The sequence below is a fragment of the Carcharodon carcharias genome, chromosome 13 (assembly GCF_017639515.1).
Source record: "Carcharodon carcharias isolate sCarCar2 chromosome 13, sCarCar2.pri, whole genome shotgun sequence".
Classification (NCBI taxonomy): domain Eukaryota; kingdom Metazoa; phylum Chordata; class Chondrichthyes; order Lamniformes; family Lamnidae; genus Carcharodon; species Carcharodon carcharias.
The window spans coordinates 56,387,855-56,532,033 of record NC_054479.1 but is presented as its reverse complement, the minus strand read 5'-3'; the positions used below and the strand labels follow the sequence as shown (position 1 = coordinate 56,532,033).

The 144,179-nt window shown below is 43.2% G+C and overlaps 1 protein-coding gene and 5 pseudogenes across 1 annotated transcript; 4 read left to right on the top strand and 2 right to left on the bottom strand.

Annotated features, from left to right (window-relative positions):
• Positions 1 to 45,687, top strand: part of LOC121286058 — a 66,511-nt pseudogene extending 20,824 nt beyond the window's left edge.
• An 8,357-nt stretch (positions 45,688 to 54,044) lies between these two features.
• LOC121286057 lies at positions 54,045 to 57,312 on the bottom strand (annotated as a pseudogene).
• A 15,505-nt stretch (positions 57,313 to 72,817) lies between these two features.
• LOC121285557 (immunoglobulin lambda-1 light chain-like) lies at positions 72,818 to 76,258 on the top strand. The gene is made up of 3 exons (XM_041202091.1): positions 72,818 to 72,909; positions 73,040 to 73,387; positions 75,618 to 76,258. Exons 1-3 carry the CDS (start codon positions 72,861 to 72,863, stop codon positions 75,938 to 75,940), a joined length of 720 nt encoding a protein of 239 aa, XP_041058025.1. The 5' UTR covers positions 72,818 to 72,860; the 3' UTR covers positions 75,941 to 76,258.
• A 3,191-nt stretch (positions 76,259 to 79,449) lies between these two features.
• LOC121286056 lies at positions 79,450 to 103,852 on the top strand (annotated as a pseudogene).
• A 2,070-nt stretch (positions 103,853 to 105,922) lies between these two features.
• Positions 105,923 to 120,345, top strand: LOC121286055 (annotated as a pseudogene).
• A 14,537-nt stretch (positions 120,346 to 134,882) lies between these two features.
• Positions 134,883 to 138,549, bottom strand: LOC121286052 (annotated as a pseudogene).
• Positions 138,550 to 144,179: the final 5,630 nt, after the last annotated feature.

The following is a 144,179-nucleotide window of genomic DNA, read 5'->3' as shown; positions in this document are numbered from 1 at the left end:
GATGTTTCCAACAGCAACTGGGTGGGGGTCAGCTTCCCGACTGCCCCCGCTGAGCCCGCCCAATGAGGGGAAAATCCTCCCCTCTGTTTCAGAAGGGCAAAGAGGGCGAAAGCTGATAGTTCATCGTCAAACCAACACTTCCCCTGCTGCACCAAAATCCAGCCCCTTGTCTATTTTGAAAACTTTGAATGATACTACATAAATGTTTTGATCCTGTTAGATTCTTTTTCCCAGGATTTTGTAAAACAGTTGAACAGAACCAGCTGGAAATGAAATTAGGCAGTTCAGCTGATTAAATATTATTGATGCATCTTGGTTAATTTGACACACTGCACATGGGAGAAGTTCTGGGAGAAGCTGTCCTCACCATGGATAGACAATTGGGTCTGGTCTTCAAGCCACTTCAAAGAGGGCATTAAAATGCTATTCGAATGATTAATGTAGTCATGTTAATGAGAAATATGTAACTTTATATTTTTTAAATTTAACTTTAAGTAATTTTTAGACAATAAAAGTTTTAGTTATTAAGAACAAATGGTTGCCAAAACATTTTCCCAGGAAACATTTAAATCATTTTTTGCGGGGCATATAAACCAGCACCACTTAGTGGCGGGTCATTGTAACAGCTCAAGGTTGATGTTTTAATACACTGTAACCTGTCCATTCCAGAAATCTATTGTTCGGAAACACCAGTTGTCTGAAAAACCTTTGAGCGGACCCAAGCAACTCACCGCATCATTTTAGCACAGTATTTTGAGAGCCGAAACATGGAAGATACAGCATTTGGATGAATAAAGCATTTTCTATTATTGCTTTATAATGTTTTATCACTGTTCTATGTTTCAGGTGAATATTTATGTCTAGGATGTTTTCCAATCCACACACTTGTGGTTAGACATTCTTATGTTATTTTATAATCCAAAAAATCCCAAAATCCAGAAATGACTTGGTCCCAAACATTCCAGACTGATGAGGTTATAGTGGAATGCAATTGACCTTGGAAATGTTTATGTTCTTGGTTTCAGTGTAACATGTGTCCCACACAATTCAAAAATTTCGAGATTAATATATGGAAAATAAAACTGCTCTACAAGAATACTTAACTTTTCAAATTATTTTTAAATATATCTTACTTTATAAACAGGAATCTAGTTAGTTGCTGTTGTGAGATCTGGGTGTAGATGAGAATATTAAGTCCTTTCCAAGCTTGTTTTTCAGACAAAAAAAGTTGGGCCCCCTGTTAGTTCAGGTGAACACATCAATACTGATCAAAATTTGAAGGACATTGAATTTTGGACATTCATCCTCGTGACTTATTTTTAAAAGTTTGCAATATAAATTCTGGGCTGTGAAAATGTCATTTTCCAGAAACCACGGGTCAAGATAGATGCCCAGCAGAGAATATCTGGAGAGAAACAAGATACTATGTACATCTAAGCTAACAAAGAACTGCTGTTGCCAGGCTAAAGATTCTAGCTAATTGGTTAAAAATAACTGGCCTAAGATAAGTATTTTTTGAACATTTTAGTCTCTAAAACTCTCAGGCAGAGTGAGTGTGGGGATGCCTTAGAAGCAGGCTGCAAGAAAAAGGCTCTCTTTTTCCCTCTCCCCCATCTTTGTGTTAAACTTTCCTCAGAAACATCTCATCGGGATAGCTCATATGTTTTTTGAGAGTTTGCAAAGTAGAAGTCATCATAGACAGTTTCAACAAAAAGAATCTGTCTGAAAGAACTTCTGGATCTATTGTGACCAGAATTCTGTTAAATCAACGGCATCAAGATCTCTTTGAATTTTACCCTTTGAAAAGAAGCGTTCCTATCCTTCAGCCTCTGCAGGGTACTGTGTTTGTTTTGTTCTATTTTGTATTTGTGAGTGAGTGTATGGGGGTTCGACTATCTTTTATTATAGAGAGGAAAATTATTATACTTCTAAACTACAACTTGTATGTTATCCAGTTTATTGACATGTTTTTTAAAAAGAAGTTTGTTTCATAATAAATCAATGTTATTTGTGTTTACTGAAAGAAGCCTAGTTAGAGTCTTTCAATGCTGGGGAAAACAGTATCAAAGGTAATAATTGGCCAGTTTTGTGAGTGAATAAAACATTTAAACTATTGTTGCAACCTGTGGAGAAGTGGAGCTGGAATTAACTGTGCATTCCTCCCATCACAGTTTGTAACAATACCAACCTTCCAAGGCCAAGATGAATAAATATTTTGTACTGAAGAAAGGCAAGGGAGAATAGTAGGGCTATAGTGTTGGGAAGGAGAGGAATTAATATGTGTTGTCCTCTTCTTTCTGAGTGGGCATTTATGTATATGAAAAGGTTTTACTTTTTCCTTCTGGAGGAACTTGTCTTTGATTGCATATGAGCTCCTGCATTTTTATGTAGGGAGAGGGGGAGGTTACATTTTTGCATAAGCTTCTGCAGCCAAATTACTAGAGTCAAAGTTATAGAGTCATTACAGCACAGAAGGAGGCCATTTGGCTTATCAAGGCCATTAGGGCTTTCGATAGAACAATCCAATTAGTCCAATTTGCCCGCTCTATCCCTTTATTTCTACAAGTATATTTCCTTCAAGTGCCCATCCAATTTCCTTTCAAAGTCGCTCATTTTCTCTGCTCCCCCCACCCTCACAGCGCATTACCAGTTGCTGTATAAAAAGGTGCTTCCTCACTTTCCCCTGCATCATTTGGCCAAAACTTTAAACCTGTGTCCCATTGCCTTGTGGTATCAACTAATGGGAACAGCTTTTCTTTGTCTTTTTTATCTCCACCTGTCCTAATGTTGTACGCCTCCATCAAATGTCCTCTCAATCTCCTTGGAGAACAAGAGAACAACCTCAGCTTCTCCAACCTAACCTTGTAATTAACCTCTCCCCACCCCGCAAACCCCCACCCCACCCAGCATTCTTGAAACCATTCTGATAAATCTCCTCTGGATGCTCTCAAGTATCTCAACATCATTGCTAAAAATGTGATGATCAGAACTGGATGCAATACTCTAGTTGTGGCATAACCAGAGCTTTATAAAGGTTCAACTTAAATTCCCTGCTTTTGTACTCAATACCTCTATTTATGAAGCCCAAATCCCAGGTGCTTTGCAAACTACTCTCTCAATATGTCCTGCCAACTTCAGAGACAGATGCCCATGGATCCCCGGTTCCTCTGTCCCGGCACACTCTTTAGAACTGTACCATTAAGTATGTATTGCCTCTCCCTATCCTCTCTTCCAAAATGCATCAACTCACAATTCTCCACATTAAATTCCATCTGCTACTTGTCTGCCCATTCTGATAGATTATTTATGTCCTGTTGTAGTTGGTTGGTATCATCTTTAATATCTGTCACACCTTCAAATTTGCTAATTTTGAAATTTTACTCTATATCCCAATATCAAAGTCACATACAGAATCATTAAAAAAGCAATGGTCCTAGAACTGACCCTTGGGGAGCACCCCTGTCAACCATCCTCCAGTCTGAAAAACAACAATTTACCTAGACTTGCTGTAAGCAAATTTTTTATCTAAGCTAACAGTGACCTTCCTCTTCCATGATCCTTCATTTTGTTAACCAGTTAAATATGGTACTTTGTCAAACACTTTCTTAAAATCCATGTAGACAACATCCACTGCATTTCCTTCATCAACCTTCTCTGTTACGTCTTTAAATTAGTTAAGCATGATCTGCCTTTACAAATCCATGCTGACTGTCCTTAATAAACTCAATCCTTTCCAATGTTGATATTTTCTTAATTATTTTTTCTAAAGCCTTACTCATTGTGTAGTTACTAGGAATGTCCTTGCACTCTTTCTTGAATAAGGATGTCACACTTACCACTCTCCAACCCTCTGCACCTCCCCCATATTTAGGGATTGGAATATTACAGCAAGCTCTTCCATTCTCCACTCCCACAAGCCATCCAGACCAGGTCACTTTTCTACTCTAAGCATAGCCAGCCTTTGCTGTACATTCTTCATATCATTTTTCACCCCATTCAGTATCTCTAACATCTCCACTTCTATTGATATTTTGTCAACATCCTCTTCCTTAGTAAACACCAATGCAGAGTACTGCTGTGCCCTGTGCTTCAAAGCCAATATCACCCTCTTTATCACTAATGGGACACACCCTACCTCTTACCACCCATTTATTATTTATATGCTCATAGAAGATTTTTGGATTCCCTTTAATGTTGCTGCCATTTTCTTCTTTTATTCTCTCAATGCCAGTCTTATTTTCCTCTTCACTTCCCCTCTCAATTTACTGCATTTGGCCTGTTTCTTTTCTTGAAGAATTAATCTAACATGCATCATGCACCCTTTTTTATCTTTCCTCATATCATCTCCCTTATCATTCAAAGAGTCCTTTGATCCTGAGGTACTTACCTGGAAAGTTACCCTGGAAATGTTAGACAAATTAAAACCTGGTTTTACAACTGGGTAACTCCAAAACTGACCCCCCCAATCCGCCCCTGAACCGCCTCTACTGACTGCCGCACAACCCGACCTGACTACCCCCAACCATCTGGCTACACCCCAGACCTGACCCAACTACCTCCCAACCACCTTGCTACCTCTCCAACCACTAAACTACCCCCGATCTGGCCCGATTACCCCCGACCAATAAACAACCCTCAAACACCCAGCTACCCCTTGGACACGATGCAACTACCCCCTGACCACCTGGCTATCCCTGATCCAACCTGACTACCATCCAACCATCCACATACCTCTGCCCTGACCTTACTACCACCCAACCCAACCACCTACTCATCCATCCACCTATCCATCTACCTCTTCACCCACCTACCCACTTCACCACCTCATCCATCTACCCACCCTGCTGACCTCACCCACCTATCCATCTCAACCACCTCACAGATATACTCACCTCACTCACCTACCCACCTACCCACTCACACACCTACCTACTTCACCAATCTCATCACTTACACACCTACTCTCACTTACACACCTACCCATCCACTCACCTCATCCACCCTTTCACTCATTCACTCTTGTTACCTAAGAATTGTTACCTAAGGATGATCAGTGGACATAGCCACTGCTGACAGCCCTTTTTCCTCTTTTTCTCTTTCCTCTTCTAGTAGCTTGCCCTGCTCTGCATCCTCCCACTTACTCCCAATTCCCAGAGGAAGTTCTACTAGACCACCCAGCACTGGAAAAAAAATGATGCGGCAGAAGCTTTTTAATGAGCAGAAACACAGTTCTGCAAAAGCCACACTGCTCTCTGTTGACAACTCAAATGTTAGTCAAGTGTAAGAAAGTTCCAAAATCATATGCAACTTCACTGACAGCTAGAAGAAATAGTCTAACAAACTTCTAGGTAGCTCATAATCCCTTTGAATATTGCTGATGTGAGGCCCTTCATCCCATTTTACAGCATAGATTTTGTGGGTGGTGGGGTGGGGTTGTGGTGACAGCACTGGTGATTGAAAGGAAATTGTCAGTGCTGACAACCAGTAGCCTCTGGAACTGACACAAATTTGAGCATGCACAGACCAGGGCTGCCAAATGGTACTCCATCACTGCTTCACAGTGTCCCCTCCACTTCTTTCCCTCCAAACACCATCAGGGCAGACCACCATTGAAATCAGTGAGTCAACTTTCCTGCTCTAACATTGCTGTAGAAACACCATAAAAGTTATACATTGCCCAATCAAGTGTAACCAGGTTTTTGATGGCAATGTGGTTAAAAGGAATTAGTTCTTAAATGATTAGTTAATAGATTTTTAAAGCAAAACTTAAAAAAAATTATTTTGCTGCCTTTTATTTCCTGGTTAGATATCTGTGAAAATCCTTTAATGTGATGACACAAGAACACAAGAAATAGAAGCAGGAGTAGACCACATGGTCCATCGAGCCTGCTCCACCATTCAATAGGACCACGGCTGATCTTGGGCTTCAACTCCATTTTTCAGTCTGCTCCCCATATCCCTTAATTCCCTGAGAGATCAACAATCTATCTATCTCAGCCTTAAATGTATTCAATAATGGAGGATCCGCAACCTTTTGGGGTAAGAGAATTCCCAAGATTCATAATCCTTTGAGTGAAGTAATTTCTCCTCATCTCAATCTGAAATGATTAGCCCCTTATCCTGAGACCGTGCTCCCATGTTTTAGACTCCCTGACCAGTGGAAACAATCTCTCAGTGTTTACCCTAACAAGCCCCTTCAGAATTCTGAAGGTATCAACGAGATTGCCTCTCATTCTTTTAAACTCCATTTAATATAAGCCCAATTTACAGAGCCTCTCATCATAAGCCAACCCCCTCATCCTAGGGACCAATTTAGTGAACCTTCACTTTACTACCTCCATTGCAAGCATATTCCTTCTTAAGTGTGGAGACCAAAACTGTACACAGTATTTCAGATGTGGTCTCACCAAAAAGTTGTACAAGTGTAGCAAGGTTTCTTTATTCTTGTACTCCAATCCCATTGCAATGAAGGCTAACATGCCATTTACCTTCCTAATTGCTTACTGCACCTGCATGCTAATTTTCTGCATTCCTTGTACAAGTACACCTAAGTCTCTTTGAACATCAACTCTTAAAAACTTTTATAAGTATTCTGTTTTTCTATTCATTCAACCAAAGTGAATAACTTCACACTTCACTACATTGTATTCCATCTGCCATCTTGTTGCCCACTTACCTAACCTGTCTATATTTCTTTGCAACTTTTCTGTGTCCTCACCACAGCTCACCTTTCCACTGAGCTTGGTATCATCAGCAAACTTTGATGCATCACTCTTTGCCTCTTCATCTAAGTCATTAACGTAGGTTTTAAATAGCTGTGGACCCAGCACAGAACCTTGCGGCACTTCACTATCACTGTCTGCCAACTTGAAACAGCCCAATTTATGGCCATTCCCTGCTTTCTATCCATTAACCAATTCTCTATCTACGCTAAATTGTTACCCCAAACTTCATGAGCCCTTATTTTGCCTATTAACCTTTTATTTGGGTTCTTATTGAATGCCTTTTGGAAATCCTTGTATACTACATCTACTGGTTCCCCTTTATCTACCTTACTAGCCACGTCCTCAAAAAACCCTAATAAATTTGTCAAACAGGATTTTCCTTTGGCAAGAACATGTTGACTTGTTATAATTAAGTGCATTGTTAAGACTTCCTTAATAATAGTTTCTAGCATGTTCCCAACAACTGACATTAGGCCATTCTTGAATCTAAGGAATTTTGGAAAATCATGGCTCGTGCATCACTATCTCTGCAGCTATCTCTTCTGGAACCCTAGGGTGTCAGCCATCAGATCCCAAGGATTTGTTGGATTTTGGTCCCTTAAGTTTCACCAACACTTTTTCTCTGCTGATATTAATTTCCTTAATTTCCTCACATTTTTTAGCGCCTGGGTTACCATCTGTTTCTGGTATGAAATTTGTGTCTTCTACTGTGAAGATAGGCACAAAGTAACTGTTTAATTCCTCTGCCATTTCATCACTCCCCATGATAATTTCCCCTGTTTCTTTTACTAAGGGGTCAGCATTTACTTCCATGACTCTTTTTAAAAAAAACTTTTAAAGGTTCTTACAATCTGTCTTTGTATTTCTGGCTAGTTTATTGTCATATTCTAATTTTTCCCTTTTTAGCAACTTTTTGGTGGTCCTCTGCTGGTTTCCAAAACACTCCCAATCCTCATACTTGCTTTTTGCTACATTGTAAGGGTTTTCTTTTAACCTAATACTATCCTTTACGTCCTGAGTGAGCCACGGGAGAGTCTTTCTTGCTAAGTGCTTGTCTTTCAACGGAATGTACTTACGTTGAATATTTTGAAGTGTTTCTTTAAATGTTTCCCACTGTTCGTTAACGCCCATGCCTTTTAGTCTATTTACCCAATGAACTTAGCCAGTTCTCACCTCACAAGATTCTTGTTTGTGATTGTCACTTTCAAACTTAACATGGAACTCAATGGTATTATGATCAATATTTCCCAGTGGATCTTTTACAATCACATTACTAATGAACCCTGTTTCATTACACAATACTAGATCTAAGATAGCTTTATCTCTAGTCAGTTCCATGATGTACTGCTTCAAGAAACTATCATGAAAACATTCTACACACTCATCTTCGAGACCACTCTTCCCAATTTGATTGTCCCAGTCTATATGAAGAGTAATGTCCTTCACAACAGTTGTTACATTTCCTTTGTTACAAGCTCCAATTGTATCTTGCTTAATGCTCTGCCTGATGATATAACTACTGTTAGGGGGCCTACAAACTACTTGCACCAGCATATTCTGATTCTTGCTATTCCAAATTTCCACTCCTAGTGATTCTACTACATGACCTTCTGCGGCCAGATCCATTCTCATTAATTTGCAATTATTCAGACAGTGAAGGAATGGCGATATATTTCCAAGTAAGGATGGAGAGTGACTTGGAGGAGAACTTCCAGGTTGTGGTGTTTTCATGCTCTTGTCCTTTTAAATGGTAGCAGTCATGGATTTGGAAGGTGCTGACTAAGGAGCCTTGGTAAGTTCCAGCAGTGCTTTGTGTAGATGGTATAAACAATGCTGCTACTGTGCATCAGTGGTGCAGGAAATGAATATTTGTGGATGGGGTGCCAATCAAGTGGGCTGCTTTTTCTTGGATGACATTGAGCTTCTTGAGTATTGTTGGAGCTGCATTCATCAAGGCAAGTGGAGAGTGTCCCATTACACTCCTGACTTGTGCTGTGTAGATGGCGGACAGACTTTGTGGAGTCAGGAGGTGAGTTATTCACCACAGGATATCAAGTCTCTGACCTAATCTTGTAGCCACCGTATTTATAAGGCTAGTCCAGTTCAGTTTCTGGTCAATGGTAACCTCCAGATGTTGATAGTGGAGGATTCAGCGATGGTAATACCATTCAATGCCAAGGGGTGATGGTTAGATTCTCTCTTGTTGGAGATGGTCATTGCCTGCCACTTGTGTGGCATGAATTTTACTATTGTCCAGGTCTTGCTGCATTTGGACATGGACTGCTTCAGTATCTGAGGAGTCGTGATGGTGCTGAACATTGTGCAATCATTTGCAGACATCCCCACATTTGGCCTTATGATGGAAGGAAGGTCATCAAAGCAGTTGAAGATGGTTAGGCCTAGGACACTACCCTGAAGAACTCCTGCAGTGATGTCCTGGGACTGAGTTGACTGACCTCCAACAACCATCTTCCTTTGTGTTGGGTACAACTCCAACCAGCAGAGAGTTTGGTGGGGTTGGTGATACCTGGTCATCAACAGGAGTTTTTCTTGCCCATGGATTTCCTGATGCCATGTGACATCGTGGGTCCAAAGTTGATCAATGTTGAAGACTCCAGGGCAACTCCCTGCTGACTATATACCACTGAGCCACCTGTGGACACTGCTGGGTCTGTCCTGCTTGTGCACAAGATGGGCTTTTAACAACAATCGATTCCAGATTTTTATTGAATTCAAATTCCACCATCTACCATACTGGGATTTGAACCCAGGCCCCCAGAGCATTACCCTGGGTTCTCTGGATTACTAGCCCAGTGACAATACCACCATGTCGTTACCTCCCTATCACTGTACTCTAGAATATTTATTTCTCAACCTTGTTCTCCTTGTAAACATGTCTCTGTAATGGTGATTAGATCTAACTTATTTACCACTGTTTGTTCTATTAATTCACCTATGTTATTACAGGTGCTTTTTGCATTGAGATAAAGAACCTTTAATTTCATTTTTTTACTTCTACTATGAGCAATGTCCTTATTTGCTGATGTACAATTTTTGTTAAACTCTCTGACTCTTCCTGTCCCACTCTGCTTGTCTTTCCCCACATTACTATACTGTTCTGATGCCTCAATGTTTTTCTTTGGTTTTCTAAATCTTCCTTCACACTCCCCTCAACCCTCCCCACCGTTAGTTTAAAGGCCTGTCCACAGTCCCTCACCATCCCTGGATATGTCTTATTCCACCAGCAGGACAGATCCAGTAGAGGTGGTGGCACAATGATATACAGTCAGGAGGGACTTGCCCTGGGAGTCCTCAACATCTACTCCAGACCCCATGAAGTCTCATGGCATCAGATCAAACATGGGCAAGGAAACCTCTTGCTGACTATCGCATACCGCCCTCCCTCAGCTGATGAATCAGTGCTCCTCCATGCTGAACATCACTTGGAGGAAGCACTGAGGGTGGCAAGAGCATAGAATGTACTCTGGATGGGGGACTTCAATGTCCATCACCAAGAGTGGTTCGGTAGCATCACTACTGACCGAGCTGGCCAAGTCCTAAGTGACATAACTGTTAGACAGGTGGTGAGGGCATCAACAAGAGGGAAAAACATACTTGATCTGATCCTCACCAACCTGCCTGTTGCAGATGCATCTATCAATGACCATATCAATAGGAGTGATCACCACACTGTCATTGTGGAGACAAACTGCTGCCTTCACATTGAGGGTATCCTCCATCATATGGTGTGGCACTGCCACCATGCTAAATGGGGTAGATGTTGAAAGGCTCTAGCAACTCAAGACTGGGCATCCATGAGGTGCTGTGGGCTATCAGCAGAGCATAACTGTACTCGAACACAATCTGTAACCTTATGACCCCACATATCCCCCACTCTATCATTACCATCAAGCCAGGGGATTAACCCTGGTTCAATGAAGAGTGCAGGAGGGCATGCCAGCAGCAGCACATAAAAATGAGGTGTCAACCTGATGAAGCTATAACACAGGATTACTTGCATGCCAAACAGCATAAGCAGCAAGTGTTAGACAGAGCTAAAAGATCCCACAACCGACGGATCAGATCTAAGCTCTGCAGTCTTGCTACATCCAGTCGTGGATGGTGGTGGACAATTAAACAACTCACCGGAGGAGGAGGCTCTACAAATATCCCCACCTCAATGATGGAGGAGTCCAGCACAGCAGTGCATTTGCAACAATCTGCAGCCAGAAGTGCCAAGCGGATGATTCATCTCGACTTCCTCCGGAGGTCCCCAGCATCACAGATGCCAGTCTTCAGCCAATAGGATTCCAGTACAGCTACAACACTGGTGTTTACCCAGCAATGTGGAAAGTTGCCAGGTATGTCCTCTACACAAAAAGCAGGACAAATCCAACCCAGACAATTACCACCCCATCAGTCTAATCTCCATCACCAGTAAGGTAATGGAAGGGCTCATCAACCATGCTATCAAGCAGCACTTGCTTATCAATAACCTGTTCACTGATTACCAGTTTGAATTCCACCAGGCCCACTCAGCTCCTGACCTCATTGTAGCCTTGGTTCGAACATGTACAAAAGAACTGAACTCCTGAGGTGAGGTGAGAGTGACTGCCCTTGACATGAAGGCAGCATTTGACTGAGTGTGGCATCAAGGATCCCTAGCAAAACTGGAGTCAATGGGAATCAGGGGGAGAAAACTCTGCTGGTTGGCATCATACCTAGTACAAAGGAAGATGGTTGTGGTTGTTGGATGTCAGTCATCTCAGCTCCAGGACATCACTGCAGGAGTTCCTCAGGGTAATGTCCTACGCCCAACCATCTTCAGCTGCTTCATCAATGACCTTCCTTCCATCATAAGGTCAGAAGGTTCGCTGATGATTACACAATGTTCAGCACCAGATACTGAAGCAGTCCATGTCCAAATGCAGCAAGACCTGGACAATATCCAAGCTTGGGCTGACAAGTGGCAAGTAACATTCGTGCCACACAAGTGGCACACAATAACTTTGTCCAACAAGAGAGAATCCAACCATCACCCCTTGATGTTCGATGGCATTACTTTCACTGGATCCCTCACTATCAACATCCTGGGGGTTCCCATTGACCAGAAGCTGAACTGGACTACCCATATAAATACTGTGGCTACAAGAGCAGGTCAGAGGAATCGTGCAATGAGTAACTCACCTCCTGACTCCCCAAAGCCTATCCATCATCTACAAGGCACAAGTCAGGAGTGTGATGGAATACTCTCCACTTGCCTGGATGAGTGCAGCTCCCATAGCACCGAAAAAGCTGGACACCATCCAGGACAAAGCAGTCCACTTGATTTCCACCACATCCACAAATATTCACTCCCTCCACCATCGACGCATTGTAGCAGCAGTGTACCATCTATAAGATGCAATGCAGGAATTCACCAAGTCTCCTTTGACAGCACCTTCCAAAACCTCGAACATTACCATCTAGAAGGACAAGGGCAGCAGATATAAGGGAACACCATCACCTGGAAGTTCCCCTCCATGTCACTCACCATCCGGATTTGGAAATATATTGCTGTTCAATTACTGTCGCTGGGTCAAAATCCTGAAACTCCCTTCCTAACAGCACTGTGGGAGTACCTACACCACATGGACTGCAGTGTTTCAAGAAGGCAGCTCACCACCACCTTCTCAAGGGCAGCCAGAATGGACAATAAATGCTGGCCCAGCAAGCGAAGCCCACATCCTGTGAATGAATTACAAAAACATTGAAATGTTATCATGTAAGATGTAAATGTTAGATGTGCACAAGCAAACTCCTTTACCGAGATGACATTCTGTGTTCTTCCCTTTACAAATGTGCACGTGTGGATCATACCCCATTACCTATCACTGGGTGGCCACCATGCCTATAAACGGGTGGCACACAGCCCAAATTAACCCCTATTTGCACTATTCCCCAAAGTTACTCTTGTGTGGAGGGGTGGCCGTGCCTGGTCAAAATCAAGAAACAAAGTATCCATGTACAGCTTGGCTTACTAAAGTTCAGTATTCAGCCTATTGTCCAGTATTGGGCAAGTTTAGTGGACTTATTTGAACCGATTAGCACAAATCAGTGACCATCACAGGTTAGCAACCAAGATTAGAGAAATAGGGGAATGCAAAATACTGCAGATGCTGGAAATCTGAAATAAAAACAAAAAATGCTGGAAAAACTCAGCAGGTCGGGCAGCATCTGTGGAGAGAGAAACAGTTAATGTTTCGAGTCCATCTGACTCTCCAGAGAAATAGAGCCCGGTCTCGTGCCTAAACCCTATTGAAAAAAGGAGTGTTTCACTGATATAGATATAGTGAGTGGAAATTTTATGGTAAACTCCACAGTGGCATCTGATACTTTCTAGCCTATCCCCCAGTCCCCTGCAGTAGAATCCATGGGTGAATGGCCATCAATAAGAAAGCTGCAACAAGCAATCAAACAGATGAAAACCAACAAAGCCTGTAGCCCTGATGATATTCCAGTTGAGGAACTCAAAGCTGGCAAAATTTTGCTCACAGCATGACTCCATGTGCCCGTTCTATGAATTTAGGTGGATAAAGAACTAACCCCACTGCCCACCCAACCCTTTTGGACTTCAGGAACGTAACAATTGTAACTATCCTGAAGAAGGGAGATCCATCATACTATGAGAACAGTCCAGGTATTTCCATCTTGTCCATAGCAGGGAAAGTCCAGACACACATTCTCCTGGATTGCCTACTTCCTGTGGCTGAGGAAATCCCTCTGAGAGACACAATGTGGTTTTGGATCTTCTAGAGGAACTGCTGACATGGTCTTTGTTGCCAGAGGAATCCAAGCAAAATGTCGAGAACTCTTAATTTCATTCCTTGACTTAATCAAAGCATTTGACTCAGTAAATCGCAAGGATCTGTAGATTGTGCTCCAAAGATTTGGATGTCCAAGAAACTTCATCTCGATCCTGTAATTGCTCCATGGTGATATGACTGCAACTGTCTTGAGTAGGAGATCTGCAGCAGATGCCTTCAAAATCCAGACTGTGTTTAAGCAAGGCTGTTTGGTAGCCCACATGCTATCTACAATCTACCTGACAATGGTTATTCACCTCATCAAAGATCAACTGCTCATTGGTGTCAGTATTAAACATCATCTAAATAGAAAGCTTTTTAACCTCTGTTGCTCTGTGCCAAACCTAAATTGACCACCATCGACATACATGATGTTTCAAATGACTGCAGCATCTTTGACCACTCTGCACCAGATTTACAAGTCACTCTCAATCCCCTAAATACAGGAAACTTGGCCTGTTCTTGAATGCTGTCAAAACAAAACTCATATATCAGCCTCCACTTGGGCAGTCAAATATCCCACCCCTGATATATATTGAAGAAGAGACTCTGGAATGTGTTGAGCATTTCCTATACTAACTCTCTCAAAAGTCCACCATCGATGAGGAGATCCAATACTGGATCAACTGTGCCAGGTCAGTCTTCTACCGACTACAGCAGTGAGTGATTGACAGCAAGACCTCTGCAAGTAACAAAAGTTCTAGTGTACAGAGCAGTTGTCATCAGCACACACCTGTACTGTATTGAGACCTGGACTTTGCGTCAGTGTCATATAAGAGTGCTCTAGAAACTTAATCAGCAATGGCTCCACTGCATCATCCGGGTGTCCTTCTTGAAGCCGGCGCCACAAGCATTCAGGAAACCTTCCTGTAAAATCAATTTCAGTGGACCGGACATTGCTTCTGGATAGCTGAAAATCATCTTCCTCATTATGCCCTCTTTTCCCATCTGAACATACATACGTACAGACATATGAATTAGGAGGAGGAGCAGGCCATTGGACCCCTTGAGCCTGCTCTGCCATTCAGTAAGATCATGGCTGATCTGACTGTAGCCCTTGTGGCCTCAACTCCACTTTGCTGCCTACTCCCGATGCCCTTTGACTCTCTTGTTTGTCAAGAATCTAACTGTGCCTTAAAAATATTTAAAGAACCAGCCTACACTGCTCTCTGGGAAAATGAGTTCCACACACTCACAACCCGCTGAGAGAAATAAATCCTCCTCATCTCCGCATTAAATGGGAGACCCCTTATTTTTAAACTATGTCTCCTCGTTCTAGATTCTCCCACAAGGGGAAACATCCTTTCAGCAGCCACCCTGTCAAGCTCCCTCAGGGTCTTATATATTAAAATAAAATTGCCTGTCATTCCTCTAAGCTCCAATGGATACAGGACCAGCTTGTGCAATCTTTCCTCATAAACTCACATCACCACCAACCCCAGCCCAGGTATCAGTGAGAGAACCTTCTCTGAACTGGTTTTACTGCAATTATGTCCTTTCTTAAACAAGGAGACCAAAACTGTACACAATACTCTAGATGTGGTCTCACCAATGCCCAGTACAATTGTAGCAAAACTAGCCTACTTTTATATTCCATTCTCCTTGCAATAAATGACAACATTCCATTTACCTTCCTAATCACTTGCTGTACCTGCTTATTAATCTTTTGTGATTCATGTACCAGGGCATCCAGAACCTTCTGTACCTCAGAGTTCTGCAATCTCTTTCTATTTAATAATTGCTGCTTTTTTATTCTTCCTGCTGAAGTGGACAAGTTCACATTTTGTCACATTATACTCCATTTGCTAAATCTTTGCCTTCTCAGGCCCCTTATGACCTCTTCATAAGTTACTTTCCTGCCTTTCAGCAAAATACATTTGATCCCATCATCCAAGCACTGATATAGATTGTAAATAGTTGAGGCCCCAGCACTAATCCCTGTGGCACTCCACTCGTTACACCTTGCCAACCTGAAAATGACTTATTTATGCCTTCCCTCTGTTTCCTGTTAGCTAAGCAATCCTCCATCCATGCTACTATGTCACCCCATACACCATGAGTGCTTCTTTTGTGTAATAACCTTTGGTGCTGCACCTTGTCAAATGCCTCCTGGAAATCTAAGTACACCACATTCACAGGTTCCCCTTTATCCAAGTTGTTTGTTACTTCCTCAAAGAACTCTAATAAATTAGTCAAACACGATTTCCCTTTCACAAAACCAGGTTTCACAAAACTCTGCCTGATTCTCTAAGTGCCTGGCTATAACCTCCTTAATAATAAATTCCAGAATTTCCCTAAATGGCCAAAATTCCAGGGGAGGACAAAGAAAACGCTTTAAAGACACTATGAAGCTTTGACATTAATGACTGGGAGCAGCCTGTTCCCATGGCAGAAAATCACTATCCTGGGTAGACATCATGGAGGCACAGCCGGCGATGAAGAGGGCAAGGACGCCTCTGAGAGAAATAGCTAAGGCATAATGGCTTAACCAAAAATTACCTCAGTCTCCGACACCTCTATGCAGTTAGTTAAATTTTTATTCAATATCGCAGCAATAAATTAAGCATCTATTTTAATATGCTGCTTTATTTTTTAGAATTAAAGATACGGTTTAGTACGCGGAAAAATAAAGAGGAATTCAATGTTAATAGAATATATAGGAGGTGATCCGGTATTCTGCAGCGACCGCAAACAAAAACTGTCGTTACATTCCTTTTCCACAGCGTAACTGAGAAATGAGACACCGACATAAGCGATGCCACAAAATCAGGCTTTAGGTGCATAGGAACGCATTTAAAATGGACAATGTTGACAGATTGGTGTGTAAGGCGAAACGCAACCTTACATTTAAGAGCAAGAGGGGATATTTTTTGCCAAGATCCTGTAAAACGCACCTCTTTGAGAAAGCACAGTGAAGCTGTGGAGTGAGCGAAGTTTTGAGAGAACTTTTCACTTTTCAATCAATCTTTCTACACATGCTCGCCAGTTGAATTACACATCAGAGATCACAGTACCGAGCGGTCAACCCAACATGCTTGCAACCCTTAAAAACAATGACAAAAATTACCCAGCCAATTTCTTGGGATTTCAATAAATTTGTCCTTTCAGTGGCACCGTTCGCGCAAAATTTTCCACTACATCTTTAACTCTTTTCTATGCGTATAGAGAAACGAAATCAGGGCGAAACAAACACGTGGCCTAATATATTTGCGGAATTTTGGGCATAAGTAAGCTTTGGATATTCGTTCCTGAGAGATTGACATCATCCGCATATACAGCAGTTATTGTCCACCCTCAATTTATCTTGAGAAAGTGGTGGTGAACCGCGAGCTGAAGCTGTAAAATGACGATTTGCTGGAAAATTCCTATGTGATTGCACTTGAGCAACTAGCCCAGAGAACAGTGTTGCACCGCGAAAGGTGTCAAAGCCTCCTTCAGACAGAGACACTTCAAAGGAAAAGATGCCATGCAAAAACTAAACTGCAATCTCCTGTGATTGTGGAGATAATGAAGGCTGATTACCATCTCCTGTGAGTTATATCCCAGACATGGTATGAGTTGAAAAGAAAGCAGATCTGGGTGAAAGACGCGCTTGTTGTTTTCCCTTCCAGGAATACAGAAGAAAAAGGGTTAAAAATCCAACTGCATCCCTCATGTCTGTGTGTTAATTTTGGTGTTCCAGGCCTGGTGTACACGGGTGTGCTGTGAAGGCCACAGCTGAAGAACATTAACTAGGCATCCCTGTGCTTACAGGTAAAAAAATATATATATTTGCTGGAAGCAAGTCACAGTCAGCAAAGCCACAGTCAAAAAGGAAGCAGGGCAATTCCTTTCAGCTAACCTGCAGATCAATAATCTCCAAACCAGCTGGTCACCTCCCACAGTTTTTGCTTCTATGCCCTGTTAAATTAAAAAAAACATGTCTTACTTAAAAGTTCACCATGTCTATAAGTAATTTGGGCTATGGTCTGCTGTCATGACAATATGACTGGCCCAGTTCAGTTTCTGGCCAATGGTAATGATCAAGATGTTGATAGTGAGGGATTCAGTCATGGTAATGCCATTTAACGTCAAGGGGTGACGTAAATGGGTTCTCTCTTGATGGTGATGGTCATTGCCTGGCACTTGTGTGGCACAAATGTTACATGCCACATATCAGCCCAAGCCTGAATGCTGTTCAGATCTTGCTGTATATTGACAAATTGATGTGGTATCTGACGAATTGTGCAATTATCAGTGAACATCCTCATTTATGACTTTATGAAGGAGGCCATTGATGTAACAGCTGAAGATGTCTGGGTCCAGGTCATTACCCTGAGGAACTGCTGCAGCAATACCTTGGGACTTTGGCCTGCAACAACCACAACCATCTTCCTTTCTGATGGGTATGACTCCAACCTTTGGAGTTACCCCCGATTCTCATTGACTTGAATTTTAGTAGAGCTCGGTGATGCAACTGGGTCTAATATTAGGTTTTTAGCTGAAACTATTCTTGCACCGAATATAGCGGCTTTGAGTAACAAATGAAGTTCAGTCCGAATACTGGTTTAAACTGAGCGCCCAGGGTGAATGGCTGCGCAGTGGGGAAGCACTTCATTTATTGCGCGTTCGTTAATTGTGGCGCAACCTATGTAAGGCTTCGAATTAACAAAGCTGCCCATAAGTAAGACATGTACACTTCTCTAATGCAGCGCTTGCGGGTTTGCAATTAAACAGCGAGTCACGTCCAGGTCCTTTCTGTAATGAAGGAAACATTGCCAAGTTTCACGTCAACGCAGAGTCTTTTTAAAACCAACGTGTGTGAACATAAGATCAGTGGCATTATTAAATTATTTCACTGTGCTCGAACTTTTCACATTGTCAGATTGCCCTGTGTATTGAGCATGCGCCCTCGGACAGAAACTTCGTGTTATTTCTGCTGTTGAAATCGGACCTGAGTTATTGGTACTTTCGATGCACAGACCAGTAATCAGAGAAGTCAGAATGTGACTCAAAGTAACAATTCCGTTGTATGAATAGTGTTGATCATATTTAATCGTTACGCTTTCGACTTTAATGATGGAAGCAAATTCGCCCAAATTCTAACACACGCTCGAGAAGATATATAAATGTAAATCTTCTACACAAGCAACTTGAATATGCAGCTTAACTTGGTCGACAGTGTATAACTGGTGAGGGAAGAATCTCACAGGGCGAAACTACCTGAGCAAGTGCACCTACACTGTTCAGGGTTATAACATCAAGGCTCATTAGTAAAATCTGGTTGCATGGTTTGTTGTCAAACTGATCAGAATTTCATCACATTGTAACTCATTTGAGAAAATGTAATATATGTTCAGTGTTTCCAATTTGTTTCTAATTGTCGCCATCACGGCAGCTATATAATCCCCGTGTTATAGTCAGCAATCCATTTACAGCTAAGATGTATTTTATATTACTCTGGCGTGGTATTACGAAATATGATCTAAATGTTTTGTTTTCTGTAAACGTGGACAGACCCAATGTATCAACTCCAGTCGCCATTAACACTGAACTGCGCTTCTTCAGATCCAAAACTCCCATCGGCCTCCTTCCCTCTGATGAATATACCCACAAAGCAGAGGGATATATTTCTTATATTGAATGGAATGGCAAAATTCGTATTACATTACTTTGAAAAAATCGCATGTGTCAACCAACGGAATTCCCTAAAACTACTAAACTTTTTTCTTTTACAGATCCTCAGAAACCATCGGTCTCCGTCCTTCCGCCTTCATCGGATCAAATCACAGCGAAGAACAAGGCGACCCTGGTGTGTTTGGTGAGCGGTTTTATCTCTGGAGCTGTGGAGATTGAGTGAACTGTAGATGGCAGTGTCAGAGGCAATGGGGTTGAGACCAGTCGGATCCAGCAGGAGACGGACAACACGTTCAATGTGAGCAGTTATCTGACCCTGTCAGCCTCAGACTGGAACTCACATGAGATTTACTCCTGTCTGGTTAAACACGAGACTCAGGCAAACCCGTTCCGAGCATACATCTCAAGATCCAACTGTATGTGATTTCGCAAACTGTACTTGACCCAGCTGAGAATGTTTGTTCATTCCTATTAATTTCTTTCATGTGACAAAAACGGGAGAAATTGATTGCATTTCGGAGATTTAAGCAAATGGCCATTGCAGTTGAAGAGTCATACGGACTCGAAACTTTAATCGTGTTCCTCTCTGCAGATGCTGTCAGACCTGCTGAGTTTTTCCAGGTATTTTTATTTTTGTTTTTGTTTTGGATTTCCAGCATCCGCAGTTTTTTGTTTTTATATTATTGCAGTTGGAGCATCGTTTTGTAAGAATTTCTATTTTTAAAGTTCTTCCACCGGAAGATTGCAGGTGTTAAGTGAAAAGTCAATGTTCATTAATTCACGGTTATGCATCCGGGAAAGTTAATTAAAGGCAGTAATATGGTTATGGCATCTTAAGTAATTAATTACTATTAGACTTTCCTATACAGCTGCTCAATAAAATAAATGGCCGAATATCAAATACAGCGCCGTTTCGTGTCTTTTATTTCTGATGAAAAATATCTGAAGTCTATTATGTTAGGCTGACGCAAGGATCAGGACTTGCGCTTCCACCGTTTAAAATATATTTGGAATCGTCTACCCCAGAGAGCTGTGGATCTGCAGCCGTTGTGAATAATCAAGACAGAGATTCACAGGTTTGGGGTATTAAGCGAGTTAACGGATTTGGGGATAGTGCAGTAAGGTGGAGTTGAGGTACAAGATCAGCCATGACCTGGTTGAATGGCGCAGCAGACTCGAAGGGTCGAACGGTCTCTTCCTGCTCCCTTTTCTTATTTTCAGGCACTAAGTGTTTGGTGTTTATTTTTGATTAAGGAAATAGGAAGGGTTTTTAAAAACTAGCTTTACCCATCAGACGTTTCGATATTATTAAGGTTAAGTTTATAAAGAGTGCGCGAAGATTTCTCAAAACAAATTCCACAACTGTTATGGAGTCAGATGAAGCACTTCTACACACCCTGACACCACAGTAAATGTGTGTGTGCCTGTGTGTGCGTAGATATATATTTCCAAAAGAACACAATGCCAGAGGATTGTGGGTGGGGTGGGGATCCAAGTGATCCATACTGTAAGCGGAAAAAGACGTGTCATAAAAACAGACTGCAAACGTTTCTAAATGTATATAAATAGGAATAGGGCGATGAATACAAATGTGGGGAAGTTTTGGCAAAGACAGGTGAAATCAACATGGAGATGAAGGAATAGGCAGAGACATTAAACAAAAACTGGATATCTGTTATCAAGATAGAAGCCACAATCCAGGAATAATTAGGAACCGATAGTGTGCGAGAAGAAGAAAGCTAAATAAATCAGGATTAATTAGTAAGTACTTCAGGTGAAATTAATGGGAATAAATTGTGATGAACCCCCTGGACCTGACGAGCTGCATCTTAGAGTTTTACACGAGGTAGCTGCAGAGATGCGTTGATATCGAGCTTCTGGGGTCTCTTGGGTTCTAGAACAGTTCCAAGGATTGTAAGGTAGCAAACATAACCCTGATATTCCAGAAAGGAGGAATAAAGAAAATAGGAGACCAACAGCCAGTTAGCCTATCACCAGTTGTAGAAAAAATGCTACAATCTTCTTTTTAGGGGCATAATAACCTAGTACTGAGATGTCAGTAGTAAGAAGGATAATGTGGAACCAGTGGAGTTAGTTTATTAGGATTTTGCAGAATTAAACATTAAGTCAGGTGGCACACAAAAGTTCATTACACAAAACTAGAGCCCAGGGGATTGGGCATGAAAGGTCCGAGGAATACTCTGGTACAAAATTTCAATACTTGGGGTCCAGATGCAATATTCAAGTGGTTCCTTTATTACGCATGCGGGGAGCAAACGCTGGGCAGTCCAGGCCCTTCTCCACCGAGGTTTCAAATGAGCAGAATTTATATATCTTTTACTATCAGTTACAATTTAATGGTATTCATTAGACAAAGGCCACAGCCCAATGCCCAATGACACCCCGCACCCACCCCCCTCCCCTCTCCTCCCACCACCAACACCCCCCCCCCCCCGCGGGTTGATAATTGTGTTCCTGTTCAGTAATTGCAGTGCAGAGACTGGGCATTGTCTTTTTTGAAGATGGCTATCAGATGGTGCGAAATGGCCTTCCCCATTTCCTGCGGTCTGTCCACAAGAATGACCCAAACCTCCCTGTCGCTTGCCATTTTAACACTCCACCCTGCTCTCTTGCCCACATGTCTGTCCTTGGCTTGCTGCATTGTTCCTGTGAAGCCCATCACAAACTGGAGGAACAACACCTCATCTTCCGACTAGGCACTTTACAACCTTCCGGACTGAATATTGAATTCAACAACTTTAGGTCTTGAGCTCCCTCCTCCATCCCCACCCCCTTTCTGTTTCCCCCTTCCTTTTTTTTCCAATAAATTATATAGAATTTTCTTTTCCCACTTATTTCCATTATTTTGAAATATTTTAAAATCTTTTATGCTCTCCCTCCACCCCCACTAGAGCTATACCTTGAGTGCCCTACCATCCATTCTTAATTAGCACATTCGTTTAGATATTATCACCAACTTTAACACCTATGTGTTCTTTTGTTCTGTTGTTGTTGACATCCTTTGATGATCTGCTTCTATCACTGCTTGTTTGTCCCTACAACCACACCCCCCCCTCCACTTCTCTCTCTCTCTCTCTCTCCCTCTCCCCCCGCCCCCCCCCCCCACCACACACACACACACACACACCTTAAACCAGCTTATATTTCAGCTCTTTCTTGGACTCGAACTCAAGTTCTGTCGAAGGGTCATGAGGACTCGAAACGTCAAATCTTTTCTTCTCCGCCGATGCTGCCAGACCTGCTGAGTTTTTCCAGGTAATTCTGTTTTTGTTTTGGATTTCCAGCATCCGCAGTTTTTTTGTTTTTATCTCTGTGTTTAATTGACTGCCACTGCTCTTCAAGAAATGCCTACCTCCTTGAAGAAGTTTTGTTCTTTTCTGCGACAAGATTTCGGTACCTCTCTTTTGCCTTGCTCACCTTCATTGCTTTCCATTTCCCTCCTGGAGTTTGACAAGGTGTTTACTAAAACCTGCTTTCACAGCCATATCTCCTTTCTCAGTGACTGCCTCCATCTCCGACTTACCCCACGTGGATTTCAACTGAAATTCCACCCCTCATGTTTCGAACCCACCCAGGATTACAGGTATCTCCGGGACATAAAACGTTTCTCGGACTGCTGATCCCTTCACATTCTGAAATCCACACTCAATGCCATGCACCGCCATATGAACACACTCGATCTCTCCCTCCAGCAGCACCGCCGTACCCTTTTTCAAAGCTGCACGTGCCCCCAGTTTCATTTTATTCTTCGGCTCATCCGACGCCTCAACAAGAAACTTTTTCTCTTTCTCTCAAGTGCTAAGGAACGCAAGTTCCAACAACTCATCGACACCAACACCCATCTAGGACCCTGCCCATCCCTCCGTCCCCACCTCATCTTCCAATCCCAGCCCCAGCCGTGTATTCACTATACCCACTGACCCTCCCCTCTCCGATGCTGAATGTTCAGTGCTCAGCAAAGGACTTAGTTTCATACCCTTACGCCCTCAGCTCAATGAATTTCGGGCTCGGCATGATGCTGAACTCTTCTTCCGCCTTCTTCATCTCCGGGCTCACTTCTTTGGGCAGGAGTCCTCTCCCAGTTCAATGGATCCTTTTACCCATCTCCAATATTCTCCCTCCACCTGGACTCCTCCCTCTGGATTCTTACCTTCTCTTGATCTTTTCATTGAGAACTGTCGGCGCGACATTAGTCATCTCAATTTCTCTGCTCCTCTCACCCATTCTAACCTGTCTCTCTCTGAACTTACTGCACTCCATTCTCTCAGGTCCAATCCTGACATTATCATCAAACCCGCTGACAAGGGTGGTGCTGTTGTGGTCTGGCACACTGACCTCTACCTCACGGAGGCTGAGCGTCAACTTGCAGACACTTCCTCCTACCTCTCCCTGGACCATGACCCCACCACTGAACATCAAGCCATTGTTTCCAGGACTGTCACTGACCTCATCTCCTCTGGGGATCTTCCTCTCACAGCTTCCAACCTGATAGTCGCCCAACCTCGGACAGCCCGCTTCTATCTCCTACCCAAAATCCACAAACAGAACTGCCCTGGTAGACCAATCATCTCAGCTTGCTCCTGCCCCACAGAACTCATTTCTCGTTATCTTGACTCCCTTCTCTCTCCCCTTGTCCAGTCCCTTCCCACCACATCCGTGATTCCTCTGACACCTTATGTCACATCAACAATTTCCAGTTCCCTGGCCCCAACCGCTTCCTCTTCACCATGGACGTCCAATCCCTCTACACCTCCATCCCCCACCAGGATGGTCTGAGGGCCCTTAGCTTCTTCCTCGAACAGAGGCCCGAACAATCCCCATCCACCACTACTCTCCTCCGTCTGGCTGAACTTGTTCTCACACTGAACAACTTCTCCTTCAACTCCTCTCACTTCCTCCAAATAAAAGGTGTGGCTATGGGTACCCGCATGGGCCCCAGCTATGCCTGTCTCTTTATGGGGTATGTGGAACATTCCTTGTTCCAGTCCTACTCCGGCCCCCTTCCACAACTCTTTCTCCGGTACATCGATGATTACTTCGGTGCTGCTTCATGTTCTCATCGGAACTTAGAAAAATGTATTAATTTTGCTTCCAATCTCCACCCCCCCATCATTTACACGTGGTCCATCTCTGACACTTCCCTTCCCTTCCTTGACCTCTCTGTCTCAATCTCTGGTGATAGACTGTCCACCAATATCCATTACAAACCCACCGACTCGCACAGCTACCTCGACTACAGCTCCTCACACCTGGCTTCCTGTAAGGACTCCATCCCATTCTCTCAGTTCCTTCGCCTCCGTCGCAACTGTTCTGATGATGCTACCTTCAAAAACAGTTCCTCTGACATGTCCTTCTTCTTCCTTAACCGAGGTTTTCCACCCACGGTCATTGACAGGGCCCTCAACCGTGTCCGGCCCATCTTCCACGAATCCGCCCTCATGCCTTCTCCTCCCTCCCAGAAACATGATAGGGTCCCCCTTGTCCTCACTTATCACCCCACCAGCCTCTGCATTCAAAGGATCATCCTCCGCCATTTCCGCCAACTCCAGCATGATGCCACCACCAAACACATCTTCCCTTCACCCCCCCCTATTGGCATTCCATAGGGATCGCTCCCTCCGGGACACCCTGGTCCACTCCTCCATCACCCCCTACTCCTCAACCCCCTCCTGTGGCACCACCCCATGCCCACACAAAATATGCAACACCTGCCCCTTCACTTCCTCTCTCCTCATCGTCCAAGGGCCCAAACACTTCTTTCAAGTGAAGCAGCATTTCACTTGCATTTCCCCCAACTTAGTCTACTGCATTCGTTGCTCCCAATGTGGTCTCCTCTACATTGGAGAGACCAAACGTAAACTGGGCGACCGCTTTGCAGAACACCTGCAGTCTGTCCGCAAGAATGACCCAAACCTCCCTGTCGCTTGCCATTTTAACACTCCACCCTGCTCTCTTGCCCACATGTCTGTCCTTGGCTTGCTGCATTGTTCCAGTGAAGCCCAACGCAAACTGGAGGAACAACACCTCATCTTCCGACTAGGCACTTTACAACCTTCTGGACTGAATATTGAATTCAACAACTTTAGGTCTTGAGCTCCCTCCTCCATCCCCACCCCCTTTCTGTTTCCCCCTTCCTTTTTTTTCCAATAAATTATATAGAATTTTCTTTTCCCACTTATTTCCATTATTTTGAAATATTTTAAAATCTTTTATGCTCTCCCTCCACCCCCACTAGAGCTATACCTTGAGTGCCCTACCATCCATTCTTAATTAGCACATTCGTTTAGATAATATCACCAACTTTAACACCTATGTGTTCTTTTGTTCTGTTGTTGTTGACATCTTTTGATGATCTGCTTCTATCACTGCTTGTTTGTCCCTACAACCACACCCCCCTCCACTTCTCTCTCTCTCTCTCCCTCCCCCGCCACCCCCCCCCCCCCCCCCCCCCCAACCACACACACACACACACACACACACCTTAAACCAGCTTATATTTCAACTCTTTCTTGGACTCGAACTCAAGTTCTGTCGAACGGTCATGAGGACTCGAAACGTCAACTCTTTTCTTCTCCGCCGATGCTGCCAGACCTGCTGAGTTTTTCCAGGTAATTCTGTTTTTGTTTTGGATTTCCAGCATCCGCAGTTTTTTTGTTTTTATTTTTTTTCCCCATTTCTTGATTGAGTTATTCCGTGTCCCCGCCCGTGTGTCTCCCATTTCCTAATTGCAAATTTACAGCTGAGCCCTTTGTAGAAGTTTTTAGCTTTCATGTAAGGCTGTTATTGTGTATGCTTTGGTGCTCTGGTCCTGGCTAGCACTTTAAAATAAATCCAAATTTTCTGCATCTTCAGGCGCAATATATTAGCATGAATTGAGATTGGTGAATGGTCAGAAATTAAGTAGGAATTTATGGATCCTTTTCGGGTTGGCAGGCTGTAACGAGCAAGGATCAATACCTGGGCCTCCCCAATTACCAATAAATTTGGAATATTTGGAATTCTTTACCCCAAGGAGCCGTGGAAGAGCAGCCGTTGTATAGATTCAAGACAGAGATTGATAGAATTTTAAACGGATTGACGAATTTGGGGGTAGAGCAAAAAGTGGAGTTGAGTTAGATGATCTTGTTGAATGGTGCAGCAGACCCGAAGGGCCAAATGGCCTCTTCCTGGTCCCATCCCTTACATTCAGGCATTGCGTTTTTTGGTGTTGATTATTGACGAAGAAAATAGGAAGGTTTTTTTTAAAAAAAAACTGGCTTTACGCATCAGACGTTTCGATATTATTAAGGCTAAGTGTATAAAGAGTGCGCGAAGATTTCTCAAAACAAATTCCACTACTGTTATGGGGTCAAATGAAGCACTTCTACACACTCTGACACCACAGACAACTCTGTATGTGTGCGCAAGTATGATATATTTCCAAAAGAACAGCATGCCAGAGGATTAGGAGGACCAAGAGAACCATACTGTAAGCGGAAAGAATAGACTAGCACTTGTCATAAAAACAAATTGTAAACGTTTCTAAATGTATATAAATAGGAAGAGGGTGATGAATATAAATGTGGGGAAATTAGTGGCAAAGACAGGTGAAATCAGAATAGAGATGAAGGAATAGGCAGATACATTAAACAAAAACTGGATATCTGTTATCAAGATAGAAGCCACGAAAGACAATCCGGAAATAACTCGGAACCAATGGTTTGCGAAAAGGAGAAAGATTTTTAAAATTGGCTTCACCCATGTAAATCACGCACGCTAAAGGGGTTTGCTAAAACCAAATTAGAACCGTTTGAGCAAGATTTTAACATAAGCAAACCTCTGCTTTCGGACGGATTGTGCGCGTGTTTGATGATGAGCCGTTTGTCCAGGCTCGGTTCTGTGGCTGCACATCTGCGATATCTCATGTGCAAGCCGAAGAACTCTGTTAATGATAGTAGAGTGGCAGCTGCAGGCACTTAACAAATACATTGATAAATGGATCAGGGTTTGAATTTTAAAAAAACTATGCCTCGTTTTCCGGTTGCTTAAATGAATTAAAAGCATTTCTACAACATTGCATTTATTTAATCTCGCCTGACACTGCAGGCAGTGCTATGTTTTGGATGAGACATCAACCCGAGTCTTCAATTGCTCTCCCAGGTGGATGCAAAACAAGATCCCTGATACTATTAGAAGAAAAACAAGGGAAGTTATCCTTAGTGTCTTGAATCAATATTTAACCCCCAATGAACAGCACTAGAAATGATGATGTTGTCAGGATAAAGTTTCTGCTGGCGGAAGTTTGCTGTTACAAATTAGCTGCCGTGATCCCCAGGTCACAACAGGGACTACACATCAAAAAGTATTTCATTGACTGTGAAGCGCTCCAGGATTTTCTGATATCGCCATATAATTACAAGGAGGAATATTGGCAGGAACATGGGAAAAGATGGGGAGAGTGGGATTTACTGATTTCCTCTTCCCAAAAGCCATTGCAGACGCGAAAGGCTGAATGGCCTCCTTCTGTTCTGTACTCCCACTCTATGATTCGAAATGATAAACCCACACGGTGGTATGGAAATGTGAAACACTACGGACCCAAACTCAGATTATTCGTGACTCCAGATATAACACTATAGTGGTGAGAAGCTATTTCTGGAGATGTTCTGGTTCTCATTCCGTAGATGAGAGCGGATATCGATAGATTTCTAGATATTAAACATATAAAGAGATAAGGGGAAAATGCGAAAAAAATAGCATTGAAGGAGAAGATCAGCCATGATCTAGTTCAAAGGCGGAGCAGACTCGTGGGGCCGAACGGCCTACTCCTGCTCCTATTTCTTATGTTCCTATAAAACAGGAGGTAAGGGAAGACAGCCTCACCTGGGTGGACAACAATCATTGGAGAAAGTTGGGGTGTGTAACCATGTCAAGGGCAGCAGAGAGGTCGAGAAGGGAAAGGAAGAATTCTGAACCAGTCAATCACAGAGAATGTAATTGGTTACCTTGTTTAAGGATGTTATATTGCTAAGACAGGGGTTGAAACTTGATTGCAAAGATTCAAACCTGGAATTGCGCAAAAGATAGGCATGAATTTGGGAGACGACAACATGTTCAAGGATAAAAGCAAAATACTGCAGATGCTGGAAACCTGAAACAAAAGTGGAAAATGCTGGAAAACAACTCAGCAGGTCTGACAGCATCTGTGGAGCGAGAAACAGAGTTGATGTTTCGAGTCTGTATGACCCTTCTTCAGGGCTAGAGAGAAGTAGAAACGTGTTGAAATTTATACTGTTTAAGGGAGGGGGGAGGTAGAGCTGGATGGAAGGCCAGCAATAGGTGGGGCAAAGGAGAGATTGATAAAGGTGTCATAAACAAAAGGACAAAGGGAGTGTTAATGGCAGTGGTAAAGGCTAAAAAAAGGTGCTGATAGTGGCATAAAGGTATGAAAGCAGAATGTGACAATAGCAAGACAAGGATAAGCACTCTGAAAAGAACAACAGGAACAAGTAACAGATGGCCGGGTGGAGTGGGGGGAGGGGTGGTGGGGGAATAAGGGATTGAAAATGGGATAAGAAGGGGGGATAAAAAGGAAGATAAAGTAATGAATAAATGAATGAAAATAAAAATGAATAACATTAAAAATAAGTGAATAATAAATAAAAATGAATTTAGGAAAAGGGATAAAAACGGGGTGTAGATAGACGAGAGAGTTCATGGTCTGAAGTTGTTGAACTCAATACCAAGTCCAAAAGGCTGTAAAGTGCCGAATTGCAAGATGAGGTGCTGTTCCTTCAGTTTGCGTTGGGCTTCACTGGGACATTGCAGCAGGCCAAGGGCAGACATGTGGGCATGAGAGCAGGAAGGTGTGTTGAAATGGCAAGCAACAGGAAGGTCTGGGTCATGCTTGCGGATAGCTGAAGGTGTTCCACAAAGTGGTCACCCAGTTTGTGTTTGGTCTTCCCAATGTAGAGGGGACTGCATTGGGAGCAGCAAATGTAATCTACCAAATTGAAGGAGGTGCAAGTGAAGCACTGCTTCACCTGAAAGGAATGTTTGGGCCCTTGGGCAGTGAGAGGGAGGAGGTAAAGGGGCATGTGTTGCACCTCTGTGATTGCATGGGAAGGTGCTGTGGGAAAGGGATGAGGAGTTGGGGGTGATGGAGCAGTGGACCAGGGGGTCCTGGAATGTTGTATGCCCCAAAGATACCTGTAATCCTGGGTGGATTCGAAAAATGAGGGATGGAACTTCAGTTGGAATCCACGTGGGTTAAGTCAGAGAGTTGCTGAGCAAGAAAATATGGCTGGGAAAGTGAGTTTTAGCAAACACCTTGTCAAACAACTGGAGGGAGATGTTGAAGGAATTTGCAAATGGGGTAGTAAGTTACAAGCATTGAAGTGTTGAGCATATTATTTTGAAGACAGCAGTGATGATAGCAGCTTTTCAAGGCAGGAGCGAAGTAATGCTCGAGGTGAGACATTTCCAATATTAGCTAGCAAGGGGCCAAGAAGTGATATGGGGTGATCAGATGGGTCTTGTTCAGAAATCAGGGGAAATAAATACATGAGCTCTTCATACTAGGCAATGGCAAGTAAATAAAACGATGATCCGAATTTCACGCTTGGCATGCGCGTTAAGTCGGCGGAAGCGGATGTGGAGTTTGTTCCTGGCCGTGGTCACGTTGCACATATGATTTCACGCTGGATGGCTAATTAAGGTCCGTCCTCTGCGGGAAGGGCTGGGTGTGGGCGGGAACCTGTAGGGCGCCGGGTCCAATGGCGACCCAGCAGGCGCTTTAAAACCAGCAGAGCCAGCTGCTAGGGAGAATGTTTGCAGTCTGTCCAGAGACCATTTCATTCAAACAAGGGCCTCACCAGTGGCTGAAAACGTCAGGAGGGCGGATAAGTCAGGTGGGCGCTCGGCCCCACCGTTTCTTGGCTCAGTGGGGGCATTCAATACACCGACGGCCGCCGTGATCGGCATCGTACCACGATTTCACGCTGGTGGGCCAATTAAGGCCTGCTCAGCATGAAATGCGAGCGGCAGCGCTGAGGGCTGCCTGTGGGGGAGGGGAAGCGGGCGGAGCGTGAACTTTGTGCAGAGCTGCCTCAGGAAGATGAAGTGCTGTTTAAAAAAAGTAACTAAAAGTGTCATAAAACATGTCCCCTTATGTGACTCCGTCACATGGACAGGGACATGTTTTTAATTCAAGTGCAAAATTTATTTTTGATTTCTATTTGCTTTAGGAAACCTCATCCCGCCCTTGGATGAAGTTTCCTAATAAGTGTAAAGGCTGCTTGGCCTTTACGTCTGTCCACCAACCGTAAGTTTGGACGGGCAGCATCAATTTGAATTTAATCACCCTTTTCAAGGCATTAACAGGTATTTTAATTGTCAGCATGTGTGCTGATGACTCTGGCACACGCCTGCTGAATGAAATATCGCAGGACTACCTGATGATGTCGTGACACTCACCTGACGTCCCTGTGCGTCATTTTACACTTGGCCGGATCAGTCACACGCCCGCCCACCGAGCTTCATATTCTGCCCTTGGATGGGTGCCTCACGGTCCTTGTGGAGGAGGTTGTTGTCAGGCTGGACTCTCGTACTCAGGGTTGGCAGGAGGAGGCCACTGCATCTGAACAAAAAAGCCTTGGAGGAGGTGGCAGCCATGGTCAGCAGCCACAACATTGTGCGGCACACAAGGGTGCAGTGCCTCAAAAGGTTCAAGGACCTGCTGCTGCACTCAGCAAAGGTGAGTACCAAGTTGGCATGGATCAGTGTGGAGAAGTGTTAAGGACTGGCCACCTACCCATGAAGCTCAGGATTACAGAGTCTGAGTGCCAACTGTCATTGACACCAGAGCTGGCCAAGGAGGTGACCACTGGCTGCTTGGCCTGAGTGCCTTGCAGCTCAAGGGCCATGACTCAGATGTGCCCTATAAGCTGCCCTGGGTGGGGTGCGTGTGTTTGCTAGGCTGCACTGTTGCTGCGGATAGAGAGTAGACAAATCAATGCTCCTCTGCACTTCAGTAGGAGAGAAGCCATAACACCAACAAAAGAGCTAAGACAGGGTGAGGCCCCCAAACCTCCTCATTCTGATGAGGTAGTAGATGGATGCCTTGTAGCTGGCACACCAGGTCCCACCTCAGTCAGCTGGCCATGGAGAGGCAGGGGTCTCCCCTTGACAGAGTCAGATTGTGGAAAGTGCAGCATGTAACCACTATCAGTGACACCTGCTCTGGGGAGTATTGTAGTTCTCCCCCTGAACAGTTGAGGAAGCGCATCTTCAGAAGACCTATGGTCCTCTCTATCACCGCCCTTGTGGAGGCATGACTTCAATTATAACACTGCTCTGCCTCTGTTCTTAGGTGGTGGAGAGCTGTTATGAGCCACTTTTTCAATAGATAGCCCTTGTCAGACAGCAGCCCTTGTCAGACAGTTGTGCTGGAGCACTGAAAAGCCTCGGCACCTGGGAGTGTGTTAGGATATAAGCATCATAGGAGCTGCCAGGGTACCTTGTACAGACTTGCAGAATCTGCATCTTGTAGTCACAGATGATCTGCACGTTCATGGAGTTGAATCCTTTCCTGTTGATGAAGGCACCTGGCTGACCCGCTGGGGCTTTGATGGCCACATCTGTGCAGTCAATTGCACTATGGATGCAGGTAACCCAGCAATCGCTGAAAATCCTCTGGCTCACTCAGTCTGGCTGGCCTCGTCTGCATGGTAAAGGATAAAGGTCAGTACCCACCTGAACAGAGCTTCTGTCACCACAGGCAGAATTTTTAGCTCAGCATTAGGGCGTGCAGCCTCTATGTCCGAGTGGAAAATAAAGCCCATTGACGTCAGTTGAGCATGCTGACATCAACGCACATTCTCGCAATATTTCGTTAGGTGGGTGGAAGTTGAAGACGGATGCATGGCCATCATTAATTAAGTGGTCAGTTTTTGAGACAACAATTGTTTCGTTGTTTATGTAGCCACGGCAATTTTCAGGCCATTGCATGGGCTAAATGGGCAGGTGGGCAGGCCACATTTTCCAAAACCTCATCCACGGGTGGGATCAGAGGGGTCATTGGGCTTTTAAATACAAGTAGTTTATAGTTTGGAATATTACTTGCTGTCTCTTGCTTGTGTGAACAGGACATCTTCATTTTGCTTCAGAGCAGCATTAAAATATTTTAGAGGCCTCAGTTCAGGACTCAGTGTTGTTTTCCAGGTTCCTGGAAGATTCACACCACTTGGGGCCTTCCAGGTCTCAGGCAGCCTTCCCTTACCCTGGAAATGGGGATTGTGGTCTCAGCTGGAGGCACATTCTCTGAGGAGGAAGAGAGGGCCAGAAGGAGTAGGAGGCCAGATGTGCCAATACAGCTTTCAGGGGAGTGACCTGTTGGAGGAGAGGCACAGGCACAAGAGACGCAGGGCCAACAGGAAGCCCAAGGTGGAAGGTGCCGCAGAAGATGTCACTATTGTGCTGCCATGGTATACAGACAGCGATGCACCTCCATCAATGTGTCTGAGGTACAGTGCCAAAGAAGGCTTCATCTCTTAAGGGACATAATGGCCTCCATCTGTCAGAGAATTGGCCCTCAGATCAGCTCTGACCGTGTGGGTGGACACCTCTTGCCAGTGGTGCTGAAGGTCACAGTGGCCCTCGACTTCTATACCACTGGCTCTTTCTAGGGGTCAATGGGGGATCTGTATGGTGCCTCCCAAACAGCTGTATACTGTTGGGTGAAGCTGGTGACAGACGCTCTGATCAGGCATGCATTGTTTTTCATTCACTACTGTATGGATGAGGCCAGCCAGGCAGAGTGAATCAAAGGCTTTGCAGTGATTGCTGAGTTTCCCCATCTCCAAGGTGCATTCGACTGCACCCATGTGGCCATCAAGGTGCCAGCAGGTGAGCCGGGTGCCTTCATCAACAGGAAGAGATTCCACTCAATGAGCATGCAATTAGTGTGATCACAACATGCAGATTCTGCAAGTCTGTGCAAGGTATCCTGGCAACTCCCATGATGCTTACATCCTGAGACACTCCCAGATGCTGAGGCTCTTCAGTGCTCCAGCCCAACTGGATGGATGGCTGCTGGGTGACAAAGGCTATCCATTGAAAAAGTGGCTCATGACAGCTCTCCACCACCCAAGAACAGAGGCAGAGCAGTGTTATAAAAGAAGTCATGCCTCCACAAGGGCAGTGATAGAGAGGATCATAGGACTTCTGAAGATGTGCTTCTTTGAATTGGCTGCCGGGTCACCATTAGACCCGGTAGATATTGAGCACTCGCCCCTGTCTGCCCCTTTGCGCTCATGCTGCAGCTGCGTCTTAATTGGCCCACCCACGTAAAATTGCGATGTGGGGCCAATTGCGGCAGTAGTCAGGTTCCTAACTTCCCCTGCTGAGCATCCCACCAAGGGGAAAACCCTGCCCCAGTTTGACACAACTGTAGATAGCTGAATGGGACACTCCACAAAGAGTCCCACTGACCCCCTGGAAAGAGATGGAGGCATAGAAGTTGAGGGTCATTGTGACCTTCAAAGCCATTGGCATGGAATGTCCACCCACAGTATTGGAGCTGATCTCAGGCCCAATCACCTGACAAACGGAGGTCATGGTTTCCCTGGAGAGGTGGAGCCTCCTTTGCCATTGCCCTTCCGACATAATGAGGTAGCTGCATCACTGCCCGTAAACCCTGGCAGCAGGATGGTGGTGATTCCGTGGCCCTTTCTATCTTGGGCTGCCAGTTGGCCCTGCAGCCCTTGTGCCTGCAACCTCTCCTCCCACAGGTTGCTCCCCTGGAACCTGCATTCGGACACCTGACCTCCTCTCCCTTCTGCTGCTCTCTTTCTCGTCAGAGGAGCTGCCACCAGAGGAGACCAGAATCCCCATTACCAGGGTTACAGAAGGCTGTCTGGTACCAGGAAGGGTCGACATGGCCAAAATCCTCCAGGGTCCTTGAAGACACTAATGAGTCCTGAAATTAAGCCTAGCAATGCTAAGAATGAAACTCAGAGCTGAGATGGAGCTGTCAAGTCCAAATAAGCAACCAATGGTAAGCCATCACCTATGGGGAGAACTTTTAGCCAGGCGGGTGGGTGTGTGCCTGAACAGGCAAAGTGTAAATGATGAGCAATGAAGTTGGGTGAGCATCCCGACGCCATTGTGCACTCGCACGATATTTCAGTTGGCGAGTGCTCTGCCGATTCTGGCGCTTGCCTGACGACAATTAAAAGGCCAATTAAGGCCATGAAGAAGGTAATTTAAAGAAATTGTTCACTGCCCATCCATCCTTACGGTTGGTGGGCAGGCGAACAGGCCAAGCTGCCTTTGTATTTTTCAGGAAACCTCATCCATGGGTGGGATGAGGTTTCCAAAAGCAAATATAAATAACATTTTTAAAATTTCATTTATAACAGTCACACAAAGGGACATGTTTTATAACATTTCATAAATATTTATTTTTCGTTTTGAAAAATATTCATCTCCCTGAGGCAGCTGTGTGCCTCAGCAAGCTTTTCTAGCTTGCTCCTTGCTCCTCCTGCCCTCCCCCATAAAGACAGTGCTGAGCACTGCCAAGCGCGTTTCACGATGGGCGGTCCTTAATTGGTCCCTAGAATGAAATCGCGCTTGGGTCCTGATCGCGGACAATGGTCAATTTGCGACAGCTCCTACCACCTGCTGCCAAGCCCCTCCGACAAGAGAATAATCCTCCCCCTTAACTCCTCACTACTCCCAATGGCAATGCTGCTGATCCTTTTTATCCTGCCCTTGGATAAGATTTCATTAAAAGTGGGCAGCCCGCCTGCCCATTTTACCGATGTGATGATTGTGAAATCACCTGGCAATGTAAAATCAGAATCAATTGCCTTTTTAATGGCCTTAAAAGACCCTTTAATTGTTGGGGTGTGGCCCACTGACCTGAAGATTGCTTGCGTGGAAGATGACGTCAGGACGCTCGCCTGATGTCATCTCTCGCTATTTCATGTCCATTTGGGTCGGGTGCGCGCCTGCCCCGAGACATCAAATTCCGGCCAAGTGTTCATTTCAACTCAAGTGCAGGAAAAAATCATTTGGAAATTGCCCTTACACTGTTAGGCAATAGACTCCACTCCGAGCAGAATCTCAAACTGTACCCAGATTTATTCCACTGTAACGGATATGCATATCATTTCTTCTCTTAAGCCTTGATACCGGAGCGCATTTGGTATTCCATTTTCATTAAAAGAAAAGCCCCACAAACAAGAACAAATGGTGACCGAACAGCTGTGAAACCATAGTAGAAACGCATGCCCATGTACGATAATGCAGTGTAATGGGTGAATAGAATAGTTAATGATAATGCGTGATGTAGACCATGATGTAACAGTGACAACAGTAGTCGTGTGCTAGACATTCGGGAGAGAGGATGAAATAGTTTGTACTCATAAGAGACACTGACTCTGTAACATATGATGTTAATAAACAAATTTGAAGTAACTGCCAGTGTAAGACTACAGTCTCTCTAGATAAGATAGGCCACACAAATCAGAATCCTGCCACCAGAATGTGAAAAATGGTAGCAATGGTTGTGACACCAATCTAAAGAAGGGTTGATGCCTTCAGCAGGACCACAACGACAAAGTGCAAGAAAACCTGTGGAAGGCAGAATCAATAAATGAACTGAAGTAGGAGGCAAACTGAAAAACGGCAATGATGTCTATACCCAGCAAGTTATCATTATCTCTACCCCACCCGATGGAAAGTCTCGAAGTCCGGACAAAGGCCAGAAGTGTGAGTTATGGAAGAAACCCTTCCTCTGAAATAGAGCAGCATTTGGCCTTCATGCAAAAGAGCATAAGCACCAGGTTAATTCATTCCATTACACCACAGGACCAGTCACCAATGATGCCCTCGAGACAGGGGGTGGAAGAGATCTCGGCAGATTCAAGACTGTCCTTAAAACCTTCGTCATGTATTTTAACCTGAAACAAAACCTTGTGATTGAGCAAGAGCACTTGAATCAAAAATCCCAAAGACCCAGGGAATCCACTGAATTATTTCACACTGACCTACATCACCTACACTCATCTGCACTCTTGCAGATATGGTGCATTGAAAGATTAACTTCTCCGTGACCACATTGTCATTGCAGATCATGGTGAAAGGCTCTTGGATTTCTTACAGAGCAAAAACGACCCCATTCTCGATTAAACAGTCGGAAATATAAATCCGTGGCAACATAGCGGCTCTAGATGACTTTGCTGACTGCATAGGCCCAAGGGTGGCGGGAATACCGTGCAGAAGCTCACCAAAAGGAGCGACAGGGCAGGAAGCCCGACAGCAGTCATTTGGAGATGTTTACGCTGCGGTGCAAGCAAAAAGCACCGGCACCAAGGTTGTCCAGTACAGGAAGATTAGACGTTTCACGTGCTCCTGTAACTCCAACAATTTTCATAGAGGAAGAAGACCAAAGAATATTTACCAGATGCGCACAATCCAAGAAGGCGAAGGAGTCGGCTTTGATGTTATTACTCTGAAATTGACAGTAATCCCCGGAGTCCACGCATTCTGTCAGAAATAGCTGTCATTTATTTTAGCTTGCCGTCAGCCTGTGCTGTTGAGATTCCCACAGAGCGCTATCAATTCGAAATTATTGAACTGACAAAAACTTCCACTGTTGCACCATTGGCCTCACTGTAAAAACCCTTGGTTCCTGCTTCTTGAATGCGGTGTTACTGTATTTTTAACGGCGGACAATCCGTCATTACTATTAAACAGGTTCACTGGCCCTGAAATAGTAATATTTTTGAATGTCAAATGTCCCCATTATGAAAAAAATCCACGCCATTTCAATTAGTTTTTTTAATGTTGTTTGATATTTTATCTTTTACCGTAACCCAATGTGTATCACGTAATCATTTATTTCGCTAACTGTAAAATGTGACTTTAAAAGTGAAGTTCATTGGTTTGTGCTTCTTAATTTACCGTCTGTGAGAATACTATAATGTAACTGGCTCTTTACGCTGCTTGATGATGTAACTGCACTGTACATCTGGAGTTTATTTTATATTGTCACAGAGCGTCCGGTCAGCGGCGAGGCTCTCATGCCGCTGACCATGATTAAAGTCGCTGTCTTAGCTTTCTCCACTACAGGTTTAGATTCATCCTCTCCCTGCAGCAGCATTCAGTTTTCCATGGAGGCAGGCGCCACGCTCCGTATTAAGTTATCAGTGAAGAAACGCCCCTTGAGATCCAAGACTGTTTCAGTCTTCTGCTGAGAAAATTTTCTAAAGTTCTTAATCATTTTTCAAAACAATTGTCATTTTTTTTTAAAAAAAACCTTTGAATTACTTTCATGAGTTTGTTTAATTTAATGTTAGAAAACGCGTTGGAAGTATTGAATTGAATGAGGGAACTATTTACAGTAAAATAAATGGGAACTGCAATTTACAGTATTGTTACCGTAGCCTAGTAGAACGGAGCCACTTATTTGATTGTAGAATGTGGCAGCGCAGGATGTGAATGAGAAGAAAAGGTGTCATAATTTCATGGATGCAGACCTCAAAATTCTTCTCAGTGAAATAGAAACGAGACATTTCCGCATAACGGTAATGCAAAGTTGAAATCGGTAAAGGAAAATCAGAACCTTAGCCTGGAAAGAAATAGCGCAGTGAGTGACTGCAAATAGCAGCGTGTCATGCACGGGAGAACATTGCCGTAAAAAAAACCCCATGACTTGGGCATTCTGCCAGGAAATGTATATGAATCCGTGTTATTCATTTTTAAATTTATATCTTGATTTAAAAGTTGAGAGTTTAAATGGTCATGAGGTGTGGATGGTTCCTCATTTAATAAGGTGTCGTAAAATTCAGTTGCTTGGAGATAGTGCTGACCTTGTCATGAACGATTATGCTTAGTCTTCATCCTCACAGAGTGCACTCTTCAGTTTGTTAGTATTACTTGTTAGTATTATTAAAACTGTCTCCAGTAATTGTAAAAGTGTGTCACAGGACGGGATAGGGAGAAACCAAGATCTTCATTTTGCATTTCTCTCCCGAGAGAAGCGCTGCTTCTCCTGGGGGCGATGGCACCTCCCTAAATGAACACTGAGGATTTGAGCAGGTAACTGTTGGGGATCACTAACCCTAGAGTAACTAGTGTTCATTCAAATGTTGGAATGCACAAACGAGATGTCACTCACTGAATGTTTAAACCATGTATGAGCAGGGAAGTTTATTTCATGCCACAAATAATAGCAAATAATTTCCTCTGACAGATTCTTAGGTGTCCTTGGACACATTAGTTGTGATGGCTGTGAGTCAATGGCAGCAGCCGAATGTACTCAAAGCGGTGCTGCTGAACGAACAGAACTGAGGATTTCCGAGGAATGTGATATAGAAACTGTGCTGGAAGAGTAAGATTAGTATCATCCAATGGAGGAGCAGGGTGCGCAATCTGTATCTGAGGCAGATGTAGCGGTGCCGTGACTTTCACCTTCAAGCTGTTGAAGAAGAAGAAATCTGTGATGGTCAGATCGCGACCTCTGAGCGTGAAGCTGATACTGTGGGTTCAGGGGAACAAAGTACGACACAAGAGTCCAAAGCGACAAGCGGTGAGGGAGCTGCCAATTTGGAAGTACAAGTTCCAGGAAATCATCTAACACATGAGACATGTCAGGCCCAATTTAATAATTTGGACAGTTTTGGGGAGTCGGAAAAAAGTACTTTTAGAGCGAATAAATGATGCCAGGTGTGCAGAAAATGACAAATGTTTGCACAATTTTAATTTGATCCAACAATAATTGAATATTTTGAGATAAGATCTGAGGACTCCAATCCCTGGTCTTTTCCAACAGCTGGTCCTATCCATTGAAATCCTTCGTTCAGAATTTTCATGCTTTTATAAATATTTTGCTTTCTTCTTCTTACCACCAAGGTGAATAACCTGTATTTGCCCACATTATATTCCATCTGCCATTTTGTTGTCCAGTCTCTAAACCTCTCTTTATGTCTTGCAGCATCTTTGTGTTCTCCTCATCATTGCTTACATTCCCATCTAGCTTTGTATCATCAGCAAACTTACTTTACCCTCGGTCTATTCGTTTAAGCCATTAACATAGAATATAAATCGCTGAGGCCCAAGTACTGAGCATTGCAGCACTCTAGTGGTTACAATATGTGCATGCTTAGGATTAGAGGAATAATCGGTATATTAGTTTAAGGATTATCGCTTTTTTGCAACACACACACACAGACGGAAGCGGAAGGATGGCAATATCAGGTCAAGGTATCTAATAGGCAGGTTGTTGACACCTTTGGCCACAAGTCCATCAGGCAGTGGTTGGCATGTAACGTCCTAGAAGTTCTGCGCGAAAAGGAGATGGGGGATCTTGTCGGATGGTTCCCTGATCAGGCTGTCATTTGGCAGAATGCCAGAACTTTCCACCAAGCACCAAGAGTAGCTTTGCTGGTAGTGAGAAAGGCCGTCCCCGTCAGATCCTTCCTACACGCCCGGAGTCTCACCACCCTCTGCACATTGCTCTCGAGGTGGCTTCACCTCCTTGTGGCATGTGCTTTTGCAAAGAAGGTTTGGAGAGAGATGCAGTGGTTTTTGTCGAGGCTGATCGCCAGCAGCGCAGTGACACAGGACTCTGTGCTCTACGAAGTGTTCCCGGGGACACACACCGAGAGAAACATCAACTGCAGCTGGAAGATCATCAGCTCCGTGAACGACGCTCTTTGGTCTGCCCGAAACTTGTCGGTCTTCCAGCGCAAAGAATTGTCCCTGACCGAGTGTTGCAGATTGGCACATTCCAAGGTCCAAGGCTAAGGGACGCACTAAAGCTTCGGGCAGCCGCCGCAAAGGTGAAATGGTGAAAGGTCGCTGTTTAAGACCTTTCAGCTATAGTGCACGGAGGGCCTGGGAATTGTATGGACCCCTCGGGCTGTACGACTTACAATGAATGTAGGCAGTGAATGCTAAATGTATTATAATTGTATTGAAGCACCTCAGAGTGCAACACGATGTATGTCGATAACTCCAATACTATTGTACAGTCTGACTGTCTGTAATACCATATTGAAATGATTGTAATATTCATTGATTGTATTGAAACAGCTCGTGATGCGCGTGTAAAAGTTAAATTTGATTGCAATTTTTGTGACGGCCATTTTAAAATGTCTTGCAACGTTCATTCAGATATTTTAAAAATAACGTATATTTTTCCAAAATAAGATCAGACAGGTTGTCGCGAGAACCAATAGAGAGCTGAAAAGTCACTTCTGGTGCATGGAAAAGTTTGACGGTGTCCCCCAATACACCCGAGAGCCGGTAGCGAAGATCGCTGTAGTGTGCTGCAGCCCACACAACTCTGTCATTGTTGAAAATCTGGATTTTGATAAGCAGAGGACTAGCCATTAGAGGCAAAAAGTCATTCTGCTGCAAGCGCTGGATCAAAGGTTAAGTGGCGGCATTGCGGAATGCAAGATCATTGGTCAGCCTGTGGCTCAGCATTTTATCCAAAAACATCCCATAGTAATCACACCGGAAAGAGATAGGCAATGTTTTATCACAAAAATATGTCCTTACTTTAAGTGAAAAAATTTATAAATAACTACACACGCCTGAAAATAGTAAACTATGTCCAGAAATTTCAGACAAATTTGACAAAAGAGATCTTAAGAAGCACATTCTAATTACAATATTGTTTTACTACAATAGGAAGCCTCCTTAGAAATTTCAACAGCTATTTACACGAATATTTTACAAAACGATAAAAATAAAGATGAGCGTTGCAGAATATTAGAATATTAGGTTAAACTAATTTAAAATTTAAACGTTTCAGATCGATTACCTTTCACCAGAAACTTCAGAAATGCTTTACAGTGTTAGTCAACTTTACAAACTGAAGTTAAATAAAAGTTTAAATCTGACACTAGAAGTTTCGCTTGTCAGGAATAACAGATTCTAAACCAACAAACAAAAACTAACAGTAATCGTCGCATGTTCTGGGAAGGAAGTTAAAGAGGAGTTAGGAGTGACTGGAATTCAATTCCTTGATCCTTCAAGTGGTCCCCCTTAGGCCCAAAGCCTAGGCGAGCCCTACAGTCTGCTCTCCGCTAACCCACCGCCCATGAACTCACCATTCCAAGGCTTCCTTCTTGCTGGTCTCTAATCCTCCACCTTCCCAGGGAGTGTTCCCAACATTCTGACTGGAAGAACTCATTCACTCCGGTGGAATTTGTCTACCGGCTTGACGTGATCTGGGTGACTCTACCTCTGATTTGAGGTGGACTGGAGGTGCACGGAGGGCGCAGGGTGGTGGGTGATGGTGTCGGGGGTTACTGTGCGCCAGGTGGCTACATTCCCAGCCAAGAGCGGACGTGAATGTCCCTGGATTCCATCGATCTTTCATCTAGTAGAAGAGGCAAAGCCGGTGTCTGATCCTTCAAACACTCCCGGGAATTGCTTCCCCTCCATCTCCCACATTTTACTCTTTTTTCCGTCTCCTAATTTCCCGATTGCTCCTAAAAGACTGCCTTCTGGTGTCATGGCTGACCTGTGGTGGAAATAGTAGTTTAGAATAACACCCAAGTTCTGAAATGTCCCTTTGTTGGTGTCGGAGGCGAGTGTGGGGAAGCCTGGTCCCCTAGCCCTCAATCCGGAACATTGAGAAATGTGGGTGAAGGGCGAATTGTGTCGTTCATCCAACGATCAGGCAAAGAACGAGGAGCTAAATTGCATCATTTTGTGCTGTATGTTTCTATGATTCAAATCGCATTTACCAGGAAAATGAAGTATAAACATTTACAGACTATGCCCGGGTACAGTACTAACGTTTGTGGCAAATGCTTGTATCGAAAGGTCATGATCTGAAGCGTTAATTCTGTTTTTCTCTCGAGAAATACTGTCTGAACTGCTGAATGTTTCCAGCATTTTCTGGTTTTCTTTCAGTATTCTAACATCCGCAGTATTTTGCTTATGCATGAGCTTCCTTGTATTTTCTGCTAGCCGAAGAGAATTTGAGATGGTCTTTGTATTTCAGAGAACCTGATTGTTTGAGATGAGAAGGCCCATTTGCACCCACCACAAGGCAACACCTTCTTGAAGACAGGTGTTATTAAAAGACAGAGAGAGATTCAGACAGCTAACCCATCTTGTCATAGAAATGTCAGTTCTTCAGTGGCTCGTTAAATTTTCCACAATGACTGACTGGGTCCATGCTATCACTGTGTTCATTTTTTGCCTGGCAGGTGAGTATTTTAAAAAGTAGATTTACTGTAAAGGCGCCTTTAGGAAGTCTTTTTGGATGATATTTCAGGGGAGTTAAAACTCAATAGTTTGAACAATTAATTGGAGTGCATTTACACTCATTTTAATGCCATTTTCTTTCAGTTTTAAGTGCGGACATTACAGTAAATCAACCGCTTTCAAAATCGACTTCTCTCGGAGGAACCGTCCGTGCCACCATGTTCGGTGCCACTTTAGGAAGCAGCTGCATATATTGGCACCAGCAGAAATCTGGAAATGCTTCTCGGTATCTGCTTTATCATTATGCTGGAAGCAGCACGAACAGAGCCTCCGGTGTTTCCGACCGGTTTTCTGGCTCGGTATCCGGCAACACGGGGAACGTTAACTATCAGTAACGTTAAATCGGAGGAAGGCGCGGACTATTATTGTGCTATATGGAAAAACAATATATTCAACTTCGGTGAAGGAACCAAACTGGGTGTTGGCAGTGAGTAAAATCGTTTCCCTTATATTGTTAAAAGCGTGCTTCAGGTTAAGAACTAAATACAGTAGGTGACTAGTTATTTTATTTCGCAGCAATTTTAATGCCCTTTTGACAATTGCACCATTAATTAAATTTAAATAATGCAAGACTACCCTGCTAAGTAGTTAAGATTTGAGCTTTCCAGTTCTATAATATTTTCTATGAGTTGAGAATTGTCTGCATTGAGCCTCAGAATCTCTCCGCCATAGAACGGGGAAATCAGTCAGAATCTTTAATCCTAATCCTAATCCTTTAATCCTAATCCGAGTGACTTTGCAGGGAAACACAAAATGAGACCTCCAGTAACCACACGATTGATATCAATGATTATGTATTGCGTCCCTTCCAAAACCTTTCGAAAACGCCGTCTGTTGGCACAAGTAGATAATGATCACTTGCGCCAGCTACTTGAAATAACGGACAGAGCGAAACATCAGCCCATATCAATTCTCCCTTCAGAACGGGAACCTTCAATGTTCTGCGTTCTCAGCTCCTTATTAGGTTTTTATCTGAAATTATTCTTGCTCTGAATATAGCGGCTTTGAGTAACAACTGAAATTCAGTCCGAATACTGAGTTAAACTGGTCACACATGATGAATGGCCGCGCAGTGGGGAAACACTTCATTTATTGTGTTGGTTAATTGTGGTGCACACGATGTAAGGCTTCGAAATCACAGAGCTGCCCATGAATATGACATATATAGTCCTCTGATGAAGCACTTGCGGGTTTTCAATTAAACAGCGAGTTGCGTCCTGGTCCCTTCTGTAATGAAGGAAACATTGCCAAGTTTCACGTCAGCGCAGAGTTTTTTGAAAACTAACATACGTGCGAACATGAGATCAGTGGAATTAATAAATTCTTTCATTGTACTCGTACTGTTCACATTGTCAGATTGCCCTGTGTATTGGGCATGCGCCTTCGGGCAGAAACTTCGTGTTATTTCCGCTGTTGAAATCGGACCTGAGGTGTTGGTAATTTCGATGCACAGACCAGTAATCAGAGAAATCAGAATGTGACTCAAACTAACAAATTCTTTGTATTAATAGTGTTGATCATATTCAATTGTTACGATTTCGACTGTAATGATGGAAGCAAATTCGCCCAAATTCTTTTAGCGCTATCCTTTCTTCTAGACCTATATAAATATATATCTTTCATACAAGTAATGTGCGTGCGCAGTTTAACTTGGCCGATCATGTGAAACGGCTGATCTGGCGTTGGTAACCGATCTTACATTTCTCTCGATTTATATTTCTCTTTACTTCCGATGTAAAACGCTCTGTCCATTTATAACTAGTTTTACACTGTTGCACAAAGTTAAGATTTCCCCCATCATCTCCTCTTACAGACCAAGCAACACTGAAGCACAAAGCTCATACAAAAATTTAAGTTGCCTTTATTTCACGGATTCTATCCGAAACATGCCAGAACGTTAGCGGAAAGATTTTGTGTTAATGAGATCCTCATAATGACCTCTGCAGTCTATTTCCCACATGCAGCAGTGCGAGGAATCACTGGTTAATCTGCTTTCACATAATGAGCACAGCCTGTCACGACTTCCTCCAATACTACAATAGAGTAATTTAAGTCAATCAGGCGAGGATCTCGGTTTAATTCTTATACAAAGGCTGTCAGAACGGCCCGAGCCACATTCCCGTGGCTGGAATTTCGCCTAGATTGCGGGGTCAGTTTCCGGTGTGGAGTTGAAAGCGACTGACCCATCGGAGAAGAATATCACAAGGTGAAGTTACCTGAGCAAATTCACCTACACTGTTCAGGGTTCTAGCATAAAAGTTCATCAGTGAAAACTTTGCAAAACTGATCAGCATTTCATCAAATTTATTGTGCTTCTAAATCTATTTATATTTGTTCGTGGCAGCAGCGTTTCAGTGTGGAGACACAGCAGCTACATAATGACCCTCTTATTGTCAGCAAAATATTAACAGCAAAGATATGTGTTATATCGTTCAGGAGTGACAATGCCAAATAAAATGTACATGTATTGTTTTGCTTCTTGTAAAGTTGAACAGACCCAACTCCAGTCAGCCATTAAAACTTAAGTTCGTTTTTTCAGTTCCAAAAGTCCCACCGATCTCTTTCCTTCAGCCTTCCTCGGAAGACCGCGCAAAGCAAAGCAACAACAAAAAAAATCATCTATTTAATGAATGACAGAATTCGAATTGTAGTGTTTTGAAAAAAATCTTATGCGTTCAGTCAAAGCCATTCCCCCCAAACCACTAAACTTAATTTTGTTTAAACAGATCCGCAGGAACCATCTGTCTCTCTCCTTCCGCCTTCATCGGATCAAATCACAGCGAAAATCACGGCGACCCTGGTGTGTTTGGCGAGGGGTTTAAGCCAGGAGCTGTGGAGATTGAATGGACTGTCGATGGCAGTGTCAGAGGCAATGGGGTTGAGACCAGTCGGATCCAGCAAGAGACGGACAACACGTTCAGTGTGATAAAAACAAAAAAACTGAGGATGCTGGAAATCCAAAACAAAATCAGAATTACCTGGAAAAACTCAGCAGGTCTGGCAGCATTGGCGGAGAAAAAAAGAGTTGACATTTCAAGTCCTCATGACCCTTCAACAGAACTGAGTTCTGTTGAACGTTCAGTGTGAACAGCTATCTGACCCTGTCAACCTCAGACTGGAACTCACACGAGCTTTACTCCTGTCTGGTTAAACATGAGACTCAGGCAAACCCGTTCCGATCAAGCATCTCAAGATCCAGCTGTGTGTGATTTCGGAGACTGTACTTGACCCAGCTGAGAATATTTGTTCATTCCTATTCATTTCTTCAATGTAACGAAAAGGGTAGTAATTGATTGTATTTCGGAGATTTAAGCAATTAGCCATTGCGGTTGGAACTTTTCTGTTCATCGTGTTCACACTGCAAATGTTTGTGTGTGTGGCTGGATATATATCTCCAAACCAGTAGTATGCCCGAGGATTGGGACGATTTTAGAATTCAGCAAAGGAGGCCCAAGAGATTGATCTGTAACGGGGAAGGAGGATTAGAGAGTAGAATAGCAAGAGTCACAACAACAGATTATTAATGTTTCTAAATGTATATAAATAGGACTAGATTAATGGATATAAATGTCGCAAGATTAGCAGCATAAACAGGTGAAGTCATAATGCTGATTAAGGGAATGGAAGAGGAACTAAATACAGACTGGATATCTGTTTTCAAGATAGAAGACGCAAAAACAACCCGGAAATAGCTAGGAACGAATGGTTCAGCGAGAATGAAGAAAATAAATTAAGCAATACAAGTTACTACGTGGTACAGGTGAAACTCATAGGAATAACTTGTCGAAAATCCCCTGGATCTGGCGAACTGCATTTAGGCTTTTATACGAGGTAGCTGCAGAGATGCATTGATATAGTGCCTCCAGAATCCCTTAGATTCTAGAAGAGCTCCCAAGGATTGAAAGGTTGCAAACATAACCCAGATATTTAAGAAAGGAGGAATAAAGAATTGGGGAAATTTAAGCCGTTGGCCTAACATCAGTGATAGATGCTAGCATCTCCTTATTTGGGGCATGATAACAGGGCAGTTAGAAAATCAGTGTTGGAGTATATCACTCGGAAGGAGGCCAAGGTGGAATCCATGGATGTGCATTTGTAGCATTTTCACAAATAAAACATTAAATCATGTGCCACACAAGCATTTATTACGCAAAATTAAGGCCCATGGGATTGGTCGCAATATATATTAACATGAATTGAGATTGGTGAATGGACACAAACAGAAAATAGGAATAAATGGGTCATTTTTAGATTGGCAGGCTGGAGCTAGCGGTTTGATGCAAGGATCAGTGTTTGTGCCTCCGCAATCTACAAGGTAGAACCATTAAACCACAGAAAAGTTATTGCACAGAAAGAGGCCATTCAGCCCTTTGTGTCTGCGCCGGCTGAAACAAGAACTAGCCGCCCATTCTAACCCCAGCTCCAACACCCTGTCCGCAGTCGTACAGGTTATAGAACTTCAGGCGCAGACCCATGTGCCTTTTAAAGGAGTTCAGGGTTTCTGTCTGAACCAGTGAATTCCGGACACCTACCACTGTCTGGGGGAAAAGAGTTTTACTAATATTCTTCTAATCTTTCTACCAATCACCTTCAATCTATACCCCCAGTAATTGACCTCGCTGCTAAGGGAAACAATCTACTCTATCTAGGCCCCTCATAATTTTGTACACCTCAATGAACTCAAACTTTAGCCCCATCTGCTCTAAGGAAAACAACCCTAGCCCACCCAAGTTTCCTCATAGCTGCAATTTCTCAGCCCTGGCACTAGTATTTGTGGAATCTTTGAAATTCTTTACAGCAGAGAGCTGTGGAAGTGTAGTCGCTGTGTATGTTCAAGACAAAGATTCACAGATTTTTTAAAGTGAATTAACAAATTTTGGGATAGCTTTGGAAGGTGGAATTGAGGTAGAATGTTGTTGAATGTCGCAGCAGACTCAAAGATCCAAATGACATCTTCCTGCTTCTAATGTTTATGTTCTTATGTCCAGGCATTACGTATTGATTATTGACGAAGGAACTAGGAAGGAATTTATTTTTTAATTGGCTTCATCATATAAATCACTCACGCCGAAGAAGTTGAAAATCTATTTTCTCAAGGTTTTTACAGAAAGGATGAAATCTGTCCTCTGCTTTGAGACGGATTGTCCGCGTGTTTAATGATGAGGGTTTCATCATAGACTAAACAATATCTATTTTAAATTGCACAACGTATTAGCCGATGCGCAGATTGACCATGCTCTGTCCTGTAGCTGCACATGTGCGATATCTCACATAGCTGAGGAATGCTCTATGACACTGCCCACGATAGCAAAGCGGCGGCTATAGACATTTAGCAATTAAATTGATGAATTGCATAGGGTTTGGACAAAGAGAAGAAAAACAGATAAATAACCTTACGTTTTGTGGGTACAAACGAATTAACATCATTTCCACAGCATTGCTTTAATTTAATCGCAGCTGACACTGCAGATGGTGCCATCATTTGGATGAGATATCAAAACGAGTCTCTACCTGTTCTCGCACGTGGGTGTAAAACAAAATCGATGACACTATTGGACGATAAACAAGGCAAATTATTCTTGTGCCCTGGGCCAACACTTAAAGCTCCTGAAGCATCACTAGGAATGATGATGTTGTCCTGATAAAGTTTCTGCTTACGGAAGTTTGCTGTGCACAAATTTGTTGCCTTGATGCCTACGTCACAACAGAGACTACACTTCAAAAAGTATTTCATTGACTGTGAAGGGTTCCAAAACAAGCTGCCATATAATTACAAAGTGGAAAATTTACAGAAAAATGCGATAAGATGAGTAGAGTGGGATTCACGGGGCTGCTCTCCCAAAGAGCCAGTGCAGACTAGATGGCTAAGTAATCTGTTTCTGTTCGGTGCTGTAAATGATAGACCCAAGGGGTAATATGCAAAGGTGAAAGACGAAAGGCTTCTAATGGGTTATTCGTGACTCAAGATATAACGCTGGCGTGGGAATCAATTGCTGGAGATGTTCCGTCCCTGATTCCACAGATGAAGACAGGAATTGACAGATTTCTAGATATTGGAAACTTTCAAGGGATATGGGAGTAGAGCGGAAAATGGTGTTAAGGTAGAATGTGAGCCATGATCTACTTTAATAATGGACCAGGACCGAGGGGCTGAACGGCCTACTCCTATTTCCTTTGTTCATTTAATACAAGAAATAAGGGAAGACAGCCTCACCTGCGTGGACAGAAGAGAGCTTTTGGTGGAAGCAGAGGTGGGTAACCATGTCAACGGCAGCAGAGAGGTCGAGAAGAGAAAGGAAGAATTCTGAACCACAGACACAATCACAGAGAGTGTAATTTGTTACTTCGCCATGGCGGGGCGGAAACTGGATTGTAAAGATTCAAACCTGGAATCGCGCAAACGATGAGCGTGGGTTTCAGCATCAACATCATGTTCAAGGAATTTGGAGATGGCTGGTAAGTTACAAAGGCAGAAGTGTTGATGGCATTATTTTGAGGCCAGTAGTGATGACAGCAGCTTTGAATGGTAGGAGCCAGGTAGTGCTTGAGGACTGATAACCATTTATGATATTAGCTAGCCAAGGGCCAAGAAGGGATCTGGGGTGGTCAGTCGGATCTTACGGATGTACTTGATGGGAGTCAGGGAAAATAAATCAGTAAGATCTTCCTACTTGTCATAGGCAAATAAATAAAGGAATGTGTTTTTACAACTAAATTGCGGAAACAATTATGTCAAAATTGTTAGAGAATAGAGTCCACGCCGAACAGTGCTATGAACTCTAGCTATCTTTATTCCACGGTATGGATTTATACAACATGTGACCGTTCCTTCGCCTGGGTCAGGATTTTCATTAAAGGAAGAGTCTCTCAAATGAGAACAAATTATGTTCAAAAACCCATGAAAACATAATAGTGGCTTGCGAAATTGCATCCAAAAACTCTTCAGCGAATAAAGGACGGAATTGCAGGACCACCGACATAAATCTTCCAGAAATTGTTGCATACCGGGGAGGTCTCAGGGAACGGGGAAGAAACAGACATTTTTTAAAGCTAGCAAAAGTGATCCATGGAAATACAAGCAGTGAATTTGTCATCTATTGTGTGGGAAATTGTGGAAACCGTTATTCATGATAATATCATCGAACATCTGGAGAGAAATAAGATCATAAAAGATAGGGAATTAAGGTCATGAATATAAGGTCATCAGCCTAACTTATTAGGTTTGTTTGGCAAAGTACCTTGATAGCTTCAATGTCTTGACTTGGATTTCAATGAGGCGTTTGAAAAGAGTCCGCACTGGAAATGAATAATGCAGTAATGATTGAAAATGTTTTATAATGGATAGTGTTACACCCACGTGAGGTTAGGAAAACATGACTCCCCTGTCCTACCACTCCAAGCCTGATGATAACAGCACTTTTTGTGAATTCAGAGAGGATGAAGGTCACTGACTGTGCTTACAAATTTATATGCTGATTTGAAATAAACTAGTCTGGCAAGGTTTCATGAGGTTGGAACAAGAAAATTGGATAGTTTTCTGAGTTAAAAACCCACCCCGGTAACGATATAAATATATTTAAAAATAGGAATCCCTATCTGAACTTCAAAAGGCACTCACCCACGTACAAATGCACATAGAATTGCAAGTTATACAGTAACTAGTTGCTTCCTTAACCAAATTAATATTCAATGCTAAACGGTAAAATATAAAGAGAGTTGACTGTTATGAGTCCTTTGCTGGTGTCTGTGGCAGCAGAATTTTCCCCACTGTGATCTTGAGATTCTAGGACGTGAAGCCCATGCAAAACTGCAATTACCAGAGACAATTCCATTTCAAAATGTAATTCGACTTTTCCAATAGTTGATGAATTTTGATGCCCTTTTAAATGGAAATTCATTATCTCTGTGCTGGGTTTTTAAACTGTAGCAGAGATAGGTTCGTAACTTGGGAGAGAAGGGGAGAGGGAGAGTGTTACTGTCCGACAACCAGGTTCTTCCCAGACTACTGTTTCAGCAACATGTGCTGATTAAAATAAATTTGAATATTGATTATTCCAGTCACATTACCTCATTCACCTTAATAGTTTCGGAAGGTATTTGCTTAGCTGATATCCGAACAGACTGTGGCTGTAATCCCATGGCCTATAATGTCCCCTCCATTACCTTCTGAATGATTCATTATCAATCTTGATGAGGCAAGAAAAACAACTTTCTATATCGCTATTGCCCTGCTAAACATTTTGTGAGAGGTAGCCTTATAAAATGCAAGTGTGAGTTCCAGTGAATCTTTTGAAGTAAAAAGCAGACCTGGCGACTGTTTTCAGCATTTTCTGTTTTTGTTTCAGATTTCCAGTATCCACAGTATTTTGCTTTTACTTTAGTGTTTAATTCACTGCCACTTCTCTTCCAAGCATGCCTATCTTGAAGAAGTGCTGCTCTTCTCTCTGACAGGATTTCCATTTGTCTCCTTCGGCCTGTTGCAGTAAAATTTCATCACATTTCTACTTCTCTTTAACTCTGAAGAAGAGTCATACGCACATGAAACGTTAACTCTATTTTTCTCTCCACAGATGCTGTCTGACCTGCCGAGTTTTTCCAGCATTTTCTGTTTTCATAATCTTTTCTATTAGTTCTCGACAACAGCAGGCGTGAAATTTCAAGAGGGTGACTGGATATGTCTTAATTGTATTCCATATTGGAACCTTGCGGGAAACTAATCATCTGGTAATACCAGACATCAGGTAACCTTTGGCAGTCATCTTAAGTCAGAATTTTTGCTTGGTTTTTAAAAGTCCTTCGTAAGCAATTCAATATGTGTTTGATCAGCCAATGAAATGAAAGATCAATACCGCCCATGGACAAATCACATCATTGTGACAATATGTAATTGGTAAGTCGATGGAACCTAGAGGCTTGTGTCCCAGAGATTGTCATAGTTCTCAGAGAATGGTAGCAAGGTGCCCAATAGTGATTGGCTGAGGGCATATTTTGTTTAACATCTTTATATAGGACCTGGAGCGAAGAGTCAAGAGTACCATGGCAAAATCTATAATTGACAGAAAACTGAGGAAGGTGGGAGACTCCAAAGCTGAACAGAGTAACCAAAGGAAGAACTTAAATGTACCTTGGAATTGTGCAGAAATCTAATAGATGAGATAGAATATTGAGAAATTAAAAGTGGGGAAAACAATCCAGGAAGGGACTATTATTTAAAAAAGCAAGAAAATAATGCACATAGAAAATGAAAGGAAGCTGGGCCTCTGATTGATAAATTGAAACTATCTCAATGATGTTTGGTGAAAATGACTAATGAAAATGAGTATTTGGGAACTTTTTAAAGACCAACATTCAGGTGAAATAGTGCGATAATCTTGCCACTTTACAAGTCATCGGTAATACTGCACTTAAAAAGCTGTGTACAATTGTTCTTGCCATGGGTAAAATGTTACAGCTATTGAGAAAGTACACAATGGAGTCAACAGAATTATTGAGGCGATAGAGAGATTGGATAATGAGCAGCAACTTTGTACATTGTATCTATTCTGGCTGGAAATGAGAAAGCCGAAACGTGACGGGATTTCTGTTTTTTGGGACTCTAAATGGAACTAGATAATGGCTCGGAGATTTGCGGGTCTAATGGCGGCGAAACAGTCCGCGTTTGCTGTCATTACTCCCCTGAAATTGACAGCAGCTCCCGAAGCCCGAACATCCAGATTTGAATGCGGGAACAAAAACAGAAATACCTGGAAAAACTCAGCAGGTCTGGCAGCATCGGCGGAGAAAAACAAAGTTGACGTTTCGAGTCTTCATGACCCTTCAACAGAATTAAGTAAAAACAGGAGAGGGGTGAAATATAAGCTGGTTTAAGGTGGGGGTGGGGGGTGGGGGGCAGTGCAGCTTGATTTGTGCTGGAGGAAGGGGGACATTGCCCTTTCAATGTCAACCATGTCAAGCCCCTTTCGAATCTTCTCCGTTTCAATGAGCTAAGCTTTCATTTTTAAATTCCTGAGAACAGAGACCCAATTCACTAGCGCAAGTGCATCCATCCTTACGCATGCAGGCAACCTGTGCACTGTAATTCAGGCATGGTCTTGTCCTAATGCCCCCAAGCCTTGTACAATTGAAACAAGAATTTCGCGTCCTTGTATTCCAATCCCCTTGCAAGAAAAGTCCAACAAGCCATTTTCTTTCCTAACTGCTTGCTGTATCTGCACGATAACTTTGTGTTCCTTGTACTAGTACACTCAGGTCCCTCTGATTTTTCATGCCTTTTAAGAATATTCTGCGTTCCTATTCTTAACACCGAAGTGAATAAGCGCTCGTTTTCCCACATTCATCTACCATTTGCTGTCCACTCACTTTACAACTCTTTGAGCCTCGGTGTACCCTCCTTCTCATAGCTTACATTCCCATCTGGCTTTGTATCATCAGCAAACTTGAGCACAGTACTCTCGGTCTCTTCGGTTAAGCCATTAATATAGGATATAAATCGCCGAGGCCCCGGCACTGAACTTTGCCGCACATCATTAGTTACAATATATGCATGCTTAGGGATGGGCAGCCAGTGGAAGTGTGGGAGGTTTGTGTGAAGCTTCCTCCCTGCTGATGCCTTTTTACAAGCCACAGACGGAAAGAGAAGGACGCTAGTAGTGAGTCCATGAATCCCTCAGGCGGTTGCTGCGAAGGCCAGTAGCGTGCGGAAAAGCCGCTTCAGATGTTTGGATAGATTTGAGGGTGTCCTCCAATACTCCCTGGAGCCTGTAGCCAAGACAGTTTAATGTGCTGCAGGATCCACAACTCTGCGATGGTTGAAAGTTTGAATTTTGGTAAGCAAAGGAGGGGCCATTAGTGGGAGAAATTTCGTCTGCTGCGAGCGCTGATGCGAAGGTTAAGTGGAAGCTCTGCAGAATGCAAGATCAGAGCTCAACCTGCGGCGGACCACTTTACCCAATGAACACCCCATAGCAATCATACCCAGAAGCGACAAGCGCTGTTTTATCACACAAAGGTTTCATAACTTTAAGTGAAAATTCAAACAAATAAATGCAAACGTCTGCAAATATTAAATTAGACCAGAAATTTCAGGCAACTTTGAGGAACGAGGCCACAAGAAATATATTTTAATTATAACATTGTTTTATTGAAATAGGAAACCTCGTTAGAAATTTGAACAGCCATTTACAGGAGTATATTTCGAAACAGTAATAATAAAGGCAAATGCTGCAAATATTACGTTCAACTAATTTAAATTTTAGAATAGAAACGAAAATGTCAGAATAGCAACAGACAGCAGCTGTGGAGAAAGAAACAGAATTAACGTTTCAGGTCGATCACCTTTCACCAGAAACTTTAGAAACGCTTTACAATTTTAGCCAACTTTAAAAACTGAAATTAAATGAAGGTATTAGTCTGACACAAGGAGCCTTTAATTTTCAGCAATAACACATTTTAACCGACAACAGGGGGAATAACAGTAATTGTTACACATTTTATGGAGGAAGCGAAATAGAAGTTAGCAGTGACCGGAATTCAATTCCCTGCTCGTTGAACGGGCACATCTTGGAGATCAGAGATCAAGCTTCTTTGTTGCCAGGCGATGGGTTTACATTTTGAACAATAATAGAGCTCGTCTTCCCCCAACTCCTCCTCATTAGTGAATGCCCAGAGACAGCTGACCAAATTAATGGACTCTGCTTGAGCTCGTCGGCTCTGTTCGACACTTTCGTGTTCCTCACAGATCCTCTCTTGTGATGTTTCATAACGAAGATGTAGAGCAGTTGGATCCCAGTCAATGGCTATGTAAGCATTCCCAACAGAAGCTCGTTCATCAGAACAGTCAATCATGCATCCTCTACAAAATCTATACCATGAACACCATGAATATGTATTTGCATTTTTGTGAACAACTCAAAGAGTGAATGGATACTGATAGCCCATACTGTCATCACAGTCTTGAGCATGGTTGTTTGCTTCCTGGGGTGGCAGAGGGCTGGCAAGCCGTGAAACCTGTATCCATACAGAATCATAGAGGTCCTTCTTGTGAGTATGTACAGTGCAGGGCACAATGAGTGGCATGCCAAATAAGCTGGGGTGATTTTTCTGCGAGGACAGAAAATACAATTCTGTCCACATAATTTTTCTGTGAACTGCAATAATATATCCTGTGAAAAGGCTGTCAGTAACTGCTGGCAAATGTCCATTAGGCAGTTCATTAGAGAGATTCTTATCAATCCCAGCCAGCACCACAGTACTCGAAATTCCATTGGGAATGAGGCTTGGTTTCATTGGATTTGCATTTGAGGACTGCTTATGCCTTCTGTTACATAATGGCACCTGGGACGAATCTGCTTGTACAGCAAAACTGGCAGAGATTGGTGAAACAGGGATTTCAAAAGCACACAGAAAACCACTCACTGACAGTCGCACTTTCTGGTTATCTTGAGGGAATTTTTTTAATATTAGAACCATGAACCTCTCCCAGCAAGATCTGTTCTGACTTCAGTCCACACAATTCGCTTAATTGTTTTTTCAGACCTGTATATTTCTCATCTATATTCAATCATAAACCATATCGCACTGGTGTGGAACCATCTAATTTGATAACTGTGATTTACAAGTGCATATACTTATCCATTGGCAGAGGCAAACACAAGAAGTTGAATGGATCAAATCGAACACTGATGTGTCCGCATGTTTTACATTTGACTTGCGATTTTAACTGTCTGTGAAACAGGTCAACCACAATTGATTTATTTCTCCTTAAGTGATTTTCCCATGCCTCTGCTGCAACCTCAAAATCTGGACGACCATCGCTTTCCTTCGATTCTACATATGGCTTGTCATGAACTCTGTTGAGTTCTTCGTGAAGACCATCCAACAAGAATGCTAGGAGCTCTTGGGGGTCGTGCTGCTGAAAGCCATTAAATCTTGTAGCGTATTTTGCTATTGTCTACCTGAGTTTAAGTGGTGCTATATTCTGCTGAGTTCCACTCCACAATTCTTGGATAAGATCCCCATAGCTCTTGGCCATTTGACCTTTCATTCCTAATGGGTTAGCCGCGTTGAGTTCATAAAGGTGCCTCCCTGAGATGAAGTAACGCGTGAGCGGCTGTGTGTTACTGACACACTGGATACAATAATTCATAAAACATGTGTTTCCCAGGTTACTTAATCCTGTAGCACCCTTTTCAGTTGGAACCTTGCGTCTGTGCATTTTGTTACTATTTGCAATGGATGACATCTCCTCCGGCCAACACATATCTTTGTTGCGAACTTCAATCACCAAGTGCTGCTCATCTAGAATTTTCAAATCTTCTAACGTGTGATCCTCATCATCTAGTAGTGCAAGGTAGTTCTCACTGTTGTACAGCCAAAGCCGCATGTCTTCCTCCGTTATTCGAAGTCGCTGAGATAAGTATTCGTGCATATCCTTTATTGTTTGCATACGGCTGAAGCAGCCAGTGTAAGCTAACACTCGTTTCATTGGAGAAGAAGGTAAAGGTACATTTCCCATATTCACCCAGGTGTTGGACTGCTACGTGAGTGTGGCTGGTTGCTGACGTAAGAAAAGTAGGTAGCGAGGAGACAGTTCGAGCTCTGCTTCATTATTTGTTGTGTTTTTAATGAACCCAAAGTTTATGCGAACCCTTCGGAGTGCTCTGCACTGACTCGTCGCCCATTAACTCACCATTCCAATGCCTCCTGCTTGCTGGTCTCAGCAGTAAGGTGTCTGCATCCTCCACATCCTCAGTGTTTCAGCGTTCCCCAACATTCTGACTGGAGGAACTCACAAATTCCGGAGGAATGTTTCTACCGGGTTGCTGTCATCAGGGTGATTCTACCTCTGAGTTGAGGCAGGCTGAAGGCGCAGTGTGTGGGTGCAGTGTGGTGGGTCTTGGTGTTGGGGTTAGTGTGCACCAGGTGGCTGCATTTCCAGCCAAGAGTGGACGCGCATGTCCCTGGATTTCATCGATCTTCCATCGAGCAGGAGCAGAAAAGCCAGTGTCTCATTTTTCCAACTCTCTCGGCAGTTGGTGCCCGTGCATCACCCACATTTTACTCCTTTTCCGTTTCCTAATTTCCCGATTGCCTCTTAAATACTGCCTTCTGGTGTCAAGGCCGACCTGTGGGGGAAGTAGCAGTTTAAGGATAACACCCTTCCAAGTTCTGTAATGTCCCTTTGATGGTGTCGGGGGCAAGTGTGGGGAAGGCTGGTTCCCTAGCTCTCTCTCAGTTTAACGGCGGATGTGGGGTCGACAGCCGATTTTTATTGCTTCCGACTTCCCTTTCCGTTGACTCCAATGTAAAAATGTCTGTCGTCTTATCACCTGTTTTACACTGTGGCACAAAGTCAAGATTTCCTCCATCACCTCCTCCTACAGGCCATGCAATATTTAAAGACTACGAAGAATTGGTTGTTTTTATTTCGCGGATTCTATCCGAAACATGCCAGAGCGTTTGCGGAAATATTTTTTGGTAATGAGACCCCCATAATGATCCCCGCAGCCATCGCGCCACCAATTTCCCACGGACAGTATTGTGATCACTCACTGGTTAATCTGCTTTCACACAATGAGGACAGTCTGTGGCGACTTCCTCCAGTGCTGAAATGGAATATTTTATCCCATCTGACGAGGATCTCGGTTTAATTCTTATCCAAAGGCTGTCACAATGGCCAGAGCCGCATGCCCTTCGCTGGAATTTCAGTCTAGGTTGCGGGGTCAGTTTCCGGTGTGGGGTTGAAACTGCCTGGCCCAAGAGGGGAGAATTTCATAGGGTGAAACTACCTGAGCAAGTGCACCTACACTGTTCAGAGTTATAACATAAAAGTTCATCAGTAACACCTGCTCACACGACTTGTATTAAAACTGATGGGCTTTCCATCACATGGTAATCCATTTGAACAGATTGACTGTATGTTTAGTGTTTCTAATTCGTTTTCTAATTGTTACTGGTAGAGCAGCAACTCAATGTGGAGACGCGACAACCTGCTATTCACCTTGTTATTGTCAACAATATATCAACAACAAAGATATAGTTTGCATTATCCAGAGGTGACGTAGCGAAACATAATGTGCATTTATTGTTTTGCTTTGTGCAAACCTGCTCAGACCCAAAGTTTCAACTCCAGTCAGCCATTAAAACTGAATTTCTCTTCCACTTCAGCGTTCCTGGGAGGAACGCGCAGAGCGAAGGGATCTATTTATTATTCTCGCTGAAAGACAGAACTCGAATTATGTTCTTTGGAAAAACTGTTATGCAAAACCAAAGGAATTCCTTAACACTTGCTAAACCTAGTTTTCCTTTCAAACAGATCTGCAGGAAGAATCGGTCTCCTTCCTTCTGCCTTCATCGGATCAAATCACAATGAAGAACATGGCGGCCCTGGTGTGTTTGGTGAGCGGTTTTATCCCGGGAGCTGTGGAAATTGAATGGACTGTAGATGGCAGTGTCAGAGGGAATGAGTTTGAGACCAGTCGGATCCAGCAGGAGACGGACAACACGTTCAGTGTGAGCAGTTACCTGGCCTGTCAGCCTCAAGAGTGGAACTCACACGAGCTTTACTCCTGTCTGGTTAAACGCGAGACTCAGGCAAACCCGTTCCGAGCAAACATATCAAGATCCAGCTGTATGTGATTTCGAAAACTGTACTTGACCCAGCTGAGAATGTTTGTTCATTCCTATTCATTTATTTCATGTAACGAAAAGGGCAGAAATTGATTGTGTTTCGGTTATGCAAGCAAGTGGCCATTGCGGTTGGATCTTCGCTTTGTAAGGCTTGTTATTTTTACAGGTTCTTCCACCAAAAATTTGCCGGTGAAGTGAAACGTCAATGGGCAGAATTTTGAGTTGGACGCGCGGTGACGTCGAGCGGGATAAGATGGGTCAGTGGGGTCGTCAATCTGCTTTGTGGAGTAGTTATCGGAGAAAGTGTTTTAAACTTGCCTCTCTGATCAGCAGCAGCTCAGAACGAATTCCAGCAGCTTTCTGTGTATTTTAAAGGTTCAGGTCAGCACTCTACAGTCAGTAATCTTTAGTGGGCTAGCAGCTTTTCGGACGGCTCCCCTTAGCCTGAGTATGGGTTCAGACATGTCCACTGGAGGCAGCTCCTCTGAGGTGGAAGGGAGGGCTAGAAGGAAAAGGAGGCCATGAGTGCACAGTCAGCCTCCAGGGCAGCTACCTTTGGGAGTACAGGCGCAGGCAGGAGGGGCGATGGACCAAGAAGTAGTCCAAGGTGGAAGGAGCCACGGAAGACGCCGCTATCTTGCTGTCAGAGTATATAGGCGGCGAAGCAGCTAACTCAATATGTCTGAGGTGCAGTGCTGATGGAGGCCTCGGCTGTTAAAGGAGACAGAAAACTACATCTGTCAGATAATTGGCCCTGAGATCTCCCCTAACTGTATGGATGGACACCCCATGCCAGTGGCTCTGAAGGTCACAGCTGCCCTCAACATCTATGCCTCTGGCTCTTTCCAGGGATCGGTGGTTGATCTTTGCGTTGTCCTCCAATCAGCTGTCCACACTTATGGCAAGCAGGTCACAGGCGCTCTGATCAAACATGCATTAACCTTCATCCACTTCCACTGGAACCAGACAAACCAGAGGCTTCGCGGCCATTGCTGGCTCCCCCCACATCCAGGGTGCAATAGGCTGCATGCACGTGACAATCAAAGTGCCAGCAGGTCAACCCGGTGTCTTCATCAACAGGAAGGGATTCCACTTTATGAACGTGCAGATAGTGTGTGATCAGAGGATGCTGATACTACAAGTTGGTGCAAGGCACCCAGGCAACTCCCACGACATTTATACACTCAGACACTCCCAGGTGCCAGGGCTCTTCAGTGCTCCAGCTCGGTTTGATGGATGGCTGCTGGGTAACAAGGGCTATCCCCTCAGAAAGTGGTTCATGATGCCTCTCTGCCATCCAATATCAGACGTTGAGCAGCAGTAAAATAGGAGCCATGCCTCCACAAGTGCTGTGGTGGAGAGAACCATCAGTCTTTCAAGATGTGCTTCTGATGCCTGCACCGCTCAGGGGGTGCACTCCATACCCCCCCCCCCCCCCCCCCCCCCCCCCCCCCCCCCCCACCCCAGATCGTGTGTCGGTGATAGTGGTTGCATGCTGCACTCTCCACAATCTTGAGGTGGAAAGGGGGCACGCAGTGGACGATGAAGACATTGCCGCAGTTTCTGTGGCTGCACACAATGAGTCCAGCACTGGTGCTGGGGATGAGCAAGCACAGGGGAATGCTGAGGGGCTAGACGCTGACCTGGGATACACTAAGGAGGCAGGGACACCCGGGAGGCATTAATCCAACGAATCTTCAGTTAGCTCAACACAAATGGATCAGCAGGACCAGCCTTCCCTGGCACTTCCATACTTGGCACTTAAGTGCTAAATCTGTCAGGTCATCAGCAGGAATTAGGGGTTTTGGACATAAACTTGAATGTCCAAACAAACAGTCATGACGTTTCTATTAAACAAACACATGCCGAATAAAGGAGCCACCCTCAGCCATGGTAGCACATCTGAATTTTATTTTAAACATCAGATGTCTTCGCAATTCCAAAACAAAACATTAAGCAAGCAAAAATAAATTATAAGGACCTAATCACGGGCCAACAAAAAAGCACCAGTGAGCAACCCGTGGTGTGCCTAAGGTGCCTTATACTTTTGTTTACAGGTGCTGCCCCATCGCTCAGAGTGGCATCTGAGACAGTTGGCCTCGATTACCTTGACGGTCGTCCTTTGACCTGTGGAGCCAGTGCTGGGCCTGCCTGGGAGGGATCTGCCAGGTGCACAGCTGGCATTTCACCAGTCGTCGCAGCCTCACCCGATGAAGCAGTCACTGGGAGAGGGCCAGAGGAGCTGGTGCCCTCAGCTGGAGCACCGTGAGAGGAGCCTGCAGACATGTGGTCGCCTCGGACCTCCCTGTTCACCATGGATGGATGGGTAACAAGCTGGGAAGCTTCAAGCCCACACCATCTGCCACATAGGCACTGACCAGCTGTGGCCACTGGTGCTGTAAGGGCTTGCAGGTTCGAGCATAACCCCAGGAGGAGCCCATTGTTCTCCTGGAGGCGCCTCTCCAAGAGATTCACCACTCTCTCCATGGAGGAAGCATGGCGCTTTGCCATGAGGCTCATTGCATCAGGCTCTGCATGGACTCCTCCACCATGGACATAAAGTGAAGCCCAGCCTGATGTATCACTCCCAGATGCTCGCACACACCCGGCCACATATCCTGCAGCAGCTGCATCGCAGACAACTCCAGAGGCACATCATCACACCCCAACTCAGCATGTGCCTGGTTCCTTGCAGTCCTCTGACTGCTGGTGCCATCAGCACTCTCTGTCTCTGGCAGCTCCTCCAACGAAGGTGACGTGCCCTCTCCACTGTGCCTGGGACACTAGCCGATGATCCAATGCCCACCGAAGTGTCCTCATCTGCGCAGGTGCCTACCTCATGGAAATGGTGTGACGCAGGTGACACATGAGGGGGTCCTCAGGTGCGAGAAGGGGTGTCTGCAGCTCCTCCTGCCGGACATGCTGTGATGATGCTGAAATAAACAACAAGGACAGTGGGTCAGTTAGTGTGCACACGGCGACACACTTCATCCCTTTCCCCTGGCTCATTATGTGCTCAACATTCCAGAAACAATGGACGCGAACATTGGTGGCAGATAGTAAGGAGGATAGACTCACATTACAGGCTGATATAGGCGGGCTGGTCAGATGGGTTGATGAATGCCGAATGGAATGCAATGTGGATAAGTGTGAGGTGATGCCCTTGGGCAGACAAACAGTGCACAGAAATACATGATGAATTGTAGGGCCAGCGCGTGTGTCACTGATAGTGGCTGCATGCTGTGTTTGCCACATTTTGGGACTGGCAAGGGGAGATGCAGTGGAGGAAGAAGATCTTGACGTAGCTGCACAGGCAACTGCTGACGAGGCCAGTGGTGAGTCCGAGGACGAGCATTCTCAGGAGAATGCTGACAGCATAGACGCTGAACTGCGTAACCTCCAGGGAGGCAGGAACACCAGGGCACTTTGATCCAATGCTCCTTCAGCTAGCTGACCAAATAAGAGCCACCACCACATGCCAGGACCGTAGGCTCCATACGTGTCCCCGACAGGAGCATTTCCTTGGTCAACAACATGCACTAGTGCTATTTCAATAAATTTTAATGAGAAACAAGGCAATCATAATATCATGGCTTACCCTGCACCTACAGAGCAAATGAAGCACCCAGAGGCTTGTTGTACAAAAACACATTTAATGAAATGGTGTCTGGCATACATTCTACAAATTAACATTGACAGATGTTATCCATCACACCAATAAACAATGAGCATAAAAGTGGGGGAAGCAAATATCTTCCATGATCAGGCCATGTTATAATTAAGGTGCTTTAAGTTGCTGCTTTAAGTTTGCGCTTGCGGGTGCTATGACTAGGTGCTCACCCCCCACCTCCCACCCTTACTGGCACCGGTATTGGAGGCAGCCTGCTCACTCTGCTGTCTTGTTGGCCTTGATGACTTTGGCAGGCATCTTCTGGCCTTGGAGCCTGTGCTGGCCCTGGCTGGGAGGGAATGGGAGGGCATGGCTGGCATCTCCGACAGATGCTGCAGCCTCATCAGATGCCATGGTCACTGGCAGAGGGCCAGAGGTGCTGTTGCCCTCATCTGGACTGCCCTGGGAAGAGCCCGCAGAGATGACAGGCAGCTAGTGTGCCAAAGTGAGGTCGCTCTGGACCTCCCTGCTCACCATTGATGGACAGGCACCTAGCTGGCAACTGGGTGCCCAATCCATCTCCCAGACTGAGTGACCACTTGAGGTCATTGCCAGTGTGAGAGCTTGCAGATCTGAGCTCATCCGCAGGAATGCCTGATTCAGCTCCAGGTGGAGCCTCCCTATGAGAGTAACCACTCTCTTCATGGAGGAGACATTGTGCTCAGCCATGTTGGTCAATGCATTGCTCATGCTTCACAAGGTGTCCTCCGCAATGGAGACCATGGCACACATTCTCTCAAGTATCTCCACCAGATCCTCCCACACACCGTACTGGATCTCCAACATCTGCTGCTGCATGGATGACTCCAGACACACATCATTAGCCACCGGCTGAGCATTGCCCTGTCCCCAGCAACCCTCCAACTGCCGGTGCCCTGGGCACTCCCTGCTCCCCTCGTACCTCAAGTGAGTGTGATGTGCCCTCACCAATGTGCACCGAGAGAGTAGCTGGTGATCTAATGCCCACTGAGGTGCTGGGATCTGTACTGGTACCTGCTTGGTTGAGAGGGTGTGATGCATGTGTGTTGTAATGGGTGTTGTCCTCAAGGGTCAGGGATAGGCCTTCCGGCCCCTCATCCTGATGGGCTGCTGGTGAGCCTGAAATTAAGGACTAGGACATAACGTTAGTTGAATTCATTACACTGTTACTGTGCATGTCTGGCACCTGGATGAGACAGGGATATGCATCAGAGTGCTCTTGTCTTTCAATTATCAATGGGGTTCCAGGTTCAAGTCTCACATCAATATAGAGACGACATTGGAATGGTTGCAATTACAGACATTTTGACCTCAGTTCATTGCACTCTTACCTCCCTTTGGCACCCCAACCTCACTGCGGCCGGCTGACCTAGGCGCATGTTGGCTCTGCAGCTCCAGCTCAGGACCTCCTGCTCATACAGGGTGAGGATGAATAGGTGGGGCAGACCCCCGGCAGTCCACGACATCTCTGCATTGTTATGGGATGTTTTCTCCTGAAAGGATAGAGCAGCATTGATCAGTCTACCTGCATTGCCATTGCAGCCTGGCCAACCCCACCTGAGGAGTGTCTTGAAAGGTTCAGCTGATTCATGACGCTGGAGCCCCAAGATACTCAGTCCAAGCTGTCAGGGCTCAGCCCCTTGCCCACATGCTGCCTCATTAACATTTGCCATTCTCACTCGAAGACCTCTGAGGTCGAAGGGGGTGCCGCAGGGTGGGGTTGGGCAGCTCTTATCTGCTCTGGAATGTGGCCCATGCCAACATGGTACTTGTCCTTCCCGATCACAGGAGATTATTGAAGTTCTTCCGGCATTTCACCCATGTGCGCCTCACCACATTGTGGCTGCTGACACTGGATGCCATCTCCTCCCAGACCTTATTGATGAGGTGAGGGGACCTCCTCCTCCCGTTCCTGGGGCAAGGGTTTCTCACCCCACTGCCACGTCCTCCAGGTTGGCAGTGAGGCATTCATCAAGAAAAGCAATGAAAAAGTTGAACTGTCCTCTTGCCTGCCGTGTCTACCCGCTATGCTGTCCATGCCGAGATCAACATCTTCCGCTGGCAGCCTTCCAAAGGCTGCTGTGGCCCCTTCTGAATTGGCTGCCGGGTCTCTGTTAGACCCGGTGGACATCGAGCGCCCACCCTGCTCTGTCCATCGCGCATGTTCTGCACTCATGTCATACGCTAGGCAGGCCTTAATTGGCCTGACCGCATAAAATCACAGTGCAAAGCCAATCGCGGGCAGTGATGAGGTTTCCAACCATCCCCACCGAGCACGCACCAAGGGCAAAATCCTGCCCCAATTTGACACAATTGTGAATAGCTGAATGGGACACTCCACAAAGATTCTCCACTGACCTCTGGAACGAGCCAGAGGCATAGAAGTTGAGGATCACTGTGACCTAAAGAGCCACTGGCACGGGGTATCCACCCACACAGTTGGAGCTGATCTCATGCTCAATCACTTGATAAATGGAGGCACAGTCTCTCTGGAGAGGTGGAGCCTTTTTCGCCATTGCATCTTCGACATATTGAGGTAGCTGCATTACTGTCTGGAAACCCTGGCAGTAGGATAGTGGCAATTCTGCGGCCCTTTCCACCTTGTACTGGCAGCTGGCACTGCAGCCCTTGTGTCTGTGCCTCTCCTCCAACAGGAAGTTCACCTGGAAGCTACTCTGGGACACCTGACCTCCTCTCCCTTCTGCTACTCTCTTCCTCCTCATAGGAGATGCCACCAGCGGAGACCACAATCCCCATTACCAGAGTTACAGAAGGCTGCCTGGTGCCTGGAAGGGTCGACATGGCCAAAATACTCTGGGGGGCCGTGGAGACGCTAATAAGTCCTGAAATTAAACCTAGAAGTGCTAAGAATGAAACTCAGAACAGAGATGGAGCTGTCAAGTCCAAATAAGCAACCAATGGCAAACCATTGCCTAGGGGGAGAGCTTTTAGCCAGGCAGGTGGGTGCGTGCTCGACCAGGCAAAGCGTAAATGATGCGCGATGAAGTTGGGCGAGCAACACACGTCATTGTGCACTCGCACGATATTTCAGTTGGCGAGTGCTCTGCCGACTCTGGCGCACGCCTGCGACAATTAAGAGGCCAATTAAGGCCATGAAGATGGTAATTTAAAGATATTGTTCGCTGCCCGTCCATCGTTACGGTGGACGGGCAGGCGAACAGGCCAAGCTTTTTTTTTAGGAAACCACATCCACGGATGGGATGAGGTTTCCAACAGCAATTAAGAATAAAATAAAAATTTAAAAATTTAATTAGTAACATATCCCTGCTCATGTGACAGACTCACACAAGGGGTCATGTTTTATAACATTTCATAACTCTTTATTTTTTATTGTTAATAATGTTTATCTCCCCTCAGGGAGCTTTTCCAGCGCGCACCGGTGCGCTCGCCTTCCTCCCCTCCCCATACAGACAGTGCTGAGTACTGCCAAGTGCGTTTCGTGATGGGCGATCCTAAATTAGCCCGCCAGCGTGAAATCGCGCTTGGGTCCAGTCTGACCGTCTACTCCTGCACAACACTGCCAAGCCCGTCCGACAAGGGAAAAATCCTCCCGTTTAACTCCTCACTACTCCCAATGGCAATATTGCTGATCCTTTTTATCCTGCCCTTGGATGAGATTTCATTAAAAGTGGGCAGCTCGCCTGCCCGTTTTACCCATGCGATGAGTATGAAATCACCTGGCACTGGATAATCAGAATCAAATCCCATTTTAATGGCCTTAAATGGCCCTTTAACTGTTGGGGTGTGGCCCACCGACCTGAAGATTGCTCGCTTGCGAGGTGACGTCAGGACGCTCGCCCGCTGTCATCTCGCACTGTTTCATGTCCATTGGGTCGGGCGCGCGCCTGCCCCGAGACATCAAATTCTGGCCAAGTGTTAATTTCAACTCAATTGCAGAAAAAAAATTGGAAATTGCCATTTCAATGTTAGGCAATAGACACCACTCCTAGTAGATTCCTAAACTGTATCCAGATTTATTCCATTGTAATGGATATGCACATCATTCCTTCTCTTAAGCCGAGATACCGGAACGCATTTGGTATTCCATTTTCATTAAAGGAAAAACCCCACAAACAAGTGCAAATAGTTACCGAACAGCTGTGAAACCAAAGTAGGAATGCAAGCCCACGTACAGATAATGCAATGTAAAGGGTGAATAGAATAGTTAAGTTAATGAGTGATGTAGTCCATGATGTAACAGTGACAACAGCAGTCATGTGTTTGACATTCGGGGAGAGAGGATGGAATAGTTTGCACTCATAGGAGACACACTGCCTCTGTAACCTATCTCACATATGGTGTTAATAAACCGGTTTGATTTTACTGCCAGTGTAAAACAGCAATCTCTCTAGATAAGGTAGGCCACACAAACCAGAACCCTGCAACACGCCACCAGAAGGTGAAAAATGGTAGCAATGGTTGTGACACCAGTCTAAAGAAGGATTGATGTCTTCGGCAGGACCACAACGAGAAATTGCAAGAAAACCCGTGGAAGGCAGTATCAATGAACAGAAGAAGGAGGCAAACTGCAAAAAGGCAATGATGTCAATACCCAACAAATTATTACTATCTCTACGCCACCCGATCGAACGTCTCGAAGTCCGGACAAAGGCCAAAAGTGCAAGTTGTTGAAGAAACCCTTCCTCTGATATCGAGCAGCATTTAGCCTTCACGAAAAAGAGCAGAAGCACCAGGTTAGTTCATTCCATTGCACCATAGGACCAGTCACCAAAGATGCCCTCGAGACAGGGGGTGGAAGAGGTCTCGGCAGATTCAAGGCCGGCCTTAAAACCTTCGACATGTATTTTAACCTGTAACAAAATCTTGTGATTAAGCAAGAGCACTTGAATCAAAAATCCCAAAGACCCAGGGAATCCGCTGAATTATTTCACACTGACCTACATCACCTACACTCATCTGCACTCTTGCAGATATGGTGCATTGAAAGATTAACTTATCCGTGACCACGTTGACGTTGGAGTCCATGATGAAAGGGATTTGGATTTCTTACAGAGCAATGACGACCCCCATTCTGGATTAAACAGTTCAATACGACGAAGTCTGATAGATAAATGCATGGCAACACAGCGGCTCTAGATGACTCTTGCTAACTGCGTAAGCCCAAGGGTGGCGGGCATACCGATCAGAAGCTCGCCGAAACGGGCGTCAGGGCGGGAAACCTTACAGCAGTCATTTGGAGATGTTTGCGCTGCAGTTCCAACAAAAAGCACAGGCACAAAGGTTGTCCAGCAGGGGGCGCAGAGTGTTTCCAGTGCAGGAAGATTAGGCGTTTCAAGTGCCTCTGTAAGTCCAACAATTTTCATAGAGGAATACTTATCAGATGCACACAATCCAAGGAAGCGAAAGATTCGGCTTCGATGCTATTACTCTGAAATTGACAGTAACTGCTAGAGTGCACACATCCATGTGGCAAGTCAGAAATTGCTACTGTTATTTTAGCTTGTCTGCAGCCTGTGCTGATGAGATCCCCACAGAGAGCAATCAATTCGAAATTATTGAACTGACAAGAACTTCCACTGTTGCACCAATGGCCTCACTGCAAAAACCCTTGGTTACTGCTACTTGAATGCTGCGTTACTGTACTTTTAACGGCGGACAAATCCATCATTACTATTAAACAGATTCACTGCCCTGAAATAGTAATATTTTTGAATGTGAACTGTCCCCATGAAAACATCCACGTCATTTCGAACTTTTTTTAAATGTTTGTTTGATATTTTATCTTTTACCGTAACCCCATGTATATCACGTAATCATTTATTTCTCTAGCTGTTAAATGTGACTTTAAAAGTGAAGTTCATTGGTTTGTGCTTCTTAATTTACTGTCTGTGAGAATACTGTATTGTAACTGGCTCCTTACGCTGCTTGATGACGTAACTGCACTGTACTGGAGATTATTTTATATTGTCCAAGAGCGTCCGGTCAGCGACGAGGCTCTCAAGCCGCTGACCATGATTAAAGTCGCTGCCTTAGCTTTCTCCACTAGAGGTTTAGATTCATCCTCTCCCTGCAGGAGCATTCAGTTTTCCATGGAGGCAGGCGAGGCGCAGAATCGCCAGGGCCACGCTCCGTTTTAAGTTATCAGTGAAGGACCGCCTCTTGAGATCCAGGAACATTTCAGTCTTCTGCTGAGTATTTTCTAAAATTCTTAATCATTTTTCAAAACAATTGTCAATTTTTAAAGAAACCTTTGATTTACCTTAATGAGTTTGTTTAATTTACTGTTAGAAGACGCCGGGAAATGTTGAATTGAATGAGGGAAGTATTTACATTGTAATAAATGGGAAGGTGCAATTTACAGTATTGTTACCTTAGCCTAGCAGAACGGAGCCACTTATTTGATTGTAGAATGTGACAGTGCAGGATGTGAATGAGAAGAAAAGGTGTCATAATTTCACGGGTGCAGACCTCAAAATTCTTCTCAGTGAAATTGAAACGAGACATTCCCGCATCATCGGTAATGCACATTTGAAATCAGCCAAGGAAAATCAGAACTTTAGCCTGGAAGTAAGTAGCACAGGCAGTGACTGCACGGGAGAACATTGCCGTAAAAAAACTCCATGACTTGGGCATTCTGTCAGGAAATGTATATGAATGCATGCTATTCATTTTTAAATTTATATCTTGATTTAAAAGTTGAGAGTTTAAAAGATTATGAGGTGAGGATGGTTCCTCATTTAATAAAGTGTCATAAAATTCAATTGATTGGAGATAGTGCTGGCCTTGCCATCAACGATTATGCTTAGTCTTCATCCTCACAGAGTGCACTCTTCAGTTTGTTGTTAGTATTATTAAAACTGTCTCCAGTAATTGTAAAGTGTGTTATAAGACGAAATAGCGAGAAACCAAGATCTTCATTTTGCATTTTTCACGCGAGAGAAGCGCTGCTTCTCCTGGGGGTGATGGTACTTTCCTAAATGATCTCACTGAACACTGAGGATTTGAGCAGGTAACTGTTGGGGATCACTAACCCTAGAGTAACTAGGGCTCATTCTAATGCTGGAATGCACAAAAGAGATGTCATTAATTGAATGTTTAAACCATGTATGAGCAGGGAAGTTTATTTCATGCGACAAATAATAGCAAATATTTTCCTCTGACAGATTCATAGGTGTCCTTGGACACATTAGTTAGTGATGCCTGTGAGTCAATGGCAGCAGCTGACTGTACGGAAAGCGGTGCTGCTGAAGGAACAGCACTGAGAGTTTCTGAGGAAGGCGATATTGAAACTGTGATGGAGGAGGAAGGTCAGCATCATCCAATGAAGGAGCAGGGTGCACAATCGGTGTCTGTGGCAGATGTGGGGTTGCCGTGACTCCTGTGTTCACCTTCAGGCTGTTGAAGAAAGGGAAATCTGTGATGGTCGGATCACGACATCTGAGAGAGACTGCGTGAAGCTGATGCTGTGGGTACAGTTGAAGAAATTGTGACACAGGTGTCCAAAGCGACAAGTGATGAGGGATCTGCTAATATGGAAGCACAAGTTCCAGGGAATCATCTAACACAGGAGACACGTCAGGTCCAATTTAGTAATTTAGACAGTTTAGGGAGCAGGAAAGAATGCTTTTTGAACGAGCGAATGACCCCATCTGTGCAGAAAATGACAAACATTTGCGCATTTTTAATTTGATCCAACAGTAGTTGAATATTTTGAGATTAGATTTGAGGAATCCAATCCCGGGTCTTTTCCAGCAGCTGATCCTATCCACTGAAATCCTTCATTCAGAATTTTCATGCTCTTATAAATATTCTGCTTCCCTATTCTTACTACCAAGGTGAATAACCTGTTTTTGCCCACATTATATTCCATCTGCCATTTTGTTGTCCACTCTAAATCTCTCTTTATGTCTTTGCAGCATCTTTGTGTTCTCCTCCTCATTGCTTACATTCCAATCTAGCGTTGCATCATCGGCAAACTTACTTTACCCTCGGTCTATGCGTTTAAGCCATAAACATAGAATATGAATCGCCTAGGCCCAGTTCTGATCATTGCAGCACTCTAGTAGTTACAAGATGTGCATGCTTAGGATTAGGGGAATAATATGCATATTAGCTTAAAGTTTGTCGCTTGCTGCTTTTTTTTGCAACACACACAGACGGAAACGGGAGGATTGCAATATCAGGTCAAGGTATCTAATAGGCAGGTTGTTGACACCTTTGACCGCAAGTCCATCAGGCAGTGTCCGGCATATAACGCCCTAGAGGTTTTGGCGAAAAGGAGATGGTGGATCCTGTTGGATGGTTCCCTGAGCAGACAGCCTAAGTCACTTGGCAGAATGCCTCATCGCCAGAACTTTCCACCAAGCACCAAGATGTAGCTTGGCTGGTGGTGAGGCAGGCCCTCCCCGTCAGACCCTTTCTACACGCCCGGAGTCTCACCCCCTTTGCACGTCGCTCTCGAGGTGGCTGTGGTGGGGAAGAGACCGTTGTTCACCTCCTTAAGGCATGTGCTTTTGCACAGAAGGTTTGGAGAGAGATGTAGTGGTTTCTGTTGAAGTTGATCCCGAGTAGCGCAGTGACACGGGACTGTGTGCTCTACGGGCTGTTCCTGGGGACACACACCGAGACAAACATCAACTGTAGCTGGAAGGTCATCAACTCGGTGACGCTCTTTGGCCTGCCCTAAACTTGTTGCTCTTTCAGTGCAAAGAATGGTCTCTGACCGAGTGCTGCAGACTGGCACATTCCAGGACCTAGGGCTACCTGCTGAGGGACGCACTAAAGCTTGAAGCAGCTGCCACGAAGTTGCAATGGGGAAAGGTCGCTGTTTAAGACTTTTCAGTTATAGCGCACCTAGGGTTTGGGAAATGTATACGGACGTTTGGCTGTACGACTCAAAATGAATGCAGGCAGTGAATGCTAAATGTATTATAATTGTATTGAAGCACCTCAGAGTGCAACAGAACGTATGTCGATAACTCCAATACCATTGCACTTTCTGATTGCCTGGAATACCATATTGAAATGACTGTAAAATTCATTGATTGCATTGAAGCACCTCGTGATCCATGTGTAAAAGATGAGCCTGATTGCAACTTTGTGACGACCATTTAAAGTGTTTTGCAACGTTCTTTCAGATATTTGATGAATAACGTATATTTTTCAAAAAAAAAATCAGGCAGGTTGTTGCGAGAACCAGTAGCATGCTGAGAAGTCACTTCTGGTGCATGAACAAGTTTGACGGTGTCCCCCAATACACCCGAGAGCCGGTAGCGAAGATCACTGTAGTGTGCTGCAGCCCACACAACTCTGTCAATGTTGAAAGCCTGGATTTTGATATGCAGAGGACTAGCCATTAGAGGCAAAAAGTCATTCTGCTGCAAGCGCTGGATCAAAAGTTAAGTGGCGGCATTGCGGAATGCACGGTCAGAGGTCAGCCTGTGGCTCAGCATTTTACCCAAAAACATCCCATTGTAATCACACCGGGAAGAGAAAGGCACTGTTGTATCACAAAAATATTTCATTACTTTAAGTGAAAAATTTTATAAATAACTGCACACGCCTGAAAAAAGTAAACTATGTCCAGAAATTTCAGACAAATTTGACAAAAAAGATCTTAGCACATTCTAATTACAATATTGTTTTATTACAATAGGAAGCCTCCTTAGAAATTTCAACAGCTATTTACACGAATATTTTTCAAAACGATAAAAATAAAGATGAACGTTGCAGAATATTAGAATATCAGGCTAAACTAATTTAAAATTTAAACGTTTCAGGTCGATTATCTTTCACCAGAAACTTTAGAAATGCTTTAAAGTTTTAGTCAACTTTACAAACTGAAGTTAAATAAAAGTTTAACTCTGACACAAAAAGTTTCACTTATCAGGAAAAACAGATTTTAAACCAACAAACGAGAAACAACGGTAATTGTCACATGTTTTGGGAAGGAAGTTAAAGAGGAGTTCGGAGTGAATGGAATTAAATCCCCTGCTGCTTCGAGGTGCCCATTTTAGGCCCAAAGTCTAGACGAACCCTCCAGTCTGCTCTTCGCTGATCCACCGTCCATGAACTCACCATTCCAAGGCTTCCTTCTTGCTGGTCTCACATCCTCCACCTTCCCAGGGAGTGTTCCCAACAATCTGACTGGAAGAACTCATTCACTCCGGTGGAATTTGACTACCGGCTTGACGTGATCTGGGTGACTCTACCTCTGATTTGAGGTGGACTGGAGGTGCACGGAGGGCGCAGGGTGGTGGGTGATGGTGTCGGGGGTTAGTGTGCGCCAGCTGGCTGCATTCCCAGCCAAGAGCGGACGTGAATTCCTGGATTCCATCGAACTTTCATCTAGTAGAAGAAGAAAAGCCAGTGCCTGATTCTTCCAACTCTCTCGGCAGCTGGTGCCCTTCTTCACCCACATTTTACTCTTTTTCCGTCTCCTAATTTCCCGATTGCTCCTTAAAGGCTGCCTTCTGGTGTCATGGCTGACCTGTGGTGGAAATAGTTTAGAATAACACACAAGTTCTGAAATGCCTCTTTGATGGAGTCGGGGCGAATGTGGGGAATCCTGGTCCCCTAGCGCTCAACCCGAAACATTGAGAAATGTAGGTGCAGGGCGAATTGGGTCGTTCATTCATAGATCAGGCAAAGAATGGGGAGCTAAATTGCATCATTTTGTGCTGTATGTTTCTATGGTTCAAATCGCTTTCACTAGAAAAATGAAGTCAAAACATTTACACAATGTGCCCTGGTGCAGTACTAAAGTTTGTGCCAAATGCTTGTATTGATAGGTCACGATCTGAAGCGTTAACTTTGTTTCTCTCGAGCGATACTGCCCGACCTGCTGAACTTTTCCAGCATTATCTGGTTTTCTTTCAGTATTCTAACATCCACTGTATTTTGCTTTTGTATGACTTTCCTTGTATTTCGTCGAGCCGAAGAGAATTTGAGATGGCATTTGAATTTCAGAGAATCTGATTGGTTGAGATGAGAAGGCTCATTTGCATCCCACCACAAGGCAACACCTTCTTGAAGACAGGTGTTATTAAAAGACAGAGATTCAGACAGCTAACCCATCTTGTCATAGAACTGTAAGTACTTCGGTGGCTCGTTAAACTTTCCACAATGACTGACTGCGTCCATGCTATCACTGTGTTCATTTTTTGCCTGGCAGGTGAGTATTTTAAAACGTAGATTTACTGTAAAGGCGCCTTTAGGAAGTCTTTTTGGATGATATTTCACGGGAGCTAAAATTCAATAGTTTGAACAATTTACACTCACATTTTTATGCCATTTTCTTTCAGTTTCAAACGCGGACATTACAGTAAATCAACCGCCTTCGAAATCGACTTCTCTCGGAGGAACCGTCCAAATAAGTTGCACCTTGTCCGGTGCCACTTTAGGAAGCAGCAACATATATTGGTACCAGCAGAAATCTGGAAATGCTCCTCGGTATCTGCTTTATCATTATTCTGGAAGCAGCACGCACAGAGCCTCCGGTGTTCCCGACCGGTTTTCTGGCTCGGTATCCGGCAACACGGGAACGTTAACTATTAGTAACGTTAAGTCGGAGGACGGAGCGGACTATTACTGTGCTATATGGAAAAACAGCATGTACAACTTCGGTGAAGGAACCGAACTGGGTCTTGGCAGTGAGTAAAACCATTTCGGATATATTGTTCAAAGCGTGCTTCAGTTTAAGAAGTAAATAAAATAGGTGACTAGTTATTTTATTTCGCAGCAATTTTAATGCCCTTTTAACAATAGCACCATTAATTAAATTTAAATATTGCAAGACTACCCTGGTAAGTAGTTAAGATCTGAGCTTTCCAGTTCTATAATATTTTCTGTGAGTTCAGAATGGAGTTTTGGCCTGTAATGAGCTGTTTTGCCCCAGTCACAATAACCAACCGCCTCAGAATCTCTCCGCCATAGAACGGGGTAATCAGTCAGAATCTTTACACATAATCCAAGATCGAGTGACCTTGCAGGGAAATAGAAAATGCCCAGTAACCACACGATTGATAACAATGGTTATGTATTGCGTCCCTTCCAATACCTTTCCAAAACGCCGTGCCTGTTGGCACAAATAGATAACGATCACTTGCGCCAGCTACTTGAAATAATGGACATGGCCAAACATCAGCCCATATCAATTCTCCCTTCAGAACCGGAAGAGCAAAGAAAGGTTAAAAATGGATGTTAAATTGAACCTTCAATGTTCTGCGCTCTGAGCTCTTTATTAGGTTTTTAGCTGAAACTATTCTTGCACTGAATATAGCGGCTTTGAGTAACAACTGAAATTCAGTCCGAATACTGCGTTAAACTGAACGCACATGATGAATGGCCGCGCAGTGGGGAAACATTTCATTTATTGTGCGTTGGTTAATTGTGGCGCAACCTATGTAAGGGGTCGAATTCGCAAAGCTGCCCATAAATAAGGCATTTATACATCTCTGATTAAGCGCTTGCGGGTTTGCAGTTATACAGCGAGTCAACTCCTGGTCCCTTCTGTAATGCCAAATTCCACGTCAGCGCAGAGTCTTTTTAAAACTAAATGAACCCATGTGTGAACATGAGATCAGTGGCATTACTAAATTCTTTCATTGTGCTCGAACTATTCACATTGTCAGATTGCCCTGTGTATTGAGCATGCGACCTTGGACAGAAACTTTGTGTTATTTCTGCTGTTGAAATCGAACCTGAGTTGTTGGTAATTTCGATGCACAGACCAGTAATCAGAGAAATCAGAATGTGACTCAAAGTAACAATTCCGTTGTATTAATAGTGTTGATCATATTCAATTGTTACGCTTTCGACTTTAATGATGGAAGCAAATTCTCCCAAATTCTTTTGGCGCTAACCCTTGCTCTAGATCTAAACAAATCTATACCTTTCATACAAGTAATATGCGTGTGCAGGTTAACTTGGTCGATCAGTTTTACACTGTTGCACAAAGTTAAGATTTCCCCCATCGTCTCCTCTTACAGACCACGCAACACTGAAGGACAAAACTCATACAGATAATTATTTTGCCTTTATTTCACGGATTCTATCCAAAACATGCCAGAGCGTTGGCGGAAAGATTTTGTGTTAATGAGATCCTCATAATGACCTCCGCAATCTATTTCCCACATGCAGCAGTGCGAGGAATCACTGGTTAATCTGCTTTCACACAATGAGAACAGCCTGGCGCGACTTCCTCCAATACTGCAATAGAGTAATTTAGGTCAATCAGACGAGGATTTCGGTTTAATTCTTATCCAAAAGCTATCAGAACGGCCCGAGCCACATTCACGTGGCTGGAATTTCAGTCTAGGTTGTGGGGTCAGTTTCCGGCGTGGTGTTGAAACCATCTGATTCAAGAGGGGAGAAGTACGGGAGCAAGTACACCTACACTGTTCAGGGTATAAGAAAAAGGTTAATCAGTAAACCCTTTGCAAAGCTAATCAGCATTTCATCAAATTTAACGTGCTTCTAAATCTATTTATAATTATTCGTGGCAGCAGCGTCTCAGTGTGGAGACACAGCAGCTACATAATGACCCTCTTATTGTCAGCAATATATTAACAGCAAAGATATGTGTTATATCGTTCAGGAATGACAATGCCAAATAAAATGTACGCGTATTTTTTTGCTGACTGTAAAATTGAACAGATCCAACTCCAGTCAGCCATTGAAACCTAACTATGCTTTTTCAGTTCCAAACGTCCCACCAATCTCCCTCCTTCAGCCTTCCTCGGAAGACCGCGCGAAGCAAAGGGATCTATTTCATCTATTTAATGAATGACAGAATTCGAATTGTAGTGTTTTGAAAAAATCTCATGCGTTCAATCAAGGCAATTCCCCCAACACCTCTTAACTTATTTCTGTTTTAAACAGACCCACAGGAACCATCGGTCTCTCTCCTTCCGCCTTCATCGGATCAAATTACAGCGAAAAACACGGCGACCCTGGTGTGTTTGGTGAGCGGTTTTAGGCCAGGAGCTGTGGAGATTGAATGGACTGTCGATGGCAGTGTCAGAGGTAATGGGGTTGAGACCAGTCGGATCCAGCAGGAGACAGAAAACACGTTCAGTGTGAGCAGTTATCTGACCCTGTCAGCCTCAGACTGGAACTCACACGAGCTTTACTCCTGTCTGGTTAAACACGAGACTCAGGCAAACCCGTTTCGATCAAGCATCTCAAGATCCAGTTGTATGTGATTTCGGAGACTGTACTTGACCCAGCTGAGAATATTTGTTCATTCCTACTAATTTCTTTCATGCAACGAAAAGGGCAGTAATTGATTGTATTTCGGAGATTTAAGCAATTAGCCATGGCGGTTGGATCTTCGCTTTGTAAGAATTTCTGTTTTCAAAGACTCTTCCATCGAGAGATTGCCGGTGTTAATTGAAACGTCGATGTTTATTAATTTACCTTTATGCACCGATAACGATAATTAAAATGCAACAATATGGTTATTGCACCTTAATCATTTAATCTGTATTAGACTTTTCCAGTACAGGCGTTGAATAAAGTAACGTTCCGAACATCAAATGCAAAACAGTTTTTGTGTATTTTATTTCTGATGCAATATAAATCAAATCTCATGATTTTGATGTGATTAAGGCTAAAGTTATAAAGAGTGCGCACAGATTTTTCGAAACACATTGCACCGCTGCTATTGGTGTTCGATGAAGCAATTCTGTTCATCGTGACCACACTGCCAATGTATGTATATGTGACTGGATATATATTTCCAAATGAGTAGTATGCCCGAGGATTGGGAGGATGTTAGAATTCAGCAAAAGAGGCCCAAGAGATTGATCTGTAAAGGGGAAAGAGGATTAGAGATTAGAACAGCAAGAGTTACAACAACAGGTTATTAATGTTTCTAAACGTATAGAAATAGTACTAGATTAATTAATATAAACATGGCAAGATTCGCAGCATAAACAGGCGAAGTCATAATGCAGATTAAGGAAATGGAAGAGGAACTAAACGCATACTGGATATCTGTTTTCAAGATAGAAGGCGTAAAAATAATCCGGAAATAATTAAGAACGAATGGTTTAGCGAGAATGAAGAATATACATAAACCAATGTAAGTTACCAAGTGGTACAGAGGAAACTCATGAGAATAACTTGTCGAAATTCCCCTGGACCTGGCGAACGACATCTTAGGGTTTTGCACAAGGTCGCTGCAGAGATGCATTGATATCGATCTTCCAGAATCCCTTAGATTCTAGAGGGGTTCCCAAGGGTTGGAAGGTAGCAAACGTAACCCAGATATTTCAGAAAGGAGGAATAAAGAAATGGGGAAATTTAAACCAATTGGCCTAACATCAGTAGTGGCCAAAATACTAGAATTTTCTTATCTCGGGCATGATAACAGGACAGTTAGAAAATCAGTGTTGGAGTATATCACTAGTAAGGAGGATAAGGTGGAATCCGTGGATGTAGTTCTATAGCATTTTCAAAAAATAAAACATTAAATCGTGTGCCACACAAGCTTTCATTACGCAAAATTAGGGACCACGGGATTGGACGTAATATATATTAACGTGAATTGAGATTGGTGAATAGACACAAACGGGAAATAGGAATAAATGAGTCATTTTTAGATTGGCAGGCTGTAACTACCATGTGACGCAAAGATCAGTGATTGTGCCTCCGCAATCGACAAGGTAGAACCATCAAACTACAGAAAAGTTACGGCAAAGAAAGAGGCCATTCGGCCCAATATGCCTGCGCCGGTTGAAACAAGAACTAGCCGCTCATTCTAAACCCACACCCAGCACCCGGTCCGTAGCTTTGCAGGTTGAAGCACTTCAGGCGCAGACCCAGGTACCTTTTAAAGGAGTTGAGTGTTTCTTTCTGAACCACCAATCCGGGCAGAGAATTCCAGACACCTACCATTGAGCTCTCTGCTAAGGGAAGCAGTCTACTCTATCTAAGCCATTCATAATTTTGTACACTTCAATCAAGTCAACCTTTAGCCCCGTCTGCTCTAAGGAAAACAGCCCTAGCTCACTCAATTTTCCTCATGGCTGCAATTTCCCAGCCCTGACACTGGTATATGTGGAATCTTTGAAATTCTGTATAGAAGGGAGCTGTAGAAGCGTAGTCGTTGTGTATGTTCAAGACAGAAATTCACAGATTTTGGGTTTTTAAGTGAATTAACGAATTTGGGGATAGGGAAGGAAGGTGGAGTTGAGGTAGAATGTTGAATGGCGTAGCAGACTCAAAGGTCCAAATGGCCTCTTCCTGCTCCTAATACTTATGTTCTTATGTCCAGTATTAAGTGCTTTGTGGTATTGATTATTGACGAAGGAAATAGGAATGAATTTATTTTTAATTGGCTTCATCTTGTAAATCACTCACGCTGAAGAAGTTTGCGAAAGCAGGATGAAAAACTATTTGCGCCAGATTTTAACAGAAAGGATGAAATCTGTCCTCTGCTTTGTGACGGATTGTGCATGTGTTTAATGATGAGGATTTCATCCCAGACTAAGCAATATCCATATTAAGTTGCACAGCGTATTAGCCGATGAGCAGATTGACCAAGCTCTGTTCTGTAGCTGCACATGTGCGATATCTCACACGCTAGCTGAGGAACGCCCTACGGTACTGCCCACGATAGCAAAGCGGCGGCTACAGACATTTAGCAATTAAATTGATGAATAGCATAGGGTTTGTATAAAAACAAGAAAAACTGATACATAATCCATCGTTTTGTGGACACAAACGAATTAACATCATTTCCACAGCATTGCTTTTATTTAATCGCAGCTGACTGCAGGTGGTGCTATCTTTTGGATGAGACAACACAACAAGTCGCCATCTGCTCTCACAGGTGGATGGAAAGAAAATCGATGACACTATTGGACGATAAACAAGGGAAGTTATTCTTGTGTCCTGGGCCACTTAAAGCTCAAGAAGTATCAGCAGGAAAGATGATGTTGTCCTGATGAAGTTTCTGCTTGCGGAAGTTTGCCGTGCACAAATTTGTTGCCTTGATGCCTGCGTCGCAACAGAGACTACACTTCAAAAATTATTTCATTGACTGTGAAGGGCTCCAGGACAAGCTGCTATATAATTGCAAGGTGGAGAATTTACAGGAAAATGCGATAAGATGAGTAGAATGGGATTCACGGGGCTGCTCTCCCAAAGAGCCAGTGCAGACTAGATGGCTAAGTAGGCTGTTTCTGCTCGGTGCTGTAAATGATAGCCCAAGGGGCAATTAGGAAGGGTGAAAGGGGAAGGGTTTGTAACAGGTTATTCATAACATAAACATAACACTAGCGTGAGAATCAATTTCTGGAGATGTTCTGTCTCTGATTCCATAGATTAAGACAGGGGTTGACAGGTTTCAAAATATTAAAAACTATCAAGGGATATGGGGATATAGCGGAAAATGGTGTTAAGGTAGAATGTCAGCTATGATCTACTTGAATAATGGACCAGGATCGAGGGGCTGAACGGCCTATTCCTGCTCCTATTTCCTTTGCTTAATACAAGAAATAAGGGAAGACAGCCTCACCTGTGTGGACAGAAGATAGTCTTTGGAGGAAGCAGGGGTGGCTAACCATATCAAGGGCAGCAGAGAGGTCGAGAAGGGAAAGGAAGAATTCTGAACCACAGTCACAATCACAGAGAGTGTAATTTGTTACTTCGCCAAGGCGGGGTGGAAACTGTATTATAAAGATTCAAACCTGGAATCGTGCAAACGATGAGCGTGGGTTTCAGCATCAACATCATGTTCAAGGAACTTGGAGATGGCTGGTAAGTTACAAAGGCAGAAGGGGTGAAGGCATTATTCTGAGGCCAGTAGTGATGACAGCAGCTTTGAATGGTAGGAGCCAGGTAGTGCTTGAGGACTGATAACCATTTATGATATTAGCTAGCCAAGGGCCAAGAGGGGATCTGGGATGGTCAGTCGAGGTTTACAGAGGGGCTTAATGGGGAGTCAGGGGAAATAGACCCATAAGAACTTTTTACTTGTCAATGGCAGGTAAATAAAAGAATGTGTTTATTTCAACTAAATTATGGAAACAATTACGTCAAAATTGTCAGTGCACTGTTAGGTAATAGACTCCACACCGAACAGTGCCATGAACTCTACCCATCTTTATTCCACTGTGTGGATATACACAACATGTGACTGTTCCTTCACCTGGGTCAGGATCCTCATTAAAGGAAGAACCTCTCAAATGAGAACAAATTATGGCCAAATGCCCATGAAAATATAATCGAAACGCACGCAGCGAAATTGCACCCAAAAATTCTTCAGGGAATAAAGGACAAAATCGCAGGGCCACCGGCATAAATCTTCCAGAAACTGCTGCATGCCGGGGAGGTGTCAGTGGTCGGGGAATAAACAGATGCTTTTTAAAGCTAGCAAAAGTGATCCATAGAAGGAAAGACAGGTCACGAAATTGTCACCTACTGTGTGGAAAATTATGGAAACCTTTATTCATGATAATATCATTAAACATCTGTAGAGAAATAAGGTCATAAAAGATAGAGTATTAAGATCATGAATGTAAGGTCATCAACCTAACTTATTAGGTTTCTTTGGCAAAGGACCTTGATCACTTCAACGTCTTGCACTTGGATTTCAGTGAGGCATTTGAAAACGGTCGGCACAGGAAATGAAGAATGCAGTAATGATTGAAAATATTTTATCATGGATAGTGTTACGCCCACGTGAGGTGAGTAAAATATGACTCCCCTGTCCTACCACTCCAAGCTTGATGGTAACAGGACTTTTTGTGAATTCAGAGAGGATGAATGTCGCTGTCTGTACTTACAAATTCTATGCTGATTTGAAAGAAACTAGTCTGGCAAGATTTCATGAGGTTGGAACAAGAAAAGGGGCTCGTTTTCTGAGTTAAAAATCCACCCAAGTGGCGATATAAATATTTGTAAAATGGAAATCCCTGTCCGAACTTCGCAATGCACTCAGCCACACACACAAGCACACAGAATGGCAAGTTAAGCATTAAGTAGTTGCTTTCTTAACCAAATTAAAATTCAATGCTAAACGGTAAAATATAAAGAGAGTTGACTGTTATGAGTCCTTTGCTGGTGTCTGTGGCAGCAACAGATTTTCCCCACAGTGGTCTTGAGATTCCAGGAGGTGAAGCGCATGCAAAACTACAATTGCCAGAGACAATTTCATTTCAAAATTTAATTCGACTTTTCCAAAAGTTAATGAATTTTGCACCTGAGGTCCTTTTAAATGGAAATTCACTATCTTTGTGCTGGGTTTTTGAACTGCAACAGAGCTAGCGTCTTAACTTGGGAGAGAAGGGGAGAAGGAGAGTGTTACTTTCCGACAACCAGGTTCTTCCCAGACCATTGTTTCAGTAGCATGTATTGATTAAAATAAATTTGAATATTCATTAGTCCAGTCACATTACCTCATTCACCATAACAGTTTCGGAAGGTATTTGCTTAGCTCATATCCGAAAAGACTGTGGCTATAATCCCATGGCCTATAATGTCCCCACCATTAGCTTCTGAATGATTCATTATTTAAACTTGACAAGGCAAGAAAAACAGCTTTCTATATCGCTATTGCCCTGATAGGCATTCTGTGAGAGGTAGCCTTATAAAATGCAAATGTGAGTTCCAGTGAATCTTTTGAAGTAAAAAGCAGACCTGGCGACTGTTTCCAGGATTTTCTGTTTTTATTTCTGATTTCCAGTATCCACAGTATTTTGCTTTTACTTTAGTGTTTAATTCACTGCCACTTCTCTTCCAAGAATGCCTACCTTGAAGAAGTGCTGCTCTTCTCCCTGACAGGATTTCCATTCTCCTTCGGTCTGTTGTAGTAAAATTTCATCACAGTTCTACTTCTCTTTAGCTTTGAAGAAGAGTCATACGCACACGGAATGTTAACTCTATTTCTCTCTCCACAGATGCTGTCTGACCTGCCGAGTTTTTCCAGCATTTTCTGTTTTCATAATCTTTTCTAGTAGTTCTCGACAACAGCAGGCGTGAAATTTCATGAGGGTGACTGGGCATGTCTTAATTGTATTCCATATTGGAACCTTGCAGAAAACTAGTCAACCGTTAATACCAGACATCAGGTGACGTTTGGCAGTTATCTTCAGTCAGTGTTTTTGCTTGGTTTTTAAAAGTCCTTCTTAAGCAATTCAATATGTGTTTGATTAGCCAATGAAATGAAAGATCAATACCACCCATGGACAAATCACTTCATTGGACAATAAGTAATTGGTAAGTCGATAGAACCCAGAGGTCTGTGTGCCAGAGATTGTCATAATTCTTGGAGAATGTTAGTAAGGTGCCCAACTAGTTGACGACATATTTTGTTTAACATCATTACATATGACCTGGAGCGAGGAGTCAAGAGAACCACGGCAAAATCTATAATTGACAGAAAACTGAGGAAGGTGGGAGACGCCAAAGCTGAACATAGTACCCAAGGGAAGAACTTCAATGTACCTTGGAATTGTGCAGAAATCTAATAGATAAGATTTAATATCAAGAAATTAAAAGTGGGGAAAATAATCCAGGAAGGGACTATTATTTAAAAAAGCAAGAAAATAGTGTGTATAGTAAATGAAAGAGAGCTGGGCCTCTGATTGATACATTGAAACTATCTCAATAATGTTTGGTGACAGTGACTAATGCAAATGAGTATTTGGGAGCTTTTTAAAGACCAACATTCAGATGAAATAGTGCGATAATCTTGCCACTTTACAAGTCATCGATAATACCGCACTTAAAATGCTGTGTACAATTGTTCTTGCCACGGGAAAAATGTTACAGCTATTGAGAAAATACACAATGGAGCCAACAGAATTATTGAGGTGATAGAGAGATTGGATAATGAGCAGCATTGTAAGTTGTATCTATTCTGGCTGGAAATGAGAAAGCCGATAAGCGACGGGATTTCTGTTTTTTGGGACTCTAAATGGAACTAGATAATGGCTCGGAGATTTGCGGGTCTAATGGCGGCGAAACAGTCCGCGTTTGCTGTCATTACTCCCCTGAAATTGACAGCAGCTCCCGAAGCCCGCACATCCGGATTTGAATGCGGGAAGTCAGATGTTGCTGTGAATTTTTTAGCCTGTCAGGACCTTGCGCTTTTGAGGTTCCCACAGAGTGCAATCAGTTCGAAGTTGTCAAACTGACAATAACTTCCACTGTTCATTGGCTTTTAATTCTCAATTTACTGTCTGTGGGAATAGTATAATTGGCTCCTTACGTTGCTGGAAGACGTTTTAAAGATTCATCACTTCTGTCTGGAGAAATTCTTCCTCATCTCGATCTAAAATTGCCTACCTCTTATTCTGGCACTTTGTCCCCGGGTTCTAGACTCCCCCAATCAGGGGAAACATCTATCCTGCATCTACCCTGTCGAGCCCTGGAAGAGTTTTGTACACTTCAACGAGATCACCTCTCATTCTTTTAAACTCTGGAGAATGCAAGTCCAGACTTCGCAATCTTTCCTCATAATGCAATGAAGAGTGTTGGCGGGCATGCCAGGAGCAGCACCAGGCATGCCTAAAAATGAGGTTTCAACCGAGTCAACAGAGGACTACTTGCGTGCCAAACAGCATAAACAAGAAGTGATAGACAGAGCTAAGCGATTCCACAACCAACGAATCAGATCTAAGCTCTGCAGTCCTGTCACATCCAGTCATGAATGGTGTTGGGCAATGAAGCAACTCACTGGAGGAAGAGGCTCCACAAATACCGCCATCCTCAATGATGGAGGAGCACAGCACATCAGTGCAAAAGATAAGGCTGAAGCATTCGCATCAATCTTCAGCCAGAAATGCCTAGTGGAAATAGATAATTGCTTGGATATTTGCGGCACTGTTGACTGTCAAACAGTCGGCTTTGATGTCTTTACTCCTCTGAAATTGACAGAAAAACCTGGAGCCCACACATCTGGAGTTGAATGCGGCAAGTCAGGAGTTGTTGTCAGTTATTTTAGCTTGCCCGGAGGGTGTGCTGTTGAGGTTCCCACAAAGTGCAATCAGTTCGAAATTATTGTACTGACAAGAATTTCCACTTTTACGACATTCGCCTCACTGCAAAAGCCCTTGATTACTCTTTGTTGAAAAAGGTGTAACTGGGCTTTAAACGGCGGACAAATTCATAACTATTATTATAACTATCACTAACCCTGAAATAGTAATATATGTTAAATGTAAAATTTCCCCATCAGGAAAAAAAAATCCATGTCATTTTAATATGCTATCTTATGCAAACCTTGTTGATGATATTTTAGCGTCTACCTTAATCTCTTGTCTGTGATTCAATAACGTATTTCGCTATCTATAAACTGCACATTAAAAGTGAATTCGTTCATTGGTTTTGACTTCTTAATTTACTGTCCGTGAGAATACTGTAATGTAATTGGCTTCTAGCGCTACTTGATGTCATCACTGCACTGCACATCTGGGGTTTTTTTAACATATTGGTCCAGAGCGTCCGGTCAGTGGCGAGACTCTCTTGTCACTGACCATGACTAAAGCCGCTGTCTTAGCTTTTCCCCCTGGTGGTTTAGGGTCTTCCTCTTCCTGCTGCAAGAGGCAGCCACCTAGAGTACTGGCGAGATGCAGAAGCACCAGGGCCACGTTTTAAGTCATCAATTGAAAAAACGCCCCTCGAGATCCAGCAGCTTTTCAGTCTTCTGCTGAGTGTTATCTATGGTTCTGAAACATTTTTAAGCCATTTTTTAATGCTTTAAAACTTTTGAGTTGCTTTTATGAGTTTGTATAACCTTTACGTTAATGTAAGAAAACGTGAAAATCCTTGCATTGACTGAGGAAACAATTTACAGTAAAATGAATGAGAAAGTGTAATGGTATTATGTAATGCTCTATGGTATTATCTCCAAATTTAGACCCTGGCTTGAGAGTTGAGCGTTAAAAAGGTCACGAGCTGTGGATTGTTCGTCATTTAATAACGTGGTAAAATCAGTTGCTTGGAGCGAGTGCAGACATTGGGCAGGTTGGGGATCACTATCCCTGGAGTAACTAGTGCTCATTCTAATGTTGGAATGCACAAACGAGATGTCACTAACTGAATATTTAAACCAGGGATGTTTCTTTCATGCGATAAGTAATTGCAAATATTTTCCTGACAGATTCACTGTGAGCCAGTGGCAGCTGAATGTACTGAAAGCGGTGCTGCTAAAGGAACAGCACTGAGAGTTTCTGAGGAAGGCGATATTGAAACTGTGCTGGAGGAAGAAGATCAGTATTATCCACTGGAGGAGCAGAGTGTGCAATCTGTGTCTGAGGCAGATGTAGCGGTGCCTTGATCCCTGTGTTCAACTTAAATCTTCAGGCTGTTGAAGAAGAGGAAATCTGTGATGGTCAGATCACGATCTCTGAGAGAGGCTGTGTGAAGCTGATGCTGTGGGTTCAATGGAAGAAAGCGCGACACAGGAGTCCAAAGCGACAGGTGATGAGGGACCTGCCAATTTGCAAGTACAAGTTGCAGGGAATCCTCTAACACATGAAACATGTAAGGCCCAGTTTAATAATTTAGATAGTTATGAGGAACAGGAAAAGGGTATTTTTCGATTGAGTGGATGATGTCATGTGCACAGAAAATTATAAATATTTGGGCATTTTTAAGTTGATCCAACAATAGTTGAATATTTTGATATAGGATGTGAGGAATCCAATCCCGGGTCTTTTCCAGCAGCTGGCCCTATCCATTGAAACCCTTCACTGGGATTTCACTGTTACGATGTAGAGCCTCTTGAATCAGTATGTTTAATTTACTCTGGACAGACAGCAGTGCCTGTGCCTGTGTGGCAGCAATGAATACAATAGAACAAACCATGCAGGTACATGTACGAGTAAATTAACCTGTAGCGGCTGCATCTTCAGCCCAGCACCGATTTATCTGCTGCTGGATAAGCCTCTGGCAAAGACAGGTCAGGCCATAGATGGCAGGAAGATGCAGAAGGAATTCGGGCCTTACCTCCCTCGGATCCACAGCTCGTGCCCTCTTTGTGACAACCGGACACAGGCACAGACGGCAGAATGATGTTTTTGTTTTCTGTAGTTTTGTGTTGTATCATTTATTGCGAGTTAATTTTTTGTTACATTTAACCATTTAGTGTTTGAATTCAATTCAGCTGTGTTTATTCTTATTATTTACTAATAGTTTGATTTATAATTATATTGAACTGTTTACTGTTTGAGTTCAATTCAATTCTATTGTTCTGTTCTACAGTAGCTGTAGTCATTATAAACTGCTAATTTTATTAACATTACGTCAATGAATAAAGTTGAAAAATGTTTATTATTTTTAAGTATCGCGAATTAGCACATTTTTGTTGTAAAGGTTTTGCACGAACAACTTCAATTTTTCTAAACGCGTTTTGATGTTAAAATAAAGCCAGAAAAAATAACACTTTATTTCCTGATTTGTGGCGGGAGGGAGAGGGGCATCACCGTTTCAGTGTCGACCTAGTGAAACCCCTTCAGGATCTTCTATTTTTTTCAATGAGATCGCCTTTCATTCTTGAAACCCCCAGAAATTTACTCAGCTTCTCATCAAGGAAGAACCCTATGATCCCAGCTTTACTTGCTGCACCGACATGTTAATATTGTGTTCCTTGTGCTAACTACACTCAAGTCTCTCTCACCGTCAATATGTCGAATTTTCATGCCTTTTAAAAGATATTCTGCTTTCCTATTCTTACCACCAAAGTGAATAATGTCAGATTGGCCCACATTATATTGCATCTGTCATTTCCTTGTCCACTCATCTAACCTCTCTACATGTCTTTGCAGCCTAATTTTGTCCTCTTCCTCGTATTTTACGTTCCCATCTAGGCTTGTATCATCAGCAAACTTGAATACGTTGCTCTCCGTCTTCTCGTTCAAACCCTTAATATAGAACGTAAATCGCCGAGGCCCCAGCACTAAGCCTTGCGGCACTCCAATAGTTACAATATGTGCATGCTTATGGATGGTCTCCAGTAGAAGGACGGTTAGTTGGTGTCAAAGTTTATTGCTTTTTGACAACCCGCAGAAAGAAGCGGAAGAACGCTAATATAAAGTCATTGTATCCATGAAGCAGATTACTGCTAGAACCAGTGGGGTGCTGAACAGTTGGTTCAGGTGCTTGGACAGGTTTGAGGATGTCCTCCAGTGCTCCCTGGAGCCTATAGCCAAGATCTTTACAGTGTGCTGCAGCCTACACAGTTCTGCAATGGTTGAAAGTCTGGATTTTGACAAGCAGAGGAGGGCGCATTAGAGGTTCAGTTGCGAGCGCTGCGGCGAAGGTTGTAGCGGCTTGGCAGAATGCAAGGAGATCAGAGCTCAACCTGTGGCGGACCACTTTACCCAATGAACGTCCCATAGTAATCACACCGGGAAGAGGCAGGCACTGTTTTACAGAGAAATATTTCTTAACTTTAATGAAAACACTTGCAAATAAATTACTGAAAAAGTTAAAACATGTGCCGAAATTTCAGACAAATTTGACAAAAGAGAACACAAGAAGCACATTCTAATTACAATATTGTTTTATTGCCATAGGCAGCCTCCTTGGGAATTTGAACAGCTATTTACAAGGATATATCTCTGAGCAATAATAATAAAGATAAGCGATGCAAAATATTAGACTATTAGGTTCAATTAATTTAAACTTTAGAAATACTCGCCAGACAGCAGCTGTGGAGAAAGAAACAGAATTAACGTTTCAGGTCGATGACCTTTCACCAGAAACTTTGGAAATGCTTTAAAAATTTTAGACAAATTTAAAAACTGAAATTATTTGAATGTTTAACTCTGACACAAGAAGCTGTTGGTTGTCAGCAATAACAAATTTTAATTCACAACCAGAAGGTTATAGCAGTCGTCACACGTTTTAGGAAGGAAGGGAAAAGGAGTTAGTAGTTAGCGGAATTCAATTCCCTGCTCCTTCAAGGGAGCCATCCTGGACCCAAAGTTTAGGCGAAATGATCAGTTTGCTCTCCACCATTGCCCATTAAATCACCATTCGGTCGCGTCGCGGTTCGGCGGATCTCCTCTGCTTGGGACCGCCTCTCGCGCGGGCACGACTGCCGCCGGGGCGCATTTCCTCCGCCGCTGGTGCGCCGCGACCATCTCTGGGTCGGCTGGGAAGGCCGGTGGGGAAGGCGGCTCGTCGCTCCGATGGTGAGTGTTACACCACCACCGCCGCGGCCCCCCCACCACCGCCCCCACCCCACCCCCGCCCCCCGCAAGAGCCTTCGCTGTTTCCTGGGGTCGAGGGAAGTGCCTGAGGACGGTGTGAGGCCGGTAGTGGCCCCTGGCTCGTAGGGTTCGGAGTCGGGTTGCTTGTGAATGCTGCCCAAAGCGGGTGGTAAACTCCATCTAAGGCTAAATACTGGCACGAGACCCATAGTCAACAAGCACCGTAAGGGAAAGTTGAAAAGAACTTTGAGTTCGAAGGTCACCCTCTTGGTGATCTCAGTAGTGAGGTGTCTGCACCCTCTACCTCCCAGGGTCTGAGTGCTCACCAACATTCCGACTGGAGAAACTCACTCACTCCAGTGGAATGTGTCTACCGGATTGACGTGATCTGGGTGACTCTACCTCTGTTTTTAGGTGAGCCGAAATTGCACGAAGGGTGCAGAGTGGTGGATGATGGTGCTGAGGATAGTGTGCGCCAGGTGGCTACATCCCCAGACAGGATCATGCCCCCGGATTCCATTGATCTCACATCTAGCAGAAGAAGAAAAGCCAATGTCTTGTTCCTTCAGCTCCCTCGGAGCTTGGTGCCCTCCATCACTCCCATGTTACTCGTTTTGCACCTTCTAATTTGCCGATTGCTCCTTAAAGACTGTCTTCTGGTGTCATGGTTTAGAATAATACCCTTCCAAGTTCTGAAATGTCCCATTGATGGGGTCGGGGCGAGTGTGGGGAAGCATGGTTCCCTAGCCCTCTGCCCGGAACAGCGAGAAGTGTGGGTGCAGGACTAATTGGGTATTTCGTTGAAAGGGCAGACAGGGGCACGGGGAGAGAAATTGCATCAACTTGTGTTGTATGATTCCATGATTCAAATCACATTCACCAAGAAAATGACTACTATCATTTGTAGAATAGGCCCTGGCGGAGCACTAACACTTGTGCCAACAGCTTCAATTGAAAGGTCACAATCTGAAAGGTTAACTCTGTTGATCTCTCCAGAGATACTGCCCGATCTGCTAAATATTTGCAGAATTTTCTATTGTCTTTTTTTCAGTATTCTAACATCTGCAGTGTTTAGCTTTTGAATGACTTTCCTTGTATTTTCTGCTAGCCGAAGAAAATTTGAGGCATTCTTTGAATTTCAGGGAATCTGAGATGAAACCACTAATTTGCTTCCCAACACAAGGCAATACCTTCTTGGTGACAGGTGTTATTAAAAGACAGAGAGAGAGAGAGAGAGATTCAGACAATTAACCCATCTTGTCATATAACTGTCAGTATTTCGGTGCCTCGTTAAACTTTTCACAACGACTGATTGGGTCCATGCTATCATTGTGTTCATTTTTTGCCTGGCAGGTGAGTATTTTAAAATGTATATTTACTATAAAGGGGCCGTTATGAAGGATTTTTGGCTGATATTTCACGGGATTTAAAATTCAATACTTTCAATATTTGATTAGGGTACCTTTACAGTAATACAGTAATACCTTTACAGCCTTTATCTTTAAGTTTCAAACGCGGCCATCGCAGTAAATCAGCCACCTTCGAAATCGACTTCTCTCAGAGGCACCTTCCACCTTCGGAAGCAGCAACATATATTGGTACCAGCAGATGCCTGGAAATGCTCCTCAATCTGCTTTATCATTGGGCTAAAAGCAGCAAGAACAGAGCCTCTGGTGTTCCCGACCGGCTTTCTGATTCGGTATCCGGCAACACGGGAACTTTAACTATCAGTAAAGTTAAATCGGAGGGCACCGCGGGCTATTACTGTGCTATATGGAGAAAACAGCATGTGGAACTTCGGTAAAGGAACTAAGTTGTTTTATGGCAGTGAGTAAAACCATTTCCGTTACATTGTTCAAAACGTGCTTCAGATTAAAGACAAAATACTATAACTGTAGTTATTTTGTTTTAAACAATGTTAACGTCCTTTTAACAAAGAACCATAAATTAAACTGAAATGTTACAAGGCTGCCCTACTAAATGGTTAAGATCTGAGCCTTCCAGTTCTATAATATTTTCTAGCCTATGAGTTGAGAATGGAGTTTTGGCCTGCATTGAGCTGCCTTACCTCAGTCACAATAGCAACTCGTCTCAGAATCTCGGCGCCATAGAACGGGGAAATCAGTGAGAACCTTTAATCCGAATCCAAGATTGAGTGACCTTGCAGGAAATGCAAAGTGTGACCTCCAGTAACGACAAAGACAAGCTCAATGGTTACTTACCGCGTCCCTTAACTACCTTTCCAAATCGCCGTGCCTGTTGGCACAAATAAATAATGATCATTTGCGCCAGACACTTGAAATAATGGACATGGGGTAAAAATAGCCCCATATAAATAGCCCTTCAGAATAGCAAGAGCAATAGAAGGTCATAAATAGATGGTGAAACTAACCTTTAATGTTCTTCGTTTTCAACTCCCGATTAAGTTTTTAGCTGGAGCTATTGTTGCATTGAATATCGCGGCTTTTAATTACAACTGAAATTCAATCCAAATACTGGTTTAAACTGACTGCACATGATGAATGGACGCTCGGTGAGGAAACACTTCATTTATTGCGCGTTGGTTAATTGTGGCGCACCGAATCCAAAGCTTTGAATTCATAAAGCTACCCATAAAGAAGACATGCATATCTGCCTAATGAAATGCACGCGAATTTGAAATTAGAATAGCGAATCACTCCCTGGCCTTTTCTGTAATGAACATTGCCATGTTTCACGTCTTTTTAAAACTAACATATATGCGAACATGAGATCAGTGGCATTATTAAATTATTTAAATTCATTGGTCTATTTGCATTGCCAGAATATCCTGTGCATTGAGCATGCGTCATACAGTCAGAAAGCTCGTGTTATTTCTGCTGTTGAAATCGGACCTGAGTTGTTGGTAATTTCGATGCACAGACCAGTAATCAGAGAAATCAGAATGTGACTCAAAGTAACAATTCTGTTGTATTAATAGTGTTGATCATATTTAATCGTTACGTCTCCAACTTTAATAATGGAACCAAACTCACTCATATATCTTTTGGCGCTAACACCCCCTCGAGAAGATCTAGAAATATAAATCTTCATTACAATATGCATTGGGTAGATTTGGTGTTGGTTGATAGTGTAAAACCCCTGAAATGTGTCGGCCTACGTTTGCACATTTTTCCTAATTTGTATTTCCGTTGACTTCAATGATAAATGCTCGAGCTCTTTATCCCTTGTTTTATATTATTGTAGAAAGTTGAGATTTCTTCAATTACCTCCAGGTAGAAGCGGCAGAGCATTAAAGTTCAAAAGTCATATATAATTAATTCGCAGTAATAATCCACGCAGCCACCCGCGCCACCTATTTCCCACAGACTGCAATGAGACCGTTAATCTGGTTAATCTGCTTTACATTCGCGACAGTTAGTCGCGACTTCCTCCAATACTGTAATGGGGTATTTTAGCTCCATTTGACGAGGATCTCTGTTTAAATCTAATCCAAAAGTTGCCAAATTAGCCAGAGCGACATTCCTCTGGAATGTCAGCCTAGATTGCGTGGTCTGCTTCCACTATGGGGTTGAAACCATCTGGCCTAAGGGCGGAGAATCTCACCTGGTTAACCTACTTGAGCAAGTGTGTCTTAGCTGTTCTCGATTATTCATTAGCAAAACCTGAAGGCACGGCTTGTAATAAAGCCGATGAGCATTTCATCACACAATGTAAGACATTAGGACAAATTTGACATATGTTTAGTATTTTAATCCTATTTCTAATAGTTCCCAGCGCCCCGGCGTCTCAAATAGGAGATACGGCAGCTATATAACGACGGTGTTATAGTTGGCAATAAAGTTGAATTCTATTTCATTCAGGGATGACATCAAGAAATGTAATGTACAAGTTTTGTTTTCCGTAAACTTGGACAGAACAAAAATATCAACTCCAGTCAGCCATTAAAACTGAAATTCGATTCTTCAGATGCGAAAGATCCATCGCGTCTCCCACCTTTAAACTTCCTCGGATGAAGTAACATTTTGAAATAATTGTAAATGAAATTGACCTATTCGTTGTATTAAACTGAATAAACAAATTCGAATTATATTGCTTAGAAAAAAAATCTCATGTTTCAAACAAAACATTCCCCAACACTGCTAAACCTAGTTTTTAAAAAATAAATCCGCAGGAACCATCGGTGTCTCTCCTCCCGCCTTCATGGGATCAAATCACAGCGAAGAACATGGTGACCCTGGTGTGTTTGGTGAGCGGTTTTAAGCCAGGAGCTGTGGAGATTGAATGGACTGTAGATGGCAGTGTCAGAGGCAACGGGGTTGAGACCAGCAGGATGCGGATAACACGTTCAGTGTGAACAGTTATCTGACTTTGTCAGCCTCAGTCTGGAACTCACACGAGCTTTACTCCTGCCTGATTAAACATCAAGCAGCTCGAGGTCCAGCTGAATGTGATTTCAGAAAGTGTACTTGACCCAGCTGAGAATGTTTGTTCATTCCTATTCATTTCTTTCATGTGACAGAACTGTAAAAATTGATTGTATTTCGGAGATTTAAGCAAATGACCATTGCGATTGGAGCTTCGCTTTGTAAGACTTGCTATTTTTAAAGGCTTTTCCATCTCCTATTGCCGGTATTCGCGATGAAAAGTCAATGTTCATTAATTCATGGTTATGCATCCGAGAACATTAATTAAAGGCAAAAATATGGTGATTGCATTTTAAATATTCAATCACGATTAGACCTTCCCAATAAAGCTGTTCAATAAAATAATTGACCAATTGCAGCACCTTTTTCTTGTCTTTCATTTCTGATGCAATGTACGTCAAACCTATTATTTTTTCGGTATCGTTAAGGCTCATGTAATAAAGAGTGCGCGAAGTTTCCTCTAAACAAATCTCACCACTACTATGGGATTAGCTGAAGCACTTCTGCTCACCTTGGCTCCACTCCAAGTTTGTGTGTTTGTCTATACGTTTGTGTGTGTGTCTGTGTGCCTATGCGTGTGTGTATAGATACGTATAGATACAAATACCCGGGAAGCTGGAAGGCGTATCAATAGGGGAGCATTTTGGAGGCAGTGACCATGCTCAGTTAGATTTCGGATAGTTATGGAAAAGGATAAAATTGGGGCAGGAATTAAAGTTCTAAACTGAGGAAAGGCTAATTTTACTAAGATGAGATACGATCTGGGCCTAGGGGACTGGGGGCAGCTACTTGCAGATAAAAATGTGTCAGAGCAGTGGAAGGTATTCAAGGAGGGAATAGCGAGAGTACAGGGCAAATATGTTCCCGAAAAGACATATGGGGGGTGGGTGGGAACCAAGACCGGAGAACCCTGGGTGTCAAGGGACACAAGGGATAGGATTAAGAAAAAAAGGGAAGCGTATGTCAAATGCCGAAGGTTCAATTCGGCAGAGTCCCTAGAGGAGTATAAAGAGTGCAGGGGAGAACTTAAAAAAGGAAATTAGGAAAGCTAAGAGAGTGCACGAGAAAGCAATGGTGGGGAGAGTAAAGGAAAATTCAAAGGGTTTTAAAAATATATGTATAAAGAGCAAGGCAATAACTAGGGAAAGAGTAGGACCAATTAGGGGTCATACAGGTAATCTGCGTGTAGACCCGGAAGACGTGGGTACAGTCCTCAATTAATACTTTGCGCCGGTCTTCACAATGGAAATGGACGACGCAGGTATAGACATCAGGGCAGAGGACTGTGAAATATTAGAGGAAATTAACATAAAGGGAGAGGAGGCACCAGCTGGTTTAGCGGCCTTCAAAGTGGATACATCTGCAGGCCTGGATGAGATGTATCCCAGGCTGTTGAGAGAGGCAAGGGAAAAGATATCAAGGAGTAATTTTCAAATCCTCTCTGGCCACAGCTGAAGTGCCAAAGGACTGGAGGACTGCTAACGTTGTCCCATTATTAGAAAAGGGGGGAAGAGATTGACCAGGAATTACAGGCCAGTCAGTCTAACCTCCGTGGTGGGGAAGCTGCTAGAAAGAATTCTGAGGGACAAAATTTATCTGCATTTGGAGAGACACAGATTAATCAGGCATAGTCAGCATGGATTTGTTAAGGGAAGTTCGTGTTTGACAAATTTGATCATTTTTTTGAGAAGGTAACCAGGAGTGTTGATGATGGTAATACAATTGATGTAGTCTACATGGACTCTAGGAAGGCTTCTGATAAGGTCCCTCATGGCATACTGGTCAATAAAGCAACAGCCCATGGAATCCAAGGCAAAATGGCATGCTGGGTCCAAAATTAGCTGCGAGGCAGGAAGCAGAGGGTGAAGGTAGAGGAATGTTTCTGTGACTGGAGGTCTGTTTCCAGTGAGGTTCCGAGCCAAGGGCTCGGTGCTGGGGCCCTTGCTGTTTGTGGTGTACTGAAATGATTTGGACTTAAATGTATGGGGTATGATCAAGAAGTTAGTGAGTGACACGGAAATTGGTAGGGTACTAAATAGTGAGGAGGATAGCCATAAACTGCAGGAGGATATCAATTGACTGGTCAGGTGGGCAGAGCAGTGGCAAATGGAATTCAACCTGGAAAAGTATGAAGTGCACTTGGGCGTGCTAACAAGGCAAGAGATTACACTATGAATGGTAGCTCCCCAGGAAGTACTGAAGATCAGAGGGACCATGTTGTGCATATCTACAGATCCCTGAAGGAAGCAGAGCGGGTAGATAAGGTGGTTAAGAAGGCACATGGGGTATTTGCCTTTATTAGGTGAGACATAAAATACAAGAACAGGGAGGAACTGTATAAAAAGCTGGTTAGCCCACAACTGGATTTCTGCGTGCAGTTCTGGTCACCACAATATAGGAAGGATGTGATTGCACTGGAGAGGGTGCATAGGTGATTTACAAGGATGCTGCCCGGCCTGGCGGGTCTGAGCTATGAGGAAAGATTAGATGGGCTCAGGTTGCTTTCCTTGGAGCAGGGAAGGTTGAGAGGGATCTCATAGAGGTGTATAAGTTTATGAGGGGCATCGATAGGGTGGATAGGAAGGCACTTTTTCCAGTAGTAGAGAGGTCAATAACCAGGGGGAGTAGATTCAAGAGGGAGGTTTTAACTGGAAGAGGAGAGCCAAGGAGAATTATTTTCACCCAGAGGGCATTGGGAGTCTGGAACTTACTGCCTGAAAGGGTGGTTGAGTCAGAAACCCTCGTAACATTTAAGATGTATTTAGATATTCTTTTGCGCTGCCATGGTCCCCAGGGCCATGGACCAAGCGCTGGAAAATGGGATTAGTAGATTCAGATCTTAGTTGATCGGCGCGGTCACGATAGGCCTAGTGGCCTCCTTCTGTGCTGCAATTGTCTATGAGTGTATCAAAAGAAGAGGCTTATGTTTCCGAAAGAATAGCATACATGAAGATCAAGCAATTGATGAGGAAAGATAATTACAGAGTAGACCAGCAAGAGACATTAAAACAGATTGTAAACGTTTCTAAATGTATATCAATGAGGAGAGATTAATGAATATAACCGTGGGCAGGTTAACAACAAAAACAGGTGAAAACACTGAGATTAGGGAAATATCAGACGTTAAAGAAATGTTAGGAACCAGTTTTCAAGAAACAAGGCACAAAAAATCCGACTATTGTGAGGGTTGTCAAATTTAGAAGAATATGGGCGGTCTCGTAATGTAATTCTTTGCAGTGGAGCATGCCAGTAGGAACAACAAGAGTCCATTCGTGGGCCGGGGGCTTAAACTGGGACATCCTATGTTTACCCGCCGGTTGGCATTAAACTTTGGCCGAGAGGATAGGGGCCGAAGAACTAGCTTTATAACCCGTATTCCCACAGTTTAACCACAGCATGTTGGACACTTCCAGCGTGTGCAGCTGCCCAGAGTGTTGCTGAGTGAACAGCGCTGATATTCAACACCCCCCACAACCCCCGTCCCCACCCCAACCCCCACCGGAGTCGCTTCTGTACACATAACAAGGAGATGACTCATTGTACATCCCGTATATGACTCATATTTTCCCCAAAGGGCAGGTTATTTCTTTGGGATTCCCATGATTTAGACTCAGGTGTAACATGCCTCCTTATACCTCGAAAGGTGCGGCCAGTATATCGCCCTTGTTCCTCCCAATACTGACAGGTCTTTGGGTAAATGACTTTTTAACACATCATTAGCAGTTTGCCTGTCCTTACTCTGTTCTCCAAAGAAACATTGCCCTCTGAGGCGCCCCAGTATCTCTTTTTCACATGGAGCCACAGCCCGGTAACCTCCCAGATCTGGTTAAGTTGTTACTACTGCCTGGCTAACATAGCGTAGTGCGATGAAGAAACTCCCCCACTTCTCGCTGGTACTAAATACGAGATCAGTCGGAAGTTGTTTCATTGAATCTAGTAATTCCATCTCCAACCACCTAGGGCTTCCAACCACCACCACCCCCCCCGCCCCCCACCCCGGGCCACCGTGTTTTCATTGTTCACTGTAACGGAGAGTCCCAGGATTCACAATGAAAACACCACAATATTTCTAGGATGAGTTCGTACCGGTTTCTCTCACACTCTAACTCACAAGATACCATTTTTAAAGCTACCATTATGTTTTCAATCTAAAATTCTGAGTCGCACATTAACTGACTATCTTATTCAGGGCATTGGACACTTCTAGTGTATTAAATTTTCACTATCTTTAACTGATTGATGCGATGCAATTTTCCCAGTTTCCTTCCTTTTTTTAATCAGTTATTTGGATCAGATACACAGTCAAGCTGACCCGGCCTATAAGCAGCAAATGATCCGCCTTTAGGCTCAAAACGAATTTTCTTCTGTCGTATCCCATGAGCTCTGCACCAATCTGATATTCTGATATCGTACCTTTTTGTCTAAGCAACTTTTCACTGCCGTTTTGTTTTGCCCAGGTTCTTTGCTACAAACGCGTTAGTTGCGGAAATGTAATCCACCAATTATTGGAACCAGCCGTTAGCTGCTATCCCTGTTAGCACTGGCACTGAATTAGGTATTAACGGATACCTAGGGTTCGCAATATTCTACAGGTCATGGCCTGGTAAGAGGATATTTCCTTGCTGAATAGAGATGTTGATCAGATCGCCAGCAGGCACGTGGCATAATTTTAACCCACTATGTAGGGTGTTCTGCACAAAACGCTTTCAACAATTTTCCCCATCGATCTCCCAGTTCCACTGCCCCCCAAGAATTGTGAGTGGTAACTCACGTATAGCTTTTTCGTGATTCCCACCAATTTCAATAGTTCAGTAAAAAATTATCCAGCTGACGGAAACTGTGGCATAGTGGAAATGCCCCTAGACCAGTAAACCAAAATAATGCCCTAAGAACATGGGTCCAAATCCCAAGACGGCAGCTGGTAGCTGGCCCTAGTTATAGTGCCATGAAGCTATCGTCAATTGTCACAAAAACCTATCTGCTTCACCTATGCCCTTTAGGGAAGGAAATCTGCCATCCTTACTTGGTCTGGCCTACATGTGACTCCAGATCGACAGCAATGTGATTGACTCTTAACTGTCCACTGAAATGGCCAATCAAGGGGAGCTAAGGATTATCACAAATGCTGGCCTTGCTAATGACACCTACATCCAATGCAAAAGTAAAGTGCGATTCCTGATTGCTATCCATTTGAACAAGTATTGCCAACCAGCAGAACAATTCACACAACAAGACTTGGGCTGCTGCCATAGCTGCGCTGGTAATGTTTGGTTAAGTTAGTTTTACAGGGGAACACCCCCATATCCATTTGGTAAACATGCCTATAATAATCAGGCAATGCTGGTATCCTAGGTAGAGGCCTGATGAAATCGATTTGCAGTGGCCCATCGATGGCACTCTGAAGGTAACAGTTACTAGGTTATGCTGACTCAAAGCAGATAACTAGCTTCTCGACTGGAACTATTGTCCCTCAGCCCAGGCCATCATGCTACATTAAGGATTTTATCAAGAATTGTCTCACTGGAATAGTGGCCATCTACAGGTTGACAGTGAAAAGTCTAAAAAATTGCTTCTTTGGAATGGTGCATGGGAGGTGGTGGTACAGAGACAACAGGAAGATGACTGAAACATTTGTTTAATGTTCCTTCTCTTCTTGCAGCTTTTCCTGTCTCAGATGTCTGTACAAATAGGCTGGATACTCCAATAGATGCTTCAATTGTATTAAATTTAAAATTGCTCAGATTAGTATGTTTCTAGGCCCAATCAATTCTCTCTTGTTCATTTCCGTCTCCAGACTCGCAACAAGTGAGACTGAATCACTGGCAAGAAGATTCTTAAATTCCCTGCTCTTAGCACATAAACCACGGTTACCCACATGCCCCAAGCTGACGGGCCACACACTCTAGGATGCCACTTAGAGCGATTAACATTTTAAAATCGGAAAAGTAGAACAATGTATCATCACTCCTGGCTGGCTTACTAGTTGTTACAATTCGGGGCATCTGCGTCAATTAGCCCTTTGTCCGTTTTCCCCAATATCTGAAATGATTCGAAGTGATAACCCATATTGGTGACAGTGATTACATTTTATTCAGTATAAGTAACACTTTGACACATACTAACATCTGAGCAGTAATGTCAAAATGCAGCAGCAATACTATTATGCCTTGATCTCCACGTAATTGCTCCCCAGCCACACCAGACAATACCTGTGTGGTTCCTCTGCAAGCCCTGCTCATCTGTGAGGGTCCATCAGTGGGATGGTCTGAATGTCATCTGGCTGAATACCACTTTCTACCTGCTCAAGGGATCTTTACTTTCGCAGAAAAATCAATGAAGATCAGTTTAACCCAACCATTACCTTTGTACTATTTGAAAGCCCCATTACAACAGATGCTATTGAACCATCTGTCTACTAAAGCAAAACCAAACTCTCAAGAGCTATGGCTTCCCACCCTCCAAAAGTCATCAGCTCATGAACATTTCAATTCAAATGCCTGTTCAAAACAAGGAAAGCTTAGTGCCCTGGGGACCCAGCTAGTTTTGCCCCGTCTTTATGCACATCTAGGCCTCTGAGAACATGCTAAGTTGTTTATCTTCTAATTCACATACAGCAAGCTGGCTGTTTTCACACTTGCTAGATTTCTGCTGCAGTTTACTTTTAGATCATTTTGTTCCTTTTCCATCTATCCGCCTGGTCCCTGAAAGTTCAAAACACAGTTATCCACTGTTTTACATTTCAACTGCTGTTACCCAGAGTGCATCATAAGCAGGATTAAACATTTAGTTCAGTGCAAGCATTATCATATAACAACTGATAAAATCTCTAATTTACAATCAATTAGTTATAGCACTTAAGTTAGTTTTTGTTAATTAGCCAGAAATCCGATGTAGGGACTTCCCAGGGTTCTTTCACTCTGGGGAGTCAGGAAGTGTGTTACCCGCCACCGAATTCCCAGCCTCTGACCTGATCTTGTCACCACAGTATTTATGTGGCTGGCCCAGTTAAGCTTCTTGTCAATGGTACCCCCAGGGTATTGGTGGTGTGGGATTTAAAAATGCTTGATGCCATTGAATATAAAGAGAATGTGGTTAGATTCTCTCTTAATGTGGATGACCATGATTTGGCACTTGTGTGGCATGAATTTTACTTGCTACTTATCAGCCTGAGCCCCAATGATATCCAGGTCTTGCTGTCATTATTTCTTTAATTGCTGACCCCCCATGGAACTCAACATTGTCCAATCATCAGTGAACATCCCCAATTCTGATCTTGAGGAACTCCTGTGGCAATGTGCTTGAGGCTCAGATTGGCCTGCAGCAACCACAAACATCTTCCTTTGTGCTAGCCTTTGGAAAGTTTCCCCTGAATCTCATTAACTTGAATTTTAGTATGTTTCTTTGGTGTGAGTCAGTTAAATTTTGTCTTTATGTAATGGACATTCACTCTCATCTCCGTTTAGTAACAGTAAGCAAGGTGATATATTACTATAACATCAGGCTAATGATAGGTACTACCTGCACAATTTCAGCTCTGGTCAGCTAAATCTGTAAAACTAAGAAATCTTGGGGGAATGGAGCAAGAAGTTAAGTAAGTGGTGACTGGGTGCAAAGCTGCCTGGTGGACACATGATAAGCGTCAAGAATAAGTAAAGGTTTGTACATAAAACATGTCTTAAGATATAAGATAGTACTTATATTAGAGGCTAGCCTCAATGTTCAAGTCTGCGAAATATATAGAGGACAGCAACCAGATGAAACCTAGGCATTGGAAATGTCAATGGCATCCCAGCCCTGTGGACAATACAAAGTCCTCCATACTAACATCTGGGTCCTTGTGCCAAAATTGAGAGAGCAATCCCATAGATGAGTCAAGCAAAAGCCTGATGTAGTCATACTCACCGAATCACACCTTACAAAGTCTTAGACACTACTATCATCATATATACTATCATCAACCTTGGGTATGGCCTAGCCCACCAGAGTTGGAAGCACAATGGTACATAGTCAGGAGGGAGTTGCACTGGGAGTCCTCAACATTGACTCTGGACTTCGTGAAACCTCATAGCATCAAATCAGATATGGGCAAGGAAACCTCCTGCTGATTGGCACCTAAAGAATCACAGAACCAGAGGAGGCAATTCAGCCTGTTGTTCTGGCTCTCCCAATGAACAATGCATCGAGTGCCATTCCCCCCCACCTTCTTCCCATAACTCTGCACATTCCTCCTTTTCATATAATAATCCAATTCCCTCTTGAATACCTCGGTTGAACCTGTCTCCACCACACTCTCAGGCATTCCAGATCTTAATCACTCACTGGGTGAAAATGTTTTTCATTATGTCTCCATTTCTTCTTTTGCCAATAATTGAAATCTGTACTGCCTCGTTCTCAATCTTCCCAGGAGGGGGAGCAGTTTCTCTCTATCTACACTGCCCCTGCCCCTCATGATTTTGGATACCTCTATTAAATCTTCTCATAACCTTCTCTTCTCCATGGAAAAGAGTCTCAACCGCTCCAATCTATGTACCTGAAGTTCTTCATCCCTGGAACCATTCTTGTGAAGCGTTCTGCACTCTCTTTATTGTCTTCACTTCCTTCCTAAAGCCTGACATCCCAAACGGGAGACAATAATCGAGCTGAGGCCGAACCAGTGTTTTATGCAAGTTTAACATAATCTCCTTACTCTTGCAGTATATGTCCATATTAATAAAGCATAGGATACTGTATACTTAACCTTTATTGGCGGCTACCCAGGTCCCTCTGCTCTTGCAACGCCTTTAGAATTGTGTCCTTCATTTTATATTATCTTTCTGTGTTCTTCCTTCGCCATCATCACCCCACCCTAGCCCCACTGATAAATCAGTGCTCCTCCATGTTGAACACCAATTGAAAGAAGCACTGAGGGTGGCAAGGGTGCAGGATGCACTCTGTATTGGGGACTTCAATGTCTATCACCAAGAGGCGCTCCCTAGTACCACTACTGACCCAACACACCAGGTTCTGAAGGATGTAGTTTCTAGGCTGGTTATGTGACAGGGGGTGAAGGAACCAACAAGAGGGAAAATCCTACTTGACCTCGCCCTCACCTATCTACCTGCCATAGATGCATCTGTCCATTATAGTATTGGTAGGACTGATTGTCACACAGTCTTCTAGAAACAAAATATTATCTTCACGTTGATGATGCCTGCCATTGTGTTGTGTGGCCACCGTGCTAAATGGGATGGATTTGGAACATATTTAGCAAATTGAACCTGGGCTTCCATGAGGCACTCTGGGCCATCGGCAGTAGCAGAATTTTATTCATCCACAGTCTGTAACATTATAGCCCAGCATATCACTCACTGTACCATTACCATCAAGACAAATATTCAACTCATGAAGAGTGGCAGGGGATAATACAGCAGCAGCACCAAGCATACCTGGTGAAGCTACATCACATGTCTATTTGCCGAAAGCAGCATGTGATAGTGTCAGGAAATAGAGACAGTTTAAGTAAGTTTTATTTGTATTTGTATTTGTGAGTGTTAGGAATGAGTTTTAGCTTCAAAATTTAAGTTTGATTTCTATTTCTGTATCTGTGTGTTACGAGAAGGTCAAGTTGAGGTTTAGTTTCACTTTATAAGGTGCCTGCATTTCTAATGAGTTTTACGACCATTGAAGCTAAGCTAAACTAACAAGAGTAGAAAAATTGGGCTGTTACTTAGCAACATGAATCCAGAGAGGCAGGCCCCTTCCTCCCATAAACAAAAAACACAGAAGAAACGAGAAACAATATTTTGATTTGGAAACTGTTCGACTTCAGTTGGTTTTGAAGGCAGTTGCCAGGCAGAAGTAACCTAGGAGAGGCAGATAGCCAGTTTCAAGATAAAGTTGGTTGAAAGCAGCTACAAGGAAGAGACTGGAGCAAAGGGGACAGATAGCAAGTCCCAAACTAAAGAAGAAAGTTCCCAAAATCCAGGGGAGTGGAACAGGAGAAAGTCCCAAGAAGATCTTCTAGTCAAAGGAAGGGCAGGAACCTGGAAAAGGCCCTGTTTTGTGGAAGTGAGAGTGAGGAGCAGGGAAAGACTCCAAGCTTCAAGCTTAAAGAGACAAAGGCCAGAACGTATAAAGGGGCAACTGAGGTTTGTAACTCTTTCCTTTGGGTATGTGAAGCAGCGGTGTGCTGTTGCAGATCAGTGGTGAGAGAGAAAGTTTGTGGAAGACAGCTTGAATGCATATGTTGGCCTAGGGAAGAGAACATCAGGAGAAGAGTTCAAAACCCTGTAGATAAACCATTGCACAAGGTGTTTGAGAGGAAGCGTCAGTTTGGGAGAAGATTCCAAGGAGAGTTGAGGAGAGATCCATAGCATCTGCCCGGATCTATTACTTGTTTCAGAGTGTGCTGTGTCTGACCACAGGTGGCCAATTAGTTTACATGGGCTGTACTTACTGTGAACAGTAGAGATCATGGCCGACATGGAATTTAATTCCATAAGCTGAATCAACCGCTAATAAGGTAGATATAAATCTGCTTGAATTATTACAATAGGAAGACTGGATTTTATTCCCCAAATAACGAAAGGAACAAGACTCGCAGAAACGCTGAATTAGTTGTTTCAGTGCATAAAATAGCATTTCAAAGAAAAATAAAATGTGTTACACTGCAAGCTTAGTGTTGGTACCATGCGATTTTCGTTGGCCAGTTGTTAAGCGGTTAGATTTCAAAGCACCAAAATGTCTTATCTGTATTACATTGTCTATATATCTGTAAGCTATGGACATTGAGGCTTCTATGTTTGAGATCATATGTGGTCTCCCCTCTTGATAACTTAACAACTGAATCAGAATAAGATATAGGAAATTCAGTGAAGTGGGTTTTGCCATTGCTTATGACTCCTAAGTTGCAATTAAATTGAAGTCGATAGAAATAAAAATTCCGATTTTGTATAGACTACTGCCTATTCGCTGCCCCCCATTGTAAACTAGAGTATCGCGCACAGTCAAGATTTATCCATGTAATGTACCTTCAATGCAAATTGTAGTCGGAAGCACTTCAGTTGGCATATGGTTAGTGTCCTTAACATGTATGTAATATCTTGAAGTGTACATAATCCAAAGAGATTTATTTATTATGTTGAATGTATTGATGAAATGCTAATTATATTACTTTGAACAAATATTGTGCTGCAACAGAAACAACTTCCAAACACTATCAACACGTGGTTATTTTTTTCAACAGATCCTCAGGAACCATCGATCTCCCTCCTTCCGCCTTCATCGGATCAAATCACGGAAAAGGACACGGCGACCCTGGTGTACTTGGTGAGCGGTTTTAACCCGGGAGCTGTAGAGATTGAATGGGCTGTGGATGGCAGTGTCAGAGGCAATGGGGTTGAGACCAATCGGATCTAGCAGGGGACACATTTTCAGTGTGAACAGTTATCTGACTCTGTCAGCCTCAGAGTGGAACTCACACGAGCTTTACTCCTGTGTGGTTAAACACAAGACTCAGGCAAACCCGCTTCAAACAGGCATCTCGAGATCCAGCTGTATTTGATTATGGAAACGGCACTTGGCCCAGTTGAGAATGTTTGTTAATCGACGTTCGTTTCTTGCATGTGACAAAAATGGTAGAAAGTTATTGCATTTCGGAGATTTAAGAAAAATCATAATGTACTTAGAACTAAATCTTGTTGATTTTAAAAGCATTTGAGCGAAGGATTGTTGGTGTTAACTGAAATCTCAATATCAATTTGGCAGCTTATATGCATCTAATTATGTTAGTAAGATTCTTATTTTATACGTATTTTCTTACTGCTCATCTATTCCATTACAGCTGTTCAATAAAACGATTGAACGGATTTCAATTTCAAAAAGGTTTTTATTTCTGATTTAAAAGATGTCCAATCGATAATGCAAGTGTTTTCAGATTTTTTAGGTTGCAGTGTTTTCAATGCTCATGAACGAGTGTGCTAAGTTACTTTAAAAGAAAAAAAAATGTAGTGTGTGATGTGTAGATGCTGCTGTGCCGTTGAATCTACTCATCGATATTTCCCAACTCATTGTGGGTGAGTTGTTCTTGAGCAAAGGGACAAAATCGGCGATAGTGAATCGGAAGTCCGTTTTACTCTGCTGGAGTTTTCATTTTACTATTATTGCAACGCCAATAGCTCCTGTGCATTTTAACAGCTTCCTCAAGCTGTCCTGGCACCTTCAAGACATACATATGTAACGACCGAGATCTCTCTGTTCCTGTAACCCCTTTAAAATTATACCTCTGAGTTGACATTGCCCCCTGAAGTCTGTTGCCCGTCTGCACAGTTCATATTTTTGAGTTCCGCGCCATTAACAAACTTTGAAATTATGCTCTGTGTATTCAAGTCCAGGCTTTCAAAAGATATTCAAAAAGAGATATCAGCCCAGCAGTGTTCATTTTACTATTATTGCAACGCCAATAGCTCCTGTGCATTTCAACAGCTTCCTCAAGCTGTCCTGGCACCTTCAAGACATACATATGTAACGACCGAGATCTCTCTGTTCCTGTAACCCCTTTAAAATTATACCTCTGAGTTGACATTGCCCCCTGAAGTCTGTTGCCCGTCTGCACAGTTCATATTTTTGAGTTCCGCGCCATTAACAAACTTTGAAATTATGCTCTGTGTATTCAAGTCCAGGCTTTCAAAAGATATTCAAAAAGAGATATCAGCCCAGCAGTGAGCCCTGTAAGACACCAGCGTACATTTCCCTCCTCTCTGAATAAAATCACCCGTTTATCATTCCCGTCTGTTTTCTGTCCCTCAGCCAATCTCGCTTTCATGCAACAACCGCATCTTTCATCCCATGGGCTACAATGTTGTCAACACATCTATTATGTAACATTTTTAAAAAATTCATTCGAATGTCCATTCACACAACCGTAACAAACTTGTGCCGACTCTAATTTATTAATCCGTGTTTTTTTCAAGTAATGATCTTTCAGGGTCATTATCCGGAAAACTGTCACCACCACCGATGTTAGGTGGCTGCTCTGCGGTTGCAGGGTTTATCCCTTTCTCCTTTTTTGGGTAAAAATTTAACATTTTTAAACCATTGGCCCCTTGATTCCACTCCCAAATCTGAGGAGAATCAGGAGATGGTTGGTAGAACCTCCCAATTTCAATCATACTTCCCCCAGCAACCTAGGCTGCATCTGATCCCAACCGATTGGCTTCTACTACTCGAGGTGCTGCCAAACTTATAGATACCGAACTCTCTTCAATTATGTTTTATCGTATTTAATTCCCATGCTACCTCCACTTTTAACTGTGATGCTGGCAACGTACATACTCTATTCTTGAGGTTGAACAAAATGGCTTTGGTTTTCCCAATGGTTAAGTGCTTGAAATTGTGGCCCATTCAGGACTGGATTAAGCAAGCAGTCTGGCAATGCATTGCCACTGCAGCAGTCGGAGAGGTGCTGGAGAGGCAGTGCTTCGTGGCACCAGCGTACATGTGGAAATGAAGACAAGTTTTCAGACAATGGTACCAAGCATGAATGAAGCGCCAGGGTCCAAAAACAAATCTTTGCAGGAATCCAGAAGTAGCAATATGAGTGGAAAGAGAATCCGTCGCTAAAGGTTATCTGGAGATGCTTATCTTGGTAACAGTGGAACGAGGGAAAATGACGACTTTGGAAGAAGACGGCGTGGTCAACTATGACAAAGGCTATGGAGCAGCCGAGAAAAAGATGAATTTTCAACAACATGCACAGTCACAGAGTATGACATTTGTGGCTTTGTTGTGTTGTGTCAGGCGTGGAAATCTAATTATGGATTTTCAAACACGGATTTGCGGAAAAGATGGACAAGAATTTGGGAGGACATTGAAGTGAAAAGGGAAGTTTGAGACGACACTGTAGCCTGCAAGGACAGACAGGCCATTTTCAGGTTTCCTGAGGACAAGTTTGATGGTAGCAGTTTACAGAGGGAGAGGTAAGTGCTTGGGAAGAATGTACTAACATGTTGACTGGCCTGCAAGTGAAGAAGGGAAGCAGGATGGTCAGGAGATTACTAAGAATATTTCAGTTGAACAAAACGTTGTTCACTTGGTCAATATGAGATTAGAGAATGTGTGAGGGAAAAAGATAAGCAAAACTGGAGCAAGTTAAAGAATCGAGAATATGAGAGAGGGGAAGGGAGAAGCAAAAGGTAGCTGAGCAGACGGTCTAAACCCCAGTGTCAAAGAAGTCGATGAGCTCTTCACACTTATCCAAGGCGAGCAAGTGAAGGAATATGTTTATGTGCAGTACATAATTACGGAAAGGTCCAACAAGAATAAACGTGGACGGACCACCCGACATCACCCGAGGCACGGGAAAAATCACCCAGCACGGTCAACTCTGCAAAGTCCTCTTCACTAATATGTAGATACTTGTATCAATATTGAGAGAGTTGTCTCACAGGCCAGTGAAGCCGCAGTTTGACAAATTCGTACTCATCCAAATCAAATCAGCCTTCCCTTACTATTGCTGGGTTGAAGCCCTGGAAGTCCCTCCCGTAAAACACTGTGGGTGTACAAACTCCACATGGGCAGCACATCAACAAACCCGCAAGAGCAATTAGGGATGTGCAGTAACTGACGGCCTAATTAGTGAAGCCACATCCATTAACGATTGGCAACAAACTAACTTGCAGTCATTTTCTAAATTATCAAGGAATAGGCTAAGGTCCAATCAATGTCACGATTTCAACCTAAGGGTCATGAGGACTCGAAACGTCAACTCTTTTCTTCGCCGATGCTGCCAGACCTGCTGAGTTTTTCCAGGTAATTAGTTTCTGGATGTCATTAGAAGTGCCTTGTCTGGCAACAGAATGGGGGCCCATTACCTCTTAGGGAGTCACCCTGCAGCATTCCAGCCAATGGCATGTGTGCCTGTTTTAAAAACTAGGGTCTTATTTTTAAAGTCCAATATTTCCTGACGCAATTCGGTGATTTTTCCTTTATTATCATGACATTGTGCTTGTCGCTGCTTGCTAACCTGTAGCAGCCTCACATACTCCATGCTACTCTTCCTGCTATCTTTCCATGGCAATAATCTGAAGGGCTAATCTCCTACCTATCATACTTACTGCTGCCAGCACCGACACTGTGGACTTCGCCATAGAATCATCAATCATCTTCCCCATCTCATTGCAATTTTGAGCAAGGCTCTTGTTATCCAGAAGTTAATTCTGAATGATTTAATCGACAACATGGCATTTATGGTAACCTGACTGATGATGGCTTCCCACCTATCTATACGTTGCTGCACTTGCTCAATTCGCACTGTCACAGTGGTGGCGAAAGTCACTGACCAAATATACTTTGAACTGGCCCTCTATCCTTCTGGAACACTGATCTTTCTTTGAGATTAGCTAGTTCTAACCCTCTAGTGTGTCCTTTAAATTCACTGTTCTTGACCATTCAACCAGTTACCATGCAAGTTTCTCACAAAGACAACTTCACTACTTTCTTCTCTTACCCTCTACACCGAGTGACTCATCATCCTCGTTGATTGCAATCTGTATCTCAGCTCTTCACCCTCTTTTCCTCCAAATTCAACACCACCGCGTGAATACTCCCTCCTTGTAAAGGGCCATACACATATTAATGTCCACGCTCTCGACCTTGTCTTGTCATATTGCATCTCTACTCCTATTGCGTCAATCACAAATAAGGCCATCCCAGATCACATCACTTCTCCCTTTCTACTGACTTCTTCACTTTCCATTTCCTCTCCAAATTTCATTTCCCTTGGTGTCTATCCCTGGAAATACCTCTTCCCCAAGTAAGCTACACCAGTACTTTTCAAGTCTCAAATTCCACCATTCATCATAAGTTTTCTGCAACTGCCAACTGCTCAACCACACCTGAATTTCCAACTTTGATTCCCTTACTTCCGCTGAAACCACCATTATTTCTCAGGTGATTTCCCTCGGTACAGCCCTCATCTCCGCCCTCTTAAATTCAAGAGATATAGATTGAAACAATTGGTTTAGTTGTTCATTGCCCTATCTGAGTGGACTACTTATACTCTTATTGGGGCCTGTTTTTCTCTGCCAAAACTGCTTAATGACAAAATAACCACCATTTCTCTTCTCCACTATAATCCATCTCCTTAAATCCCTCTCTCCTACACCCTTTACCATCACCTCCAGCAAGTGCGAGGGGCTCATGGAATGCTTGCTAAATTAGACAGCACCTATCCAGCCACCTCTGCTACTTCCCTATCATCCACTGGCCAAAAAAGCCAGAAGCATTACTATTTCTACATCCACGCGCTGTGATACCTCTGCTTGGATAAAGATGTTGCTTCTGAATTCCCTATTTGATTTATGGGTGACTATCTTTAAATTAAGTATTCTAGTTTAGCTTTACATCACAAGTGTGTACCCTATTAAATCCTTCCACAATGTTAGATTTCTGTTAGTTCATCCTCAAACCTCCCTTTTCAAGAAAAAAGAGACCAAATCTGTTCCTCCATTCCTGATGAGCATATCTTGCATTTGTAGTATCATCATTGCAACCACTCTCCAGTGCCTCTATATAAGCCATTTTATTACATGGGGACCACAATTGTTTCCCCATTGTTCTACACCTGAAGTCACAACTTACTATATTTTCTCGCCTATTTCAACTCTTTTTGGTCTGAACTCAACTTGTCCATGAGACTCATATTCAGCTCCCAATTCCCACCAAACCACTGACTTCACCAAGTTCTCTTCCATGCCTCCATGTTAACTGATATTACGAATGGGATCTCTCATCTGGCACTGCCACCTTCCCTAAAAGCTGTCGCTGCAAGCTCTCTTAAAATATATACTTGAATACTCTGTATTTGCATCTATTGTTCCATCTCCAATCTCCTTTTCCTTTTCAAAGTTCTTGAATGCATTTTTACCTGCCAAGTCCGTGCCTATCGTTTCTGGAACTCCATAGCTGTACTTGCTATCAGGTCTCTACCCATGCCCCAAAAGAGTCAAATGATATCTTCTGACATTGTGACAGTTTTAAACTATTCCTCCTCATCTTTTTGAGCCTTTGCTTTGTGATCATCCTCCAACGGGCCTTCTCCATTGTCCAGCTTGTTATGACTCAACGTCTGTCTTAGGTCATATGCTGCTGAAACTCTGACCCATGTCTTTGCTACATATAGACTTGACAATAATAATACTTTCTATGCTAACCTCTTACCTTCCGCCCCTCATTAACTTGAACTCAGCCAACATTCTATGTCCTTATTCTAACTCACACTGTCCTTATTCTACCTCACACCACGTGCTGTTCACCCCATCAATATTATGTCTGCATTGACGCCCTGTCCAACAATGATTCGATTTAAAATATACATCCTTGTTTCCAAATTCCTCATGCCTTCGTTGCTTCCTGTCTCTAACCTCTTCCAGCCGTATAAAAGTCCAAGGTCTCTGTACTTCTCCAATTCTGGTGTCTTGTGCATTCTCCATATCAATTGCTCCACTATAGACTCTGGAATCCCCTCCCTCAGCTTCTGTGCCTTTGCATCTCACTTTCTTTATTACGCTCTTATAAAACTACCTCTTTCTGTTCCACTGAAGAGTCATATTGGACTCAGAACCTTAACTCTATTTCTCTCTCCACAGATGCTGCCAGACCTATTGAGTTTTCCCAGCATTTTCAGTTTTTATTTCTAACCTCCAGCATCCACAGTATTTTGCTTTTGTTTCATTGTTAAGGTGGCTCCACAAGTAATGTGACATTTAGCATTTGGACTACAGACAGTAACATGTCTCAAGCGAATGACTACTTAAATATGAATATAGGTGAGGGTCTCGGAGCCATCTGCGAAATTCATGCATCTCCTTATTTAAGGATGGGCGGAGACCTAAAGCCTTTGGAGTTTCCTAACTGCTTCTGTTCATGTTTCATATTGTACAAAAGAAAAGATGGAAACTTAACTTTCCATTGTATCACAAGGGTCTCCCTTTCCAAACTAGACTGGGGGGGTCTCAGAAATGTTATCTCAGATGTCATGTGAAAACAGATGGTTTCAGGGACTGCGTCCTTATTACCCTAGGACCCAGCACGTCCATTGGAACCATCAGTCGGCAGCCAGCCTGAGAACCAGGCTCTGAAACTATCTGCAAGCCATCAAGCAGCCAAAGTAATTAACCCAAGACGTGTGCATGAGAGATTTACCAGGGAAGTTGTCAGTGGTCTCGTACTTCGTGGAGCGAAGACACAGGTGCCTGCCATGACATTGCCTGTGGTTGTTAACGTAACAGCAGCATTTAATTTTTATTCATCTAGAACCATCCAAATTGCACCTGATTTAAGTCACATCTCACAGGCACTTGTGCACTCTGCATAAAGGAGGTCTCTGTGGCTTTATACGCCCTGACCAATGGCAATATAACGCTCCCTATTTCCAGAAAATATAGGCAGAAAATTTATGATTTGACGGATTTGCAGGATTCCACATGGTTCAGGGAAACACTTACGCAGATGGTCATACAATACCTTCATTGAAAGGTGGAGGTGTTCAAGGTGTGAAAAATATCATGGATTGTTTCAATTAAAACCAATCATTTTATTCATTTACTAGCATCTGTCTTGTTTTATAGAATGTTGTCTTTCATAATGTGGTAATCGGAGTAAATTTGAAATTTGCAGTAACCAAGCAATTTAGAAATCTGATGGTGTGAGTAATTATTAAATGCAAACTGCATATCTGGATAAGGGGATATTGAGCCCCAAAGTTAAGGCAGACAGGTATTTTTAGGGAAGTGCTGAAATTTGACTTAAATTTTCAGGCTGTGGCTGTCCCTATTGATTGGGCCATATTGTTACATTACGCTGACTGTCTGCATCCTAGGGTCTTAAAACAAATGGCCACAGAAATTGTAGATGTTTTAGTTGCAATCTTCCAAAATCTCTCAGATGCTGGAAAGGTCCCAGCTGATTGGAATGTCACAAATCTAACACATCTATTGAAGAAAGGAGGGAGGCCGACAACAGGAAACTACAGGCCAGTTAGCCTAACATCTGTCATAGGGAAATGCTAAAATCCATTATTAAGGAGGTATTGACAGGACACTTAGAAAATAACAATATAATCAGGCAGAGTAAACATGGGTTTGTGAAAGGGAAATCGTGTTTGACAAATTTATTGAAGTTCTTTGAGAAAGTGACTATCAAGGTGGATAATAGGAAACATCTAGGTGCAGTCTACCTTAATTTCCAAAGTGCATTCGATAAAGTGCCACATGAAAGGTTACAATGAAAAATAAGAGCTTTTGGTGTAGGGTTAACATAGCACAGATAAAGCATTGGTTCAACAACAGGAAGCAGAGGATAATGATAAATGTGTGATTTTCAAGTTGGTAACCTGCTGGTAAGTTGATAACTAGTGGAGTGTCACAGGGGTTAGTGTTCAGGCCTCAAAGAACTAGTGTTGGCAAGGCAGGGGAGGGGGAGGATGGCATAGTGGCATTGTCACTGGACTAGCAATTCAGAGGACCCAGCGTAATGCTCAGGCAACCCAGGTTCAAATCCCAACCATGGTAGATGCTGGAATTTGAATTCAATAAAAACCAGGAATTAAAAGTCTGATGATGACCATGAAACCACTGCCAATTGTCATAAAAGCCCATCTAGATTTCACTAATATCCTTTAGGGAATGAACTGACCTGCCCTACATATGACTCTTAAATGAACCCTCTGAACAAGGGATGGTCAAAAAATGCTGGCCTAGATAGCCAGTGACACCCAACAAATTAAACAATTATTTACAATCTATATCAATGACTTGGATGAAATAACTGAATGTATGGTAGCTAAATTTGATACTGACACAAGGGTAGATAGGAAGGTTCGTTGCAAACAGGGCCTAAAGAGTCTACAAAGGTTTTAAATATTTTAAAGCCATTAAAAACTACTCTGTCTTCAAATTCTTCCAACCTAGGTGGATAATCTCTCACTTTCCCACATTATACTCCCTGTACCACCTTGTTGCCCATTCGATCCGTCTATACATTTTTTGCAGCCTCTTTGTGTCCCCCTCACAGCTTGCATTCCCAATTAGTTTTGTATCATCAGCAAACTTAGATACTTTACTCTTACTCTTTCGTCTAAGGCATCATTACAGATTGTAAATGGCTGAGGATCCAGCACAAATCCTTGTTGCACTCCACAAATCACAGTTGACCACCTTGAAAAATGTTCCATTTATCCCTAATCTCTGCTTCATGTCCATTACCAATCCTCTATCTAAGTTGATATCGCCTCCAACTTCATCTTGCGCATTAATCTTTTGTGTGGGACATTATTGAATGCCTTTTGGAAATGTAAGTATACTGGGACTACTAGTTCTCCTTTACTGCCCTACTGGCTACATCCTCAAAAATTCTAATAAACAGGATTCCCCTTTCTTAAAACCATGTTGAATTGCTCTAATCATGCAGCACTTTTTAAGCTGCATTGTTAAGACTTCCTTAATAATAGATTCCAGCACTGTCTCAATGACTGATGTCAGGCTAACTGTTTTCTTTCTCCCTTCTTTCTTAAATAACCAGGGTAAGATTTTTGGAGTCTTCACACAGGAACAGACTTAGCAGAAATGCTTTGTTGTGAACAGATCTTATGGGGACAATGTCAGGACAAGTTTATTAAGTTCTCAGATAAAGTATGTCAACAAAGTCGGGCTGTGATTTATAGTTTAATGCCGAATATACTTCCATGCCAAGGTTTGAACGGCAGAGCACACAATAGTTTCCCCCGCAGCTTTGGTCCTTTGGTCCTCGAGCCTTTCTTGATCGTTTTCTCTTTTGTCCCTTGTCTTGTTTTGTTCTTGTCTCTGGATGGTCTTACTCTCCACCAAGAGGAGGGCAAACTCAGGATATTCTTTATTCTGCCTGTTATCCAATTAATCCCTCCCCCCCCACCCCCCCCCCCCAACCCCCCCACCCCCACCCCCCATCAGCCCCGTGATATTCTGCCCTTTGTGTGAGGACATTTGCCTTGACCAAGCAAGAATAGTTTATGTGGCTTTTGCTAACCTTACATATTTTTGCAAACAATGACTTCTGCATCTCAGTGCTTTTATATGCCATGGTATCTTATCTGACAGAGAGAAAGAAGCAGTTTTTCACAGACAGCCTTCAATCTCTCCCGTGATTTTTATCGTGTGCAAGCTCTTTATAACCTGTCATTGACTCCGCTAATCCATCCACCTAGGCATCTTTTCTATACTGTGCTTCCTAAGTTTTCCAACTATACTATTCTACAAAGAAGATGATCTAATAAAATGTTAGTAAAGTACAAGGTTGGGCGTTAGTCTTTTATAATAAATTTAGATTTTAACGATTAGTATTCTTGTTAGTAACCCAATAATCTTACAAATTTGTTAAATTCCAATCTGTTGGGGCCGTTCCATGGTCTGGGAGAATTTTGGAAAATCATATCTGGCACATCCACTATAGTTGCAACTATCTATTTTCGAACGCAAAAATATAGGCCATTAGGCCCCGATGATTTTTCGGATTGTAGTCCCTTGAGTTTCTACAGTAATTTTTCTGCCTATATTAAATACCGTGATTTTCTCACTCTTATTAGCCTGCTGGGTTACCCTCTATTTCTGTTTTGTAACATGTGTCTTCTATTGTGAAGACAGACACAAAATATTATTTCAATGTCTCTGCCATTTCTTCATTCCCATGATAATTTCTCTTGACTCTTCTTTTATGGGACTAATGTTCACTTCGGTTGCTCTCTTCCTGTTTATGCACTTGCGAAGCCCTTACAATCAGTTTTTATATTCCTGGCTAGTTTACTCTCAAAATCCATTTTTCGCCTTTCTATCAACTTTTTGGTTTCTCTTTGCTGGAACACTCCCAAAGCTCAGATTTGCTACCCACACTTTGCAAAATTATAAGAATTTGTGACTTCAGGCACCAACCCCCTCTAACATGCTCCTGGGGCTAATTCTGACTTTAGACGATGGTGTAATAGGTAAGTTAATCATTCTACCGGGGGTTAAACACGACTGAAGGCTTTCGTTTGCGTTGAAATCAAATGTAATATCAAATAGAGTGTCATCATTTCAAGGTCATGTGTTTTTTGTGTACTTCTGACAAACGCCCAAAGACGCAAGAATATCAGGTTAATTTGTTAACCAATAGGCACACAGGATGGTCGGAATTGCCTCCCAAAGCTACATGCTCCGAAATAATTTACAGTGAATTGTTTTATCCGTGTGGCGCTTTGCATCAGAGAGCTACAATAAATCCTAAATAATATCTAAATCTTCTGAAGCAAAAATAAATGCATAAGTAAAATGAAAATTGAAAAAAATTAGGCAAGAAGCGGCTTCTGTCTTGAGGTCATATTTTCGGAATGACTTTAGGCGCACAGTTTATGTGGAATATTTATCTTTGTTCATCTTTGGTGACTAAAATTGTCTTGAATATTGAAACATAATCATGAAAGATTTTTAGGAATTAAGTGCCGTAATACTGCAAAGAAAAACATGCAATTAAATGAAAATGTGGCAAAAGGTGTATAAAAAAGCAAGCGTTCATTCTTGAAGAAAGATCTTCGTCCTGAAACCCTAACTCTGTTTCTCCCTCCACTGATGCTGCCAGGCCTGCTGAGCATTTCCAGTACTTTTTGTTTCAACTTCAGATTTCCAGCATCCATAACATGTTCCCTTTGTTTGTGTTAATCTCCATTCCTTAATATATCGAAGCATGCAGAAATACAATTACGAAAACAATTCTTTATCATTCTGTTAGATTGGGATACATCTGACACACAGCGAGGATCTGGCAGCTTCTGATTGGCATTAAGTTGCAGGCTGATTTGCATAAACAAAGAGCACGCGGTGACACCTCGATTAAAATGCTCATAAGCGGCGTTAGGAATAAACTTTAGAATCCATTTCACCTAAAGACTATCGCCGTTTCTCTGCTCCATTCAATTACTTATCATGTCTTATTTGATTCGTGCTGTGAGTTCGCTGGTGTTTTGCATAGTTTGTGAGTATTATACTTTCATCGCCCGATATGGTTTCATTTCGGAGACTATTTCCTGGGAACTCACTTCCTCACTTTCATTACAAATTATTACCCTCATTGTCCTACCTCTTTTCTGACTTTGTTCTTTATTTTCAGGCTTAAATGCGCAAGTTTCAGTAAACCAGCCGCTTTTGATGTCGACATCTGCAAGAAAGAGCGTTCAAATAGTTTGTACCATGCCTTGTACGACTTTAGGAAATGGGAGTGTCTCCTGGTGCAAGCAGATTCCTGGAAACACTCCCCGGTCTTTAGTTTTCTATTACTCAGGAGGCAGAGCTTACAGCGGTCCGTGTATTTCAGATAGATTCTTATCGGGAAATACAGGAACTTTTACAATGTCTAATGCACAATCGGAGGACACTGCGGACTATTACTGCGCTATGTGGTCTAACGACTTTATCTTCGGTAAAGAAATCACGTTGAGTGTTGGCAGTGAGTAAAATTCATTCCTTGTAGAGTTATGTGAATGTTTGTTACTTTATAAGTTGCATGGTGTTTAGGTGTTGATTCAATTAAATTGCTTCTAAACGTGACAATTTCGAATCATTTTACCGGGTTCCCTTGATGCCTCAGTTTGAAGTAACACTGCCCAAGTGAAAACCGAAATGTCCGATGTTTGAGTGTTCCCTCCGCGATATTCCTTCCCATTGCATCCTCAGCTCGTGTTGAATTAACTTATTATACAGCAGAATAAGAGTTGAACTCAATAGGCAACCCGGAAAGATCAATCATACTCTTGACATTTTCGCCGTGGCTATATTAGCAGTTGCGCTGTGTGCCTCTCCGCCAATGACAGAATCGAGCCGGGGTACCTGTCGAGCCTGTTTCTAAACCCAACTGATAGTCACCACCTAAGCTCGCCTAAGAAGTACAGGAGTCTGACCGACGCCTGTGCATCCGCGGGAGAAAAATGCAAGTTGAGGTTCCAAAATAATGCTTAATAGTCTCCCTAACAGCAATCCAACTGCAACCAGTTACTGTAGCCTTGAATTAGTCATAATTGTAGGACCAGGCTTTCGTTAATACTTACTGCATATGTGCCATTCTTTCTTAACATCGACAGTATAAATAGCCCCTGGGAATGGAGACGATTAGCTAACAGTGAGATTTCTTCTCGCCGTGTATTAGCTTCATTATATTGTATCCATTTCCAAACTTCTTGGATTTTCCCTAAAATAGTCCATGGAATTTGTATATATGAAAAGAAGCAATAATTTTTATAGGAGTAAAATTACTGTAGCCGTTTTGCTACTATGCTGTGCCGAACTAATTAGGGTGGGTGTGCGGTGGTGGGTATCTGGTTTTGACAATAACATGAAAAGAGCGATCAATTTATCAGACAGTAGTAATTGCCATTCAGAGGAAATCATTGTATTATGGCACAATTGAAAGAATAATCCAATATTGGGAAGAGGCATGCAGACTGCAGCTATGCCAGAACGAAATCTATTCCGCAATTAATGAGCATGGTGGAATACAGTGATAGGGAATACGTTTGCATGTGTATCATTGATCCTTCAGATGTTTAAAATAAGGGAATGACTAAGTCAGGTTGGCAGTCTAATGTCTTTGCCAAAATAACGAAGAATTTCTGACCATTGAGCGCGTGGATGTGCTAATGTCCCACAGCCAAATTTTAATCTGAGGGCTTTTTTGAACCGAAAGGGAGCGAGAGATCAGAAAATGATAGAATCAAAGAATGGTTACAGCACAGAAGGACAGTACCGAGCAAATAGTAATATGCAGACGATTGCCTCATGCATTATAGTGGCAGACCTAGTGATTTAACTTGACGCTGGGATAATTGAAATACCGGAACATTTATGATTCTGTATTTTTTAACTCATTTATTCTATCAACTTGCATATTTGTCCCTTAATCTGTAACGTCGCCGAATAATACGGCCGATCTCTTCCATTCTTCAACTAAATTAATAACACTTAAGGATCTCTGTTTCCTTCATGCGGATTTTGAAGTTTCTTTGCATTTTATAAATCGCGGTGCTTATGGACTGCAATGTGAGATAATGACGAGCGCTGCTCGCGGTGAATTGAGTGCGGCACCCCGTGGTCTTTAAATTGTGAAAAGCACATGGAGCCCCCAAGGAACCATGGACGAGTTTCAAATTAAACCAAGAAAAAATCTGTAAAAATGTGAAACTCTGTAAACAAAACTAAAGGGCTCGTTTTAACACGAGGTTAGCGCCAACCCATATTCAGAATCACAGAATCACACAGTGCAGAAGAGGCCATTCGGCTCATCGAGTCTGCACCGACACGTGAGAAGCACCTGACCTACCCACCTAATCCCATTTATCAGCACTTGGCCCATAGTTTTGAATGTTATGACGTGCCAAGTGCTCATCCAGGTACTTTTTAAAGGATGTGAGGCAACCCGCCTCCACCACCCTCCCAGGTAGTGCATTCCAGACTGTCACCACCCTCTGGGTAAAAAATGTTTTTCCTCACATCCTCCCTAAACCTCCTGCCCCTCACCTTGAACTTGTGTCCCCTCGTGACTGACCCTTCAACTAAGGGGAACAGCTGCTCATTATCCACCCTGTCCATGTCCCTCATAATCTTGTACACCTCAATCAGGTCACCCCTTAGTCTTCTCTGCTCCAACGAAAACAACCCAAGTCTATCCAACTTAAATGTTTCATCCCAGGCAACATCCTAGTGAATCTCCCCTGCACCCCCTCTGACTGCAATCACATCCTTCCTATAATGTGGCGATCAGAACTGCACACAGTCCTCCAGCTGTGGCCTCACCAAGGTTCTATACAATTCCATCATGACCTCCCTACTTTTGTAATCCAAGCCTCGATCGATAAAGGCAAGTGTCCCATATGCCTTTTTCACCACCGCACTAACATGCCCCTCTGCCTTCAGAGATCTATGGACACATAGCCAAGGTCACTTTGTTCCTCAGAACTTTCTCGTGTCATGCCATTCATTGAATACTTCCTTGTTAAATTATTCCTTCCAAAGTGTATCACCTCACACTTTTCAGGGGAAAATTCCATCTGCCACTTAGACCATCCTGGCTATATCTTCCTGTAGCCCAACACACTCAACCTCACTGTTAACCACCCGGCCAATCTTTGTGTCATCCGCAAACTTACTAATCCTAACCCCGCACCCCCCCCCCCCCCCCCCCCACCCCACATGGTCATCTACGTTGTTGATAAAAATGACGAATAATAGGAGACCGAGCACAGATCCTTGTGGTACGCCACTGGACACTGACTTCCAGTCACTAAAGCATCCTTCTGTCATCACCCTCTGTCTCCTACAACTAAGCCAATTTTGAATCCACCTTATCAAATTACCCTGTATCCCATGTGCCTTCGCCTTCTTTATAAGTCTCCCATTTGGGACCTTGTCAAAGGCTTTGCTGAAATTCATATAAACTACATCAACTGCACTACCCTCATCTACATAACTGGTCACCTCTTCAAAAAATTCAATCAAATTTGTTAGGCATGACCTTCCTCTGACAAAGCTATGCTGACTATCCCTGATCAAACCTTGCCTCTCCAAGTGGAGATAGATTCTCTCTTTCAGAACTTTCTCCAATAGTTTCCCTAGCACTGACGTGAGACTCACTGGCCTGTAGTTCCCTGACTTCTCTCTACAACCCTTCTTAAATAGCGGAACCACATTAGCTGTTCTCCAGTCCTCTGGCACCTCCCCCGTGGCCAGAGAGGAATTAAAAATTTGGGTCAGAGCCCCTACGATCTCCTCCCTTGCCTTCCTCAGCAATCTGGGACACAAATCATCCGGACCTGGAAATTTTTCCACTTTTAAGCCTTCCAACACCTCCTATTGAACCTGTTTTAATTTTGTTTGAAGTATTACAATTTAGATGAATGTTCTGACCCAATTAATAATGTGTCTTATGGGCAAATACTTCTTCTTAGCGTATAATTCACATTCGCAGTGCAGAAAGCTGGTGTAAATAGGTAGTTGTTTCAGCGCAGTAATATTTCGAGAACGCAAATAAAACATGTGTAATGTCATTAAAATGGGTTACCCTGTCAGGTTAGCCTTGGCGTCAAGCAATTTCTGCTGGCCAGCGTGGAAAGCAGCTGGATTTTAAAGTGGCTAAGATATTTTAACTGAATTAGGTTGTCTGTGTAGCTCTGCGCTACGCACACAGACGTTGTCCCTATATTCAAACAAAACATGAATCATATGTTGGTTTCTGCTCTTGTTGACTTAGTAGCTGAACAACGTAAACCACATTGCAATAAGATTCACGTTGGGTCAGTGGAGGTCGGCCTTACCATAGCTCTTCTGTAAATTGGCGATAGCGAATCGGCAGCCTTTCTTTCATCCCCTCGGTTTTTGTTAAATTTAAGTCAATAGGAAGAGCAGCAAAACGAGAGCCAGACTATCATATATTTTATGCTGCTACAGAAAAGTCAAAATCCATCCATGTATCATAAATGACAATTATCGACCACAGCATTAGAGCTGGCAAATGTTTAAAATGCCTGCTATATGATCCAATCTTTTGAAACATATAGAATATTATATTAAATATATATTATCTAGGAGAAAGAGAGGGAGAACGCGCAAAGGGCTTTTTTATCATATTCAGTGGAACGGCATGTTACGGAAAATTTTAAATAGTCTTATCTTTCAACCAAGTCATACCCCAACATCAGATCCTCAGAAACAATCGGTCTCCCTCCTTCCACCTTCATCGGATCAAATCACAGCGAAGAACACGGCGACCGTGATGTGTTTGGAGAGCGGCTTTAACCCGGGAGCTGTGGAAATTGAATAGACTGTAGAGGGCAGTGTTGAGACCAGTCGGATCCAGCAGGAGACGGACAACACGTTCAGTGTGAACAGTTATCTGACCCTGTCAGCCTCAGAGTGGAACTCATGTGAGCTTTATTCCTGTGTAGTTAAACACGAGGCTCCAGCAAACACACTTAAAACAACCGTTTCGAAATCCAGCTGTATGTGATTTCGAAAACTGTACTTGGCCAAGCTGAGGAAGTTTGTTCATTCCTATTCATTTCCTTCATGTGACAGAAAATGTACAAATTTAACGTATTTCTGAGGTCGAAGGGAAACAGGCATTGCGATTAGAACTTTGATATATCAGACTTGCTCAATCCAAATGATCTTCGATTAAATTATTGTCTGTTGTAACTGAAACCTCAATGTTAATTAATTCAGTTAAATATATCCCCACAAACTAATTAAAAGGAAACAATATGATTATTGCAACCCAGTTATTTGCTTTCCTGTTAATCTATGCTAATGCAGCTGTTTAATAAACTTATTGAACCAAGCTCAAATGCATTATGATTGTTCGTGTTTTCTCTTAAATTCAGACGCAACGGAAGTTCAGTCAGTACTGCAACAGTTTTCAGGAATTCTTGTTTTGGCATTAGCAAAGTTCCGGTAATAAAGTGTGTGCAAAATTATCTGAAAACAAACATGAGTGATGTATCGATATTGTGGTGCACACACACCCAGGCACTTGAATTTGTTGACTGACTGTTGACGGTGAAATGTGTTAAAGGGTGTTCGCCAAATCAGGGACTGGCAAATTAGCCATCGTTCAAAGCACAAAATGAGCGATAGCAAACTGGGAGCCCATTTTAGTCCAGAGGTCTCATGGAGCGCAAGATACCCAATGTCACCCCATAGTTTAACTTAATGTTGTAGGTGGGGACGGTGGTGTTTTGGCAAAGAGGTATTGTGACTGGATCAGTAATCCAGAGACCCGGGTTAATGCTTCGGATCGAAATTTGAATTCAACAAAAATATGGAATTAGCAGTCTAATGATGACCACGAATCTATTGTTGTTAAAAAAAAAATCTGGTTTACTAATACCCTTTAGGGAAGGAAATCTGCCGTCCTTACCTGGTCTGGCCTAATGTGACTCCAGATCCACATTACTGTGGTTGACTCTTAAATGCCCTCTGAAAGGGCCTAGCTAACCAATTAGTTGTAACAAAGTGCTACACCATCTATAAGGCCTATGGCCCACGATCACCATCCCTGAGGTAGCGACACAGTTGGAAGGAAGTTGCTCTGGGAATCCTCAACATTGATTGTGGACTGTGGAATGAGGTCTCATGGTATTATGCCAAACATGGGCAAGGAAACCTCCTGCTGATTATCATGTACCGCCCAGTCCAGCTGATACATCTGATGAATCAGTGCTCCTCCATATTGAACACGACTTGGAGGAAGCACTGAGGTGACAAGGGCACAGAAAGTACTCTGGATGGCAGACCGAGCTGCCTGAGCCCTAAAAGGCATTGCTGCTGGGCAGAGTCTGCAGCAGGTGGTGAACGAATCAAAAGAGGGAGAATCATATTTGACCTCATCCTCACTAACGTGCCTGCCGCAGATGCATCTATCCATGACAGCATCGGTAGGACTGACCACCGCACAGTCGTTGTGGAGACAAAGTCCTGTCTTCATATTGAGAATACCTTCCAGAGTGTTATATGGCATTACCACTGTGGTAAATGGGGTAGATTTTGAACAGATCTAGCAACTCAAGACTGGACATCCATGAGGCACTGTGGATGCACACAACCTGTAATCTCATGGCCCAGAATATTAGCCCCTCCACCATTCCCACCAAGCCAGGCTCAATGAAAAGTGCAGGTGGGCATGCCAGGAGCAGAGCCAGACATACCTAAAATGAGGTGTCAACCTGGTGAAGCTATAACACTTGTATTTCAAACAGCGTAAACAGCAAGTGATAGACAGAGCAAAGCAATTCCACAAGCAAAGGATCAGATCTAAGCTCTGCAGTCCTGCCACATCCAATCACGAATGGTAATGGACAATGAACAACTCAATGGAAGAGGAGGCTCCAAAAATATCCCCATCCTCAATGATGGGGGAACCCAGCATATCAGTGCAAAAGATAATAGGTGACTCCTCAGATACTGAAGCAGTCCATGTCCAAATGCAGCAAGGCCTGGACAATATCCAGGCTTGGGCTGACAATTGGCAAGTAACATTCATGCCACAAAAGTGCCAGGCAATGACCATCTCCAACAAGAGAGAATCTAACCATCTGCCCTTGGCATTCAATGACATTACCATCACTGAATCCTCCCACTATCAACAACCTGGGGATTATCATTGATCAGAAACTGAGCTGGTCTAGCCGTATAAATACTATGGCTACAACAGGTAGGTCAGCATCTAGGAATCATGTGGCGAGTAACTCACCTCGTGACTCCCCAAAGCCTGTCCACCATCTACAAGGCACAAGTCAGGAATGTGATGGAACGTTCCCTACTTGACTGGATGAGTGCAGCTCCAACAACTCTCAAGAAGCTTGACACCACCCAGGACAAAGCAGCCTGCTTGATTGGCACCCCATCCAGAAATATTCACTCCCTCCACCACCGATGGCAGCAGTATGTACCATCTACAAGATGCACTGCAGGAAATCACCAAGCCTCTTTAGACAACACCTTCCAAACCCACGACCGCTAACATGCAAAAGGACGGGGCAGCAGACTCATGGGAACACCACCACCTGGTAGTTCCTCTCCAAGCCACTCACCATTCTGACTTGGAAAGATATCGCCGTTCCTTCACTGTCGCTGAGTCAAAATCCTGGAATTCCCTTCCAAACAGTACTGTGGGTGTATCCACACCACATGCACTGCAGCGGTTCAAGAAGGTGGCTCACCACCACCTTCTCAAGGGCAATTCAAGGTGGGGAATAAATGTTCGCCTGGCCAGCGACTCCCACATTCCATCAACGAATAAAAAAAACAAGTTTTCATCTTACGGCGCCTCTAAAACGATAGATCAGTCGCATGTTTCGGGTCCAGGTGATTTTCATCGCAATTGTAGTCAAAGGGCTAAACGTCCGTTATCTATAATTGGCAGCGATCCACAACTCTCCAAAGGGAAGTTGAAACTATATCTAGCTGCTCTGACTGGTTTCCAAATGAGTCTAGAACCAAAAGTAACTTGCATTCATACAGGCCGTTAACATAACGTAAGCATCAAATGGGAGCAAAGTGACCAAACATTGGGTAGACATTAATCGTCGTATGTTTTGTGGTCTCTCTAAATTGGGCCTCGGGCCGTATCTACATCTTCAGGGTGAAATGCCTCGCCAGCCATGCATAAATGAACAAGCTCACTTCAGAAGAGACATTGGCTCTTACCTCGCCGTCGCATTAGCAGCGAACGCTGAGACTTTCGCCGCTACTGAGGACTGCCAAGGCACCGCAACTTCTAGGGTGTTTGCTCACATTCGAATTCGGAATTTGCGGTTCACCTAATGGCCCTGCCAGGACCTGTCAGTGTGTAATCTTTTGGCTGATTGTCGTGTACTTAGACTTGTATTAGCACTGACCTATCTTGGTCTGCTTTTGGCAGGCGTAAATCCTGTTTGGGGGCGCAGACCTATAAATTAGCAGGAGTGCGAAAACGCTCACGCACCGCTTGCTGTTGCAGAATCACAGGACTCCACACCACACTCCCCGGCACCTCCGATACACCAAGCACCGAAAACTCTCCCAGGACCCCAAAATACCCACAACACCCCACTTCCCCGGTTTCGCAATGGGCCCCCACCCACCACTGCAACGCCTATTTCCGCCCCCCCCCCCACCCCCCACCACCACCACCACCACCCCATGCCCCGCACATCCCACCCCCCCCACCGCCCGGCTCCCTAGCTCCGTTCCACTGCCGGTCATCGCTGGCTCCGCTCCACCTCCACACCTCTCCCCGCCACCCCACTCTGGTTTTGCCCCCCTTCCGCCCCGCAGCCACAGCGCTGCTCTACCTGTCCGATATGGCTCCCTTGGTTCTGCTTCCCCGCCACCCCGACCCGCCATATCTCGCGTGGATGATCCATCTCAGCCTACCGTTGTTGTCCGCAGCTTTCCAAATGCCATTTGTCAGCCTAGTCGATTCATTGCACGTGATGCCGAGAAACGGCTGATGGCACTGGATAAAGTAAATGCTATGGTCCTGACAACATCACTGATGATTTGAGCTCTAGAACTAGCCACACGCCTAACCAAATTGTTTTTGTTCATGCACAACACTGGCATCGACCCAACAATGTAGAATTTACCCAGGGTTTCTCCAGACCACAAATAGCAGGTCAATTCCGAGCTGGCCGATTTTCAACATCAGTCTGTCCTCGATCATCAGCAAAGAAGGTGTCATCGACAGGGCTCCGCAACTCCGTTCCAACCGAGGAAACCCAGAATAACAATGGCAGCTTCCATTGTACAAGCTGAGGTTCCATGGAAGCTGCAAAGATTTGCATTGGAGGTTGCTGCATGATGTAAGGTTCTACAGGTCGCCTGGAGGAGGCCACCAGCACCCCCCACCACCCCGCCTCCAACGCTGCAGAGGATGGCTTCCAGGCTCTGCATCAATCCATGGACCACGTTGGATACAGACTCCTCTACCCCCTAGCTACAACCTGGCTGTCTATAGCACCAAGCAGTTGCTTCTTCACATCCATTCGCCTTCTTCTAAAGGTTGGCCCAGAAAAATCCTCACCTGATTCAATGACAGTGGATCTAGTATGCAATCAATGCCATTGGAAAGATAGCAACCGTGGTATCACTTCCAGCCAATGTCACTCTGTAGATCCCTTTGAAGGCTAACCTCTAACTTACATAGGGTGTTGGTCTCTGAGCTGGTCCCTATTGCAGTCATAGCCATTGATGCAGTGAATTATTCCCCACTGGGTCAATATGTCTGTTGATCGCCTTGCACTTGCTGAGGCAGGATGGGTTAAGGGGCAAGGAGTTGGGTAATGGGTGGTTTGACCGAGGTGGGACCTTGATCCTGGAAGACTGCACTGATATTGCTGCAAGGGTCAGATTGCAGCACTTGAGGTCACTATAAGAAGATGTTTATGTTTAGTCTGTAATTCCTTGCAATGAAGGCAGTTTTGGGAATTAGGATTGAGGAATAGTTCTGTATGAGTAAGGACGTTGGAGTTGCCCTATTCCTCTGTGAGCTGGGCTGAATGTCCAAATACAATTCTATTTTCACTGACTTATGTAAAGCTCCTCCTGGCAGGCCTGGGGGAGCAGACCTTTAAATTAGGACTGTGAAAACACTCACACACGCCTCTCAACCTGGCTCCCACGACTCCACATCCCCACTCAATCCCAGCACCACCCCCAACATCTAACCACCCTCAACACCCATGGTTCTGCTCACACCCCTACCCCCAGCTCCTCAATCAGGCTGATGTCAGCAAATGATTGTTTGGGCCAGTAATAACAGGTAACACTGATTTCTCCAATAATCGCAGGGAAATTTTAACAATTGGGTGCCACGGGTGCAGGGATTGGGAGTGTTGAAGCGGAACCGAGTGTCGGGAATGCTGGGGGATGAGTGTGGTACTCTAGGGTGCAGGTGGTGGGGTGGGGAAGGTTACTGGAGCTGGAATTAAAAGTAGGCCAACGGTAAAAAAAGAATATCCTTACAAACTCCTAACATTGAGCTGAAGGCTGGTATCTAGAGATGTGCCTTCTGCTTGTGACTTGAGAGAGTGATTTCACTGGGATTGTGCCTGGCCACCAGGCCTCCCAGTTACCACCCGATGCATTGTTGTTCTTCATAGGAATTCCCTCGGGATTGAGGGTGACTTTCTTCCATTCCAATCTGATGGGTTCTGAAATGGCTGATAAGTCCAATTGCACAAACTGTATGAGATGCAAGTGGTCCATGCACAGCTGGGTAAATGGGTTTTTGAAGGTTTGCACACTCCCGCTAATACCTGAATTTCACCTCTGCACAATCCGGACAAAGTCTGCCAATGAGCTCTGTGCTTACCCGAATTAACTTTCTTCATTTTGATCAGTCACAAACCAGGGTCTCCCATGTCCTCTTGTCCTCTTCAGGGATGGTTTGAGTATATCCCTAAAGCATTTCCACTGCCCTCCTGGAAGTCTCCTGCTGCACCATAATCGAGAATGGGAACGAGTAGAGAAGTTGCTTCGGGAGCCTGGTGTCAGGCATGCCCGCCCAGCAGAGTTGGTTTTGAGTGATTAGCGCCTGGATGCTGGCTTGGGAGGGAACACTGCTGTTGGACTTTCTTTCTTGCTACTGGATTTGGAGGGTCCTGCCGAAGACACCATGGGTGTTTCTCCTCTGGTACTTTGAGGTGCCTGTTGTAGACCGTCCAACTCTCCAAAGCATAAAGCAGTGCAGGCGACTACTGCTGCTCAGTAAACCATGGCCATATGGCCCCATGGGGAGTTTGTGATCCTGATTCTCAAATATTCATTTCCTCATTTGGCTCAAGTCTTAGCAGGTGTTATGACAAAGCAGTTGTAAAGGCTGTTATTTAAAATCCCAGAGGGAAACATAAAACAATTGTCATAATCTATATTTTCAATTGGCATGTTTCGAGTTGCAGCACTAAAGTCAGGAATAAGACCACCCATTCTCAAAAGGTTTTTATATCAAACTAAATGAGACATTTATTAATTTACAACAAAATAAATAAATAAATATATATACATGGCTACAAATTACTCTATCATAACTTTAAACAAATTCCCAAATTAATCTCCACTAAGGCACAACAATAACCAATAGAATTAACCAGACACCAGGCAAAGCATTTTCACCTTACGAATTCAAACTGAGGTTCCTTTGCAGACAGTTATAGGCTTACAGCTGCTCTGCTCTACTCTGCACACACAAACTCCCATCATGTTATACCCAACACTTCTCTTTGAATCCAAATTTTCATTTTATCACCAGCCCTTTGCACTCCTCCTCTTCTAACAATAAAACCCCTTTCATAGTACCAATTTTATTAGTAATATAAACATATTGCTTGGTGTCTCCTAGTTAGGTGCAATATTTTGCTCCTCTTCTTGAATGCTCTATTCAACAAAATGCAAATGTACCTCTACCTCTGATTACATCTCAAAATTCCTATACATCAAAGCACGCAGATTAGCTGGCTTTAACCTAATTAATACACACAGACACACCCACAGACTAAACCTCTATTAAAAAAATAATTTCCAATTACATTGTATACATTAATAGTTTCATGACACAGGTATGTTGGAGGAGGTGGTGAATTTCATCAGCTATTTCTGTCTTCTGGAGAGGAGGCTCCCAAGCTGTGGGAAATGGTCCACTCTTTCAGGGTCTCGCACTTGATCTTAACTTATGGGGAGGAGGGAGAGGGAAGGTGCTTTCATGTGAGAGCTGGTTGGAATAGAGTATTAGTTTCCCAGGTGTTGTTTCAGAGAAGGTTCAACAATTAGCCGGAGTTCAGTTTCTCAGCTAAGCACACATAAGCGGCATTTACATAGTGAAGGAGTATGACTGATTTTTTAAGGTTTTCATTTTGGATTGGAGATGGTGTAGGTTAGACAGTTTCTTTCTGTTCTGTAAATTATCCGCATATCTGTGGGTAATTTGTTGGGCGGGAGGGGCAGTATTGCAGCGAGGAGAGTGGATAAGAGAGTTGCTGCAATGACACTGCCTTGTTTAACCACAGTTTTCACTGATCTAGGGTTCGTGATGGTTCTGTTGGTGAGGATCACGGAATGCATGTGATCGTGGGGTGGAGGGTGATGACAATTTTTTGAGGGAAGCATCAAGGAGGAGGATACTCCATTAACTTCGCAGTTGACAGAGTCAAAGGGTTTCATGAGGAATCACTGCTGAAATTCTGAAACGCTGCAGAGTCACACTCCTGTAACAGTGGCACAATCTCATGGCCCCCATCTGAGAATTAGGGCGCATGTGGGGGATCTCAGGAACACTGCAACTGTGACTACGTTCAAGTAGGGAGACAAGTCAAATTGCAGTAACTACAGAGGAGTCTCCCAAAAGGAAGATCATTGCAAGCGTGCGCCTCAACTGCCTCCTTCCAGTCTCAATGTGGTTTTCAACCATCTAGGTGAATAAATGCATGTCAAGTTCAAGAAAAGTGCAAGGAACAACACCTAAGTGCTGCATATAACCTTTATCGATGGGCCATGCCAAAACCGAGAGTGCATGTTCCCATTGCAGCTTCAAGGTATGGAGAACTCAATCAATAGTTTCTCATGAGGGCTTCGATTGGACAACAGGAATGGATGGAGGAGTCGCCGGGACTGTGGGGTAACTTTGCTAAAACATGTCTTTAGTTGGATACTACAGGGAGAAAAAGTCCTCTGTTGAGCACGCATGACAACTATCCCGCTTCTCAGGAAGAAAATAAGTAGAAGTATACTTCTGCAGAAGTTAAGCATCTGATGAAGGTATGTAATGGGCCTAATAACTGTTAACAAACTGTGTCAAAAATAGCGGTTGGACCTATGCACAACTTGGGTGTAGACTGCTACTGCAAAATCTGTATGCATTGCACCAATTCTAATGCCCTAAAACGTTTTTTTTCCATTAGGAAGGCTAACCAAAAATGTGGTCAGACTTGGGTTTTAAGGAGGGTCTTTATGAAGGAGAGTTTAGTGGCGAAGCTTAAGAAGTAAGTTGCAGGTGCAGAGTGTTGGCCGCAGAAGGCACACCTTCCATTGGTGGTGGAAAAGGAATGGAGCATGGACAAAACATTTGGTTGGTTATGTGCAGATTTCTAAGAGAGTGAGGAGATTAGAGGTACATTTAAGCAAGGCTATATAGGGGTTCGAACATGCGGGTGAGAATTTTACATCAAGGCATTCAGTGACCAGATAGTGACTGTGAGTAGTGCAATAATGTCAAGTTTTGAATCAGATTATGTATGTGAAGGGTGCAGGATGTACTGTCAACCAGGAGAGTACTATGATAATCGAGCTGGCAGGTGAGAACGACATGGATGAGTGTTTCACTAATGCAGAAGACACTTAATACAGCAAAAGCAATGGGCCCTGACAACACCCCGGCAGTGTACTGAAGGCTTGTGTCCAAGAGCTGGTCACACCCCTAGCCAAGCTTCTCTAGTACAGCTCCAGCATTGGCATCGAACAGATAGTGCTCAAAATTGCCCAGGTATGTCCCGACCATAAAAAGGCAGGACAAGACAAATCTGGCCAATTATCCATTCTGAGTCTACTCTCGATTATCAGCAAAATGATGGAAGATGGTATTGACAATTCTATGACATTGCACTATCACAGCAATAATCTGCTCAGTGATGCTCAGTTTAGGTTCTGCCAGGGCTGCTCGACTCCTGCCTCCGTTAAAGCCTTGGTTCAAACATGGCTAAAATAACCGAACTCAATAGAAGGTAAAAGTGACTGCTGTTGACATTAAGGCAGCATATGACTGACTGTGGCATCAAGGAGCCTTGGCAAAATTGAAGTCAGTGAATATCAATGGGGAATCTCTACACTGGTTGAAGTCATACGTAGCACTAAGGAAAATGGTTGCAGTTGTTGGGAGCCAATCACTTCAGTCCCAAGACATTGCTGCAAGTGTTCCTCAGGGCAGTGACCTAGGCCATCTTCAACTGCTTCATGAATGGAATGTTTGCTGATGAATGCACAGTGTTCAATGTCATTTGCAATTCTGCAGATGCTAAAGCATTCTGTGTCCATATGGAGCAAGACCTGAACAATATTCATATTAGAGATATAAATGATAAGTAACAGTTGCACCACCCAAGTGCCAGGCAATGACCATCACCAACAGAAGAGAATCTAACCATTTTCCCTTGCCATTCAAAGGCAATGCCATCATTGAATCACCCATCATTAATGCCCTCAGTGTTAGCATTAATCAGAAATTGAACTTGCCAGTCATATAAATACTGCAACTACAAGAGCAGGTCAGAGGCTGGGAATTCTGCAGCAAGCAACTGACCCTACGAAGCCTGCCCAACATCTATAAGACACAAGTCAGGAGTATGATTGAATACTTTCTAGTTGTCTGGATGAGTGCAGCTGCAGCAACGCTCAAGAAAATCAGCACCATTCAGAACTAAGCAACCTCTTTGATCCGCATCCCATCTGCCACCTTAAACATTCACACCCTCCACCACTGTGACGCACCATGGCAGCAGAGTATACCATGTACAAGATGCACTGCAGAAACTCACCAAGCCTCCTTCAACTGCAGCTTCCAATTTCATGGCCTCTACCACCGACAAGGACAATAGCAGAAAATGCTTGGGACCATCACATTCTGCAAGTTCTCTTCCAAGCCATGCACCATCCTGACTTGGAACTTTATCATTATTACCTCACCGTCACTGGGTGAAATTCTGGAACTTCCTTTCTAACAGCACTTGAGTTTGCCTAAACAAGATGTGGTACAGCAGTTCAAGAAATTGGCTCACCAGCACCTTCACAAAGGCAATTAGCAAAGGGCAAGAAATGTAGGCCTGGCCACCGCTGCTCACATCCCATGAAAGAATAAAAAAAGCTGCAGGCAAAGAAGATCTTCCCAGTGTTTAACTTGAGAAAATTGTGGTAGGGCTGCATGTCATCAGTGTACATGTGGAACTTCAGATAATATCACCAAGGAGCAGTGTGTAGATAAGGAAGAGGTGGGGCCTACAGACAGGCTCTTTGGGCATCCAGTAGCATTATGAGTGATGGGAAGAAATCTATTGCTGAAAACTACATGGCTCTGATTGGATAAATAAAACACCTAACCAAAAGAAGCTAGTTGCACCTAAGAACACAATTAAGAAAATGGCACAAGAGCAGACCATATGACCTCCCAAATCTGCTCCAACATTCAATAAAATTATGGCTGAGCACTGGCCTTACCTTCATTTTGTGCCTGCACCCCATATTCCTGGAATCCCTCAGAAACTGAAAGACTGCCCATCTCAACCTTAAATGTGTTTGGCAATGGAACATCCAAACCCTCTGGTGATGGACAATTCCAAAGGCCCCGAATAGTTTGAGTGAAGACATTTCTCCCCTTCTCAGTCTTAAATGATAAGGCCCTTATCTGTATTGTCAGTTCCCTAGCCTGGGGGATCAACTGCTTATTGTCTACTCTATCATGCCACTTCAGATCTTAAAAGTTTCAATGAAATCACCTCCAATTCTAGTAAACTCCAAAGAGTATAGGCCTAATTTTACTCAATCTTTCATCATAGGGCAACCCTCTCATCCAAGGGACCAATCTAATGTATCAAGACAAGCTTATCCTTCCTTGGGAAATTTAGATAATCTCGATCCTTTCACCTAAGTCATCAATACAGACGATAAAGGGCTGATATCTCAGCACTGATCCTTCTGGCACTCCACTAGTTACAAAATGCCAACTTGAAAATGCTGCATTTATCCTACTCTGCATCCTGCTCATTAACCAATCCTCTACCAATGCCAAAACATGATCTCCAATTCCACAAACCTTTATCATGCAAATTTACCTTTCATGTGGTGCTTTATTAAAAGCCTTTGAAAATCCAAGTATACTGTATCGACTGGTTCCCTTTTACTTACCCCACTAGTCACACCCTCAAACATTTTACATTTCTCAAACACGATTTCTCTTTTGTAAAACCAAATGGACTTTGATCATGCCATGATTTTCTAAGTGCATTGTTTAGACTGTCTTAGTAAGAGATTCCAGCGTTTTCCCAACAACTGGTGTCAAACTGGCTTGTAGTTCTGTTCTCTCTCTCTCTCTCTTTCTCTCTCTCTCTTGAATAGTACAGTTACATCTGAGAATTTTCAATCCTCTGGGACCTTTCTAGAATCTAGGGAGTTTTGGAAAATTAAAACCAGCACATCCACTATCTCTGCAGCTACCTCTTTTAGAACGTTATTATGTCCGCCATCAGGTCCGGGGGATTTATTGGATTTTGGTGCTCTAACCTCTAATACCTTTATCTGCTGATATCAGTTACTTGAAGTTCCTAATTTTCATTAACCTCTTGGTTAACCTCTATTCCTGATATGTGTCTTGCGTCTCCTGCTGTGAATACAAACACAAACGTCTTGTTCAACATATCTGTCATTTCCTCGTTCCCCATGATAATTTCTCAAGTCTCTGCCTCTAAGTTTTAGCTGCTTTCATTTTTATACACTTGTAAAAGCTCTTGCAATCTGCCCTTATATTTTTCGTTACTTTACTCTCATTCTATTTTTTCTTTCTTTCCTATCAAAGTTTTGGTGATCCTTTGCTGGTTTCTAAAACACTCCAATCCTCCGGCTTCCTATTGCAACATTATAAAGCTTATTCTTTTAAATGAACACGATCCTTAGCATTCTTAATAAACCACGGATAGATCTCTCGTTTTTTTTCGTTTTATAATGAAATGCATTTTTATTGAACATTTTGAATTGTTTCTTTAAATGCTTCACGTTTTTCATTTACCGTCATGCCCTGCGGCCTATTTATATAAGCAGTCTTAGGCAGAGCTCTTCTCATGTATATGTAATTGGCTTTGTTTAAATATAAGATTGCCGTTTGGGACTGGAGTATGTCACTTTCAAACTTCATATGGGATACGATTGCACTTTTTCCCAGTGCATCAGTTATTAACGAGATTAATAATTAACCTCTGCTTCATTGCACAGTACTAGATGTCAAATACTTATCTTCCTTGCTGCTACCATAACGTACATTGTTAGCCTTGTTTTTTTTCCCCATCAACAATCAATGCGAATTTGCGCTACTGGAAGCTCGTAAATTGAGGTCCCGACCGATTTAGTAGTTATTGTCATAGTCTGTAGTTTTTAGCACTGCGATTATCGCTCGGTAACTTGCAAACCCCATGCTGATGAACATAGGAATGGAAAGGTTTTTTTTAATGTTTGAAGGAGAATCCGTGAAATTATCTCCAGTGCTACTTGGCGGGACAGGGTGTGAATGTCCACAAATATAACAGACGTTCAAGGATATGCTAGGGGCGCTGTTTAAATTTCATCTCTGCACGCTGTTGAGCAGCATAACACGAGATGATGAAAGGTTCGTGTAACCGACAGGGCCGCGCACGTAGCAAGAAGACTTAAGGCGCAGAGCAATAAGATTTTCTGCCATGTCCCCGTTGCCTATGTAACACCATTACTTGCGAGAGCCTAACGTTTGAAACAGATAAGGCTGCATGTCTGGAGGAGGAATTGTAGCTATTCGGAGAAAGAAATGCCAACGTATGCCATTTTGGACGGCAAATTGGGGAACCGGTAGCGGGGTTTCTGGCGTGCGTTCGAAATTGGATGAGCCCTTGTTCACAGTTTTCCTATCGGAATTTTGGAGTTTTGGTGAGAATTACAGCACGTGTTGTATAAATGGAAATCTACATTGTTTGGGGTATTGGTGATAACACAAACAATTCTCGATGTGGTAAGGGACCTATTTTTAGTGATCTGGAGAGAGAATCATGGATGCTATAAGACGCTGAATTGACAACCACCTGATAATTTCAAAATAATTTCTACAGTGAAGGCTACTAAACCAATAAACGGGCAGGTCTCTAATTGACGCTCCTTCTGGCTTTCTTGGAATGTTTCAGCCATTAATTGAAATATCTCAATTTACTTTTGCTTTCTGGCAAAGGTTGCCATTAAATTGTAAATAAAACTCTAATTTAATTCGGAAAGGTACAAGTAGCAGAATATTTCATTATTTCGCTCAATTAGATGTTAAAACTAAATTGCAAAATATACAAGTCTTGATATGTACACTAATTGCACTCTCACTGCCTATATATTTCTCTAAGATATTTTCTAAATGTTGTTTTAATCAACGTTGGAGTTAAATCAAAAGTTGTAAATGCAAACTCATTGTTTTTCAGAAAAGCTTGTTGACATTAAATGTCCCCTTAAGTCAAAAAGTGAGGGATATATTAATTTGATACAAAAACAAAAACAGAATTACCTGGAAAAACTCAGCAGGTCTGTCGAAGGGTCATGAGAACTCGAAACGTCAACTCTTTTCTTCTCCGCCGATGCTGACAGACCTGCTGAGTTTTTCCAGGTAATTCTGTTTTGTTTTTGTTTTGGATTTCCAGCATCCGCAGTTTTTTTGCTTTTATATTAATTTGATGTTTGATTTCTGCTTGTGCAAGCTATTTGCTAAAATACATTAAAAATTATATAATGAGATCAGCTTGGATATAAAAATGAGATCCAACAGCTCAATGCATTTACAAGGCTGGCAATGCTATCGGCGCCTGTTAACCTAGAACGCTGGCGTGTGCTTTAGAGTGAGGCCAGCAGTGCAGCTTCAGTCCCCGCCTCTGCTGAGCTAGACTTGGGAACTGGCCCTGACAGTGGAAGACAATGGGGAAAAAAAGAGTGCTACGGAAGCGGCTCAGGAGGAAGCATCAGCAGCTGAATGGTTCAAGGACCCGCCCCCGGACAAAGCACACATGAATAAATAAAATGCTACCAGTGCTGAACTGAATCGCTATCCCTAGCAGACCACTTACAAAACACACTCCCGCTAACAATTGAATACCATTCTTTGTTAAACAAATATTTCTACGTCACAATTACAAGATTAAACTTTCCTGCCAAAATGCGAAAAGAAAGAAGAGCATTCTGAACAACTAAACACCGTCTTCCAGCGGAACATGCCGAATGACAGTTTGCACCAAGTGGATGAGATTTTCTCTTTCACTCGCAGCCTGATCTCTTGATGCTTTGCTGAATTTGAGACCCGAGAGATTCATGTGTAACCCCGCAGGTGTACACTTCGTGTGAGTTCCACTCGGCGGCGGTCAGGGTCATATAGCTGCTCACACTACGTCTGCTCGGTGTCCCGCATGGCCCGAGTCGTCTGGACACCATTGTCCCTGATCTTACCGTCTACGCTCCACGAAACTTCCACCGAACCATGTTTGCTGCGGAGATCTGATCGGGAGACGGCGGGAGAAGGGATACCGAAGGGCGGGACGACGCCCGGGCTGTAATGAAAAGGATTCTGCTTATTAAAATAAATATATTGCGATTATATAATATATATAAAGCACACGTATAATGAAACTCTTTGTTAAGTGGTCGCACTTTCTGTCTTTTATGGGTCCAAGACCACGCCAAAACATTGAGTAGAAAATATAGGCTGACACTCAGTCACTCAGTATTAAAGGAATGCTGCACTTGTTATTTCCGATTAAACGTTTAATTATGGTTAAATAACGGCCTGGGGTGGCTGCGAAGGATTTCGTGATATTATTTCGAAGAGAAGCAACGGAATTCTCCTGCTGTCCTAGTCAATGTGTAGCCCCAACATACATTATTAAATCAGACTATTTGATCATTAGCACACTGCATTGTGAAACCTTGATGTACCCAAACTGGGCCCGAAATTCTCAAACTAAAACAACGAATGACCTGCAAAGTTATTTCATTTGCTGTAAAACGTTTTTCCTGAGATCGTGAAAGACGCAATTTAAAAGCATATTGCTTCTTTTCGACCTTAAATCACATCAAGAGTACATGGAAGACATCAAATCCCTTGAAATCAAGGTCCAGACCCTTTGTTATCAAACTCATACCTTTCAATTGAACAAAACTAAAATCATTATTACATTGCAAATCCTTTCTTTACAAACAAATTTGCTATTTATTGCATTTAGTGTAGAAAGGGAGCCGATTGCTGCACAATGTTTAAATTCTGAAGAATAATCTTCAAATATTGGCTAAAATGTGATTGCAAAAGAACTCCAGAATGCTGGACATACAGAGAAGTAAAATGTTTGTTGTCTTGAAGAACATAATATCAACAACGCGTGAAGATAGAAAATTATTCTTTGACGCTTTTTCTGCAAATTTCAAGCCTACCACCCTGCACGAAGTCCGGAAGAATACTAACTGGAAGCTCTTTCCATCTGTGTCTCTAATACCAATATTTGCATACAGACCTGCAACTGTTGGTTAAATTGAAAATCATTTTTTAAGACTATTTGCCGAATAATACGTGGAAAATAAATGCTTTCCCCTTTATAGCTTTAACCGTGTGGATGGGTGTCAATCCAGTCTCGCCTTATTGTTTCTATAGGTCCGTGCGTATACTTGCACACTCAGATGGTACATAACATTCCAACTGCAGAGTCTCAGCGGATTATTTTGTACATCGAAACTTCTGCTAGTAAGAAAATGGACAATTGTCAGCGTCGCATTAATGTATAACGGAGTTTTCGCTCTGAGCTCTAACGTAATGAAATCGCAAAACCTTTATAAAGCATTTCGTTACACATAGGTTACAGAGCAAAACTTCCTCCTGGTGAGAAACAGTGCCTGTTATCAGAAGTTTCTCCTAAAATCGATGTTATTTTGGAATATTAAAGAAGCTCCTAATGTTTATTATCGTCCTTCGAAATTAGCATCCCTATTTTCTCAGTGCACCAATATACTTTCTCGCTCTCCTCTCCATATCCCACTTTTTTTCTTTTTCTTTGTCTAACTTTCCGTCTATTCATTTGGCTCTTTTCGTTCTGCAATCTGGGATTAAAAGCCTAATGATGACGATGAAACCATCGCCGATTGTTGTAAAAACCGATCTGGTTCACTAGTCTCTTTTATGGAAGGAAATTTCCCTTCCTTACCTGGTCTGGCCTACATGTGACGCCAAACCCACAGCATTGTGGTTGACTCCTAAATGCCCTCTGAACAAGGGCATTTAGGGATAGGCAATAAATGCTGGCCTAGCCAGCGATGCCCACATTCCATGAATGAAAAAAAAAGAATATTTGTTATTCGTGGGGCATTTTTAATTCTGTTTTTATCTACCAGTTAGTTAAATAGACGAGGCCTTTGCAAACGTGTGGGAGCAACTGGGTAGATGGTTAAACACACAAACATGCTACAAAGCTGTGTTGGGCTTTTCATTTAAACTTGCCTAATGAAGATGTTTGCCAAAATACAACAATTAATTAATATATGTCAATAGAATAGAAGTCACTTTATGAACAACTCTATGGTTTAAATGTGATAAGAAATAAGGCTAACTTGTTAACAGACCTTATGAACAGCTTTGGGCATAAATAAATAGTAATAAGACAGTTACGAATACACTGAATGTCTGCACGTTAGTTTTGAAGGGTGGAGGTGGCATGTTTCGAATCAGAGAGAACAACTTGATGTGAGATAAGGAGAGGATGATGTCCGGCCTAGACCTGATTGTTCAAGGCAAAAGGTAGCTCCGAAGCTCAAGCAGTTAATAGCAGGTGGATAACATTAAAGACAGGTTTTCATCCCGTGCTTTTCAAAAAGAACTCGACGCTCTACAGAGTATTTCGAAATAAAGTACATCTTTATAGATTCATAACGCCTGTCAATAATCCATCCAGGCCCATGCCCGAAAACGGTTACGAAAGTAATAGACTTTGGCAGGCCTCAGTGCAGTAAACAGAGGAGAGAAGCTCCTCAAAGGTAGATCTGGGTTAGTCTGAAATGTCCTGAAGCCATGAGAAAAAAAAGGAAGAGCGAGCTCTTGGCGCATGAGAGTTTTCCTGCCCGATCCCGATCGGTACTCGCTACTCTGCACGGGGCCGTGTGTTTTTACTCTATATCTAGTGTGTTATATTCCATCTTAACCTCTGATTAAACTCTGATTGAAAAATTCAAATTAGTATTCGCTCTAATCTCTGCTTGGAAAGGTGAATCTCACCATGGAAAATTGATCCGTCGCCTTTACATTTTATGATTGTTTCATATCCCTAACAAACCGATCACCAAAACACCAATGTGCCATTTCCCTCACACCATATTAATAATCCAAATGAGAATGAATTTGGCCACTTGCCGCACGAAATAAACAATATCCAGTGTTCAGAATGCATCGAGTAAAGGCTACTTACTCAGAACAGTCAGCTTGGTCCCTCCGCCGAAGCCGTAGCTACCCCAACCACAATAATAGTCGGCGTCGTCCTCCGATTGGACACCGGTGATGGTTAAATATGCCGCATTGGTTGTTGATTGACTCCTCCCAGAAAATCGAGCAGGTATCCCTGTATCCTTGACCTCACGGTTAAGATCATGATAGAGGAGAAATCGAGGAACACTCCCCTGTTTCTGCTGGTACCATCCTACGTCACCGTTTCCCAAAGTCCCGCCAGATATATTGCAACTTAATTTCACCGTCCCTTCGGGCGCGATGGATACCGATTGTGGTTGAGTTAATGTCACCGCCGCGTTCGAACCTACAAAAAGTTGGAACAAAATTAGAGGATGGTCTTCCAATCATTAATATCCTCACTTTATACCTGTATATAATTTTTGTTGAATACTCACAAACTGCGTAGATTATCAGCGTTGTGATGACACGCACCCACTCAGACATCATGAATTCGGAGAGGCTCAAGAAGGTTCGCCAGGTTGCAGGCAGAAAGTTTAACGCTGACCAGGCCCACCTTGCCTTTTCAATGTTTTTAATGATGACATATTACCACATGGTTCTTAATTATGCAAATGTAGGCTGACGTTACAAGCCCTAACTGAGCATTGAATATCGTGTTCATTCCTCCATGCCACAAGGCTTGCCAACAGGACAAACCGACATTGGATAACAGAACAGATCCTTGTCGTGATGCTGCACATCACGCACAGGATTTATTAATAAAGTATAATGCCGTCTTGAAATGTATAATTGTGCAAACAGCGTAAAGAAGCCATTATTTTGGACAAATTTACTAAAGTTAATCTCCTTTTTCACGTGTCAGATGTAAGCATCAGAAAATTATTTTAATCACTATACGTGTCCTCTCTAAGGTAGTGGAAAGGATAACGACAATCTTCTTACACTCTCAGACCAGCCCTTAAAAATTCAGCTGCATTCCTATAAAATAAAGGTTCCTCATACATTATCTTTATAATAGGTAGCTTGTGATCAACCGGTCAAAGACTTTAGCGCAGTGCCGTTGATTTGAACTGGCTCTCTCTGGTGCATTGTCCCGAGAAAGTATTTAAAGCGAAAACTTTGCTCTAATTCATAGCGAACTGTCTTTTTCAATACACACCACACATTTTAACATGAACAATTAAAGATCATAACACTCACGATAATCCTGCTTTTAATAGTCTAAAGCATTTGTTCATCTTCGGGTATGCTACACGCTGTGTAATTCGAAATTGAAGAGGAATAAAATAATTCGCATTACGATGGGGAAATGGACAGATACATAGCGCCTTCAATTTAACCAGAAAAGTGTGAAGTGATTAACGTGGCAGCAAGAGCAGGCCAGAGGCTAGGAATTTTGTGACGGGTAACTCTCCTCTTGACTCCCCAAAGCCTATCCACCACCTAAAAGGCACACGTCAAGAGTATGATGGAATATCCTCTATGATCTGAATGCATGCAACTCAAACAACATTCAGGAAGGCCCACACCATTCAGGAATGCAGCCTGATTAATTTGGATCCTACTCACCACCTTAAACATTAATTCCCTCCACCAAGGCACACGGTGACACCGAAGAATGTCATCTACAAGATGCACTGAAACAACACTCCAAAACATCCTAGATAACGTCTCCCAAACCCGTGATCCCTATCACCTGGAATTACTAGGGCAGGAGGTGCGCCAGCACCTTTAAGTTCCCCTACAGATCACATACCACCCTGGAATAGAAGGATATCATTAGGTCTTCACAATTGGTGGCTAAAGATCTTCGATCACCCTCCCTAACAGCAGTGTTTGTGTACCTACACCACATGGACTGTGAAGTTCCAAGGAGGTGGCTGAACACCACATTTTCAAGGGTAATTAGAGAAAAGCAACAAATACAAGACTTAGCAGTGCTGACAATGTCCCATGAACAAGTAAAAAATCTATCTACAGCTGAAGCTATAGCTCCCATTACCCTTCAACAACAGTTCAATTAGGTTATTTATAATTTATCTCAAATGGGGCAACTAATCAATATGAGCACGTTTTAGTGTTTCTTTTCAATCATTTTCCACAAGTTTAGACTTTTAAAGCAATGTGTAGTGATGCAAGTGTTAAAGAATGAAAGAACAGATAGTTAATATGCTAATATCTGGTCTTTAGGATTGCATCCCCCAAAGATCATTGCTGTGGGGCAAAAGCCACTCAGAGGCCAGAGATGGTTAAAGTCGGCAGTTCTTTATCACAAGCACACAGGGGAAAGATTCAAGCTGCAGAAGCTCTCGAAAAGCAGTAACAACAACATACATTTATACACAATACAGCTTCAGCTGGCTACATGCCTGAGCTTATTTTGCCTGCTCATGGCCTTCAGTGTGCCACTGGTAAGCATGTCCTATCATGTTCTCACAGTCAAGCAAGCTAGAGTGCAAAATTTAAAAAAACAGAAGACAGCTCGGGCTTATCATCTACAGTAACTTCATCTCTAACAAAACACATCTAGAAAAACAGGCCAGGGGTGTAAGCTAAGATTTCTGGAAAGTATAGTTAAATTATTTCATAAGTGTCACTCATAGTTATCATATTAACCCTTTATTTCCCACATCAATCATGCACAATTCTTTATCTTCTACCTGCAAGCGCTTTGTATCCTCTCCCCCACTGTGTTGGGAAGTCTATGGTCCAGGATGGTCAGCAGCAGCTGTCTGATAATACCCTGACAACTTTGGCTATATGAATTAGATAACACAGGAATAGGTACTAATAATGAAATTATTTAGCTGAAAGTTGTGATCAAAAGATTTCAACTGTCTCAAAAGGTTGAAATACAGGAAGGCAAGCAGAAGTAATGTTGCTTAAGTCAAGCAAAAACATCCATTCATGTAGTATACGATGAAGGAAAGTGCTGATTAAATCAAATGAGTCTGATCCTTATTATTACTCTATATGTTCGCTTTTTGTGAAATAAAACAGTAGTTGTAATTGTGTCTGTCCTCATATTTCTTTCATTCGCTGGATCTGGACATCACTGGCAAGGTTAGCATTTATTGACTATCCCAGGTTTTCCTTGAGAAGCTGCAGTGGGCTTTCCCCTTGATCCAATGCAGTGCAATGTAGTCGAGGCGCTCCCATGATGGTGTTGATGACAGAGTTTCAGAGAGTTAATGCAGTGTTGATGAAGGAACAGTTAGATGTGTCCAAGTAGGTATAATGCAAGGCTTGCAGTGGAACCTGGGCTGATGGTTTTCCCATGCACCTGCTGCCACTGGCCTTCTAGGTGATGCAGTTCAGATGCTTCTGAGGTGTGCCAAAGACACGGCATTTGTGTGGTTGGTCCAGCTGAGTTTCTGGTAAATGGTATCCTTAGGATAATGATAGGTGAAGGCATTTCCATTGAATGTCGAGGGAGCTGGATGTTTTTGTGAATGACAAACAGTTTCCAGTTGTGTTCCACAGGGCTCAGTGTTGGGGCCCTCACTGTTTATTGTATACATTAATGATTTAGATTTAAATGTGAGAGGCATGATTGGGAAATTCGGGGATGACACAAAAATTGGCCATGTAGCTGATAGTGCAGAGGATAGTTTTTGACTCCTGAATTAAAACATTATTTGGTTGCGTGGACGGAGAAGTGGCAAATGGAATTCAATCCAGAGAAGTGTGAGGTAATGCATTTGTGGAGGGCAAACAAAGCAAGGGAATACTCAATAAATGGGAAATTATTGAGAAGGGATGAGGAAATGAGAGACCTTGGAGTGCATATCCACAGGTCCCTGAAGGTGGCAGGACAGGTGGATAAGGTGGTAAAGAAAGCATATGAAATGCTTTCCTTTATTGGATGAGATATTGAATATAAAAGCAGGGATGCAATGCTGGAACTTTGTGTGCAGTTCTGGTCACCACATTACAGGAAGGGCATAATTGCTCTGGAGAGAGTGCAATGAAGATTTATAAGAATGCTGCCAGGGCTTGAGAACTGCAGTTACAAAGATAGATTGGATCAGCTAGGGTTGTTTTCCTTAGGTAAGGGGAGGCTAAGGGGTGACCCTAAAGGGTGTACAAAATTATGAGGGGCTTAGATAGGGTAGACAGAAAAGACTTGTTTCCCCTAGCTGAGAGGTCAGTTACCAAGGGGCATAGCTTTAAGGTGATTGGTAGAAGGGTTAGAGGAAAAACATTTTCACCCAGAGCATGGTGGGCATTTGGAATTCACTGCCTAAGTTGGTGGCTGAGGCTGAAACGCTCAACTCATTTAAAAGGCACCTGGATTTGCATCTGAAGTGCTGTAAACTGCAAGACTATGGACCACATGCTGAAAAGTGGGATTAAAATGAGTGGCTAGTTTCTTTTTTCTCTTTTTGGCCAGCGCAGACACAATGGGCTGAATGGCCTCTTTCTGCACTGTAGCTTTTCTATAGTTCTACAGTTCTTGTTGGGTGTGCGCATATACAGCTTAATTATCTGAGGAATTGTGAATGAAGTTGACTACTGTACGGTCATCAGTCAACAGTCCAACTTCTGACCTTATAATGGAAGCACGGCTAACAATAAAGTAGGTCAATAAAATTTGGCCTTGGGTGCTGCCCTTAGAAATACTTTCAGGAACATACTGGAGCTAACTGATTGTTTGAGGCCAGAGGACATCTTGGTTTGCTCTAGCTACTGAAGGGCTTTCTGCTGATCTCCATCAACTTGTTGCCATATTCGCTCAAAAGCTGCCTTAATACCAAAGGGTCCCATTCTTAACTCACTGCTGGATTTCAGTGTTTGTGCTCATGATTGTGCAGAACGATCAACCAATTTGCCTTTCTGGCTGAAGATGTTTATGAATACTTCAGCCTTGTTTTTTGTCCTCAAACACTGAGTTCTGGCAGCATTCATTGGGTGGATGATCATGGAGAGTACACCTCTTTTTCGACGCTTCATTGCTCACAGCCATTCACTGGGCATCAAAAGGTAGCAAAGCTTTAACCTGACCCGTTGGTTCTCCAATCATTTAGCTCCACAAGTACGATGCTGGTTCCACTCCTTACAATGCATGAAGCCCTGTGTTACAGCTTCGCAAGGCTGGCAACTCACCTTCAGCTGATGCACTTTTCTACTTTTTTCTACGCTTCTCACTGAACCAGAGGCTGCCATCTGACTTGCTGATGTTATAGTGAGGGAGGAGACAAGCCAAGAGATAATACATTGTATTGTATGCATTTCTGCACAGACATGACACAGAGTACCGCATGCAGCCCAGTATTGAGCTGCAAGATCAGCTTGTAGTCATCCTCACTTAGGGTGGTAGTGCCACATAGGCAATTGAGGGTATCCTTGTTGTAGAGATGCGATTTGGACTCCACAAGAATTATGCTGTGATCACTCCTTCCAATAGCATCATGGAACTATACATATCTAATAGGTGCATTGATGAGGTCGAAGTCAAGTAGGGGATCCTTGCATTTGTCCTATCACCACCTCTCACAAGCCCACTCTGCAGCAATATTCTTCAGGACATGATAAACCTGTACATGAGTGGTACTGCCGAGCCATTCTTAATGATAAACAATGAAGAGTCCGCCTAGAATACTGAAATCTGTGCCCTTGCTACCCTCAGAGTTCCCTACAAGTGGTGCTCACCATGGAGGAATGTTGATTCGTCAGTTGAGGAGCGGGGTCAGAGAAAATGGCAATCAGCAGGAGATTTCCTTGCCCATGCCTGACGTAAAATTATGATACTTGAGGTCTGGAGTCAATGTTGAGGACAGCTAGGGCCGTTACCACCCAATTTTGTACCATTGGCCTCATCTTTATTTAGTGTTGCCAGATGGACGGGCATGAACAGGGATATAGGCGGCAAGTTATGCAGCTATGTGTATAACGATTTAAGGTTGTTGCTTTTCAAGTTTGTGTGGAAGCTCTCCCAACACTTGGCACCAGATGTTAGTGAGGGGGACTTTGAATGATCATTGGGATAGTGCACCTTTGTCGTGCCCCAGCTGAAAGCCTAGGTCACAACCAAGTGGTCCACAAGGAGCAGAAAAAGAATTGTCACTTAACTTGAAATATCATTAAGCAGAATAACTGACAAAAAGTTACGA

Excerpts from the sequence above, each read along its gene's own strand:
- LOC121285557 (XM_041202091.1), top strand. The coding sequence starts at position 72,861 with ATGACTGACTGCGTCCATGCTATCACTGTGTTCATTTTTTGCCTGGCA. Across the intron at positions 72,910-73,039 it reads GTTCATTTTTTGCCTGGCAG|TTTCAAACGCGGACATTACA; the intron begins GTGAGTATTTTA and ends ATTTTCTTTCAG. Across the intron at positions 73,388-75,617 it reads AACCGAACTGGGTCTTGGCA|ACCCACAGGAACCATCGGTC; the intron begins GTGAGTAAAACC and ends TGTTTTAAACAG.